This window comes from Diprion similis, chromosome 4 (genome assembly GCF_021155765.1).
Source record: "Diprion similis isolate iyDipSimi1 chromosome 4, iyDipSimi1.1, whole genome shotgun sequence".
NCBI classification, from domain to species: domain Eukaryota; kingdom Metazoa; phylum Arthropoda; class Insecta; order Hymenoptera; family Diprionidae; genus Diprion; species Diprion similis.
This window is the reverse complement of record NC_060108.1, coordinates 20744492-20883011: the sequence shown is the minus strand read 5'-3', so window position 1 is coordinate 20883011 and position 138520 is coordinate 20744492. Positions and strand designations below refer to the sequence as shown.

At 41.1% G+C, this 138520-nt stretch overlaps 15 protein-coding genes across 26 annotated transcripts in view; 9 read left to right on the top strand and 6 right to left on the bottom strand.

Annotated features, from left to right (window-relative positions):
- Positions 1-12617, top strand: part of LOC124405664 (LIM/homeobox protein Lhx9-like) — a 15813-nt gene extending 3196 nt beyond the window's left edge. For 2 of the 3 annotated variants that reach the window (XM_046880753.1, XM_046880752.1), the window contains exons 3-6: positions 4831-5004; positions 5101-5330; positions 11452-11687; positions 11807-12209. In XM_046880753.1, coding sequence (XP_046736709.1) covers positions 4831-5004; positions 5101-5330; positions 11452-11687; positions 11807-12064 — 898 coding nt within the window. In that variant the 3' untranslated portion in view covers positions 12065-12209. Of the gene's footprint in view, positions 1-4830; positions 5005-5100; positions 5331-11451; positions 11688-11806 lie in introns of all 3 variants that reach the window. The other variant, XM_046880754.1, reaches the window with a different exon arrangement.
- A 23060-nt stretch (positions 12618-35677) lies between these two features.
- Positions 35678-47379, top strand: LOC124405924 (otoferlin-like). Its single transcript, XM_046881195.1, has 33 exons — positions 35678-35847; positions 35914-36064; positions 36171-36315; positions 36426-36579; positions 36903-37063; positions 37421-37554; positions 37830-38022; positions 38092-38294; positions 38374-38551; positions 38618-38811; positions 38880-39194; positions 39268-39600; positions 39697-39813; positions 39878-40012; positions 40099-40260; positions 40384-40653; positions 40728-40914; positions 41040-41266; positions 41335-41406; positions 41540-41596; positions 41706-41850; positions 42013-42142; positions 42238-42545; positions 42631-42761; positions 42837-43024; positions 43112-43347; positions 43417-43586; positions 43977-44077; positions 45846-45960; positions 46368-46403; positions 46525-46716; positions 47157-47220; positions 47270-47379. Exons 1-33 carry the CDS (start codon positions 35678-35680, stop codon positions 47377-47379), a joined length of 5484 nt encoding a protein of 1827 aa, XP_046737151.1.
- LOC124405632 (transient receptor potential cation channel subfamily A member 1) lies at positions 46735-69447 on the top strand. Its single transcript, XM_046880679.1, has 23 exons — positions 46735-46775; positions 52062-52284; positions 55372-55554; positions 59851-60007; positions 62014-62104; positions 62656-62851; positions 63830-64039; positions 64128-64365; positions 64453-64652; positions 64730-64902; positions 64983-65095; positions 65270-65606; positions 65688-65832; positions 65962-66060; positions 66186-66422; positions 66511-66806; positions 66884-67010; positions 67093-67383; positions 67504-67663; positions 68198-68260; positions 68607-68734; positions 68857-69060; positions 69144-69447. The coding sequence occupies exons 2-22, from the start codon at positions 52081-52083 to the stop codon at positions 69010-69012; spliced, it is 3804 nt and encodes a 1267-aa protein (XP_046736635.1). The 5' UTR covers positions 46735-46775; positions 52062-52080; the 3' UTR covers positions 69013-69060; positions 69144-69447.
- A 1971-nt stretch (positions 69448-71418) lies between these two features.
- LOC124405300 (LIM homeobox transcription factor 1-alpha) lies at positions 71419-77747 on the bottom strand. Its single transcript, XM_046880100.1, has 7 exons — positions 77642-77747; positions 74753-75005; positions 72670-72890; positions 72363-72562; positions 72108-72228; positions 71902-72033; positions 71419-71710 (listed from the first exon to the last, which is right to left on the bottom strand). The coding sequence occupies exons 2-7, from the start codon at positions 74959-74961 to the stop codon at positions 71508-71510; spliced, it is 1086 nt and encodes a 361-aa protein (XP_046736056.1). The 5' UTR covers positions 74962-75005; positions 77642-77747; the 3' UTR covers positions 71419-71507.
- Positions 77748-93739: 15992 nt separating this feature from the next.
- Positions 93740-97930, top strand: LOC124405260 (LIM homeobox transcription factor 1-beta). Of its 2 annotated transcripts, XM_046880005.1 has the most exons (5): positions 93740-93981; positions 95141-95560; positions 95653-95958; positions 96430-96528; positions 97356-97930. In XM_046880005.1, exons 1-5 carry the CDS (start codon positions 93864-93866, stop codon positions 97610-97612), a joined length of 1200 nt encoding a protein of 399 aa, XP_046735961.1. In that variant the 5' UTR covers positions 93740-93863; the 3' UTR covers positions 97613-97930. The 2 variants fall into 2 exon arrangements, with proteins under 2 accessions (XP_046735961.1, XP_046735962.1); XM_046880006.1 differs by lacking the exon at positions 96430-96528.
- Positions 97931-98434: 504 nt separating this feature from the next.
- On the bottom strand, positions 98435-99798 carry LOC124405528 (U6 snRNA-associated Sm-like protein LSm2). The gene is made up of 4 exons (XM_046880491.1): positions 99723-99798; positions 99572-99639; positions 98977-99067; positions 98435-98793 (listed from the first exon to the last, which is right to left on the bottom strand). Exons 1-4 carry the CDS (start codon positions 99723-99725, stop codon positions 98668-98670), a joined length of 288 nt encoding a protein of 95 aa, XP_046736447.1. The 5' UTR covers positions 99726-99798; the 3' UTR covers positions 98435-98667.
- A 227-nt stretch (positions 99799-100025) lies between these two features.
- On the top strand, positions 100026-103308 carry LOC124405524 (reticulophagy regulator 3-like). The gene is made up of 6 exons (XM_046880482.1): positions 100026-100973; positions 101865-101990; positions 102213-102309; positions 102471-102621; positions 102741-102869; positions 102994-103308. The coding sequence occupies exons 1-6, from the start codon at positions 100747-100749 to the stop codon at positions 103263-103265; spliced, it is 1002 nt and encodes a 333-aa protein (XP_046736438.1). The 5' UTR covers positions 100026-100746; the 3' UTR covers positions 103266-103308.
- An 870-nt stretch (positions 103309-104178) lies between these two features.
- LOC124405526 (tRNA methyltransferase 10 homolog A) lies at positions 104179-106433 on the bottom strand. Its single transcript, XM_046880487.1, has 5 exons — positions 106099-106433; positions 105706-106015; positions 105483-105629; positions 105158-105263; positions 104179-105071 (listed from the first exon to the last, which is right to left on the bottom strand). Exons 1-5 carry the CDS (start codon positions 106287-106289, stop codon positions 104872-104874), a joined length of 954 nt encoding a protein of 317 aa, XP_046736443.1. The 5' UTR covers positions 106290-106433; the 3' UTR covers positions 104179-104871.
- A 303-nt stretch (positions 106434-106736) lies between these two features.
- Positions 106737-109725, top strand: LOC124405527 (NECAP-like protein CG9132). 2 transcript variants are annotated; one of them, XM_046880490.1, is made up of 4 exons: positions 106737-107137; positions 107399-107795; positions 107871-108144; positions 108654-109725. In XM_046880490.1, exons 1-3 carry the CDS (start codon positions 107052-107054, stop codon positions 108135-108137), a joined length of 750 nt encoding a protein of 249 aa, XP_046736446.1. In that variant the 5' UTR covers positions 106737-107051; the 3' UTR covers positions 108138-108144; positions 108654-109725. The 2 variants fall into 2 exon arrangements, with proteins under 2 accessions (XP_046736446.1, XP_046736445.1); XM_046880489.1 differs by having other exon boundaries at positions 106738-107137; positions 107871-109725.
- LOC124405523 lies at positions 108697-112584 on the bottom strand. The gene is made up of 5 exons (XM_046880481.1): positions 112032-112584; positions 111024-111327; positions 110642-110902; positions 110429-110581; positions 108697-110319 (listed from the first exon to the last, which is right to left on the bottom strand). The coding sequence occupies exons 1-5, from the start codon at positions 112316-112318 to the stop codon at positions 110161-110163; spliced, it is 1164 nt and encodes a 387-aa protein (XP_046736437.1). The 5' UTR covers positions 112319-112584; the 3' UTR covers positions 108697-110160.
- A 148-nt stretch (positions 112585-112732) lies between these two features.
- Positions 112733-114825, top strand: LOC124405519 (dolichyl-diphosphooligosaccharide--protein glycosyltransferase 48 kDa subunit). Its single transcript, XM_046880473.1, has 3 exons — positions 112733-112910; positions 113077-113703; positions 113969-114825. Exons 1-3 carry the CDS (start codon positions 112769-112771, stop codon positions 114511-114513), a joined length of 1314 nt encoding a protein of 437 aa, XP_046736429.1. The 5' UTR covers positions 112733-112768; the 3' UTR covers positions 114514-114825.
- A 275-nt stretch (positions 114826-115100) lies between these two features.
- LOC124405522 (leucine-rich repeat flightless-interacting protein 2) lies at positions 115101-121161 on the top strand. Of its 4 annotated transcripts, XM_046880478.1 has the most exons (10): positions 115101-115455; positions 116080-116278; positions 118155-118281; positions 118414-118565; positions 118955-119218; positions 119330-119471; positions 119582-119707; positions 119825-120039; positions 120138-120184; positions 120475-121161. In XM_046880478.1, the coding sequence occupies exons 2-9, from the start codon at positions 116195-116197 to the stop codon at positions 120174-120176; spliced, it is 1149 nt and encodes a 382-aa protein (XP_046736434.1). In that variant the 5' UTR covers positions 115101-115455; positions 116080-116194; the 3' UTR covers positions 120177-120184; positions 120475-121161. The 4 variants fall into 4 exon arrangements, with proteins under 4 accessions (XP_046736434.1, XP_046736432.1, XP_046736436.1 ...); XM_046880476.1 differs by lacking the exon at positions 120138-120184 and having other exon boundaries at positions 115103-115455; XM_046880477.1 differs by lacking the exon at positions 120138-120184 and having other exon boundaries at positions 115105-115455; positions 118426-118565.
- A 1550-nt stretch (positions 121162-122711) lies between these two features.
- LOC124405518 (targeting protein for Xklp2 homolog) lies at positions 122712-126087 on the bottom strand. Its single transcript, XM_046880472.1, has 2 exons — positions 125864-126087; positions 122712-125282 (listed from the first exon to the last, which is right to left on the bottom strand). Exon 2 carries the CDS (start codon positions 125222-125224, stop codon positions 122762-122764), a length of 2463 nt encoding a protein of 820 aa, XP_046736428.1. The 5' UTR covers positions 125225-125282; positions 125864-126087; the 3' UTR covers positions 122712-122761.
- A 753-nt stretch (positions 126088-126840) lies between these two features.
- On the bottom strand, positions 126841-130350 carry LOC124405525. 4 transcript variants are annotated; one of them, XM_046880484.1, is made up of 5 exons: positions 130078-130350; positions 129350-129407; positions 128978-129164; positions 128550-128906; positions 126841-128461 (listed from the first exon to the last, which is right to left on the bottom strand). In XM_046880484.1, exons 2-5 carry the CDS (start codon positions 129385-129387, stop codon positions 128069-128071), a joined length of 975 nt encoding a protein of 324 aa, XP_046736440.1. In that variant the 5' UTR covers positions 129388-129407; positions 130078-130350; the 3' UTR covers positions 126841-128068. The 4 variants fall into 4 exon arrangements, with proteins under 4 accessions (XP_046736440.1, XP_046736439.1, XP_046736441.1 ...); XM_046880483.1 differs by having other exon boundaries at positions 129350-129450; positions 130089-130350; XM_046880485.1 differs by having other exon boundaries at positions 130089-130350.
- A 944-nt stretch (positions 130351-131294) lies between these two features.
- Positions 131295-133835, top strand: LOC124405520 (dnaJ homolog subfamily C member 1). Of its 2 annotated transcripts, none has more exons than XM_046880475.1 (7): positions 131295-131625; positions 131855-131956; positions 132086-132196; positions 132485-132729; positions 132867-133179; positions 133276-133494; positions 133580-133835. In XM_046880475.1, exons 1-7 carry the CDS (start codon positions 131479-131481, stop codon positions 133640-133642), a joined length of 1200 nt encoding a protein of 399 aa, XP_046736431.1. In that variant the 5' UTR covers positions 131295-131478; the 3' UTR covers positions 133643-133835. The 2 variants fall into 2 exon arrangements, with proteins under 2 accessions (XP_046736431.1, XP_046736430.1); XM_046880474.1 differs by having other exon boundaries at positions 132086-132304.
- Positions 133836-138520: the final 4685 nt, after the last annotated feature.

Sequence of the window (138520 nt, the reverse complement as noted above, 5' to 3'; positions counted from 1 at the left end):
AGGACTGTCGCATTGATTCAACTCTCTCGAGTTACGCTCACTCCAGGGTTTCCGCCTCTTCCCTGCAGCGCCCCATCGCCGCTCCCAGTTTCTCCTTCTCTCTCTCTCTTTCTCTCTTTCTCTCTCTCTGCTCTCGTCTGCAAGTTCGTCCGAGAGTCTCGCTGCTCTTTGTGAATATATATTCAACGTCCTTCCATTCCACTTTGGTATATAGAGAAGAACCGACGAGTGATATATACGTATACCTTTGTACGTAAGTATACATGTACACTATGCACACATTCACGAGATCGTTTCTCAGAGCCAGTCACCGTTTCTTTCCCGACTGCAAGACAACTCGAGACGAACGAATGCGAATATCAATACGCAACCCTCGAGTCATCCCCGGGACTTTTTGAACTCTCGCGCCACGTGACCATCGATTCAAGTGTTTTCTATGTTCTCTGACGCACTACTGCGTTTTCGAGATTTCCCCAAGGATACACGATCCAACGTTTCCAAGGTTGTTACCGCCGGATCAACTTTGTCGTACATGCAGCCCTTGTATGTACCATACCTTCATACCTTCACCTTCTGTACGCAGGTACATTCAGCTATGTACCTAATGTACTACATTGTTCCAATTAGTACCCGAGTTTTTTTCCCCCTCCGTCTTAATACGACGCTTTCAACGAAATTCATCCCTCTCGAAGCTCTTGCGTCTCTTCCCTAAGATCCGTCGTCAGCTGCAATTACGTTGTAACTCAAGTCGGAGACAATACGGATTGCGGCTTTAGCCACGGTCTTCGACCTCGTCCGGCGATAAACGCTTCTCTGGATATAATCCATGCGTATGAAAAAGACCGCAAAGACCATCAGCTGTACAGAAATTATTTTGAAACGTACCCTAAATTCAAGTTGAGAAGAGAATTATCTATCCTGTTTGGAGTATTCGAATGAGTCATTAAGGTGCAGACTTTTTTCTCCGGTCAGTCGAACCATTTTCAAAGTTTTGCACTTTTAACAGGGTACATAAGATGCGAAAATAAGCGATCGCCCGTCATTCGTTGAAACAGCACTCGGCTCTGCAGCGGAATGAACGCGTGGGTGAAATAGCAGAGCTGACAGAGGGGGAGACAATTCAAAATGGTTACCTACCGGTGAATATTACACCGGTCTTGTAAGCCCGGTCGAATTAATGCAAAACCCATGCTGCCGTGGTTATTTTGTGCTTGCTTTTATATTATACACCACGGTGCCTTTTCCGTCGGCCATTTCAGTATTTATTGAGGTAGTATGAAATTTGCATAGAAGCGTCAGTTATATTCGGGAGGGGGGACCACACAAAATGTCTACTAATGGCCGTCTGCTCTGCTCGGCTATCTGCTGATCTTGAATTCCACCCGCGTTGGGTAACACGCTGGATAAGTCACCGAGGGCTTGATTTACAGCGGCCTTAGGTGTCGAGGCGTCGAAAGACGTCGGCTCGGGAACCACCAACTCCGTCTGATGGCAAATCCTCGATTTTCGCTCGGTAATTACGTATCTCATCGAAACTCCCTGATCAACAATGCGGAGGCGTTCTTCTGCCACCCGGGGGTGAAAGAATGAATAATTAACGAACATCAATTATTATAGAGTAAAAAATTAATATTCCGCGCTCTGGTAATTTTTTCAGGGTATTCCAAGTGTCTCGATGAGAAGGAACATTCGATTGCTGAATTGTAATTGAGAAGAACGTGTTTCCGATATATTGATAACAATGAGATTGTCTCTTAGTAAAAGAGAACAGAATAAATTATAAGCACAAATTTAATCGAAAATTCGTACTGATTACATGAAAACAATTGAAGAAAAAAATGTTCTCTCTCGACCGATGTTATTATACGTTAAGTGCATGCGATAATTCCAAGATGCGATAATAGAGACCGCAGGAAAGAGTTTCGCAATTAGGTATGTGTATTTATTATAACAAGATGAGTCGAAAAGAATTTCCTGCGGGAATTTCTGCCACGGGAATCGTCGAATCTAATCGTAATAGACATGATAATAAACGGTGCAATGTGCGGTGAATAGGGTTGTCGACGAGTTGTACGATCGGCGTGTTCACCGTGTTCGTTGCATATTTCAACGAAAGTAGGTACTTGGAAAATAATTGTGTATACGACAAGCGTGTGTTCGTGTTCACGGTGCGCATTACGCTGAACACACGCACACATGCCTGCCCCTCCCACCGCCGCATACATCGAATCCGTGTGCATTCGTGTGTGTGTGTGTGTGTGTATGCAGCATTGCACCGAGCATAGATTGGATGCGTAATTAATGTGCCGATTGGCGACGCCGCGACTCGTGTACTTTGAATCGACGAGACTTTACACAACGTACAACCGTCGACATGCGACTTGACGGTCTTACATGGAGGGTACCGAAGCCCTCTCGCCTCCGTCTCGGCGTTGATATCGAAACTATCAAACGACGAGCAGCTGCTCGCAACAATGTTTTCTATCGCCAATTCCGGCCGTTTTTTACTTCGTTTATTCATTCGTTGATTTTTCTTTTTCTTTTCCTTTCCTCCGTTACGATCGCACTACTTTGTGTTGAAATGAAGCAACCGTTAATTGCTGACATTTATTATAATCTGGCATCGTGACCGGGGATTTTTACATTTCGTGTTACAGAGATGATCCGCAGGTGAATTCGCTCTACGGCCAAGAAATTATGGAAATACGCAAGTACCTCTGCCTGCATTGCTCGTTGTCTGAGACGTAGAAATTTCAAGCAACAACGACGGGCATGGCTGCATCATCATGCATCATGTGCGGCTGTGTGCAATTTTAATCGGTGCTGCGGGTAAAATTACCGTAATTTTATTTTCCTAATGGGTTGGTAACACGCACTTGTAACTGCTATATACTCGGGTAATAATATTGCTACTGAATAAAATTATGAATTTCAATCACGTAATATATATTATAAAGATTATTATCTCCCCCTTCAACGCTCAGAAGACGATAGCGTCGACACCTTGCAGAGCGTCCCGGCGCCAGCCGTCGCGCCGCGCGTTCCCACCATCTCCCTGCATTACGTATAATGTAATATTGTTACGCGAATGCGCGATTTCAGACTCATCGATCCACCGAACTCATTCCTACATATTAACATCGCAAATAAACAACGAGGACAATTTTCGTCGCGGTTATAAAATCATGTTCTGTACGGTATCTCTTATGTAAACTGCGAGACAGGAAATTTCCAGGCAAATTCCGCCGGTTAATCGCGCGCACATGCAGCGCGTGCCAATTATTTGGAGCAAGAGTAACAAGGAATTAATTCCTACGCGATCTATCTTCACCCTGGTCATCTGCATGCTGCACGCGTATACATGTCACGCATGCGCAATGTGTGCGTTGTACGTAATATACGATCACGAGAATCGCGTTGAAAAGTGGATAATTACAGGTCGGCTAAAGTCCAATTATTTGACTGACATGCGCGTAAAATTCTCGGACATTACCGGCGTATCATTCTTTTTTCTACCCTTTCGCTCTTTCCATTGGATGGTACACGAATTTCGGATGTATTATGTACGTACGGTTATTGCACTTATGATTCTTCTTCTTTGCTAGAAAGTGTACGTCGGCAGGAGCGAATGTGTGAAATAAAATTGAAATCAACTTCGAGTCATATCTGTCAGTAATTCGTGTAATGTATAATAATATTTTATCAATATAAATTATTCATTGCATTGCATTTTGCAATCTTTGCCGGGCTGTGTAAAAGCACGAGAGATATACAGTCTTAATAAATTAGAAGTTATTGCTCGGCGTGCAGTATTATACCTACATATGCCAGGTATAAGATAATGCGTGATATAAGTGTATATATATATATAATATATATCTATACATGTATATATAGAAACAGACGTTGGTTCGAACCAGAGAGGAAGCGTCCGCCTTGGTATCTTTCTGGTTCGTTACTGAGGAAAACAACGAGACACTCCATGCAATATGCAACAATACAATACTGCAACGTTGGATCTATATAGGCGGGGAGCGCGTCCCGCCGGTTCGCCCTTCTTCTCCATGTCGTGTGTGTAGGTACTCAGGTGTAGGTATAGGATCCTACACCCTACACAGCTATACGCACACTTTGCGCAGCAGCATTTCAAACCGTACAATACCTTCCCGGCTACGTTTGCGCTCTGGAGTTTCCAGTGGTTCCGCGGCATTGTTCGGCATATTCTAAAAACTGCATAAGATTCTCGCATGCGGACCCAGCGGGCCAGCAAATGTGTGGGTGAGTTCAGACACCATTGCACAATCGCTGCTGCAGATACGTTGAGAATCGTTGAATTTCAGCGTGCAGTGTAAGAAAGTTTGCAAACATCGTCCAGGCATATGAAAACGTACTGGGCGCTGGCATCGAGACGGCGGAAAATATAAGAAGAAACGAAGGAAACGGGAAAGAGGGGAGGAATGCACGCGCGGAATCGTAGCATTGTCCGCCATTTCTGGAAATATCTTGCGGTTCTATTGAAACATGGAAGATCCGATCCGGACTGCGAGGCGAAGGGTGCAGGCGTCCCTCTTTCGAGACAGGCCAGTCTCACGTCGCCGCATAAATCTCTGAATGGTCCGCTTAACCGGCGATCTTCGATCCCTGAACTTGAATGCCGCTCGAAAATTAAATTCCTTTTATTTTTCTACGATAGTTCTCTGGTTCAGAATCGCCAAGAGGCTTTATCATTTTGATCACATCATGTCAATTACTTTATACTATCTGAAAGAAAATCCTGAAACAAGTTACACTTTGTGTCCAGTCAATCGTTGAAACAATTTTTTTTTTCAGCCTATTCGCGGTGTCGAGATGCGCTCGATGTAGAGCCGGAATTTCGGCCTCAGAGCTTGTCATGAGGGCGAGGGATTTGGTCTACCACGTCGCTTGCTTCACTTGTGCATCCTGCGGCGTTCCCCTGAACAAAGGTGATCACTTTGGCCAGAGAGAAGGGCTGGTATACTGCAGGTGAGATGCCGAGAATTTTCGGTCAATCAGTATCGATTTTCGACTGGTTTCGAGGCCAATTCTCCTGATCAATCGATCGCCCGATTCTCCGCCCAGGCCTCACTACGAGCTCATTTGCTGTGCGGCTGACTACAACAGCGCCGGAGGCAGCGTCGACGACATCGGATCACCCGGAGTCTCTCCTGGACCAGCCTACTTCAGTGCGGCCGAACAAAGCCCTCTCCAAGGCGGTGGCGTCCAGAAGGGTCGTCCCCGGAAGCGCAAACTCTCTGACGCTACCGGCTCCGATTTACCGGTCACGATGCGACTGGCTACCGGCGCTCTAGGTGAGTACCTGCAACATGGAAATAACTCTGAAACGTCAGAATTCACAAAATTTCACATTTCTCTATCGCTTATTAGGGCGTAACATACGCCGCGAATTTCCTTTTGTGTGGGCAAATATTGTAATAATCGCACTTGTGCAAACGTTTATACTCTCATGTGTAAAAAATGCAGAAGACTCGGGCTCGGGGGTCCGGGGAGGGTGGAATATAAATACAAGTAATTGGTGCCGCGCTGAGTCGGGGGTTGGGGCTGTTAAGTGTAATTGGCAGGGTGGTAAGCGGCTCGCGCGTTCGAAAGTTGAAACTAAACAGAGGAACCCCGACGTGGACGAGCTACTGCAATTCGACAGATTGAGGGCGCGTATTATTTGCCCCGGCAATGAGATCCGCACTCCAATCTTCCCTAGCCGGAGCAAACATTTGGCCGACTGTAGGCTTACAGTGAGTGAGAGGGAGAGAGAGAGGAGGAGGAGGATTGAAACGAAGAATTATTAACACTGAGTAAAGTTTACCGCCGCGTGTACTGCAGACGTAGAATAAAACTTTTATCCGTGATTCACGTAGGTATGACGTGACGACGGTGAGAAAAGGAAAAATAAAATTTGGGAGCCTGAGGTGTATAAAATTATAAAGTGTGTTTCCTGTGTGAGACTGGAGCAAGGATATGTGAGTAAATACAATGTAAATGCATATTGTATATAGCGGGTGAGAATATTACTGAGAAACGAGGCAACAAGACGGGGCTTATAAAATAAATGACATCCTGTCAAGAGCAGTGAGACATCTTCGCGGGATTTGTCGATGACTCGGATAGCGTCTCGGTTCTTTTATTTAGCCTCTGCAGGCAATGGACGCTGCGTATCCTTTGGGAAGCTAGACCATAGCTGAACTGGATCGACGTTATCTTGCCACAGAGTTGAGGTGACGCGTGTTAGACTGACGTCTTTCGAATACCCAAAATCGTTTCGATTAATCAAACAGCTCACATGAGGAGATTTCGATCGTTAGGATAGGTGTTGTCGACGTCAACGCCGAGAGCCGAACTATTAGGCCTCACCCGCTAATGCGAACGATTCTTTGCAAGAGTCGCTTGTTCATGAACAGGATCAGATGGGTATTGAAGGAATTTACACAAAAGTAAGTCTTTAAGTTTTCTAAATTGAGACAAAAATTTTTATTGGTAAATTACCAAGTTAATAAGCTTAAGAGAATCGTGAAACTTTGTTGGTCGTTGGAAAGGCGTTTCTGCAATCTTCTGTATTGCATATGTCCTTTCGACAAAACGTGCGTCACGTAGCTATGCCGCAGCTATTTTTTGTCAATGAAAGAAACGTGGCACCGTGTGACAAAACTGTCCGTGGATTCTTCGTGGTGTTCGGCTTCCTCTTCTTTTTGGATTTCTTTTGTCCTTCTCCTTCTCATTATGGCTTCTGTCGTTGCAACGTGCAGACTGCAATTGCCACCAGCAAGCGGCGCGTTAGTCTTCTCTATCTGCACGTAGGAAATTCCGTATACGATCGGCCAGCTCCTCGTGGGTATAATACAACTGATTTAAGTAGACGAGCTCCTCGACGAGATCTTTCGTTCGCTTTGTCCAGCAACAAAGAACAAACTTGCCAATAAACTTCAATTAGGCCTCGTTTAGCACCTGAGATCTCGAGGACCGGTTGCCATAGCGATTGCTCACAGCTTTTCAGACAATCTTGTATATATCATCGCTGTACAAACTGCAGATGCATCCGTTGTTCTTCTATGCGGCGTGTAGTAATTAATCCACAGAGTAAGAAATGACGATACATCCACCTGCCGACAAGATCGCTAAATAAAAATGGGCAAAATAGGGACGAAAAAAGCGTGGCGCAAGCGCGATTTAGTCGTGTCTGAAATTTGTCCGATTAATTTAAGGTATAAGGATGCTGCCGCCCTGAGGACTACCTCTCGCGGATGCCTTCCATCCCTCGGGAGAATATCCCGATCTTAGGGACCGGGCAGCGCGCTGGCATGACAGTGACAGATGGGTATCGGCGCGTAGATGCATTGATTGGCCGCTCCTCCGGGAAAAGAATGCTGCATCGACCAATGCGTGCCCGCAGCCCTCACCGGGCGCAGAATGGCCGCGCGCCGCCGACTGAATTCACCTTTTACCCGCACGCCGTGTAGATGCGCATCTTTCTCTCTTATCTCCGTATTTCTCTCCGTCTGAGCTGCGTGTGCGTGTATATTTACCGGTGCTCTTCGTCCCTAAGGCGTTGAATTACTCCGCCGTAAATTACGTCATTCAGGAATTACCGGAGTTACGTTTCGCCAAGATGTTTATTAAGCTGTTGCCCTGAAACTGTACGGAACCATAACGCTCGGCGTTTCGGAAACGTCGAATCAGGATCATGGAATCGATATACATACTTGCCAAGAAAGTACCTACAACAAGACGCTTGCATTGAGAGATTCGAAAGCGAGAAAAAAAAACGTTTGAAAAAACCACGAAGGATACTTTTTCGGAAACGGGAACACGCCGCATCGGCCGACGGAATTTTTCTCTTCTTATTTTACTTCAGGAACTGCACAATAAAAAGTAAACACCGCGGTCCAAACGATTCTTTGGCCAAATGTCTCGCGAAGTTTCTTGACCACCGGGGACCACACCGCCGTCGACGTCTCCAAAAGTTGCTCACCGTACGTGCTGCGTGTGCTGCAGGTAGCGGACAACCGAATATAAGACCTCGTACAGAAATACACTCTGTCGCGAAAGTATTCCTCCGGATGGGACCACTTCGAGAGTCTTGAAACGGTCCCAAAAATACGTCAATTTCGACTCGCTGTTCCGACTGCACATTTCGAACTTGTTCTTTCTTCTTGTAGAAATGGGAGAAAACCGCCAACTAACTTGTCGTCTGCACTTGTTCGTATATACGATTCGAGTGCCACACGTTGTGAATTTTCCGAAGAAATATCGCAGTGACAGTGCAAGCATGATTTCCCGAAGTTGCAAATCTTACAATCACGAATCCATTAGGTCAGTACAAAGATTTGTGAATTATTGTGGACTTGGGAAGTTTGAGGACTCGGAAAGAGCAGAGTTTATAGAAATTCGGGATAGATAACGCCCGACAAATCCTCACGTTGACTCGGAAGAGGTTGATTAAATACGCGCTGTGACAATATATATCGGAGTATCAAAATACCTCCCAAGAGATACGGAAACCCTTCGAAGCTGCAGGCCTTTTAAGGCAGGTTAGTACGTATCCCTTGTAACGACGAAGGAAACACGAAGCCCCGGCGAGTTGGCTCCCTTCGAAAGTGAAAAATTCTCTATTCAAATTCGATCCTACAAAAGCGACTTGCGTTTGGGCGAGATCTGTGTAGATTCGAACTCTGGACACTGTTTAGAATATATCGTCGTGTTTGGTAGCCCGTTGGATGCAGCATCAGCAGCAGCAGCTGCAGCTCGAGACTTGAGAGTCCTGGTCCCCGAGACCTGCACGTCGAGTCTCTGTAGGAGACGCTCGCTCGCTTTTAGTCTTATTCGAAACTTGTTTTCTCAATTGAATTCAATGGTTATCCACTGTCGTGTTATTTATTAGATTGACTCTTCGAGTGGCTCGCGGTACCTATAGGCTCGCCCTCTGCGGCCAAGCCGTCTCTTCGTCGCTGGGTGGTCACCCAGCGCTGCATGACCACTGCGCATGTAAAACCTCCACACGCAACCTGCGCTGCTGCCTCTGCTTCCATCCGGGTGCAGAAACCGGACCGCTATAATCCCGGCGCAGAACCCGCGTGCACTGATTTAAACGAGATAGTCATTGTTTTATGAACGGATTTCAGACGTTAACACTGATTACCAAACAGGATATATCTTTCTCAGTTTTCATTTTTTTACCACATTTCATTTTTTCACTTTACATCTCTCTCTCTCTCTCTCTCTCTTTTGCTCTTGCGAAGCCAGACTCGAAATGATCGTTATACCATTCCGTGATTTATAGATTACAAAAATATTCTTGATCAGAAAACCGGTGAGTGATTAATCGAAGGTTTATTATAAATAGAGGCGTCGACATTTCTAATGGGTAATGGTTTTAATGGATATATTACTACAAATCTCAATAAATAAATTGGACCATACAGTTTATCAGTGAAAAGGAATAAGTTAGCAAAGTACATTGAAATTTTGCCTAGTTCTAATGAAATCGTAGAGAATTCAAGTCAACCTTAAAATTCTAACTAAAATAAAGGTTCAACAATTGAAATATTCAATTTATGAAAGTAATGCAAAACATTTTTTTGAAACACATGCTCTTTAGCCTGTAGCTTCACTCACTTATCTAAAGTTGAACGGTATGACTAATCTCAAGGACGAAAAAAAATCATACAACAAATGAACTTTAAACTCAAAATTTTCGCACGCTACCAGACAAGACGCAGTAATAGTCTATCAAACTGCATTTAGTCTAGTCCCAGAGCAAGACGCGAGTGCGGTTGTGTCGCTGTTCCGATTCTACAATCTTTACGTACGACCGGCTCTCCGTGGTCAGACGGTAATTGGCCGTAGCAAGCGTTGCTCTCATACGCTGCCCGGATTACGCACTTCGGTGTTTACCCTGTTTCCCGTCAGCCATCCTGCATAAATGCTTAACGCGTCGGGATTGCACCGCTCACCGCCTTGTCGGCACAACTGACGATTATTAATGACCCCTTAATCACTTCGACCCATCAACGATTCGTACCTTGGACCACCTTCACCCACTCCCAGCTGACATACCTGCGTCCTCGCTGGGGACGGTGATTCCTTGCAATTTCACTTTTTGTTCAACTACATGTATATATAAATGCATATATATAAGTTTTTATTCCAAGGATCGTTCTGTGATCCTGCTGCGAGATTAATTCCTACATGTATTATATAAATAACGACGAAAACGTCGAAAGTCGGTCGGCATAGAAATATTTCTGCATTCTCTTCTCTAATTCTCTTCAACTTTTTATCTACGGTCCTTGCATACTGATACAGCTATTTCGCCGGGACGATATCGTGCAGGGTACAAGAAACGATCGGTTTCGTTTGAAAATGATCGATCATCGTAGATGTCCTTTCGAAATTTTCGATAGACCGAACCTGGTCCTGCGATCCTGATCCTGCCGGCTGGTGTTGTGACCGCCGAAACTACTGATTGCAAGCATGTATCGTTGATTGATCACGTTGTCCTCTGTAGGAAATGCCGAACTGTTTGGTCTCGAGTTGTGTCTTTCTTGCTCCTTCTTTTTATCTCTTTCTCCGGGGCTTCTTTTTTCAATAACGATACACGTGAGATCGAGTATGGAGACTGGAACATCGATTGGATCCAACAATCGTCAGGCACCAGTGGTGTGCCAGCACGATCTTGTACCCACTTTACAACCGTTCCGTAAATGGTTGAACCCGTTAAAGGATGCACTTCGTCATTCCTCAGCAGCAGCTGTTACTTCCATGTTTCGTGGAGAACAAGTCGGTTTTGTTTTTGTTTATTGGTTTTATTTTTTAAATTCTTTTTCTTTTTCTTTTGTTCTCCCTTACTTTCGCCATTCTTTGCCCGTTCTTTTTACTCCTTGGATTTATTTAACCAGCACGTGTCTTTGCTGCACAATTCCCCTTTGCAAGCTGCACCGGTTCTTGCGCGGTGTCCCAAAAATTCTTACGGTATGCTCAGTTCGCATCCCATCATCCATTTTCGATTTTTCATCACCTGTCACTGTTTCCATGGAGCCTTTCGTCCGTCTCTCGACGAACATCATGCAACGCTCCCACGTAAACGTGATTATTGACTGTCGTGGAATCCTTTCACGACACCTCACTCCGTATTTGTCCTTACAAATTGTTGCTACTTTGCGGGATTATTCGAAACTGTCGCTCGGTATTGGACTAAGCAAGTCTCTTGCGTAATTGGACTCCGTGTGGTCCTGTATATCAGATCCTAGCCACGGTTGAGTTGCAGGAATTTTCATTACTCTGGAAATTGATATTCCTGGAATATTTACACACACTTTGCGCATGTGACCCGTAACAGGGATACCAAGTAGAAAGGCGCGTATATTGTAGGTATAGTATCTCAGCTCGTTTTATTACGGTGTAAACGTTGCACGATTACAGAATTGCTTCACCCCAGCGAGCTCTCCTCGTCGATGGAGTCGCTGACCGCCTACGACGCCTCGGTTGGATCCCCGGGTTCCGTCCACCAGAGTCAGCGGACGAAACGCATGCGGACAAGCTTCAAACACCATCAGCTCAGAACGATGAAGAGCTACTTTGCCATCAACCAGAACCCGGACGCAAAGGACCTCAAACAACTGGCTCAGAAGACGGGCTTGTCGAAGCGCGTCCTCCAGGTGAGTTCCTCACGGAGGTTTTATCCGATATTTACCACTAGCCTCCACCCATGACGGAATAAAAAAAGCCCCTAACTCCCCTCCCTCTCCCTCTACCCCATGATCCTCTTCGATCGCAGGTTTGGTTCCAAAACGCCCGGGCAAAATGGCGGCGAAACATGATGCGACAAGAGGGAAACGGCGGGGGCGGAGGTGGCGTAAGCTGCCCAGGAACACCCGCGTCTTCGAACCAGGGGGGGCCCCCCAGTGTCGGACCGAGCTCCGGTCTTATGGGGGACAGCAACAGCCTGCCCCCAGCTTCCATGGAGGAACTCCACGCGCTGCACCATCTCCACTCCGGCGTTTCGTCCCAGGTATCATTCTCCGATATCTACTGACGCCGGTTTCAAACGGAGGAGGACTGCAATTTTGGCTCCCTCCCCAACCAGCTCGGCTAGTAAATCGATTATGCGAAAGGAGCTGGTGGCCGTGGATCTCGGAGGAGGAGCAGCGGAAACGAGGCTGCGATGCGGGAGGAAAAATTTATGGAAAAAATTTAAGGAAACTGATGGTTTGCCGGATTGAACCGCGAGTCTTTCAGATAACATACATAATCGCAATTCGCGATCGCTCTGCGTCCCGTTAAAGGAATCGGTTTCTATCGTATCGAGAAAGTGTTTCGCTCGAGCCGCACGGAATCGCTTAACGTGATGCAGGGAGGCTGTAAGAGGAGGGGAGATTATCTCAGGAGATTTTACCGGATAAAACATTATACGTATGTTGCGGTCGCACTTGCGTAGGCACCCACTTACGACGCCGCATGCGCTTTCGATAGATAGATAGATAGGTTCGCCTAAACTACATTGTCATCGATTTCTCGCGGAACGAAGTCGCGGTTAAAGATCTCGCTATCTGTAACTAGTCATTTATTGTATAGAGAAACAGCTCAGCGGATCGAATACTACCCCGTTACCTCGCTCATTTTTATTATCAACCCTCTCACTTTAACACTGCTGATAAAGATAGAGACAGATTTATCAGAAGATTACGTTTCACCTAATTGTACAATTTATTGCAGACAAGTGATAATGAAATAGTTCCATAAAGTTCCGAATTAAATATTATATGTATAATGTAATATAGTGACGAGAAATTTTAGACGATGTATAGTTTCAGCGCGTGGCAAACGGAGGGAAAAGAAGAGAAGTAAGAAAGAAAAAATACAATTCATTGTATAACAAGTATATATATATATATATATATATATATATATATATTGTATGATATTAATAATTAAACAGCCAATTATGAGTCGTCGAGTGGCCAAACGCAGACGGTGTTCAGTTTGTACAGCAATTAAGTAACCAAGGCCAGAGTTACGGTTGGTGCACAATTATTACTGCGCTTCGTGGGGAATATCATTCATTCAACTGTATGATTTTCATTTCAGAGTGCAACTTGTTCTCTGCTAAAACACTGTATCTTAATGGCAGACGTTTCTATTATACTGCTTGCAACGTGCGGTAATCGATAAGGGAGTGAACTTGAAATCTGTGATTTCTCATCTCCTAAGTTATTATTTATTCAAATTGAAAATTCAGAGTTTAGTCTGTGCCAAAAAAATGATGCGAGTCTCATACATCTTAAAGCAAAAACTTAGGCGACGGTAGTAAGTTTGCGATTGGCTTGGATCGTTATTTATATACATATAGGACGGATGAATGATACGCGAATATAGGTATATAATATATAACACATTTATCGAGCACCGTGAAAAATTCTTTTACAAAATGAAAAAATACAACCTATCGAATCAACAGTAAAGTTAACGTTATTATAGATGCATAGCTGGTATAAACGTAAAATTCAGTGCAAGAAGCAGCGCGTAACGTGTATAACAATTAAGTGTAGTGAAAATCTTCTTATAATACATACGAGACACATCAGTCTGCGACATTTCAATGCATCTGCCACTGTATAATAAATAGTAATATATTCAATAATATCAGGACATTATGTATGAAATGTAAATTGCATGGAAAACCTGTAAATGTGTGTGTGACATATCAGAGTTGTCCCATGAGCATAGCTTCGAGATTTTTATCTGTTATACGTTAAGCTTCCGAGAAAGAAAGTATTTCACTTCAAATCCAACGTGACAGGGAATAATCAAAAATCAATGATCTGACGCTGCGTCAACCAGCCATTGAGTTAAACGTCGGCTGCGAAAGGCATCAATCAGAGATCATCAGCAGTTGCAAATGACAAGCGTTACAACGAGACAATAGAACGAGGTCAATTAACGCGATTCGCTAAGTTCCCGGAGGGTGGGTGGGTGCAGGTAGCTCGCGATGAGTCGGCAACCGGAGTTCTGAGGGAGCGCTTATATTAAGAATTTTATGGTTGTAACTGCTAAACGACGCTCGCGATGGACAGACTAGCCGCCACTCGGGTTTAACCAACAAGAGCCGTGTATATAATCCACGGCGTGTAAATATCACGGGGAGGTAAGTAAGCAAAGCATTATATACCGGGCGCATACCGTATATTTTGTTCTCGCTCGTATAAGTTAATTTTCAATCTATATGCGGGTTCGACGCTGCCTGCAATCGCGTTTGTTGCGCACAGCTACAGCGCTCAAGCTCGAGAGGCTCGGCTATCCTATCCTATCCTTTCCGTTTCTTTCCTTTCCCTTCCTTTCCTTTCCTTTCCTTTCCTTTCCTTACCGTCCCTTCTAACCCTGTGCAACTCCTTCTCTCGCCGCGACGACGCGCCATCGAAATGAAGAAATTGAGATCCTCGTTAATATTTAATGAGCTCGAGACACAAGGCCCAACGGGCCCACCCTTCCTTCCCTCGACGCTTGGCATAAACGGCCTCGATCGCTTCGGACGCCTAGAAACCGGATGCAGATCTCTCCGTCAACCACCGATTACGGCTCATTGGCAGTTTTTGACGAATTCATTTCATACCCTTAACATCTCTCCCTCTTCTTTGTAGACGTCGCGCTAGCCGCTGCCGTCGATGCGGCAAAAATTTCCGCCTCTGGATGCCTTCCTACTTTTATGCAAGAAAATTCACTACGTGGATTGCGGATCCTTTTCTTCAACCGCGGAAGAAGCGCGCACCTAATTTCGCGGTGAATAACGACGGTCGTCCGAAGCTGATTGAATTTCGCATCAATTAGTCAAGCGTGGTTAAGCTGCACGCGAAGGAGCAGCGTGCGCTTAGCTTTGCAGGTGAATGGCAAGAAAATAAAAGCGAACAAACCAGAACCTACGTGGATATTGTAACAGGGTTAAAATTGCGTTTAGCCAAGAGCACGGAAGACACTGTTGGGTGGAATGAAACGGAGGTCCTTCGATATCCCTTTTACACACTGAGAACTGCACATTATAGGTATGAATGAAACGTCGAGAGAGATTCGCAGATAAAAAATTGACAATTTCTCGAGCGTGATAGACGATTAAAATCGTTTCGTAAATCGACCGGATACCGCGACGACGATGACGAGGAAGAGACGGCCCGGGGCCGATCATGCAGGACGCGACGCAGTGTTTTGCGCGTTGCAAAAATCGCCGCGAAATCCAAGAGAAGGAGTAAGAGATAGGCGAGGGAGATTCCTATCCGATCGTTCCGACGAGTTCCTGCCGCGACATATCGGTATTCCCACCGTTTCTTCAAAGTCATTAACAACGTTAAAAAGTGGGCCAATTTTCGGTAATTTGTACGCAATGCCTTAGGACGAATCGGTAGTTTGGCAGGCTGACAGAGGAGTGGAATGAGACGCTGATAGGGAGTCGAAGGGCAGGGAACGAGAGGAGAGACGGGGGCATCAGGAATGAGGAGGAAGCGCGTCGCGGTTTGGCCGATCGTCTTTTGTTCTGTCAAACGTCGGAACGCCGGCCGTCGCTGATGCCGCCGCCGCCGCCGCCGCCGCGTTCACCCGTTCATCCGTTCACCCGCCGATCTCGAGTTTTTATTCGTCAGACCCTGTCGCCGCGACTCTGGGCGCTGGTCCAGCTCCCCGCCTCCTTACTTCGCCTGCAGTGATATAACGTATATTCCCGGCTTCAGCGATGTCCCACAAGAAGGGCAGCGGCCAACTGCTGTCGGGCAGCCATCGCCGTTTATACTTGGTGGTTTATACCTACCTCAGCGCGTTCGTCCGTGCGTATATATACATCGCGTATACCGGACATAACTGACGAAACTCCGCTCGATCCAATTCCAGCTGTCAAAAATGAACCAAGTTCTTTTCGGCTTTCGTGCATCACTTTTGATGGCCGCTGGATGCCAACGCTGGATGGCCATCGATTTGTTAAAAGCACAAAAACTTTTTTAAAATCATTTTCTGTTGTCTGTTATTGTATTTAGTTCAATCATTTTTCATGCGGATTGTCGTTCAAATTATGAACCTACCCTGGTAGCGCAAGACCAGCTTATGCATCAGCGTAAGAGTACTTTGATCAAGACTCGCAGGTGACGCGTGTCTCTTGATAGATTCTGGGATCGAAAGCACCCAACTTTTTTCATGCTTTATTTGGTCCAGCTTAGCTTGGACCGCACTCCTTCATTCTTGAAGAGTAAAAAATCTGCGCCACTGTTCAAGGAACGCGAGGCGACCTTGGTGCCTTGGAAAGTAGGAATCAGTCAGAAAAACTCCGTGAAACCAAGACGGTCCTTTGGGTCCAATTCCTCGTGCCTGAATCTAACTACACAACTGGACATCAATTTTGATCCATCCTCCAGGTGGATAACAAACAAGAAAAAAAAAGAAAAAAAACTGAAAAACTTCTCTCACAACGCGCTCGAGTCTTCCCACAAGTTATTACGAACGCTTTGCGATAACGTCGATTCAGCCGAGGCTGCGCTCCGCGGGTTGAACGTGTCGATTCAGGACGAGTATAAGGAAAGGGATAAGGACTGGTCCCACGTAAAGGAGGAGGAGGAGGAGGAGGCGAGAAGCACGAGCGGACAGATAGCCTGGAAGGATCTGGCGAAGCTTGCAGAACAGACTTGAAATGCGATGGAAGTTAGACTCGGGCTTGCGGCTAGGCCGGGCAGCCCGCTGCGGCGCATCGCGGTCGGCAGATGCTGTTGCATATGGAGAACAGAAAAGGAAGGTAAGATGGTGGAAGGCTGCGAGGACTGGTCTCCGACATTGTCCTCCCGCGGCTCCGTTGTAAATAATGTCTCCTACCCGGCAAGGCCCAGGCGAACGCGAGAAGAGGACCCGGGTCCCGGAGCCTCGGGGCCCGGCAGAACCTGTCGCACGTAGGCCGCTCCGCTGATTCGGCCTCGATGCCCTTTAGTTCTTCGATTCCATTGGCTCCGTCGGGAGATTCGCCTTCTTTTTCGACCTTTTCTTCATTCTTGATTTTATTTTTATTTATACTCTTTTTTCGCCAACTTTTTTTCTATCCTCTTGCTTTTCTTTTCGTTTAGTTGCTTATTTTTCACAAGCTCCTCTCGCGCGCTTTTTGCCCCCGGAGATTATATCCTAGCTCCGAGCAAAGGTATTTCTTCCGCAGTGTGCCTATAAGCCACCATAGCGATTATCGATCTTACGCTATATACCTGCTATTGCTCATGTGCTTTGTTTTCTTATCATACCATCGTCACGTTTTTTCGGCGTCATTGGGTAAGAGACGAATTAAAGCAAAATATAGTTTCGTTTTTCAAACTGTCAAAAAGAGGAAAATAAAATTTACAGATACACACGGTTAGAGAAAAAATGTCCCAGCAGGTGCAATAAAATTTTTTGGGTAGATTTAACCATTTTTTAATGCACTACTAAGTAAACATCATGTAAGAATTGCAGATTAAATGTTGATATGACAACTTGAATGTTAAAATTAAATAAATTTGTGTCATATTCACTAACAGAAATATAACAAATAACACAAATATAAAGTAGACTTGCTGGGAAATTATGTCCAGTTAAATTTTTCTAATAGTACAATTATTGAAATTAAAATTTCATCATTCTCTTAGGCGTTTTTAAGACTTGCAAAAACAGAAAACTATCTCAAGTTTCTAAAATCGTATGTATATCATTGATCGCATTGCAATTTAAAATATTCAAATATTTCGCACATTTCGCAGTAGCTTTTCCAAATCGGTCCGATAACAAGGACCCATTGAAAAGCACACTCCAACTGCGAAGCGTACGAGACTGAGCGTCAAGAATTGCAGCGCGATACCGCAGTGCAGATAACTGCAGCAGGCATACTCCGTAGTTATTCTTGAATTTGGTGAATTTTTTTAGCTTCTATTTTTATCGATTTATTTTTTACGTTTCTTTTCTCTTGTTATTCGTCGGGATTTTGTTGGTTCGGTTATTTTTATGTTCAATCTCCCCCCCTCCCGCCCACTGAAGCTGTGGCAACAACAGCAGAAGCAGCAGATTATCCAGCGACGCATCAGTTATTCGTGTATCGACTTTCTGGCCTTTGGGTTATTTTTATTTTCTGTTTGATTTTCTTTTTCGATTTATTTTTTTCTCTCCTCACCTCTCCTTCTCGCGACGCTTTATATACATATATATATATACATATATTTTTCTTTCTTTCTTTCCTTAAACCCGCTACAGCAGCAACAGCAGCAGCGAAGCTCGCGCCGCGCTGAGATTCTTTGTTTGCCATCGATTCTCCCTGGCGCAGGAGCCGTGCAGGAGGAAGAATGGCGGAGGGTGTAAGAGGAACGAGAAGAGGGACCCGGGAGTAGCCATTGTGGCACGTACCCTGGACAAAGGTCGTCGTGCAGAGCGAATTCAAGGGGACTCTGGAAGCTGCAGGGGAAAGGCAATATATGCAAATTGCGCTCGGTTTATATCTATGCCTTTGCAGCAGCTTATCTTATACGAGCGCATAATATACTCGTGCCGCAGGTACACAGATGCGGCTGACACACCTACAACCAGAGCCACCAACTTTCTCGTGCACAGGAACGACATCTTGAAGCCAATTTTTGACCCATTGTACAAGTTTCATCTAGGACCCCATTCACCTTCTCGTATGCCTCTCTCTCTCTTTCGGCGAAGCCACAACGACTCGAGTATATTCATTTATTCAAATTCCGCACTTGTATTCCTCTCTGCGTATATAAATATCAGCGAATGCGCGATTCGGCGCCGATATTATTCTTCATTTATATGGATTATTTTCACGCTTATAATACACTACACCTTCAGCTCCGTGTAAAAATTCTCCTGCAGATTTCGCCACGGAGGGAGCCGCGAAAGCGAGGAGGCTCGATAACAAACCGGGCAACGCTCGTTCTTTCAATTAAATGAAATACTGATCCGACAGATTTATTCCTCGGTAAGGTAAATTTATTAGTTCCTAGGAGGCTCGAGTTATTTCGAAGTTAATTTGGTCCCGGGGCTGTCGAACGGGTGGGTCTCTTTGGGCCTTGCTGCAGCGGCCGATCGAACGATAGCTGAACGCGGTGGCCATGTTCCTGGCTTCTACACCTCACAACGCCATATCCCATGCCGCGATATTTCACCACCGTAGATTGTGCATCTTTTAATTCCTTACTTTTCACCTTTATCTCCCCTCGATGTCCCTGAAAATACGCCCCCCCCCCCCCCCCCCCCGACACAGGATTGTATTACACGTACCTACACTTATCCTTGGAGAGAAAAGCTCACGGTCCTCGAGAAAACAGGATCGAGGGCGCTGCGGCGGGAATTTTGCAGACTCACTTCCTGCAGCGCCTAGAACCGCCTTGTTGCCTGATTAAAATAATACCCTGGAATCTTCCTCATAATTTCAGGACACAGAAGATAAAAGATCTTTAGACGCGCTCCCGTCCAATTTGCGGTTTCAGGACCGCCCATTCCCGGGTAACAGATGCATCTGCACCGCATTGCTACGCAGGGTGCAGCGCGGAAGAGCTATTAGAATAATTGTGTTGTTTTAGGGGGCTCGCAAATTGCTGTCCGGGGAATCTGACGCGTTGTGTGTTGTGTGTTGTGTGCAGGGCTCGAGGCGTGAACCGAGTTACCGCTCATTTCAGGGATTATCCAATCCGCTAATAAAGATAAGAATCTTGGCCGCCTCCCGCGCCCTAGCTCTGCCCCCCACCCCCTCCTCCATCCCCTTGCCTCTCTCTCTTCGGTTCTCCGTTTACGTTATAATTACGGACGAAAGAGAGGCGACAATTAGGCGATCGGCTAATTGGGACACGGCGTAAAAACGGAGCCTGCAAAACGCCGCCACGCGTGCGGATGTGCGCCGACGGTTTTGCTATCGCCGCACGGCCTGCGGCGTGACCCGAATGCGAGATATCGGAATGACGAAAAAGTATACGTTGTATTATTTTTCCGCCTCCGTATAACGCTGTGACGTAAATGAACGCAAATAATCACCCGATATTCCCGGATCTTTCACCCTTCATTCGGTTGTTTTGTAACTTCTCCAATTTTATGTATATATATGTATATATACATATATATACATATATCAGATAACGGACAGTCGATTACTGTACAAATTTCCAACGCTATTCTTTATCCTGAAAATTCTAACCCGCGGGAAGCCTGCCGATCCCGAGTGTCATCGATAGCCACGCCACGTCTACCTGCATTTAACCCTCTCTCATCCGTAATCTTTCCATTAGCCGAGCCAAGGGCCAGGAGCTCTTTTGCCGCCGCTGCACCGGCCGATATTCTGGCCAATTATACCACGCTATGCACTATACGGTCTTCTTCTCTTTTATCGGGAGAAAACTGCACCTAGTTTTCTTCTTTTCTTTCTTTTTTTTTTGTGCCGAACCCTTTTTTTAATTATTTTTATTTTAATTTTTTTAATCCTGTAGCATCGTCTATTAATACCTGTGCAATTACTTTCTGCCATTCGACTTCCGCGTTCATGTGATATTGCCGATTATAGTGATGTTCAATGAACTCTAAGTCTGTTTGCTCATTTACTCTGCTGGATGCTCATTTACACTCCAATATCTCGGCATTTGAATTTTTCATGCAAAATAAATTGATTTACTTTACAAAATCGCATAGAAATCGATTTTATGAAAATTCAGAATTCATTGAGAAAATTTTCACCATAAAGTACCTGTGATATGTAGTTCGCCAATTTAAGACAGCTGAGCTGTTACTGATATTCGTTTGCATTAAAAAAATCCTAATTATACGTATATAAAATTTTCGCCAATGAGCGTGGAATTCGTCTTTCTACGTTGATTACCACTATTTTTTTTTCCCAGATGGTAAATCTTGTCTTTCTCGCGATATAACGCTACGTCCTTAAAAAATATGTAAAACAAGTAATGAATAATTATGATCGAATTAAGGAAGTTAAAGAACAGAGGAGCAGGAATCGAAACTCCGAATCGTCGACAGGCCGGGCCACAACAGAGAAAGAAAACTCGAATTTAAGATTTGAAATTATTTTTACTATAAATCAAAACGGTTAACCCCTCTTAGCGCGGTATCGACTATACGAACCGTTTAAAAATCCCCAAGTAATTGATTCAGAGCTATCCATTACCTATCTCATCGTCGACGGTTCTCGCTCTCTCGCTCTCTCGCTCTCTCGCTCTCTCGCTCCTTTTCCTTTTTCACTCTCCCCCTCTGCCCTTAACCCCGCCGGCTAGCTTTCTCTCTCACACCCGCGAGCCGTTTTAGTTAGTCTCCCTTTAGTTTAGGACGCTATAACTCAATCTGGTGATGAGCTACGGAGCCCGCCTACTCCACGCCTTTCCCTATATCTTCTCGGACGGACGAACGGACGTAACCGAGCCGAGAATCCTCTCAGCTTTTACGGGACGAGCGTGCAGGATATGAATATTACCAGACCTGGATGATCCCCGTGTTATGAATAGTAATCGATGCATTAAAACCGATCAATGATTCCTCCGGAGGTGATGAGTTTCGAGATGAAACCCTGTTATCGGTTCTTCGTATATTCAGCCCCTCTCCTTCTCTCTTCGGAGCTGGAGATACGAGAATGGAATATCGAGCTCGGACTTGAGGGACGGAGAGAAAAAAAAAAAAAAAAAAAAAAACGAAGGAAGTGTTGTAATAATTTTTCCTCCGAGCTCGAGGCGTTAAAAGATTTGACTCGGTAATTTTGTCGGTGGTGAAAAACGTCACCGCAGAGCTGTAAGGAGTGCAGAGAGGAGCCCGACGTCCTGCAGGTAATTTGCGGGGACTAAAGGATCCGGGGTTCGAGGGTGGCACGCAGGCACGTTTCGCACCGCGCGGATCGCCTGCACGTCAGCCTGCAAGCCGCCTATGAGTCGAGGTGAAAAAAGGAGGATAAGGCGAACGGAAGAGGAAGGGGGCGAGCCGAGGGCTGGCTTGCGTGCGCAGGCGTAGGTTTGTTTTAACAAGCATTTAAAGCGCGCTCAGTAAACATTCGAAGAGAGATATTGGTTGTTTATGGGGCTGTGATTTATCGCCTCGCGTGGAGAGAGAGCCGAGGAGCAAGTGAGTGAGGCTGGAAGGCCTGCGGCCGAAGGAGACGAGACAAGGTGAAGCGGAGGGAGGAGAAGAGGAGGAGAGGAGGAGAGGAGGAGAGAAAGAGGGAGGGAACCGCGAGAGAGCTGCGGATCTCTCCCGTGTGGGGGTGTTTGCAGCGGCTGGCTTTGAACCCGCTGGCGATCTCCGTAACTCGCCGCACACATTTCCTCACTGCCAGAGCCAGCTTATAGTCCCGCAGTTCTTGCTAAGATCAAAAGCTCTGACTTGTACCTTATACACTCCGCCATAAATCGAGATTTACTTCGAGATGAAATTTTACTCTGAAATCAAGGATCCAGTTTCAGCGGAGCTCGTAGTTTGCTCTTACAGAACTTTCACTACAATAATTACACAGTCGAGTAAATTCGGTAAAATAATCCCGAGGTTCGTTAAAAAAAAAAAATCAAAATCAAAAATTTAAGCTCGTGTGATCATTTATAATATAGCCACGCAGTAAAGTGTCGCCTAATTAGATATAATATGTATAAGAATTACTTAAGGAGCCAACGACTAAATCCATCAATAAATAAATATGACAAGACTAGCCGAGCAGTGAAGAACGACCGAGGAGAACAACGATCGACTCTTGCGGCTATTACAAAATCGGTTTTTTTCCCCCTGACCAATAAATATCGGAGTAATTGATCGAGACTGCGCAGCGTCGAGAAGCCTTATTTATACCTCGGTTTCTAAACGGTTCTTTAATAGCGAATTATAAACGTTGCATAGTTTCGTTGACCTCAATGGTAAAGAACAATCGTGGCCGGTTTTCAAACTTGTGTCCATAACGCGCCCACTTGATCGGGTGCTCCAAGGACGGAAGGTGCGAGTCGTAAATTATGAGAAGAAAAAAAGTTCCTCTTTTTCAAATTTAATTTACTTTCTCAATTTCAACTCACGCCTGCTGCAATATCTCGCGATAATCTCAAGTACCGAAGCAACCGCTTTGTAGTTTCTTCCTTAGCGCCCGATTATACAAACGCTGCATGGCAGATCGGAAAGGACAATTTTGCATGAAGACGCAGAGCAATAAATAACTCGGATAATGATGCTGCGCCGCATCCATATATATATTTGTGTATATATCCCCATATCTTATCGGATTCAGGAGGGCCCTACCCGACTCGGCGAGATCTATTGCCACTCTACGGAGGATTGTGTCTTCACCATTGAATTGCGACCAAAAGCCCCGATCGCGACAGGACGTCGTTATCGTGCCGTCGAGATAGCAAACCGGATATTCTCAAGTTGGCAAAACTTTGCTTAATTCGATCACAATCGCCCATCGTTCCCACACCAGGGACAAATTCTACATATAATTTGGGACGGGTAGCCGCGGAGTTGAAGGATTCTTACGTAGATTGAAGTTGAAAAAAAAAAAAAAAAAAAAAAAACCCACGAGGCAGGAGTGAAAGAAAAAAACGGAACACCGGTGAAGTCTGCTGGTCGGATTTCGGCGACGAAAGAAATTTCATAATTAAGACCGGGTCTGGACCCAGCGTGCCCGGGATGACCCGAGTCCCCGAGGGAATCGTCGCCCCAGAAGGTGGCCGATAGGATCGCTCGGCTACCGTAGAATTCTTTCCCGCGCGCAATGACTCGAGGGTTGATTTATTCAGCAGTTAGTATGAGATCCGAACTTCTATCTAGGAGGTCCGAGCGTCTTGACACTCGTGTTCGTGAGCCGGTAACAATGGTGGGAGAATATATCGCGTATAAGTTTTGCAAGAATTCTAGGCATCGATAGTCGTTAGGAAGATGTCCAAGAAGGAACGAGCCGAGCCGAGAGGACGAGACCCTGTTTTTTTTTTCTTTTTTCTTTTTTTTCTATCGGACATTCTTAATCTTCATTAGTTCGCTTAGGATTTGCATACCTCGGGAGGTTATCTGATCGAACAGCGACAACAGGTGAAGGTATACATATAATACCTTGCTCACTTGTTGGGCTATAGTCAAACAACTTGGAAATACCATTAAATTCCTCCTTTTTCATCAGCAGTCTTTGTTATACCTACTTGGATGTGCAATTCGTGTCAACGGTTCTATGACGTTTCCACTTTTCTGGTCAGTTTGTTCAGTAAAGAAATGAAAATTGGGCGAAGCCCGAAGCCGAAACGGTTTTTTAGCGCAGATCGGTTCGACCAGCCGCAGACAATGAGCCGATAAAGATTGCCTTGGCAAGGCCAGGTTGAGTCGGGTGAATCGCGGGGCGCCGACCGGCCGGGTTTGCCGTATAACAAATAAGAAGAGTTGGAAGACGACGGTTAGGCTGGTCCAGGCTGTAGATGAATCAGTATTTAATCGTGACCCAACGTGAGGGGCAAAGTCGAGAGCGAGGAGGGTTCGGGGTCAAGTCGAACCCCGCGAGGATGAGATCGAGTCGAGTCCGGTGAAGCGGGCCCGGAGGACGAGGACGAGGACGAGGATGAGCATGAGGAGGTCCGGCGGACTCACCTTATCGCACGAGCTCGCCCGGGTGGCCTACCCGAGCTTAATTGCGCGAGTCCATATCACGATCCAACATGGCCGCCCACAGTGTTTTAGACTCCGACCGTCCGAGCGAGCGTTCGCTCAGCTCTCGCGACTCTCGAGTCTCGAGCTGCAGGAATTATGCTATCGCGGTCAGCCGGCCATCGTCGTCGGGAATATTAATTTCTTCACCTGCAATGAGTGTCCCTCTCCTAACTGGTATAGAGGTTCGTGTGTTTCACCCACATGTCCGAGTCGTGTAATGTGCGAGGGGCGTCGAGGACGTCGTTCCGCGTGCGTTGAAAAATTATCCTTGTCTCGCGGCTCCCGGGCATCGGTGTTCATTTTGTCATCTCGTATCAGCGATCTGTCCCACACCGCGGTGCGTCTCAATCTCGACAGGTATGAGGAGGCGTTTTCTACCCCGAAGAGTGACTCTTGGTTTCCGATCGCGATCCTCCCGCTCCGTGGTAGCGGAGACGCATAACCGGGACGCTTTTCAGCCGCGCCAAATGCCGAGTCACCTTTAGCCCTGATCGGCGTCAACTTCCGTTCGCGTCACGCGCGGTTCGCCGCGATTTTTTTCACTTTTTCAAAACGCCGCAGACGAGGATAGCGCCGGTATGAAAACGGCGACGGGGACCGCGACCGAGAAACGCACCCTGGAGGACTGGACGACGGGGACAAACTAGCTCGAAGCGTCGGTTCGCGTTCCGGCTTGCCGGCATCGGTCTCCGCCGGTTGCCCGGTTATGGCCACGCCGGCCTTCCACGCCGCCGCGGTTAACGAGTCTAATTAGCGACGAAATCGAAAACGAGTTTGACCTTTTTTTAGTCCACCGACTCCTCGGCTTCGTTGGAGAGGGCGTCGCCGCCTGCCTGCCTGCCTGCCTGCCTGCCTGCCTACCTTCCTGCCTTCTTCGGACCGGAGCTGGACGACGGCCCGTGGATCTTGCTGGGATCGGATTCCGCTCGCGCCGAAGAAATCAGGTTACCGGAGCGACCGTTTCAGGGCTTTTAATTGGCAAATACTCCCCCCGCCGAGCGTTTCCCGATTCCGCAGCAAATGCGGCTGAAGCCGATCTCCGCGGGGTTCCCAATTGTACCAACAGGTACGCTGGCGGATCAGTTTCGTCGTCTTCGGCATCCCGAACCCACCGAGAATCGAGTCGAGGAATTGCGGAAGAGACGACGGAGGTACGGTATCCTCGGCCAGGAAGCCGCGCCCCTGTTCGACCCCGTGGTTGATGATTAATCGTCGTCGATCAGCACCGCGTGTTCCCGGCTGGACGTCGATATATACCTTCCATAAAACGACACGGAGATATCCCGCCATGGGTGGCTCGTCCTTAGCAAGCGAGAGAGTTGGATTTCCGAGTAAATAGCTTGTAAATGGGTTACGGTACCGCATCGCTCGCCGCTCGCGGCGTCCTCCCGGTGTCGTGTCCAGGTCGGATACTCGGATGATGGGATGACGGACTGCGGCGCAGGCGTGTCCGGGCGGCGATCGGCGCGCGGCAAGAGCCGATCGGCGCGTGACCGGGACCCCCGGGTCCCCCGGGACCGCCCGCGGTCGACCACACTCGAGGGGCCACAGGTCGCCCTGTTAGCCGGACATCGCCCGCGAGACGGACGGACAACGTCGAACCGGAGCGCTCAACCGGCGCCGCGATCGGCGTACCCTGATACCTGCAGTGTCCCGGTCTCCGTGCCGAGAGGTAGACTTTGTAGGACGTCTTGGAGGCGTCTTGTCAACCTCGGGACCCCGCCAAGCGATACCTTATGCAACAGCCTTCGCGCAACCTCCGATACTAATTGCGAGAGAAGATTTCACTTTTATATTTTTCGCACCACGCTTCAGTGACACCGATCATTTGTCGTAGTATCGCGACAGACGTGCGATTATGCCGCAGATTTTTGGTCCACTTAAAGCTAATAGCTTTGCAGATTGCGTGGTTTTCGTCGAAAATTCATTACAATTTATCTACTTTTGGTACAGCGTTGAGCAATCAACTGCGTTAAGTAAAGAAGGTAAAGCTGATCAGGTATATATTTTTGTTGGTTTCTTTTTGACACAATTCTTTGTACCGGAATTATTTTCAAGCTCGGTTTGTAAAGGAAAGAGATGTCCTCTTTCTAATTTTGACGAAAAGAAAAAATTCCTTGGCTGCACTCGATGCGCGGATCAAGATTTCGACAAGGTTTCAAACTGACCGGTCGATTGACTGCAACATCTCAAAGACAGTTAAATAATCATTGAGCGAACGACAATTGTTAGAGTATCGCAACTCTTGGTTTGTTACCGTACAATAGAACCGGTTCATTACTTCATGGTTTGCAGTCAGTAATAAGACCGAAGGTTGAAAAGGTGAAAACCATGATGTCACAAGTACAAACAGTCATATTCCTTGCGGCAATGAACTAAAAACAATAGTAAAAAAGAAAAAATGTATTCTTATTTGTAGCGGTATTTATGTAGGTACTTATTAAAATAATGGAAAGCTGCAAAAAGAATGTAAAAAAAAATCCAGCCATACGATAAAACTCCAACGAACTCAAAAAATATGAGCACCGCCTTAGATAACCCCTCACGCCGTAATATTTCTGATGCAAAATATCTAGCAGTATAAAAAGTCGAAACAAGAAATCGAGAAACCTCGAGAAAAGAAATCGGTACTCAAACCGTGGCCGGCTTCTTTCGGTGATTTCCCAGCCCGAATTCGACACTGCAGTCTCGCTGACTGCACCCGCGGTACTTTGGTGAACGCGGCTCTGTCTAATGACTCAAATCAAGTCTCGGTCTCGGGTCCTTGGGATCTCGGCTCTCCCAAGGACTCGGGCGAGTCTGTATGACTCAGCAAGCAGCAGCGAACGAGGTGGACTCGAGAAGACGACGCGCCGGTCGGCAGGCGGAGGACGCGTTCGTTCCCACGCGGGCATCCTCCCACGATTTCTGAGGAGAGGGCGTTCTCTTTGCGATAAAAGCCTTTCGCGCCCCGAAAAACCATTGTTTCGACCCCTTTCGTCGACGGAGCAAAAGTTCTTTTTCTCCAAATTCCTGCGCTGTTTTTAATCGAATTTATGGAAAAACAGCCGCTGTTTTATCGGTTCTTCCGCTAACTAAGTAAAGTACTCAAACCATTGTCATTCCAGTTAATCCTCGATTCCTGGACTCTTCCGATGCGATCAAGAGAGGCAGTCCTGTTTTATACAAGGGGACCAAGGCTCGACTGACCGCGGTGCGAATCTGTATTTGAAAAGGTCCCCTATAATTTAGTTGTCGGGTATGATTCGCGGCTGAAGGCTTGTCCCAGTCTCGTCCCGACGTCTCGACGCCCCGACGAACGAAGGACCTCTTCAGATACTCCGCAGTCATCGTCTATTCAACGTTTCAAATCCCCTCCGACTGTAGTTTCTCGGAGAAAAGCGGCAAAGCAGCGATTCTTCTTCTGTGTTTTCTTTTCCATTCTTTTTTCTTTCCTCATTCCTTTCAGTGGTATATAGAGTCAGCGCTAGGACGAGCCAATTTCTTTTCTACCATTGTTGTCTTTCTTTCCTTTTTCGCAATTTTCTAAACAATGCCAATTCCGATACTTCACCGTCTTTCTTGGAGCGCTCTATACGCGCCCTCATTCTGGCGCCAACTTCCTTTCTTTTATTCAACGAAATATCGCGAGGTAACGAACCAACTCATCCGGAAACGCCAATGTCAGCGTCAATTCACCAAGCGTCTCATCTGCTCTGTCATTTCTCGAATACTGGACATTTTCCATTGTTCACTCGACGAACTACCCTTCCGGTGAAATCGTTCGAAATACGCAGATAAATACAAACTTTTCATTTTCAAACCAAGTCAAGTATTCCGCGTACAGCTTCAGAAGAACCTAACCATAAGTCAATCCGGGAAGTTTGTCTTTTCTATATCTGAATCTCCGAAAAATTCTGTAAAATAAAAACCAACTGCCGTTTTATTGACTGGTTAGTTTGTTTCATGGTATCCTGGGGAGGATGAAATATCGGCACCAAGACGACGCTGAATCATTTTCAGTCAAAAGAAGCGAATGTTGGTGAATGGACGATCGAGTCGACGAGCAAGGAATCGGAGTCCCAGTGAAATATGAACGCTTGTAAAAAAATCCATTACAAGAGGGGCTGCCGTTGCACAGCGCGCGGTAAGCTGTTAAGTTAACCCCCGATCGGCTACGGTCACGTCACGCATGTACCCTGGAGGGGCTGCGGGGGGCCTCGTTACGCCCCTGTGCAGCACGCACCCGAAGACCTTTCAGGGGGGCTTGAAAGGGACTGATATGGCCACGTGCCGGAGACTGGAGAACCATCGACGGTGCTGCAGGGGTACGAAAAAACAACGAGGATACCCGGTCGACGGCGATACGCGTATTTGTACAACACCCCCGCCACCCGCGCCCCCATTATTACAATCCGCTCTTGTTTGTGTATTTTCCGCCCCCTCGCTCCGTCATCGAGGACCCCCAGACCAGGCCTGGTTTCACACACTTGTCGCCGGAACCAATTCACAATCAGCATTATATGCCCTGAGACAATGCACAGTAGTTCTACGTATGAAAAGCCTGCTGGCTCAAGAGTCGCTGGTAGGTATTATTATAGGAACGGCATGCACTGGTTGACGTGGGAAAAATCGCGATGCGATTTGCGTAGGCGATTCATTTTTTATTCCGGATATGTGTATTGATTCGCGGAAGAAAGGACCATTTTCGTTATCATGAAGTGTTGGGACCTTCAAAAAATCTTCGAAACGTCATTGAATCTCTGCGTTTTTTGCTCCATCCCCTTCGATGTTCCGAGCGAAAAGGTTCGACAAGTTATCGTGTAATATTGGAAAAATTTCACGCTTTCCGCAGCGGGAGGGCGAGACTCGTGCAGTGAGAGTGGTGGAAAACAGGGGAGGAAACGAGACGTGTTGAAGCTATGACAAACATTTTCGTGGCGACAAATGATGGCAATTTAACACTTGTAGGAGCACGTGGCCAGCAGCGAACCACTGGCTATAGATTTGACTCCATGAAACCCCCTTTGAAGGCTATTCTAGTCGATCCCTCGACGGGTGTGTACCAGAGGCACAATGCGAAACGTGACATTTAGCAGAAGGCTGTGTTAACGACGCATGCCGCATTGATATCTGTGTTTCTCGGTCTCTTTTTCTCGTTCGCCGCCTCTTTATAACTTCGCTGCTGCTGCGGCGCGGGAAGCAAAAAGCCAAGTACCGTTCAGAAAAAAAGAAAATAACGAGACTGGACGGAAAAATTCGAGGCTACGTACCCACGATTCACCGGTCATCGATCGGTTCTCACCACGTCTGAGCTTTAATACCGAAACCTGAAATCGATTGCGACGATCCGCGGAGTCTAACGCCGCAATGAGTTACTTTTATCAACCTGCATGGCAGAGCAGGAATAACATTTTTCTTTTTATACCTATATATAACACGAAAACGGCTTTTATACCTATATATAACACGAAAACAAGCCGCAGCGCCTCAGATCCAACGTAGAGTGAAACAAGTTTCCAATGCTTTTTAAATTTCGAAGCCGGCTTTATGTGAGCCTGTATCTACGAATAAGAACGTGTACTATATGTATATATATATATATATATACGCACATTAAGTTTTCCACGGCTTTCACGGAGCCTTATATTTGGCCATAAACCACAAAATAACGCGCCTGTAAAGCTATTACCAGGTCACGCGAGTCGGCCCCGAACCTGCAGGGCCCATTCTGTGTCGTTATTTAGAAGTTTCGGGCACCCCCCGCCCCCCGTTGAGCACAAATTGTCTTTCCGATTTCTTTGGAAAACGCCGCGATCACCGGCTGTTGCATCCACAAACCAACGGGCGCTTCGTCGATCATCCATTCAACGCTTTGCGCATCGCAGCATCGCAAGACACGCGCTTGTGTGCACCTGGTGAAGAATAATATGAAGGAAACCTGGACTAATCCGTGATCCCCCAAAATTCAAGTGCGAAAATAAAAGCGGAATCAGGTCCTTTGTGGATCTCAAAGAGGTTCCACACCTCGATGATTCTTTTCAAGCGGAGATCATAATATCAGATTATGAATTGATTCAGTTGGATTGAAATTCTAACTGAATTTGGAAAAGATTCAAACTTCAGAGGGGGCCAAAATTCAATTCCATGTCATACATTAAATATATACATAAGTGTGGTACTCTTTTTTTTTTTTTCTTTTACACTGCCAAAAAAATAGTGGAATATTTATATGTATCTCATATAATTTATTATATAAATAAATTCGTTTGCCTCGGTGGTTGATGTTTTCTGTATAATAGTTATTTGTGTCGAGAGTATCTCGCCGACAATCCCGTTATCGTAATTCTGCCGCACTGAAAATACATCGGAGACACGTAGGTGTCGTAAGGCGTGGATGAACGCGAGCTCTAAACCAGAGGATTTATGGGACTTACCTGAGTATCGGGTCCGTGGCACGGCGTCCGAGCGTTTGATGTCTGCAATGGCATCCATTTCTATGGAAATCTCGCGAGAGCGTTTAGCCCCACCGTAGCTCTTGGCCGCAGTACGAATGCGCGGTCGGGCCTTATAGATACGTTCCACCTTTTATGGTCCAGCCACGCTTACCTCCGCCACTTCACCCGCCTCGCCGCACTTCGCGGTTATAAGGCGTGTATACCGATTACGGCTCGGCTCGGTTCTCGTAAAATATCGAAATTAATGAGCGGTTTACGATCGTCTCTTGTATAACCGATTATCATTCTCAACTTTGGGAAAGATACAGCTCGAAAATAATCAACTTCGTTTATATTACCTCCTCCCCTGATCCTCTTCGCCCCCCTGCAGCCGCTGCTGGGAACGGCTGGAAAAAACACCAACATTTTGCCCGGGCTAACCGGTCACTCTGCCACGATCGGCAAGATCGAACTGCTCACTCCGGTACTAACAGAAGGGTGCAAAGGTACAAACTTACCTCCGGCTAAGAGTGGTTCTCTTGATTGAAGGACTTATCAGGAGAGGATAAAAAGTGTATGGAACGCTAGAGCGTTGTGATCGGTTTCAAACTAAGATACCTTATCGGTTTTCATTAGAAAAGCTACGAACTGAATCGAAGCTTGTCGCCGTCAAAGTATCTGCCGCAAAATTTCTGAGCCACCCTCGCTGCAGCGCCATTCAAAATTTGGGTTTCGTTAAAGGTTATCGCGTTAACGATCTAGCACGGTTGTTTCACTTTAAATGAATACCCATTCTACTGCAGTTTGGAAGGAAACTTGGTAGCATTGATACTTCTGTGTGGCTTATGAATATCGGTTTCCCTTTCAGCGCTGCCGGAGTTTGCAGTGGTAATGCTGATCTCCTCGGGCCATTAGACCTCGCCGGGATCGGCGTCTAGTTCCATATTAATACCCCGACATTACTAGGTATAATTTATATCTGTCGCGTAAGTAACGTCCGCCATAAAATTCTATCGCTTCATTAATAGCTTGACCCTGCATCTACGATAATCACGAGGCGTATATATACAGTCGAGTTTGGAAAAAGGAAGAAAGTTGATTAAAAGGAAGGAAAAAAATACGAGTGAAAAACATGCGAAACCCTTGGTTGAAAAATGGTGCACAAGTCATTGAAGAGGATCGGAGAATGCGCTCGCCGCTAAGGTCGGTAGCGACATTCCGGCTCTTAATTAATCGGCGCATTACCTCAAGCCTTGGATGATCCGAGCCGCTTCCTTGCCCTGTATTATTCAAAGTCCGATCGATTAATACAGGATCATTTAGTACGCCATTTGTGCCGAATGAGCGGATCGCTTTGCCGAATATTTTCAGCTGCTAATTTCACCCGCGATTTAAATGCGAACGTGTGGCTATTAAAGTCACTATAATTAGTTTTCTCTCCACGACAATCCGGAGGACAGGAATCACATCGAAAACCAAACAACTTTGAGGGGTTCCTAAGGCTACACGAAAGCACTTCACACAGGCATACTTACGTGCACCACAAACCAACCATGACATTGACGAGTTTAAGAGGTGACAGGCGCCTGTTCTCACACCCCTTGTCTGTCCCTCACTCAGCTCAGAAAGACAGATATGATAAGTGATAACGCCTTTGTGAACCTCCGATGGACCACATGTCTCCGATGTTTTACAATTAGCAGCAGGGTCACGTGTTGAGAAGACTTATACTGTCAAAAATCTCCTCGACTTCATTCTTTTACTCGGTTGAAGGTCGAAAAAATTTACAAATTACTGACCGCTGAAATATATGAAGGTAGAATGTCTAGTATATTTGGATTGTCTATATACGTCTTTTTTTAACCCTGTTTCACTCCTCCATCCCCAGGGCTGATTCGCACCACAGATACCTGCGCCTGAGACGCGTGACATCTAAAGTATGTTTTTGTTTGCTCACTACCTGGAACGATTGACATGTGAAGCTGACATTTGTGGCTGTCAGTTTCCCCCTGCCTGTGGGACTCGGTGAAACCCTTGTTCAAACTGACACTTGCTTGCAGGTCACTTCACCCTTCGCAACGTATGTTCATATTTTGACTCCGTCAATGCGCAAGTATTGCAACAGTCGAACAGTCAACCTCGAACTATAAAAACATTTCTGTAAACCTTCCAACAACCCACGGTTATCACACCTTTTCGGATTGATGGTAAAATTTTAGTGTAATTTTAGTAGTATTTTTAACTTTGTACACCCTCCGAAAATATTCAAGGAGACATTCTTTTGAACTAGGCAATAATGCTGACTATATATATGAGAAAGATTTTACGTGAAGCAACTTCATTCATTCAGCGAGAATGGGTCGACTACCTGGCCCAATCAGTCTCTCCATCTTCCTTCTCTCTTCTTCTTACAGGGGAGGAGGGCGAACCTTGAGTCGGGTTCGGTCAGGCTGGGTTGAGCCTTCGAAGTCGAGCGGTGGGCTCCTGGCGTGGATCGTTATCGTCAATTGAAAAGTGATCTCGAGTAGCCCGGGTTCTCCCCCGGGAATCCCCCCCATCTTCGGGAGATGAAAGCAGTAGCGGAGCTCGAGGGGGACGAAGAAGCATATCTAAACTGCCCCGCGTGGCGGTCAAACAGTCCTCACATCTCAGAGATATACCAAGGCACTCTAATCTACGGAGACAATCGCCTCCGAGAAACCAATTTGTGTGACGTAAAAAACCGAAGAAAAGCTGGCGTATCGAAATAAAAAAGATGTCGTTAGCGAACAAAGAATGCGCCGGTAGTCTCGCGCTACTTTTAAACCAACCCTAGCAGCATCACCGCCGACATCCTCGACCTTATCGAACTTCGCCACCTTGCCTCTCTCTCTCTCCCTCTCTCTCTCTCTCTCTGACTCTTCTTTAAGCCAACGTCACACAGACACTTTTTTCCGGATCACTGATTTTTTATCTTTTTGCATCAGCTGATCGGGTCCGAATACTTTAAAATAATTTATTGCATCTGTTATAAAGTAATTACCTGTGCTATGCCTAATTGTCAGTTATACGCGGAATCCCTTCAGCATTGAAATGAAACCGACAATTTGACATTGTGGAAGTTCTTGCTTCCTATACATATTTCCGTATAGAAACAGCTTAACTCTGCAATCTGATCTACAGCGTATTCTTGGGCGTAGAATTCTCTAATTAGGTGCGGTGGACCTGAATGGTGAGGATCGGAAGTCCTTTGATCCCTACCCACACACCCGGCATCGATCAATCGTCTGGAGAGCCGAGACTGCGAGAATAAACGTTTCACATGATATTAGGAAAATAATTTGGCGGCAACGTAAATCTGACTTCGATATTTCGAATAGAGAAACAAAACGTAGTTCGATCGTCTTCACGTAACTTCCTAACTGTCCAAGTCTGATAAGAACGTCTCTTTTTTTTATTTCAAGATATCCGTGTGGAGTGGCAACTTGACAGCTGAATCGGTATTTCGAGAGGAGAACGCGAGGAGTGACGTAGATCCGGTAAATCATAGAGGACCCGGTCATAACTCACGCCACTTCATCGGAAAGAAACGGCCTATTAAAATAGCGAGGACCTTAAAGTTTGTCGACAAAGTTCCCACCGCGCGTTGACCAAAATTCTGTATACCCAGAATCTAGATCCAGTGGCGGTTGTTTTGGATTCTCCTCCTTCGGCTCCTCTTGGGCCGAGAAACGTGGACCGAAGTGCCAGGGACCAATTTAGAAATACCTTCGAAATCGATCGGTGGCAAAGCGAAGTCAGCGCGGGCGCAGCTGCTGGTGATGTCGAGCTGCTGCCGTTGGTCCTGCGGATGTCTCAACAAATTGGGGAAATAAATTCAATTTGCAGACTCGATGGCGTTACTTTGGCCCTCGGCTTGTGACTCGAGGCCCTCAGAACTACCGGGGAACTCGTTGGGCCCCGCTAACACACCGATCACTTCTTTTCCATCTATCGACTCCCGACGTGAGCGGGATTTCGGTGTAGCCATGGAGGCCAATTTACCAAGTGGCAAATTAGTTCGGTAGTCAGAAGGAAGGATCTCCTGCATGTTTGCGGACTTTGTTCTTCCTTTCTTTTCCACCTCGCAAGGGTTAACAAACTTCGACGAATGATTTGCGCATATATTTTTCGCTCACTGATCTAGCTAATTGAGTTGATCGCTTAGAATGTTATTATATACCTAGGCTAACGTCGACGGGAGTAATTGACGTCAGGAGAATTAACCATTTCCTGTTTATGGCTTATGGCTGGAGTGAACCCTGTCGCGTGGTGCAGAAATTGAGAAATCAAGGGGAAAAAATATGACCTGTGGTATAAAATTCTTCATTTATTCTTATACATAATTCTTAATTATTCTAAAAATATGGCTCATCATTTAGGAAAGGGTAATTTCGGACAACGCAGCGATATCCGAAGGTTTCAGCCCCAAGCTTCTCTCGGCCAAACGGTCAGAGAGTGCAACGTTACCTACAGTCGAGATGAGCCAGTCGATAACGTGTTTCACTGGCGAGGACGTCGACGGCCAATAACCCACCTGCACGGATCGTCAAACGAGGGCTAGACAGTTGGCAATGCGTGCATCACTCGGTCAAACATCGATCGTCGATATTCGTTCGAGATTTTCGCCCTGCAAAAATATTCAAAATTGGAACGACACAAGCACCGATTGTTTTACCGAGAGCGGTAATCGCTCAATCAGTCAAATCGTTAACTTCCGGGCACATGGAAGTGTCAAAATTGAGTATCATCGAGATTTTGAATTCAAATTTTAACGGCGCTCCACTAAAATGGCTTGCAAATGTTGCAGACCAAAATATGGCGAGTTTGAAGTCTGTGTGACGATACTGGAGGGTAAATACTTGCCGCAAAATGGCAATCCTCTTGTTGTTGTTAAGGTTGGTCACGACAAGAAGAAGACTCGTGTATGCAATAGAACAGATACTCCGTACTACAACGAGGTAGGGAAGAATCTTTTAAAGGGATTTTTTCCTTAAGGCCAGCGGTAGCCATTCGGCCACTTGTGGCACAGTGAACCATTTTTCGGGATATTAAAATCTGTTTCAGTACTTTGTCTTCGACTTTGCCTGCGACCTCGAAACACTTCTCCGCAAAAAAATTATCATATCCGTATACATGCAGAATTGTTTGAGGCGCTTGAAATTCTACGCGACAATCATGTTCGAAGTTGCTACCGTTTGGGATCAGCCCGGTGAGTTTGAGAATAATTTTACGAAATGAGCAAGATGAATCGGTGGTATCGACCTAATTCTTAGATCAGTAAAAACACTGTAATCAACTTCTCCATCTTCTCTTTTATAGACCATCAATACTACCACAAATGGGCCATGTTGGTGAATCCCAAGGACATGGCATCCGGACCTAAAGGCTACGTCAAATGCAACATTACGGTGAATGCGAAGGGCCAAATGTTTAAATCACATCCAGAGACAGATGGAGAAGAAGAAATCGAGGGGTATGCTTGATTTTTTTTCATAAAATAAGCACCGTGAGTAAAATTTTCTAAGCTCACAAGTGCCTCAACGATCTGGATCTGCTGAGAAAATTGAGATGCCAATGCAATATTGGCAAGGTCAAGAGGAAAACTAGTTTAACCGTGACGCCAGTAAGTGGCGGTGCCTTAAATTATTGATTGAACTCTGGTTCCTCTTTGGCGACAAAAGATTACTTATTCAGATAAGGAATAAATTATTTGTACAGAAGACCACGCTCCCTGTAGATGGAGCACGTTCCTCTCTGATTTTGAGACATCATCGAAATCCACTCGTCTGTTCGCAGCAATTTACTTCTGCCAATTGAGGGGGTGGGGAACAGACGCAGAGCTCGATTTGTCTTCTCGGTATACCGTGCCGACGGCCTTCCCGGGATGGACGGGTTTCTCCGCTGTCAAAATCACTCTGAGAATATCAATCCCTACATCCAGATATCGTTTTCCTCGAGTAAGGTATCGTGTTTCCATGTTCGATCCATCCAATCATTGATAAAATGATTGGATCTCCGGGCAGCTTTGAGTCCCTTGTATAATAGCGATCGTAAGATTAACCTCGTCGACTCCTGCTACTAGGTATGAAGATAATTTACTTCGAGACAGATCGCTAGCAGCGTGGAAACTAGTTATACACAACCGTTTGTCGATCGATACCTTCGTCTATGATTACCGAATGTATCGTAACATGTCGCTCGCGGCCTTATCTCATTTCTCATCAACCCTTTAACTTGATAAATTACCGCACATTGGGCATAAAAAATTATTTCATCAGCATCAACGGCAGTCACGTAATGACAATATCCCGCAGGGGAGCGAGGCCATGCCTTGGTCAATCACGATCTCCATATCGTGACTCTTTTCATTACGCGCTATCAGATTAGCGAAAAATTGTCCAAAAGCGTCGGCGACCTTTCCAAACATCCGCGCAAAAATAGTGCCTGGGTGTTAGCCTTGTAATCGAGTCAGGCTGTATAAGCTGTTGATGCTTGCAAATAAAGTTCTACCATTTCCTTACAAGTGCACCCAGAAAATTCTTGAAAAGGGTGAGCTGAAAAATGGTTCTACAAATTGATCTCACTTGCGGTACGACGTGACAAAATTGTTTGTACGTGTCCGCGCATAGTATTCCGTAAAAGAAATGACAAATTGTCGAACTCGTACTATTTCATGAGATTATGACCTATAAAAATCAATACTATAATGCCAATTTTCCACAGGGCAGAACGAGCACTGAACATAACAGTTTCGCGCCGCAGTTCAACGAGCGAATAATATTTAGGGAGATGTTTCCTCCGCTGTGTCACCGGGTTAGGATAGCAATAAAGGATAAGAGCTGCAGTGGGTGCGGGAATAGCGTTGTGGCGTATCACATTTTGAATCTAAAGAAAATCTCAAGCTTCGGCGAATACGGTGAGATTGATCAAGGTGTTTGGCAGGCTCGACTTTTTCTTTATGCCTGATTTGGTGACGTTTACACAGCATTTTTACCCACGTTCGGACCGACTTTTGTTCATTTCTACGGAAGTGGAAGCACCCGGGAATGCGCTTGTATCGGAAAATGTGCCGCAACCTTGCCGGCGCACAGAGGCAGAGTATTGCTCGCCCTGAAGACCGAAATCGAATACCCTGAGGCCCCATCGACCCCCTTCGTTGAAGTAGAGCCTTGCACACCGGTCATAGAGGTTTAATTTCGTCCAGAATTCATTAACGAAGTAAATCCAGCTTACGGTTTATTGCAAAAATCATTTCTCCGAATGGCAGAGAAGCTTTTGGGAGACCGAGGAGTATCTTCTGGTGGGCATCGTTTTCGACGTTTCGATGATAGACCGTGGAAAATACTCGGGAAAGAAGATCAGCTTTGAAATAAGCCTTGGCAACGCTGGTAACAAGATGCTTTCCTACAGCCAATGCGTCGAGAGCAGCGGGGATGGGCTACTCGGTAAGATAACTATAATGTATCAAATTCACTTCCAATCATATCATGCCGTTTGTTAATGCATCGTAGAAAGAGTGACTGCGGAGAAAAGTCCAGACTTTGAGAGCACGACGGTACCAACAGCGACGACCACCATGGACCGGAAGTACGACTACCTGCCGTATGCAGAAAACAAACCATGCATGTACGTCAAGTCATGGTGGCCTAACCTGGAGTGGAGAACCTTCAACAGAAACGGCCTTGCTTCGATTGCTCGATTCCTTGTAAGATAACGATGAAAGAAAAAATCAACATTTCAAACTTGAAAAAGTAATAAGCTTATCAAAACCAGAGAAAGAAGCTGGGAAGCATGGAGAAGTTGATGATCGTTCAGCACTCGATAACGTATAAGTACTACAATGACATGATAAACGAGCTAAGTCGTCGTTGCAAGAGGTATCTGAAGGTGCTGGATGGCTGTAACCTCGATGAAATTGGGGGGACGACGAAACTGGACAAACATAGATTCAACGTTTGTCATCTGGCCGTTGAGGACATCCTGAAGGCTATAAAGATCAACGGCAGTCTACCGGACAACAACTACATCAGGATGGCAATGATACATGCGCACAAGCATTTGCGCTCTCTGGAAGATATTATGGAAGATGTGAGTCAATAAAGGTCCGATATTTCCTTGGCGAGAATTCGAGGTGAGCATAGATTGCCGTTTGTATTTTCAGCCTCAAGACGCTCTTCCTGACGTGTATATCTGGATGATCGCCGGCTCCAAGAGAGTAGCTTACACTAAATTACCTGCGTTCCTTTTAACGTATCAAGAGAATGAAGAATTTCGCGGAAAGTACTCCGGGGAACGTATCAGTCTCTTCTTCAAAGACCCTCTCGACGACACCCGAGCCATGGACCGGAGCGCTTGTAGTGCTGAAATATTCTTGTGGCTTGGAACTACGAAACACATCAATGCCTGCTGGAGTATGATTCCACCGGGTTACGAAGTGGACCATGAAGCTGAGTTGGACGCCTTTCCTCCCGCGTTCGTATTCACCAAATCTGCAGTAAGCATTATCATTTATCCGTATTATTCTGTCTTCGGAGAATAAAAAGTCTAGGATCTTTTCTCTAACATTGAGAGCTGGAATTTTATTTTATAGACATTCCAACTCCGGGCCCATATATTTCAAGGAAGATTCGACCCTGGGATGGATTCCTCGGGTCTCTCAGACCCTTTGATCCGAGTCATATTTAACGGACATACGTTGGCGACGAGAGTGAGTAACTTAAATTGATGGCACGACGGTTTTTAAACGGGTTATTTTTTTTTTTTTTCTTAAGGTGATTCGTGAAACTCTGGCCCCACTCTGGGACCAAACGCTAATATTCAAACCCATCATCGTTTATGGAGTCCGGGAGCATATAAAAATGTCCCCACCTAAAGTTATAATGGAAGCGTTTGATGAAGACTTATGCGTGAGTCACTTGCAGCCATGAAATATGTTAGCTTTGCGTTTGAATGGAGTCGTAGTATGTCAAATCTCTTGATGAAATCTGTACAGGGACTTCTTGAATTTAATGGCAGATGTATCGCTACCCCTGTTGTAAAATTGAACACGGAAACATATTCGCCACCTGAATTTCCACCTCAGCTCAAGTGGTTCACGTTTCACAACCAAAAAGGAGAGGACGGAGCTGCTTTGGCAGCGTTTGAACTTATAGAGGTCGGTAGCTGTTGATATAAATTGAAAAACCACACGTAAATCTGCAGTCTTAAGAAGGGAAAACCTTTTCGTGACCGTGACGTTACCTCCTTGACGGACTAGTGACTTAATAAATATATGTAGACAGGTGAAGATGATATTACAGATGTACTGATAAACGAGTCGACTGATAGCAGGATTTACAATTTACCGGAAGATATCAGGCCGGTTATGTCGAGCCACCGTTTGGAAGTAATTTTTTGGGGAGTCAGAGCCCTGAAGAAGGTTTACTACATGGCAGCAAACAATCCGATAATATCGGTGGAGTGCAACGGACATGTCGTCAAATCCGAGATCATGAGGAACTGTAAAAGTTTCAGCAATTTCGAAGAATCACATGTGATGATTGACATTGTAAGAAACAAATTCCTCGAGTGCTGAAGTGGGTAACTTTCCAATTGAGACGTTTTTCTCGATGAATTTCAAAGGATCTCCCAGAGCAGGACATCTACTATCCTTCTCTCACCATCAAAGCCTATGATTCACGGAGTTTTGGATGCTTAACGTACCTAGGAGTCACTATAATCCCAACCATCTACGGGTTTATCGGACAACTCATCCCTGAAGATGAGTATTTCAAAAAAATTATCGACAACGACGAGTCCAATCCACATCGTACGAATAGTTCTATAGAAAAAAACATACGTAAGAATGAACTGACATGCAAAGAATGGAATCGAAACACATGTTTTAAAAATATGTAATTGATGAAGTCCTTCGGTTTTTTTATGTCTACGCAGTGCCGTTTTCGAGTGATTATGATGCTGACCCACCGGAAACAGAAAGATTGATCAGTTACAAGCAGATGGCGAACACGAATGGAACATCTCGTTTTGCAGCCTTCGTGGGAGGAATGAAGAACATTTTCAAGTGGAAACGAAAAAAGCATTCAAAGGATGAAGTCGTTTATGGTACAGACGACGATGAATCCTATGATTGGTGGAGCAAGTACTACGCATCCGTGCAGGTATAATTTACGCAGAATTACCATTACGTGGCCGAACGTTGGATAATAATACGTGCTTGAAATTCCAGGAGGAAAGAAACGCCGAAATGGGACCAACGGCCAAGTACCTCTACGACAAAAAGCCAATAGCCACGTTCAAGGTATGACGAAGTATGATCAAGAAAAATTAGCGGGGAATTTAACCAGTTCAAATAGATTTATACAACAGAACTGGAAATGGTTCCGGAATTTGAAAGTTTCGAGGACAGATTCACTGCGTTTCAATTGTTGAAGGGGAAGGTTACTGGCAACGTTGTCGAAGATGAGAAGAATAAAGTTGGGATTTTCAAGGTAAATATAACCCTTACGTGCAAGCGAACCTTATCACGGCCTTAGGAAAATCCTTTGTCAACATCTCATCTAATATTAAAACGAAACAGACTCAGTTTCTTATCGATAGGGACATATTGCGATTTACCGCTGGCCTCATCCCTCGGGAACCGCGTGCAGGACGCGCATCGGAAACGATGCAACGCTGGGGATTTGCGATGATTATCCTTCGTCGGAGCCGTTGAAAGTCTTGGTTAGAATATACGTAATTCGAGGTAGGTACACTGACTGCATAACGAAGGATAGTAGGAAAAAAAATATTATTATAATCTCATGTGGCAGTGATTTTATAAGGCTAAGTGATAAAGTTACTCAGCGATTTTATACCCGGGGCGAAACCCGAGTGGCACTTTTTTTAGTATCTTAATTTATTCAAGGTATCAATCTTCATCCGAGAGATCCTTTGACGGGAAAATCCGACCCTTACCTTCGCGTACAACTAGGAAAGACAATCATCAATGAGAAAAACATGTACATTGCCAATGAGCTAAATCCTATATTTGGAAAGTAAGAGCCTTTGATAAATGGTCTTTCATACCAAAAGCGAAAGTTAGCGCCTGACAGCAAATCTTTAATATTCAACGCGGCTGTTGTACACACAGAGTTTTCGAAATTGATGCGATGTTTCCAAAGGACTTTCTGTTGACTATCCAAGTCTGGGATTACGACGCGACTTCCTCCGACGATTTGATCGGTGAGACGAAGATCGACATCGAAAATCGATACTATAGCAGACACCGAGCACACTGCGGAATATCTCGGGTCTATACTGTGGATGGATACAATGCGTGGAGGGATCGAGAGAGCCCGATTGACATTCTCAACTACCTCTGCACAAAGAACAACCTTCCTTATCCCGAGTTTCTTGAAACAGAAGTGAAAATCGGAAGCCAAAGATTTCCGTTTGCCTGTAAAATCGAGGGGAACACAAACCTAGGCAAGCGATTCGTAAAAAAAGTTTCGCGAATTATAAAACTTTTCACATTCGTATGCAGATTCGAAGGAGTGCATGGCCTTGAACGTACTTCACCACTGGAACAAGTTTCCAATATGCGGTACAACCCTGGTTCCCGAACACGTGGAGCAACGTCCTCTGTTCAACAGTTCAATGCCGGGTCTGGAGCAGGTTCGATAGTTTCACCAATTGCAAAATCACATCGTGACCTTATCGAAGCCGTCGTACATCCGCACTAATTCGCAGGGCAAACTGGAGCTCTGGGTCGACATGTTCGGCGTAGGTGACCTGCCTCCGAGGCCAGCTATTGACATTAAACCGAAGCCACCAGAGGATTACGAACTTCGCGTCATCGTGTGGAACACGGAGGACGTTCCTCTGGTCGACAACCAGTTTCTTACGGGTGAAAAGTGCTCGGATATCTACGTCAAAGGGTGATTTTCTTTATTAATCACATTTTTGGTAAGGCCGGTTTGATCCGATTATTGGTGGCGATGATGCGACTTTTTTCTGTTTACCAGGTGGCTGACCTATGACGATCATCAGAAAACCGACGTCCACTACAACTCGCTGACCGGAGAAGGAAACTTCAACTGGAGATTCGTTTTCCGCCTGACATATCTGAAGGCGGAAAAGATGATGCTCGTCAAAAAGAAACTCTCGATATTCGCGAAGGATGCAACAGCACAGAGGTTGCCCTGCAGACTGAACCTCCAAGTCTGGGACAATGATCACTTTTCACCGGACGACTTTCTCGGTATAACGTTTTTTCAATTCCACTACAGGTTTGACACGTGTTTTTATTTTTCATGAGTTTTTATCCCAGGCTCGTTGACCATTGATCTACCGAAGATACCGAAGGGAAGTACGAACTCGAAGAACTGTACATTAAAGCTGATGGAACCTGGTGCACCGACGATAAACCTCTTCAAAGCAATGCGAATTAAAGCGTGGTGGCCATTCGTCCGATTGGAAAATGAAAAAGAAATACAAGCGGTAAGCGAATTAGAAAGATAGTTGCTGGATGGTACTCGACGTAGACAAGGCAAGACAAATTACACGCGGGATTAGGCAAGAGCTAGAATAGCTTGAAGCTACGAGCTCTAATTCTCCCTTTAAGCAACCACAGGTGGTTCAATTTTTTCATCTGATCGAAGGTAATTGTGTGCTGCAATTTACGAACAAATTAATTCTAGACGAAGAAAGGCAGTTTTGCCATTAGGTGAAAAGAAAAAAAGAATCACAGGGGATTTTCAAAAAACGGCGGGAAAATCAATTACACTTGAATTTATTGTCACTGAATGTTTTATAAACTAGACGAAAACTTGCCTAACGCGTATTACATTCTAACAAATATATGACACACTTTGTTCTCTCCGATTCTAGGGAAAAGTCGAAATGGAACTGATCTTAGTTCCGATCGAAGAAGCTGAAGATAATCCCGTCGGACTCGGCAGACATCCTCCAGAGCCAATGCCACCGCCAAAGTGAGTCTTCCAATCATGTAGAAATATTCTTTTACCACACTTGGTATAACATAATCGCAAAATCGTCTGGCGCGAGTGAAGAATCGGTTTAAATACAACTCACTCAAATTTCTCATTATTCTAACGAGATAACCCAAGAGAGTTAAGAAAGCCAAGGCCAAGTGTTCAGACCGTACCAATCCTTACCTTTCCCATATCCATAATTTCTACCCCATCTGATACCCAAAATCTCTGCCGCAAAGATGGCGCTGATCGTTGGAAGAATAAATAACTGACCGGGAATCGACGCTCGGTTAGTCAGTCTGATTCGAGTCTCCGGCCATTCCAGTCGCGCTCGGAACTCTCTTGTTCTCATCCTCTCCTCTCCAATTTAAACAGTAGATTCCCGCCAGCCGATCAAACCTTCGTAGATTCACGCCTTCGACCTCTGAATCTCACGGCAGTTCTCCATTTGCGAGATACAACCATTGATCGTACATTAACACCTCATACACTTTTGACACAACTTTACTACTGTAATAATAAGGGGGTTTTATGCCTCAGCGGCTTTTTCCCTGTGAGACAATTAATTGCAACAATTTCTGTTAGCTCAATTGTGTATTTAGACAAATTTATTTCGTCCATATTTTATTCTCCAATCCTTATTTCTTTTCATATAGAATCACGGAAGCCTTCCATGTTGGAAAGTTTTTCGACGCAACACCAAGCGTTTGAAGTTGACTACAAAATCACCCTTAACTCGCTAATAAATTAGCCGTAGGAAAAGAAGGGCGGAGAATTTGAAACGGTCCAAAGACTAATTTATTACGAACGGTTCGTTTGGACCAAATTTTTAAACCGCAACTTCCAAACTTTCTGCATGTATAATATATCAAGTGTGATAAGTATATGCGCTCACTCATAGCAGATGGAATTCCCGGAATCTTTTTGACTTCTTCTGATTAAACATAAAAAAAATCTTCCCTTCAAAGAGGGTGATGAAAATTTCTTCGTAATCATGTCTCTAAGAGTTCAATTGAAATCAACGATGGTGATTAAAACCGCTGCGTGGATATTGAAAACTAGAACGGAATGGGAAAATCGCAAAAAATGGAATACCGCAGTAATTGCCAAGTCAGGATTATTGACCGGATGTAGGACTTGTATAATAGTCTATCAATATGGAATATTCGATTGAATTTTTATATTTTTAGCTTCAGAAAGCTAATAGAAGTTTCAAGGTAGGAAGTTTTAGGTAGACAGAAAAATAAGTTACTCTAAAAAAGTAGTTTTCAAACATGTTCCTACAATAATCAAGAGAGAGAAATTCTTACGCAGTAAGTTTCAAGCGTAAATACCTGTAATTACTGATAAATACGTGTTTTTCCCGAGTTTGTCCAACACAATATTGATCGGTTCATCGCCCTTGCGACAAGACCTCACTCGCCAAAAACCTCCGCTTTCACCCCAACTCATCTCACTCATTTCTTGACTTTACTTTGAGTTTAACTCATTCTACCGACGCCTGTGAATTGGCTCTCCTTTGTGGAGATATAATCAATTGGTGAACTTCTGTTCGAGTTAGCTTTGTTCCCGTTTATACTACAGGAGTGAGAGCCCTTTGTCAGAATTCATCAAGAAGTTAGTTGTTCATCAACAATTGTACGTAAATCATAAGTGAAGAAGATGAGAGACGATACGACTTGTACACCGATGCTAACAAAAAACCACGACGATTTAACACAGTACTTAATTAGTTATATGGTTAATTTTTTTCTCTTTTCGACAGCCGGCCCGATACCTCGTTCTCCTGGTTTCGTAATCCCTGGAAAGCGTGCCGTTTCATAGTATGTCGATACTACAAGTGGAAGATTATTTTTGCCCTCTGTATAATGCTGCTCACAGTACTTGTTGGTTGTGGAATTTACGCGTTTCCTGGATATTTTGTCAAACGGATCCTGGGAGCCTGAGAGTCGAATCAAGCGAATTGTTGCCTGGCCAATTACAGTCGCCTTATTAAATAAGGGCAATCGAAGTTAATTACACTTATTCTAATGTGAAACTACAGTTTCGGTTACATTGTATAAACTATTTTGGAAAACTCAATTCTTTTCCTTAACTCAAGGCTCAAATCTTGTGCAACTGATTTTACTTCATCGACTATCTGTAGTTGACAGTTTAGGTACGAAGGGATAAACGAATGAAAATTTTCCAGCAAAAGGAGCCGGACCAAGTTCGTGCAATAAAAACGTGCAATTGCACGCATTGTTGACGTTTATTTTTTCATCACTTTTGTATTGAATTTTTAAAGAATGAAGATAACACATCATTGGGAAAATTTCTAAACGTATAAAAACTGAATAATCAGGTTACCACGAAATTCGATTAGTCAAACTAGCCATCTGCTGTAATTTTTTCACCAATTTGTGTTACCTTTTAACCTCGCACGTGCTGATGAAAATCCCAAGAGAGAAAAAAAGTGCCTACCTTCCGACGGTGGGCCAGATCACCGCGTCTCCTTCGATTGGAAGGAGTTCCAAGGATGGCAGAAGTTGCCAGGCGCCCTGAGGGTCAGTTTACCGCGCGCAACGCCCGTCAACGCTACTCAAGAGGTTTACTTTACCGTGCAAATAATCCGGTCGACGAGATCCTGGAAGAGTGTACGATCAACAAACCTTATTTCAATAACACATGAGTGTGTGATTGACGGTATATAGTGGTAAAGATGAGATTTATATATATATATACCTAATACTAAGGTCATGGAGTATTTACGATTCTTTTACCTGAAGAAAATCATTTTTCACAAAATCTAAAAATCCATTTTTTATGTGCTCATAAAAAGCGTCTGTATTTCCGCGTTCAACTCTGGAAAATTATACACTTCCGTATTCAATCGTTAATAGATTTTCACCCTGATTAACCAACGTATTTCGATGAGGGAAAAATATGTGATGTGTTCTGCAGTCTCGATAGAACGCATTTCGAAGTTTTTTTTTTTCGATGTTTGAGATGACAATTTTCAAGGAAAACAGTAGTAGAAAAAAAAAGATCCACATCACGAAATATACCTAAGGAATGAGACAAAATTAATGGCAAGTACAGTTTTATCCGTGTTGGCAGGCCCAATGAATTGACGTGTGAACACCGCGTTGACAAGTCTGGTAAAAGTTAGTTAATACACGTGAAGTATAACGTAATATCGAACGATAGGATATACGAGAAAAGAGTCGAGTGGCATAAAACGTGTGGGTGGCATGTGCGGCGAAGAAGCTTCTTTCACAGCATCACCTCCTGATCCAGAGTGCGGTGAGCACACGTGAAGCTCAACACGTTTCACGCTCATACTATAGTTGTATAGAAAACGCGCATGCGTCTCTTCTTCGAATAGAGACTTTCGGCTCCGGGTGAAAAAGGGGTGTGTAAATTCAATTTCGTCACGCGTAATCGCTGAGAGATAAGTTGCTCGGCAAAGAACTGGCTGAGCAACTATAACGATCATTTAATATCTTTGTGATTCATTATTGGCTCACATAATCACTTAACAAGTGTAAGCAAACAGAGGAAACCTCTTTATAAGTTCGGAGTTTGATAAGTTTCAGAGACTCCGTCAACGTTTCGTTTTTACGTACTTACGTCTCTGCAAAACACGTGAGGGATGACAACTCGTCAGCTCAGAATAATTTTTCGTTTATGAAGAGTACCTGTTTTATGATAATTTACCCAACACAGAAGAAGATATGATAATATTACAGATTTTTTTTTCTTTCTATCTTACTTTGCAATGCTTAGTAGTGAATCTATGTGGAAATCATACCCATAATATTTCACTTTCCGGGGTGGATTTGCGCGATTTCAAACCACGCCTTGTTTTCATATTTACTATACGTTGCAGCTGTACATTTCCATGTATCCGAGTTCATTAATTAGTCTAAAGTACGCGTGCATAAATACGGCACCACCTAGAAATAAATAAATAAAGTAAAAATGTGCAACGTACACCTGCGGCATTGATAGCTATCTTTCAACGAACGGGAAAAAACCCGGAGGTAGAGTCGTACGTTGAAAAAAGAATATTAACGTAGACAGAGGGGAAAGGTGATGAAAGACAATAAAAAATAGAGTCAGATAATCCAGCTAGATGCGCAGGCGTGTAATTCGCAGCTTTTCTAATATATCTCGGGGACATCCGTGCTGACCGTAGCGCAATATATAACCTTCATTAATCGGATAAGCACCGCCTTGATATCGTCTACAAGCAGAAGATTTCGAGGCGGGTGTGTTAAATCCAGCCGCAATTTGAGCCACAGCCGAGGGCAGGTTTAGTCGAGAATTAGATTTGCAAGTTGACCTGAAAGTAAGCCCCGACCTTTTTCTCCCGTTCATTCTGAACTAGGTAATACTAGCCACCAACCCTTTGCAAGCTCGCGATGAAAGCCTGTCCAATATAAGCGAAACAATTTGCCTGAAAGAATCTGCCTGGCCGCTGATTGAATCCTGCGAGATTTCGCACGTGGCCAGCGTGGCTTTTTCGCTAAGTACATATTCTCTTTTGTAGCAGTGAGTGCAAAATGAAAAACAGTATTGAACACGTCTGCTGTTTACTCAAGTACCTCCACACCTTGGACAAACACACTGTTAGCCGGGTACGGAGGCCAAAAAGAGGGGCGTAAAATTCTGCGACGTAAAAGTGAGACTTCTCGTGCATTAGGAGGACACATTTTATTCTTCGTGAAGAAGTAACACGTGCAAAAGAAGGTAGAATGAGTAGTCTTGGAAAATTCTAGGAACCTGGATACGAATAGAAAGTCGTGGAATATCAATTTCTGGTGGGTCTTACGAGTTTCATTTCGGCGATGAGTCGTCGTTGACGACGAATTATTTTTTTTAATTTCGATGATGTAGCAGGCATATAGAGTTCTTACCACGCCGTTTATTAACCGTTTTCGTATTTCAAGCCCCTCGTAACCAGCTTGTCAAATATAACAGCAGCAAGTATTGGTCTATCTATGCGAAAAAACTACGGCCATTATTCATCCTGTCGCTTGACTAACGCGTTCCCGTTATCTTCACTGTCAGTTAGCTTTCGATTCAACATTGCAAGCAGCTATATTCCTCCAGGCGGATAGCCGAATACCGATCTCAACCACTGATACCGGTCGATTATGTTTTTCATATTGTACAAATCGTATATGTACATGTAAAGATTAGGGAAGATAAAAGGTCCACTTCACCGCTGTCGATGTTAATAATTCCAAAGAACATTAAATACCATTTAACCGCTACTTCCGGAATTTTCATCCATAGTAGAAAATATCTGGAAGAAAAACCACGTAGGAAAAGATATTCCCTGAACCCGTTGCGGGCTGATCGTGAGTATAAGGACCAGAGGGTTTTCCTCCTTGTTAGAAAAACAGGCACGACATTGTTTGAAAATAAAATGGCAACGCGAGGAGGGAAGATGTGGAAACCGCGATAGCTATTCCACGTAGAAGTGAGTTAGTCGCAAAATACGTAATCACACGTCGAGCATAGGAGTTTATTTTTCAAGACGAAGAAGCCCCGCGCCGGAAACCCCGTAGCTCGAAGCAATCTCGAGTGAGCGAGTGAGTGAGTTACCGAACGTGGGTGCGACTCGAAAGCACGAAGGATGTGTCTTGATTGAGGCTGTTTCTCCCTTCACCCTTCTGCACCCTTTTCCCAGCTGTGGTCGTGCGTCGCGGTGCGTTTCGGTGCCACAAAATTTTTTGCAATTCGATTGCCGTCCGTCACGTCGAGGCGCCGTTCCTAACGCTGACGTAATTAACGGCCCGATACTCAGAGCGGTTTTCACTTGTGGCGTGGCCAGTTGCTATAACACGCGGATTCGCGAATCGTCGCTCTACTTCGCCTCTGGCAATTGGCGAACGGGAGTGGCCGAGGTGTTCATACGTACATTCGTCGAGGGCAGCTTTAGCCGCGTGACGGTCGAAAGAGACCGAGTGATATCAGTGATTCGCAAAATTTCGGGGTGGCTGAGGATCGTTCGTGCGAATTCACCGCTTCTACCTTTCGCTCGCGAAATATTATTTGCATAATCGACGTTATTCTTGTCAGCCTCAGGTTTTTCACCTCGTGCCTTTGTCAAATTTAGTGCGGTGTGTTTCTGCGTGAACTGGTGAAGGAATTACTCATATATATATAATATATATATACATATATATTCGCAAGAGTTTTGCCGCGGTGTGAGTTCCCGTCGATATGACGAAGTAAACAGATTTCTATCGGTTTTTGAAAAATTATATATTGTATAGCAGGTGGAGCTGAGCGATTATGTTTGAATCGTTATCTGATTCCTGTGACCGCTAGACATCACCTCCAGGAAATGACGGCTGAGTGCAGACGAGTATGCGCGCTGCGTATTCCGACGCACGCGGCTGTCTCAGCTTGAATTTCGTACCCCCTTGGGACACTGAGAACCCGGATCACGTACATCAGAAAACTTATCTAAACCATCGTTATTTCGCAGTGAAAATATACGTTTACCTCGGTTCCTGATGACGCATGTTAAATGAAGTCGCATTATTTATTCACTACTTTACGAAATTCATCACGCGATGCGTCCCTGCAAGATGTTAAAGAATTCACCCCTTTTCAACGATAGTTATTGTTCGGCATGTTTGACGTTGGACGATAGAATATTGTGTCCAACCGTTGCGAGTTACTTGCTTGATCATTTTTAAAACATATCCAGTCGTCGCTTTTGTCTAAACGGAATTCAGATAGTTGAGATTTGTGATTTTCAGAATGTTTTTTAAACGAACTAAATTCTCGTTTTTCACGATATTAGTTGATATTAGTATCCTTGTTTTTACTGCTCTTCGAAAATTTCGGCATAACTTGACCCGCAATGAATTAACCACCTTGCTTCGTTTCTGGAATCGATGACTTACTATGATAAGAAACAGGTATCTCACATCGTTACGATCAGGAAAAATATATCTCCTCTGTCTATATACAGCAGATATAACATCGTTCTTATTAGAAGCTATTGAAATGTTCGTAAAAACTCACCGCAGCCGTTCAAGTCATGAATTTTAGAAGAGATCTGACTTTTTGATAGGGTCAATTTTACCCAAATTTTAATTCATATGTTTAATATAATTTGTAATTCAGTATAAGGTATAGGTGGAGGAACTTTTAATCGAAAAAGTAATATTTTACGAAAAGTATTTTTTCAGTTGCATACTGGGTATAAAATTTTAAACCTAAATGCTTACATTCAATTTGTTTTTATTTTTTTTTCACTTCTAAGCGATCAAAAGAATAAATTAGTTCAATCTTACGTCAATTGATTATAATCTATTTTTGGGGAATAATTCTTCTGCTCTAAACCCCAGACTTTTGAGCTCACGTAAATTTTACGCTACTATAAAAATTCGCAGTAAAAATGATTGAGAATTATTCAAATACGCAGTTATTTAATATTTCATTCAGTCTTTGTATAACAATTTGTTTGAAAAGGATGTGGAAGTCTTAGTTTTTAATCCAGTTTTGTAAGGAACTCTGTTTCACAAACAAATCAAGGAAGTCGGTGAGACTCCAAGTGAGGCATAGTCGAGTTGAGCTGAAATATCCCATATAAAAACGTATATCCATTCAAGTGGAGTCAGAATGGATTACGCAAAACGTGAAATGAGAAACTTGGGAAAGTAATAAAAAAAAGGGGACTGCGAAAAACTTTCTTGATAACCTCACCCACATTGCTAAGTTACAAAAAATTTTGATTCGAATCTATCATCATTCGAATTTTGATCCTAGAATAATCCATCCTAGTTGATTGATTACAACTTCAAAAATTTTTTTTTTTCTTTATCTTAATTCGATGAAACGTTATACTTATTTTAAAATGTTATCTATACTATACATCACGAAGCAAACAATACGGCATCGAAAATTTGTTACCGTGTAAACTCATAGCTAAAATCGACTAGGATCTCGTTGAGCAGCCAATTTCCCGTTCCAGATATCGCTTAATTACCGAAATGCCGAACCCGTTGTACTTTTTGCAAAACGTTCGGGCTTTCAAAGGCGCCGGGGCTTCGAGCGAGGAGAATACTATCAAGAATAACAGTGACAGTGACCCTCCGACAAGCGGAAATGATCTTGTCCATTTTGGAAACGACGACCCTCCTGGACCCGTTGTCATCAATGTTGGCAGGCACGAGAGCACTCTCTCTACTTGGGAGGTACGTTCAAATTTTGAGACTACGAAGCCTCTCGACCTCTGATATAAGCGTAAACTGTCATCTGGTGAGACTGAAACTCTCGGGACCAAAATGGTACGCCACGAAACGTCAACCCTCTTAAAACGCGTTATGAAAAAATTCTGTTTTATTAGCAGAGCAGATGATGAAATAGTGAAAAGTTATCACTTCGAGTATTTCTATTAATCGTAATTAATGATTTATTAATGAATACGTCACTGCGGTACGGAAAGTAGTGCGTTACGGATGAGGAAAATTGGGTGGAAACGGTCTGATGATATTTTTACATGAAAACAGTAACCAGCTCATTTTGATACATCGCTTGCATAAGATATTTTCCGACTGTTCCCACGGCGTGGAGATACATCTTAAGATAATATAGCGAACAGGTTCAAAATATCTGTTGGATTTATGACCCTTTTTATCAGAGTAAGGATTCCGCAACCTCGTCGCACTCGAGAATCGTCCTGCGGGGACGCTGGAATGTTGCCAAAAAATATGTAAATTTCAGGACAAGGGAATCGAACGCAGAGCGATTCTACTTTCCACGGAAAATAACTTGTATTATTTATTTTTCAAACACGTTTACTAGGTCCGGATGCGGATACGCTGTACCTTCTTTTATAATCGTTGACAAGTCGACAAAACGTTGAGAACAAGACTTATTTCTGTTTTTGGTCGAGAATATATGCCTAACTCAAGGATCCTGTTGGTCACTAAATATTTAAGTAGTTATATTTTATCGCCCGCGAACGGAGAGGTAGAAAACGATAGAATTTATTCGTTGTCACGATCGATCAGTGGCAGTTTTAAAAAGGCATAGCTGAAAGACACCCAAGACAGGTATTTTCGCAATCTATTAACCGCGGTAAAGTTCTCGCAGATGTTCGAATATAATCGAACGGTTATTGGAACTCGATACGAGAACGTCGTAATAATAATTTTGTAAGTTTTAAAGTAGTCGGTATGTTTTTTTTGTTGACGTATTTCACGAGTGAGTAATTGGTACAGCATTGAAATCACAGGCACGTGACACTCAATTTCGTTTTTAATTAATAAAAATCTAAAGCCAAGTCTCCGGCGTAAATTGAATAAGAATTATATTCTCAATCGATTGCCCTTCCTCTGAACGAACAAATTGAACGTGTAATACAGTAAGACACTGGCAGGAATGAACAGTAGAAGAATTACTGAATTTATAAGAGAAGAGTCGCGTGTAAAACACTCCTCGCGTTCATCTTGACCATCGATCTTATTATTGTCCAGATGGACAAACGGCGATGGTACTCACGCACACAGGTTTTGATCTTGCTGGACCCGTTAATCATATTGAAACAGATGAAAAATTCTAAATCAAGCGTGTGACCGGATTAAAAATAAGAGAAATTTATAAAACTTTTACCACGGACCGCAAATTTTTTCATCCCTGCAGATAATCGAATGATGATTTCGCGCAAAGGATTTTTCACCGTCGAAGGAAAGGGTGTATATAATTTGATCAGCATCGGATCCTTTTCATCCGATTTATCACGTAAATAACTTTGCGATTACAAGGTGAAAAAAATAAGATGATTATTTGTTGCAAAACAGTTTGAAGCTTTATACGATTAGAAGTGGTTAATTCCGTTACGCGAACTGTTACTTATCAGATGTAGCGAGGGTTAGTGGCTACGACGGAAAGGAAATAAGATAAAATGTAAGAACGGTTTTGACGCCAGAGAACTCGACACAAATTTTCCACTCACAATTAGTGCAAAGAAACACGGTTAATACCCACCGTAAGGAAAAATAATTAATGAAATTGAGTAGAAGGGAATAAATGAAATGAAAAATTCGCAAATCAAGTCGTGCGTATATATATTATATATACTTAATACGATTGATATCATAGCACAAGGACAATATTATCATCGCTATCTTTGCCAAACAAACGAGCAAACAAAATACATGTACTCTTGAAATTTTTCAAGCGTTAAAGGAGCGTGTAGTCCGTGTTAGCGCCGCGGACGACAGTTGCTCGCACTAAGGCTTTCAGTAGGGTGAGCACCCCCAGCTGAATCAGTCGTCCATGCACCCATCCTATTCTATCGCACCCTCGTCCACATTTTGTCTCGCTTTACCTCTGACTCCACGTGCAAATCCATATCGTTGATTTGTGACTCGCGAGAATCATTTCCGAGAAAATCTGCAACCTAACGCGGTAAGATATCAAAAATATGTGTTTCCTTTTTTCTTCGGTTTACCCTTGCGTTGTCGTTTGTTTTTGTTTTTTGTTTTTTTTTTGTGGGAATTTATTACTTCAATTAGATTTTCTTTGTACGTCCGCATTTTTCTCTTACGTGTATTTTGAATAGAGATCAATCCAGTGTGTGTGTGCCGTAATACTTCACTCTTCTGATTCAAAGTCACTTGCATCAAGAGGAGGCTCTAAATATTAATTTTTTTGCTGAAGGGAAAAATTTTTAATACAAACCTTGTAATAGAACAAATTTTCCTGGTGGTGAAAAAATATGTCCGATAAAACTTATAAAGCAACGATTTTATTTGAAAACAAAATGAACAGATGATTCGGCGGTACAATACTAGAAATTCGAAAATTGGGTGGTACTAGTGAACGAACGAAAGAGTTTCATTCAAGAATGCTAATTTGATGAGCGTTCCTCTCACTTTGAAGCGAATGAAAATAGGCAACTAATTAATTAATGAGGCAAATGAAATATCGAGAATCCTTGAGAAGTAAACAGGCGTAAACTCTAGTGTCAATAAAGTTTAATTCAATTCAACGAATTCCGTTGAAATCTGCTCCAATTGTGACCGCACGAGTTGGTATCTGTAAAAGGAGATGGCCAATTTCTATTTCGAATTAAATATTAATGACATTTCACGCACATGCGTAGGTATGCATTGAATTTATTGCAGTGCGTTTATTCACAATCTGATTTTTCGAGCGGGATGAAATCTCTGCACGGATCGATTTGATTATATAGAAAAATAACAGTATTTGCTCTAATTTTGAAACACTGACACACGTACTATTTTTCACTTTTAATCCTCTTTTGCTTTTTGCAGAGCTGGATGAAAAAACGTGGGGTAGGAAACGGGACAAGAGATACAACACAAAAAGCAGAACTACAAACGATGATACCAAAGTCCGGAAACCGGCTTTCACGGGGAAAATCTGCCGAGGAACCACAAGTGGAAAAATTGGCCGAAGTCTGTCTCCTCAGCCACAGCCCCTACCGTATTCTGCGGGTAAGTCCGCACCTTCTACTTTATCTGCAATTTTTTTTCGCGTACATTCTCTGACTTCTAGTCAAAGACTCTGCGGATCATTTCATTTTGGTATCCGGCTGCAGGGAATCGAAATATTGCCGGTGATCCAGCTACATTTTCTTTCTTTCTCTCTTTTTTAATCATTTCCACCAGTCTGTTTTTCATAAAAAGCGTTTTGTTCATCCGAATGATGTTAATCGAAGGGTGAACGGACGCGTTCTAAATCGCATGTCATGACAATGGTGTGTATGCGTGTTTGGCTGTTGCGTAAGCCGTAACGTCGAGCCTCACGCATGCAGATATAATTTTATGGCGGGTAAAATACCTCCAATGATCTCTCGCCACACGAGTGCTTGTATACATGAAATAATCGCCGATTCTTTTCACCCATTATCCGTATCGCCTGGTTACGGCTAAAAGACAGCATATGGCTCTTGGCTGTAAGCTTAAAAGCCACTTTGCTGCTCGTCACTTCAAAGTTTCGACAACACAAATACATTTAAAAAAAATATCGCTAATTATTCGCAGATTATAAAATAATTACATTGTTCCATGTACCTGCCACGTGTTGTTTATAATGCAAACTCGAATTTCTTGACAAGTGATAATTGAAATGTTTTATACGACTTTATACAGGCATTGAGTATATTTCGCTTTCATGCAATTAGCAAAAATTCGGTTGCAAAGTTGCCCGGAACAATTGAGCACGGAGTTGTTAAGCGAGCCAGTCGTAATTCACTTATTTTTTAATAACATAATTTTTTTATATTCTATTTACAAAAGTCTACTCAGCCATTCGATTGTGCAACATTCAACTATAATAATGATGCAAGTGCTGCTGGCTCGGCTGCACTTACGACTTAACTCAAACTCGTTTATCGTTCTATATAAAGCAACAACGCATGTAGTTTGTGTCCGAACTATATGGACGTGGATATTGTTGATACGAGATAAGAGTAACGTACACTGATCGTTAATATAGGTATGAGAAAAAATATTATTCCTTTCCAAGACTCTAGACAAGGGTACATTTGGGAAAATAGATTATACATTTTTATACGTATTGAATTGGTAGATAAAGAAAAAAAACTAATGCGCATAAATTTACGGAATATTTTATATTTTCATCGTATCGCTGAACTTACAAAGCACATTATAAGTTTCTTGTTAATTTTCTTTTATGAACGCGGAGTATGATTTAGTATCGACGTGATTCGTAATTATATTAATGTTTCTAACTTCAATATAACCCGCGACCAAGGAGAGCCCGCGCTGGAAACGATTGCGCAATTCTTAATAAAGGATTTCGCAAAAAATTCTTGATCATGAGTCATGTTCTGACGAAGAACGACCCCTTGGGTCTTGGTTTGGTTACCAACGTCTGTAATCGAGCGAAACTCCCATGTTAATTACGCAACTATATAAGCAGCCGGTGGAATTAGTGTATCGATCAAATCCAGAGCCCTTGAAAATTGGAATCGCCAATTACACAACTCTGCACGTTCGACACGCAGGTTAAACTGTACATGTAGTGACACTTTTACTCAAGAGCTTAACACTGCGTTGGCGTCACGGATCCTGGAGCACCTGCCCTCGCAAAGTCCATCTGGTTGAACTTCGGGCTTACTTTGTTAAAAGCTCACCCATCCTTGCTCCGCAATTCAAACACGTGAACTGCACCTCAAACGTAGCAGGCATTTCGTAACTCGATTGTAATTAGCGAACATTTTGAAGACCAAGAAAACAGAACCAAAGTCGTGGATGGTACTAGTGCTCATTGTCAGTTGTTCAACGTCATCGGCGCAGAGTTCACCGAGGAATATTAGCAGCTTTTCTGATCGTTAGTGTATAACATAGATGAAATAATGCAGAGTTGATTTTTCGAGCTTGCAATATGAGTCGAGCATTCGTTGTCGTATAAAATTTTCATTACATTTTTGCATATGAAATTTGAATCGGTGTGTCAAAGGGTTGTTTTCATTTTTTATACTACCTGCTTCGTTTAGTTCAAGGTGTTTGAACTCGCACGCTTTTCCACCTTCCGGGCTCTTACCTGTCCTTGCAAATTTTCACGCGCAGCCTCAACCGACGCGACGACGTTCGGCGTCCCGGCTTCTTTTCCAGAACTGCCTAAACACTCCGAAGTGATATGTCATGCGTCTTGCTAGCTTCGGCCGAGCAGTTGATTCGTTCGAATGCGATCTCCCGCCCAATTGTTCGATAATTTTTTGCTAACTACTGATTTCGAGCGACCGGATGTCGACAGCGGTTTTTAATCAAGTGCCAATTTTATCTATATAAGTGAACATCGATCGTTTGAAAAACATTTTCTTACTACGAAGTGATTGTGAAAACGATTAGGTAGCAGAATCGTGGTAAAAATCTGAAGGCTAGTCTATAAGAACAAATCACTCAGTGGTATCGACTTGTGCTCTGAATATCTTTTACTTGTGATACTTTATTTGAACAATCAAACTTTAAATACTGTAAGTTATTTGCTTCCGAGGTATCGGTATTAACGGTTTGAAATAATTTTGAAAAAACAAGACATTCGTCAAGTGCACTAAATTATTTGATATAGACTGATCGCTATAAATAACAGATAAAAGCAATATAGAAAAATTGATAAAACGTATTTTTCGGCGTGCTCGCAAGTCAGTAAAATTGAATGAAGACTCTGAAAATTTATTTTGTTACGTTTGATGATAATTAGTTTTGGCTGTGAACTAAATAAAATACAATTATAATCTAAAGTTATTTGAAAAGTTAAAATATAGCGGTTACAAATGAACATTTCGGCTATAGCGCCCGACTCCAGGATGTATTACACTGTTAAAAATGTTTGTCAATTCATTATACATTCGCTACACAAAACCCTGCGCACAGTAAAAGGAATTGAACAATAATGTTTTTGTTTTTTTTGCATCATAATTATTTTTCGATTTGGACATTTTTTTTATAAAACGATGCTTTGATAGAAAATGCCTTTGCTTGACTATAATTTATCAATCGCACTAAACTTGTGTAGTAAATGTATATTCTTTCGTATTTGTTGTTACTGTTAATTGTACATAAAATTTAACGAAATCGAGTGGTAAATGTACTATATGCGTATGGTGAATTTACTATTTCATATATGGGAATGAAGTTTCGAATCATGATTAGAAAGTTTACGATAAAAACATTTTCAACAGTGTATGACAGCCGTAAATAAAAGTGAAAACTGGCAGAAGATGGCTCGCCGATGGAGAACCGTCTTTATCGGTTTTAAATCATTGAGGAAATTGTCTCCCGACGAATTGATAAAGGTACTTGTATTTCACATAATCTTTTCTCGCTTCAAACACCAGTCAAATAAAACCCCCCTTTCCCAATTGCGTGGCGAGATTACGATGACACTCTTTATTTTGGAATTCGCTTCCTCAATTTTATTGTGTCATTCACGATTTTTTTTACAGTTCCACAATTCGACCTGCAAGAATATTGAAACTTAAACTCAATAAATACGCTCAAGTTTAAATATAGGTTTAAAAAACTAAAAAATTATAGAACAATTGTTCTAACGCATCTGTTCTCAATTATTTTCAGAGAAAATTTATTTTTTTGTTATTTTAACATAAATTACAATATTAATTCAGCGGTTATTCGGTGATTCGGCCCTGCATATGACGATCGTGAATTGAACGTCTGAACAAGTTTTACTTTGGTCTATACCTATAGGGCTATCATTCAAAACCAAAATATACGGCAACCCAAATTTTTAAACAAGTTTAGAAAACTAAAAGATAATTTTCGTGGTCTAACTCCACGTACGTAGTCGAAAATTTTCTATTCTCGTTCCATATTCCAGCGAAAGCATTGCGAAGAGTAACCATTTCTTTGAGTCTTTACCACTTCCAACTGTGACTAGAATTTTTGCTAATAAGTCTTTTGAAATAATTTCTTCAAAACACAGCAAGTACACGGAAAAAATTCACTCATTTCTGTCCACCGAAATATGTAAACTGTGAAAATTGGCAAGAGAAAAAACAACGTCTGAAATACCTTGCCGCATAGTTATCGGCTTGAACTAATCCTCCGTGCCTTATCTCTTTTGGCACTAATGCAATAAATATTTAAGCCACCCCATTATTCACCCTTTAACCCTTTATATCCACTTTCGGTTCTGCTTTTAATCCCTGGGACTCTTGCAAGACTGACAATGAGAGTCGCTATACTGACTAGCATAACGAACAGCTGCGCTAATCACATCATTCGTGTACTTACGTATGCCAGGCAGCCGAGAGCGGAAGTCTCGAGGAATTCACACGGCTCTACCGGAACGAACCTGGCCGTTTGAATATCCAGGATGGCCGAGGTAGGGCCGCGGTGCATCAAGCCGCGGCCAGAAACAGAGTCAACATTCTCCAGTTTATTCACACCAACGGCGGAAGTAAGTAGACATTGAAATGCAGAGTAAAAATGGCGAACGCCAACCATAACAATAAATCGGTCGTCTGGATCAGAAATAAGAATTAACAGGATAAAATATCCACTAACCATCCTTATCATACCAACAATTTGAGATCAAGTTTCATCATTAGAATGTTCGAAATGATTGAAGGCTAATCTTTCTGATCTTATTCTAATGTTTTGGGCGGATTTTACTCAATGACAACATCTTCGCCAGTTGTTTGAAAAATGTTTACGAAATCTTAGGTGATAACGTTCAAACATCCATAATTGTAGACGAACATCTGTTCTACTGTATACTTATACACGGAAACTACTTTTATCCAATTTGAAGCTAACTGTGTATGAAATTTTTATCAAGCGATTACGTGGAGATCACTAGGGTGAACAAAATGCAGCCAAGGCATTAAAATCGGATCAAAAACATTAGACTTTGGTCATTTTGAAAGCGCTCTAATTATAAAACTTTTTCTAGAATTACTGATACTTTAGTTTGTGTTATCCGAATTTGCTGATTTTCATATGTACACAATTGGACCGTTGTTTCATTCATGTTCTCTATCATTGCTACAAATGACATTGCGGATGATTTTTCATCAGTCATTTCTCTTTCCCTGTCCTTTGATTCAAATGGTTCTGCCACTTCATCCTGAAAGTAAGGGTGGATCTTGCAGAATAGAGAAATTGAAAGCTCGAGTTCTTGACCTTTCTTCACTTGTCCCTTGCTGACTCTAATAAAAGCGTATCGATTCGTGCATCTCAATTTTACGATTCTCCATGTTGATTTGGCACAGTTCTTCGACTGCGCAAACGAGTGTAGCGGCTTTAAGATCGAAGTGGTTGGATCGTCAGGCGGACTGGCGGGCAGCCAAGAGTAAGAGAAAACTGTGGAAAAACTTGAACGAGTGTTACTCTTAGTTAAAATTAACAGTCAATGAAGCAACTGGGCCAAACTCACGTGCAGGACCAAAGCAATTAGGATGCCCAAGAGATATTATTCTATCTGCTATTCTGCCACGCTACAGAGCTTGTTTCCTTCTCTTTTCCTCCAGCATTTTCCTTTCTTCAGATCTTTAATCAAATTCCTTTTGGCTGCTGCAGCCTGTATGTACTGGAGGGTCCCACACATTCGTGCGGAAAACTGGACGCGGTGAGACCGCTTAATGTAACCACCGTAACTCGTTCGCAATCAAAGGAGACGTTGACTGTCGTAAAAATACTTCGAAAATATAGTTAGCCACGTGTAAAAGTGCCGGTGGGGGGTTGATTTTGATCGCAACATCGTAATTTTATTGACCGTAAAGTTCCACTTTCCCAGTCGTTCGTGATAGATGATCTGAACGTTTGTTTTAAAGTAATCTTACCGCGTTAACGTTTCTCTTGCTTCCATCGATTTCAGGTATTTCAGGCAGTTTCTTAAAAATTTCGAGGGTTACACAACCACGAGAAATGTGACGAAGTTGTTACCTTGATTCTGGAAATCTAGAATTGATAAAACCAACAGTGAATGAAATGTCGTTGGTTTCGTTATATTACCGTCGTTGTAAAGCCGCTTAACGAACCCCAGAAATTCTTTGGAACATCTTTTCTCGGATGATGATACTTTCAAGTACTTTGTATGCTTTAAACGTCAGACATTTTCAAAGAATTGGTAAAGACAATCCACTCGATCGATCACTCAAAAGAGTTTTTCTTTGAGAAGGACCATCTTAAGTTAGTCATTGATTTTTTTCAAGTCACTCATTACGTTTACAGAAAAAGTTTCGCTCTTTTTCGCGATGAAAGTAAACTCGTTACGACCGATGGAGAATACAAAAACAACGACGTCCTATAAATATCATGGCGACTAAATAACAAGACATTTTTCCGAGCTTTGCTAAGTCTCATTATTCCAATATAACGTCTCGATCCTACGGCGAATTATTGAACGAGCACGTTATCTTCTTTTCAGACTAAATGGAACTCAATATGGGTTATCTGTTTCAGATATGAACGTTCAAGATAATGTTGGAAATACTCCACTTCACGTAGCCATCGAAAACGTTTGTCTTGAAGCTATCGACTTCCTCCTCCTCAAGTAAGTCAATTCAAAACTATTATCTTTTCCGACGGGAATCTCCCATCGATAAGTTTGACTGCAGTTCCTTCAGATGGATGAAGTTGTTTTTAAGAACTGCGTTTAGTAACCGAGCCCGGCTATCATTACTTACAACTGTTAGGTGTAATTCTACTCAAACGAGGAACTTCATTACCATAATATAAGCGTTACCGGCAATTAAATAAATGTTATTTCCGTTTAAAAGCCCATTTATTTGTGAGTAGGAAATTTGAATTGGAAGTTTCCATCTTTAGATATCTTTAAATTTTTAATTTAAAGAGTATCCGGACAAAACTGAAACATTCATTCATTCCGCGGTCACATTCATGGCAAAAATTTTCTTTGAAAGTGTCCGTGTCAATTTGTTGCTAATCAATCTAGAATGCTTTATGGGCATTAGGCTGAAATTCGTCTCTACCGTCGTACTAATTAAGTGAACCCTTAATTTGAAAGGCACGATCGTCTCGCCGTTCATTAACGATTAATCAAAGTATGATCCTGCACTTGCTAATACTACGTTTTACTTGCAGCAACGTCGATACTTCAATTCTGAACGAAAAGAAACAGGCCCCAATTCATATGGCGACTGAACTGAACAAAGTGGATGTACTTAGTACGATGTTAAAGTACCGGGATAAAATCGACGTACAGCAGGGTGGCGAACACGGGAGGACAGCGTTGCATCTCGCTGCCATCTATGACCATGACGAATGCGCCAGGATATTGGTGAGCAAAGTGAATTTTAATTATTGCAATTTACTTATTAGGGAGCAATCATGCAAATCAGTTAAAAAAACACGAGTATATTCCTAACTTTGACAAAGAATTAATATTGAACTTTCTCACCGCCCGGCTGATTGGTAGCTCTGAATTTACGTTAGCAACTTTTTTTTTTTATTTTTCAAAGCAGCTCGTTGCTTTTATTCCACCGTGGCGCGTTAATAATGACAGTATTCTGCGTCGAGTTTTTATGGGTGCTAAATTTAAACAAAATAATTCTTTTTTGTCGTACGTGTCCTTGACTCTTGGAAAATTGTTATAATTCAATTTTCCTTTCCTCGATGAAAAAATACGGAGACAATTAAACTGGTAGATTTTAATCAGAAATATCTGAATTCTGTGGGTTTTGTTACGAAATAACGTAAATTAGAATACAATGTATATATACGTATATTTTTACATTCTATTTTAACGAATTCCAAAATGGCAGTCCTTGCATTTCTCTTACGGAAACCTCACAGGTGAAGCTTTGATATTGGCAATAAATGTGGAAACCAACGTGTCTGTACACGTGTGAATTTCCTGGTAAATTGAAAATAACTCCAATAATAAGCAGCCTCGAGCAACCTTCACCTTGATCACACACAAATACGCTGAATGGTAACTACGCACGTGGCCGGTTGCGTGCAAGACAAGCTTGCTGCGCATGTATAAATTTTAAAACGATAAACTCAATCGCACGTTACATAAATGTCACAAGATTTCCCGTAAATCCTACAGTGCAGATTGGCTGTTACCGACGCAAAGACAGCGGAGCGTGCGATCAAACTGTATCAAGATTAAGACACCACGATTTGGTGACTACAAGGGACCAAGTAACCGATTCATTCCGTCTTCACCCCATTGACGAGCATCTCGATTGAACCCTCTAATCCACAGTCAATCTTTTTCCACAAGTATAAAATTAATCGTCATTCGCCACAGATCACCGATTTCCAAGCTTCCCCAAGAAAGCCCTGCAACAACGGATATTACCCGATTCACGAGGCTGCGAAGAACGCGTCGTCAAGGACAATGGAGGTGTTTTTGCAATGGGGTGAGTCCAAGGGTTGCACGCGAGAAGACATGATCTGTTTCCACGACGCCGAAGGCAACGCACCCCTGCACTCGGCTGTTCACGGCGGAGACATCAAGGTGAATGAAAGACTGACTTCACATTCCCAACAATTAGTAGATGTGCACTTTTCACGTGTGTCCATCTCTTCCTGTTCGTCGTTTTCAGGCTGTCGAACTTTGTCTGAAGTCAGGAGCAAAAATATCAACCCAACAGCAGGACTATTCCACCCCCGTGCATCTGGCCTGCGCTCAGGGTGCCATCGACATCGTAAAGCTAATGTTCGCTCTTCAGCCATCGGAGAAATACGCGTGTTTGATGTCATGCGACGTGCAGAAGATGACGCCTCTCCACTGCGCCGCGATGTTTGACCACCCGGAGATAGCTGAGTACCTGATTCTCGAGGGTAAGTGTTACTGACGTTGTGGAGAATTTAGCGCAGATTTCGACTCCGACTTAACCCGTGCATCGATTCTTGTTTCCGCGAGCGTAGGAGCCGACATAAACGCACTGGACAAGGAGAAACGGTCTCCATTGCTCTTGGCTTCTGCTAGGGGCGCTTGGAGAACGGTTCACAGCCTGATTCGCCTCGGCGCCGACATATATCTGAAGGACGTTAACCACAGGAACGTTTTACACCTGGTCGTCATGAACGGCGGAAGGCTGGAGGAGTTCGCGGAAGAAGTAAGCAAGGTACCTAGGTTGTTCCAGTTATCCAATCTCTTCGTCATCGTAGAAATAATCGCCGGAGCTAATCCATCACTTCGCAGTCCAACGTGAGCCTGCTCCAGTTGTTGAACGAAAAAGACGACACCGGTTGTTCGCCGCTCCACTACGCCAGTCGCGAGGGTCACATTCGGAGTCTGGAGAACCTCATACGTCTCGGAGCTTGCATCAATCTGAAAAACAACAATAAAGAAAGTCCTCTTCATTTTGCAGCAAGGTAGGTAACTCGCTGCTTCACGAGACTGTGATGTGAATAATGGAAAAAGTGACGAGCAATTAACTTCCCACTCTATCAAGGTATGGAAGGTATAACACAGCGCGGCAGCTTCTCGACTCAGAAAAGGGAACGTTCATAATAAACGAAAGCGACGGAGAAGGCTTGACGCCACTGCACATCGCCTCGCAGCAAGGTATAATCAAAATCGGGAGTATACTCTTAGTGAGGTGTCGTCAGTTGGACAGTTTCACTCTAGTTCATATCACCATGCAGCAACGAATAACGTTATACCAAAACACTCGTATCTGATGATGTGTGATCTTAAAAGATACATAAGCTCTCGCTAAAGGTCGACTCCTCCTTTCAGGACATATGCGAGTCGTTCAGCTGCTCTTGGACAGAGGTGCACTTCTTCATCGAGATCACAACGGTCGGAATCCTCTACACCTAGCAGCAATGAGCGGCTACACTCAGACGATGGAGCTTCTCCACAGCGTCCACTCGCAACTGCTTGACCAAATAGACAAGGATGGCAACACCGCTTTGCACCTGGCTACTATGGAGAACAAACCCAACGCCATATCCCTGTTATTATCAATGGGCTGCAAGCTGCTCTACAATTTTATGGACATGAGTGCGATCGATTATGCCATATATTACAAATTCCCTGAAGCGGCATTGGCAATGGTTACTCACGAGGAGAGGTGAGTTATGAATATTTAAAATTCTTTCGCGAATTAGTTGCTGATTACTGAAAACTGTGACACTCGTGCTTGCACGTTTAGGGCGCAAAAAATCATGTCTATGAAGTCGGACAAACATCCTTGCGTCACTCTCGCTCTGATCGCATCCATGCCACGGGTATTCGAAGCTGTCCAGGACAAGTGTATTACGAAAGCGGACTGCAAAAAGGACTCGAAATGCTTTTACGTTCGTGAGATTCAATTTTTATATCAATTATATTCATAGCTCCATGAGTGCTGATAGTTGCTTTGCCCACAATCTCATCGTTAATTAAATTCAGGTTCTAGTAAATGTTTCTTCACTCTTTCATTACAGATCAAATATTCCTTCGCCTGTCTCGAGTGCCCGACTCAGGATGATAAATTTGGTGAAACTTTAGTAGCAACCACACCTGTTCCCCTCCCGGCTCTCAATGTAAGTCGCACTTCAAATCGTCGTCCTTATATCTAAAGTAAATCGACTTAGCATACAAGATCATTGGGTCGTCGTTTAGCACGATCCAGTTCCTGTAAGCTACTAACTATTTGTGGATATTTCAGGCAATGGTAATTCACGGCAGAGTAGAGCTGCTGGCTCATCCTCTCAGTCAAAAATACCTACAAATGAAATGGAATTCTTACGGGAAATATTTTCATATAGCCAACCTTCTCTGCTACACAATTTTCCTCACCTTCGTCACCCTCTTTTCGTCTCAACTGATGAACATGACTAGTGGAAACAGGATGCTTATCGACATGAACAATATGAATGGATCTAACGTAACCATGAACGAAGAAGTAAGGATAAAGAAATTCGTTCCAATTACAGGCGTCCATCTTCCGCAATCAGAAAGAATGAATAAAAATTGTGAATACCTCCTCGCAGATTCGACAGCGTCTCTCGACAACCGAAGACTTCAAAACAACCACGGCAATGTCAGTCAGCGCAATGGTGACAATGATTTACGTAACTTTGAGCGTTTTTCGCGAAGTACTTCAGCTCTACCAGCAAAGGTGGAAGTATTTACTTGACCCGACGAACCTGGTCTCTTGGCTCTTATACATATCTTCCAGTATAATGGTCGTGCCAATTTTCATCGGCAGACTAGACGAGATTCAGTTTTCTTGCGCATCGATCACCGTTTTTCTTAGCTGGTTTAATTTGCTATTACTGTTGCAAAGGTGAGCAAAATTTTTAGTGAAAAAACAGTGTCGATGAGAAGTTTAATCCTACTTCGTTTTCAAACTTTGTTTTCCAGATTCGATCAGGTCGGGATATACGTTGTCATGTTCCTCGAAATACTGCAGACGTTGATCAAAGTGTTTCTTGTATTTTCTATCCTCATTATCGCCTTCGGTCTCTCCTTCTACATTCTCCTGTCAAAGGTGAGTATCAGATGACTTACAGAATGTCGAAAATTTTCCCTGATATCGTTGACCTATAAAGAATCTTGGCGTTTTAATCTAGGGCAACCACATCTCGTTTAACAGCGTACCGATGTCACTTATGACAACATTCGCCATGATGCTGGGGGAAATTGACTTTCACGGAACCTACGTCGAGCCGTATTACCATCGCTGCACCAAGTGCCGTCCTGAAGATACTAAAGGTCTACCCTTTCCACTACCAGCCTTCATCATACTCGGTCTTTTCATGGTTCTTATGCCGATCTTACTCATGAACTTGCTCAACGGTCTAGCAATTGGTGATATAGAATCCGTCCGCAGGAATGCTCAACTTAAGAGACTGGCCATGCAGGTATGAATTCGCACTGTATTCGATTGCTTGTAAAAATCAATACCTAAGTATTTTGATCTGCAAGTATTGACAGCGACTGGAGCCACGGCTTCGACTGAATTCCTGTCTTCGCATCTTCAGGTTGTCTTACACACCGAACTTGAGAGGAAACTACCCCAAATGTTACTGAAAAAAGTTGACAAAAAAGAACTGAAAGTCTACCCAAACGAAATGAAATGCAAACTTGGTTTTCTTGACTTCGTACTGAAGAAATGGTTCTGTAATCCATTTTCAGATGACGGTGGGTAGAAATTCAAAGAACGAGGTTCCACATTTTTTACGGAGGGCACGCAAAAGCGATCGTGTGTTAGTTACCCGTTGAAATTCTACAGAGTCCCATTCAATATTGAGAAAATGAAGAACCAAATAACCGATCAATCCTTCTGCTACTGCCTTGCGTCAAAATGGACCTTGTCATGCAATAACCGTTTTACAAAATCGTAATGAATTTTTTTGTCTCTGTTTGTTTCCACTTGGAATGCTCTACACTGCATGAATGGTTGTTGATGTAGGTTCACAAAATTATAATAGATTGTTGTCAAGCTTGATTTTTTTTTTATCAAAATATAAACTGATCGTTATTGAATGCCTAGTACTGTCATTTGACACGTAGAAACTCTTGCATTCATAGTTCACCTATAAGCTCTATAAACATGGCTTGGATATAATGAATTCTCGAAAGTCGTTGTGATGAAAAAAAAATCATACACTGCAGTGGTCAGTATTTTCCACCATTCGGTAATAGTGTCTTAAGCAGAAGGAGGCTGTGTTACAGACGATGCGCGCAGAGTAGCGGTAGAAAATCAACCAGGATTTCCAGCTGCCAACCGAGCTCACGGTAACGCATGTGCATAATTAATATTTTCATATTATATATATTTATTTTGGAAACTTGGTACACAGTTTCGCGTGTGAATTTTGTCTGCACTTTTATACAATCGATCAAGTTTGTCTCGTTTAATGATATTGTATCACCTAGCTTACACGAGTGGGGTCGTATGGATGTAAAGGACTAGATTAACTAATTGCCTGACACGTTATTACACGTTTCTATACACAGTGGTGTTTGTACTCTATAAATGTACTCCTACACTTTTCTTTCGATTACGAAATAACCAATTCTAAGATTAATAAAAAAAATAGGAAGTTTCAATTACAGCTATTTTATACGTTGTTTCACTCAGGTACAGACATGGTGTTAGAAAATAATGAAGATTACGTGACTCAGGAATTGGAGAAACAGAAACGGCGACTCAAAGAAATCACTTTGTCGTTAGAATCGCAACACCAGCTACTACGTCTCATAGTACAGGTAATCATCGCGATCCTCATTGCATAGTCAACAATTAAAGCGCCAAAATATTAGGGTGAAAAGTATGAATGTAGCTGAAGGCATAACACTGGTTTGCACCATCTCTTTTTATTCAACTTCAGAAAATGGAGATAAAAACCGAGGCTGACGACGTGGACGAGGGTGTGTCTCCTGGCGAATTGAGACTTGTATTGAAAATTAACAACAAATGGAATTTTCCAAGGAATAACAGAAAACTTCGAAGTGCCGTGAGCTTTAGCAGAGGATCCTCACCGTAGAGTATTTTCCGGAGGTCAAACCTTATTGCCCTTTGAGGGTTTCGATGTGTGGGTATAATTACTTTGATATACTTTGATATACGCTAGCCATAAACAATATTCACGGTGCTTAATTACGAATTCAATTTCAGGGGTGCAAAGAATATAGTCCGTGCGTAACACAGACGCGAATTGAATGTTGTGATATCGATAACAGATAATTGTAGTATACTTGTTTCATGTATTGCCATATTTTAATTCATTCACTGTACAGACCAAACGAATTTATCGATACATCAATTTTATCCCTTTCGAATTTAACTTGTGCAACTCAAGTGCCGGTCGTGATTTTTTTACAAGAAAAGAAAGAAAAAAGCAAAAAGAAAAAAAAAACTATTTTGTTTTCGGTCATTTATTCATACTATACTTAATATTGTGGGTACATTTTTACATTATACTTATCGGATTGAGATATAAATACGTAACACTCACGTACAAAGTACATAGTGCATTTTAAAACTCGTTAGATCGTAATGATTGTTTGCTAAAGTATTACAAACGCCGTCACGAATAAATGCCTTAATTTTTTCCTCCGTGCAAATAAGTATGAAACTTCGTATTGTGTAGGGAATTCACGATACTTAGGGTATATAAATGTTATATGAATCGATTTTACGGAGGGGGAGGGTGCTGAGATTTAGGTGAAACTGCGAGTGCCGGTTACAGTGCACTTTATACACTACGAGATGGTATGGCGGATTTGGTTTCTTGTAAATTTTAAAACTTATGATGAATCGAGTATGCAAATAAAGGATCTACACAAAGTTCAGAGAATGCTTTACCTGCACGACGTAATCGATCAATGAGTGCAGTTTTTACCACTACAATTTAAATTTAGGTAAATAAATAAGAGAACTATTGAACCGATGAAACTCCGACAGTACCAAAAAAAGAATTTATAAATCGAATTGAAAAATACCAATTTATATATATACATCATTATTACGTATGTTAAGATAATTCATCTCGGAACAAAACTTTAGTTTATATATCGATGTATTGTTGTATAAATAAAAAGCTGTTTTCAGTGTCAAATATTCGCCACTTTGAAATATCTTCTAATAAAAACACAATTTATTACTGTCAAACAAAATATATCGTGATAAGTTTGTAGCAGTGGTCGTAAGACGTGCCTAAAATCAAGTCTAAATATTATCGAGGAATAAGAAATATCCTAAATGCAAAATGCAAAATGTTTGTTTTTTCGCGTCTTCTGCACCAGTTTCAAACGCTGTATTTTTTCATTCAAATTCCTAGAATTTTTAACTAATTTTGCAACCCCTACTCGCTGTTCACTATCCCAAAAAGGGTCGAGATTGAACGTGAGAAGTTCGCACGGCACGTTATACGGTGTTTATAAATTACAAGTTTCTAAATTAATCAACAAGTTCGTGGGAAGTGAATAATTCGATTTACCGTACGACTTTTGAAACAGGATTATCATTATAATTTGATTTCAGGCCTAATTAATTATCAAGGCAAAACTCTATCCATATTATTGCAGTAAGGAAAGTATAGCGAAACTGTAAAATATCATTGCTATTCAAATCATTGTAATTTGCAGATAACAATCCTTTTTCGTAAAAATGAGTAAAAAAATTAATTTTAGAAAGAAACTAGTTAGTGTCGATAAATTAATGAGCTGCGTTGCTTATTGAAGATTGTGGTCAATCCATATCAAACTGCCGGCAGTAAATAAACCCTAAAATATACCTTCGAATGGCCTCAAATTTCCTGTTCTGCGCTTTATCGACAGTCCATAAAACTACCCCTAAGCCTACCTTGCCGACGATTAGGGTTGAATCAGTCGCGTGCTCAAAACCGCTGACGATAAACTCAGTTCCAGTAGTAAAATCAATATACCGTCAGACACTTTCATCGATTAGTTACATGCTACTTACAAATAGCCAATTTTTAAGAGTACCACGATCGTCAGTCCTGAATATTAATTTTGGTAGAATCTTTTATCGACGATTACAGACATCTATCGAAAGAGCTAATTGTTTTAAGATAAAGTTCAATCTACAATGGCGAAAAAATTACGATGCAAGTGTTATTCTTGTTTGTAAGAATTTAACCCTCTAGAAATGCCTTAATCGTCTACACTTTGACGAATTTTATATTTTAGAAAATATCAATGAGACGATTTATTCCAAATTGAAATGATACGACAGTTTTTAATTTCTCATAACGAATCAAGCTGCATAAAACTTAAAAATTGTGATTATATGCAGTTTCGAAATTCACTGCTTCCTACACCGACGTAGTTGATAAGGAACGCATATTTTCAGCGGGTGAAAGAGTTTAAAGTCGTGACGAAAAACAATAAAATATATTTCTACATATATAATATAATACTCCATACAAAGCGTATAATTAAGGTTTTTCACGTTTTCCATTTAGTTACAGAACCGTAACTCACGATCGTTCGTCAGTTCACTGCAACCAACTCACGTTCATTCCGTAATAGCGTTATCTTCTTCGCAGAAGTAGCTCGTGTGCATCGAGTACAGCCTGTCGATGGGGTTGAGACCGATACCTGGACCACCTTGCAGCGGTGCTGAATACGACAAACTTCGTTCAGGTGCTCCACTAGGATGATACGGAGGCAGCGTTGGATACGGCATGAGCCTCAGGTGGTTCATCTTCTCATCCGCCCCTGAAAAGCCAGATCATCGTATCAGAAAGCAGAATTCACCGAACAAAGTACCTACTTTGGATTACGTCTCAGGTAATGTAATAAACATTCCGTGACACTTTTCTCAGGCATTCGTAGTTCATCATTACGGAAATGAAATTAAAATCTTTAGGCGTAATTGAATGCCTTTTACCGCAGGTAAAAGTCCTCACCTGGATACTCGGAGTGATGTTGCTGGCTGAAGAAGACGTCGTCGGGGTCAACTTCTTCTTTGACGGGCAAAAAGTGATCCTCGGCTGTTCTAAGGTACTCGGCTGTGCTGGTCTCCACGTCGCTGCAGCTGTCTGAAGTGATTACGTACATACGTGAGTATGTTGAAGTTGGATTTACGCAAAGATTTTATGGAGCAAGAACTTACTGTGCTCTTCTTCCTTCGATATCTTCTTGTTAGCCGCGTCCATTTCCTTGTCCGTCTTACCCTCCTGTCTCTGCTTCTTCTGGATCTTTTTGATCTTTGCCCTCTGGTTTTGGAACCATACCTGGAACATTTTTTAATTAATTGAATCAATTAGTGCTAGCCTGTGTAGTCGTATTCGTAACACATGCATGCTGATACCTCAACCATAGAAGTAATTGAGGAAACAAACCGTCGTCAATGGCATCGACTCCTCACCTGGACTATTCTCACACTGAGTCCAGTTTCCTTGGCAAGGTTTTCGCGCACCTTACGACAGGGCTTCGGGCTGACTTCGAAGGACGCCTTGAACGCTCTTCTTTGCTGCGTGGTGAGGATGGTACGGGGTCGTTTCGGTCCTCGTCTTCCATCCTGGGAAATGGCGATTTTCGCAAGTTCGTCAGAGCCAAAATCCCCAACTGAAAATTCAGGCACGGAAGCTTATGTTCTATTTTCAGATTCCAATTTCCATACATACTATACTAAGATAATTCTACATGCCAGAATGATCAGTGCAAAAACTTACGTTGCGTGTAACCCTGCATCATCTCAACTTCCTTTTCGTAGTCAGCTCTACAGAATAACTGGCCTTGTTTCAGGACGAATTGATCGCCTTTTTGAAGTCGGGAACCGCAGACAACGCAGACGAAACATCTGAGATGAAAGGCGCCCTCCTCGCCAGCCCTCATGACCAATTCTTCCGCAGCCACTGTGAGACCACAACCCAGACATTTGTGACCATAAATTCTGTCGGAATTGAAACATCCTTGTTACACGAAAGCCTCGATCACCTCATGAGCTGAATCTCGTGATAATGAGGTCGGTAGGTTTAAATAACCGAAGGTACTCGCGACGAGAGCTGACTGACGGTTTTCAATTCGCATTTCACGCTGGAGCCAATGAACTACGTGTCTTTTTATCGTTGTTTTACAGATGCGCGAGACCATAGAGGGAGCGAGATAAGGGTGGCGAAGTGAGCTTAAATACCAGACAAACACGGTGTAATACGAACGATAAGAGGAAGGCTACTTTTATTCGACTCGGTGCGATCGGGTTATCTGGATCGGCGATAACGCCGGACACCTGTAGCCCTCTCATCCACCACCGACGTTATTATACCATAGACAGAGATAAACGTCTGCATGGTGCATAAAAACGGAGAAATGCTCCGTACTCACACCGACACGCTGTTTGTCAGTCAAAAGTACAGCTCAGCTCCCCGTTTGTCGGATTCAATAAAGGACTTTGTATCGATGACACGTCGACCGACTAAACTGGGGTGTCGGTCAAACAAAGGGGGCCGTCTACCCCCGTCTAATAAGCAAGATGCACGTGTCGGCCCAGAGGGGGGGCTCGCCTGGGCGAATACCACCGAAAATATGCCCGAAATATATTGCAGGGTGGCGGTCTACGCTACTCGGCAAAAACCACCCCCTGAACCCGTGAACGTATGCGCGGTCGCCCGTACGGGGTGTTTTAAAAATTGATCTACCGGCAAGAAATCCTCTTTAACCACCCCGCGATTTTTATTCGCGTGTACTCTTCATCGTCAAAACGAATCATAATAATTGACGAGCTAATTCAATATAAAACCTTGCGCAGTATTTTGATTTTTAATAGATTGATGTCGATGGAATTTAAGGAAACATTTCGGTTCTCTGAAAACAAAAGTTCCGACAAGCTAATGATCGTATTTTATTTTTAATTTTATTATAGTTTTAACGTGGGCAAGGTACGTGGAAGCAAAGAATAACATCACAAGCAAATGAATTTAAAAAATCAGAATCCCTGCAAGATCAGTTGAAAACTGATTATGATATTATGAAATTTGTTTAAAAAAATCGTGAATTTAAAGATATTTCGTACAGAAATCTCAGAACGTTTAATTTCGAGTTTAATTTTTGAATAAATTGGTCCAGATTAATCAAATTAATGCTTCGTCGTCGTTGCGATCGAATAATCTTTTTTTTTTATTTCCAGGGAACATGATCAACCTGACAAATCATATTTTCGGATGAATCCCGAGCTTCGAGACGTCCGATAGTATAAGGGTGAATCGATGGGTGGGCAAGACTCCCTTTCTAGCTGCTCGAAAATGCCAAGAGGAGAGAGAGAGAGAAAGAGAGAGAAGCGAAGCGGGAGTCGCACGTGCTTCGAGCCCTAGAGTAATGTATTAATATATTCCTCACCCCAATATCCTGCCGGCGGTGAAACCCCTTATAAGGGGTGTCGTATTTATATCAATTTATTGGACATTAGGCTTCCGCGCGTTCCAACTCCCGCGGAGAGTTGCGGCGGTAGTGCGGTGGCGAGAAGCCCGTATTCCGGGTAAACGATACCATGAGAATTTGTCGGTATCGGAAAACGATTTTCCGGATTTCCTGCCAATGCGATTTCTATACACGCACAGCGCGAGGAAATCTCCGCACGCACTTCATGATTCGTATCTTTCTCCGATCGTCTCCCCAATCTCTTCCCCCCACCCCCTCCCCTATTTTTATCCCTTGTCCCGAAAAATCTTAAAACCTGTATCAAATTTAACGCCATCAACTTTATCTCTCCAACTTCAACTAACATCGCTATTCCCACTGCAACGTCACGTGTTGTACCTGTCGTAATCCGCCCTGCAGTAGAGCTTGTGGTCCCGAGTGAAGCAGGAGTGAGCCAAGGGCGAAGCGCAGGCTGCGCAGGAAAGGCAGTCCTCGTGGTAACTCCTCTCGATTACTCTCATCACGTACCTGTCAGCAATTCCACGACCACAGGCCGCGCAAATCGCCATAGCTCCCATACCTAGACCCGCGGGATCCAGCAGGGCCATCCACTTCCTTATGCCCGTCGAACCAACCCCGCATCAACCGTGTCCTGTAAAACCGAATTTTGCAATCTTACTCAAATGATCATAGTTCGGTCGAACCTCCCTTTTCCATTCGTTCGTTAATGCGAATTCATTTGTGATCGTTCAGCTAAGATCTGGACTGGATTGATTCTGGTCCAATTTGATCAACCAAGCTTCTCGTAATAATTACAAACTTTTTACTTAAGCGATACAAAAGAGCAAATAACATTCCTGGATACTATCAGTGTCCTATTTTGAAAAGTGCATAAACTGTTGCTTGAAATAAATATATGTAACTAAAGAAGTAGAGCCTCTTTGAGAAAGCTATATATATATGTGTAAGAGCAAGATCAATTCCAGTGAATTTCCGGCACTTGAATCTGGAGGAAAGTGTAAAAACGGGATGTTCCATTTCGACGAGCTCTCCCTAATTCTCCCGTTTGATCGCGACAAGCTGACGCCTAGCCTCACCGCGAGGAGAGCGAAGACCGTGGGTCGTCATCTTGGAGGCGAGGCTCCCCTGGTCGGTGCATAGCAGCGTTATTGTGCCAGCAGCCGGTGTCCGCCGGCAGCTGCCCGACCTCCCCGATCGCCCCGACGACCCCAACAACCCCGAGTGCCGCGAAGCGAACCCCCAGGAAGGGCCCGGGGAACGGAGGACGCGAAGTCGTCGCCTAGATTAATTGTTCCGCACCCTGATCCCGGCGCGGCTGAGGGCTGATCTTGTTTGGGTGGCATTCAAAGCCGATTACATGGACCGATTATGAAATCGAGATCGGCCCGGATTTTACACCCGGGCGGAGTGTCGTTCGCCCTCGGCGTCGGTGTCACGTCGTCTATTCTATTCTATTCGCCCGCACCTATGCCTATGCTATCTCCGCTCTTAAATCACCCTGTTATCGATCCTCCCTCAGCGTAACAGGTTGATCTCAATACCGATTACGCGGGTGACCTCGGGGCTCAGGGTGTACGTGTTGTAAAGTATAAGGTGAAAACTGTTTGATGATATAAACTAATTGTGAAACACATTCTATGCGAGATGATTCTTTAGCTGCATTCGGTCATCTGATGGCCTGACTCGTTTCCTGTGTTTTACTTTACTGTTGATCGGAATTGTACTATTTTACATTGTTATACAATTTTCCATTACAAATCAGTGCGACATTCTTATACTATTTTGATTTCTAATCTGGTAATCGATTATTCTGACTGATCTAAGATTTATTCTTTCATAGATTGAACTTGCATTGAAAACTTCCAACAGGTGTCTTAATCGATTTGTTGTTTTGTACTTCAAAATTTATTATTTTGGGTATTATCTTATCTTACGTATTTGCGTGGAGAAAATTTTTAAGAATATCGGTGATACGATGTTATTGTTTATTTACTTCCATATGTACAGTAGTGTTATTGGAATAACATGAAGAAACAAAAGTACAATCAGGCATATAGAAGCGTAACAGTAATTATAATTATCTAAGTATAATAATTATCAGATTTATAAATATTGAAATTTTCATAAGTATCAAATCAACGAATAAAAATTGCGAAAAATAATTAAAATTACGTAGATACGTCAAATTCGAATGTTTTTATTCTGACGTTCTTTTTTTAAAATAGCTCAGGGAAAACGTCAAGGAACTTCAATAAAGTACCCAAGTTACATACTTGAAAAGTATTTTGAAAAATAATGTAGCGAAAAAATGGCGGTGCTTGATTTGAACCGACATTTGAGTTTTATTTTGAAATAGTTTACACGACTACCGCAATAAATATTAGATAATCATGCAGATTTCAGAAACAGAATCACACCAAAAAATTCTTTCTTTCTTCTGATACCTGGATTCTTACATGTGTTACTTGAACAGAGAACAACGAAAGTATATACGCGTAAACTTCTACAACCTATAATGCAAGTACACAAATTTCCACTTGCATTTCATTTTACAAAATAATTATACACAATGTTAAAAAACTTTGATGAAGAACTATAATTCCATTACAGATTTCTCACATAATCCTAGAATTCAATTCACCTACCGGTGTCAAGAAAATGCCTAAAACGGTATCAGAAACAAGCAATTCACATCAAGATTCCGACGGCGATAGAGAAACCAAACGTGTATACCAAATGAGAACAAAATTGGCTACAGTTCGATCAGGAAGGAAAGCTGTCGTCAGACACGAAGGGAAACGCGGGTTCGTGCTAACGAATGAATTTGTGTAAAACGGTGTGACTATTTTTGAAAACCTAAACTGGTTTTGGGGAATGCAGGCGACCTAGGAAGAGGCCGCAGTTGTTACAACAGCGTCCGTCGGCAGGTCGTGAAGGCTGGAAGGAAACGGGACACGAGCCAGGGGGGAGGGTGGATCCACAACCCGCTCTCTTCTTACTCTCTTCTTCTGGTAGAAACACGGAGGCCTCAAGGGAGCAGAAATTTATGGACTGATGACGTATCGCCGATTGAAACACGAATTACACTTTTCTGTTTCGACGCCTTTCATCAGTCGCCCGACCATCCTTCCCGAGAAAGGGACACGAGTATTACCCTCTTCGAAATCTGTCTCGAATTTAACAGCTAAACTTGGAGCTTGTTTCCTCTCCCTCACTTTACCGTAGGCATAAAATTAAGAGGTAAAAACTAATCATGCAGTCAATTACCTTACGAAAATTTATCCAAAGCGGCGATCACGACGGCGAACCATTGAGACAGACGATGATTCCTTACGATTCCACAAAATCGCTGTCGTCTTGAAGGCGCGAAGTGAAGCCGTGACTCTGAGACGACGTGACTGGATTCGCGGGCGAAAACTGTTCCGAGTATAACCGCGGGTACGAGGCGCGTGTAAGTCGGAAAATTGCAGGCCACAGGTAAAGACGAGGGATATTTTCGGTATAAGAAGGCTTAGAACTGGTTGGGTTATGGGATTTCTCCACTATCCTGAAGTCGCGGACACCGCGGCAGGGCAGAGGCGAGCAAGGCTTGGCCCTGGGTTATCGTTCCAGGAGGAGAGGTCGCCGACGGAGCCATGCGAGACGCGACTCGGCTCCGCCTCCAAAGCCACCCTCGATTCGCGGACAGGCGCCCTGCCGACTTGTCGAGGGGTTCTCAAACCGCCGATGAAGAAGCCTGATACTGAAGCAGTTATAATAACTTAGTACGAGCGTGTAACTCGCCTTTGCTTTCGTATGTTTAAGTAGTATGGAAACGAAATCTATCTTTTTGACGATTTTTTGGAAGACTCTGTTGCTGTTGAGCTTCGTTCCTTACTCGGGATTTTTTTTATTTACATTTTTGTGACCACTGTGTATGCAGACATTAAATATCAACGAGGTTACGCTTGTGTTGCAAATGTGCAAATCGTTTTAATAACGTGGGTTTCATTTTATAGCTTTATTATATAAACGCGAATTTAGATAGTTGACGTTTTCAGAAATGTTTATTGGACTCCGTTATTTTTTCTTACGTCATAGTCAGCGCAGTAGATTTAAAAGTGAACTAGTATTGTTTGGCATAGCTTATAATAATTTGCATTGCATCGAATTAGTATTTAAGAGTTGAACGAGTCAAATTATTCTCCAAGATTTGAAGAATCGCGAATATTTCGGCTACACCCTTCCTTTATGCAAATTTATATCAACCGTGCCCCGGGCAAGAGTTGTAATCTCTTTTGAATCTGTAAAACGTTACTTTCAAATCCAAATACTTAATATGCCATTAACAGAGTTATTTACACTGAATAAATTTTTCAATTTAAATATTAAAATTATCCCGAGTAGCGATATCGTCGTCCAACGTTATACAACGTTATATAACGCAAAAAATGACGAAGTTCGTCCATTGCCGAGTCTGCATAATAATTCAGATACGAAGTTGAATAAAAAACGTTAACCACGCAGTCTATAATTCCACCTGTGACCAAGACTGTTAAAGCAGCATTCAAACCCGATATCCCAGTATATATCGAAAGACTCCATCGGTTTTAAACTTTGAACCGGTGTGAGACATTTAATAGCGAAGTCGAGAACAACGAGGGATATTGTTTTTAGATAAACGGTTCCTTTCTCCGGCAACACCCCGTATCCCCTCCCTCACCCCTCTCGTCGATAGGTATATAGGCCAGTCATGGCCCGAACTCAAACCTTAAAACTCGAAACTTGATGCCCCGAATAACACAAGCCCATACGGTCGACGCGTAGCCGCCAATCTTGATACTCGATTGACGATAAAGGGACAAGGCGACGATGATCGACTTCACCCCCGGAGACAAACAACGGGAACGAGCGGTCGTTACGGGACGAATTTCTTGCCGACAGTGCAAGCAGATCATTCAAATCCCGACTGCATCGAGCTCCGCGTTTATATATCCAACTCGTAAAGCCGGTATTGGCGCAGTTTCCACCCCCCACCCCGCCACATGGTGCCGAGATACATTTTGCACGGCTAAATACGTACATACGTGGACGTCTATGTGCGGAATGCGCCCATGTACTCATGGTACATGGGTTAATGTATACCGAGCATGTACCAGAGACAGCCGGCCTCCCCGAAGGACGATTCTGACTCGCGATCCTGGCTGGCATCACCCATTGTGTCGGCCTACCCTCGCCTCGCTCAGCCGATATTGCGAGGCCACCTCTGCAGGCAATATACCCAGACCGAGCGACGCTGGGAGAAAAGCTTCGGAACTATCTGCGCCTGTGTGTAAAGATACGGAGACGCGTAGGTGCGGGATTTTCCTGCGGCCCGGGTGGTTGCGGGGTGAAATATCCTGGAATCCAAGAATCCGCATAAGATTCCGCAGGATATTTATAATAAGGGGTCGAGAAACTCGGGACAGGGACTCGGGGTCAGTTTTTATGTAACCTGGTCTGGAGGAAGAGGAATTAGTAAAAAGAAGACAAAGAGAGTCGGAGGCGGTGCAAAAGGACTTTGGATTGAAGTAGGTACGTTAATACGTGGATGAAATGAAAAAATTTTCGGAATTTTATTCACCAGCTGGATATATACACAAAGTTGATTACAAAATTGTTTTTCATCTTCTTCCAGCATCGTATACAGCTGGGAATAAATTTGTACAACGGCAATAAAAAGTTTACAAGCTTAATCAGCTACGGGGATCCTGGACGACTGCCAGGAACCTGATGCTGCTTCGGTTCAGCTGAAACCGAAGGAGAAGAAAAAAGCCTAGACGGAATTTCTCATGCATTTTAAGGTGAGAGTTTCGTGTCGTAGGTAGGTATGTAAGAAATAAAAAAGTAACGCAATCCGAGCAGCTCTATGAAGAGCAAAAAAAAAAAATTCATGCCTTGTGTATCTGTGATGAACGGAAAAAGTTGTTTCTATGTTTCTGATCACTCGTGACTTCGCTCTGAATCTGCAGCATCTTCATTAAATTTCTATATACATATTGTATCATCTTACCGCATATTACTTACAGATGAAACTGTACTTGGGGAAAACCTGGCCTCGTACATAAAGATCTTTTTTAACGCAAGAAGAACTTTGATTTTTTTTCTGAGAGTTTTAAGAGTGTTTTCAAAGAAGAAGGAACCTTGGGCTCCCAACCCATTCCTCATTCATGGTAAAACGGACTTCACGATTTTAAGATCATCCACTGAGGCGCATCACCAACGCACGGGAACATTGTGTAGAGCTACCAAAGGCAGGAATTAGACGCGTGGTTGATCCCTTACAGGCAACGAGTACCTATCCTACCTAGCCACCCTACAGGATGAGGACGAAACGGTGGAGGGCACAGTGCGATGGGCTCTGAAGTGGTCCCGAACACAAAGTGTTTGCATACACGAGTGATCTGCCATTTCTAGCATTCGATTGTCGATTGCGGCCGCCTCTATATTTGACCACAAACCGTTTTAATCCGCCTATTGCTGTTATTTGTGTTCTCGGATCGTTGAATATTGCTCATAGGGAGACAGAGAGGATGAAAAGTGAAAGAACAATACAAAAAAAAGAAAAAGAAAGTAAAATAAATCCGCAGATGGGCACTACCAGTCGATCTTAACTTCTATTCATTTTTATACGTTTTTCCACAGCGAAGAGCAATCTGCAAGTACTCGATGACTGAACAGTTTCACCTCAAGAATCTCGTGATCATAAATGTAAAACCAACTTCACTCCACAGACTCCTCGATGCCGTTTCAGTTATTAATTCCCATCTTATCCCGATTTCAGACTCTTGATAATTCATATGGATGATTCTACGAAACAGCCCGCAGAATTTTCATTAATAGATAAACCCTGGGGTCCGTCGGACGAAGGAAATTTCGAGACCTCAGTGTCCCGAGGGTAGATCTGCCTTCCGGGATGTAAGCCGAAGGCAGGCGATTTGCCTCGTCCGAATCTCGAGTCCGGACCCGACCGCCTCTGATAGAATCCTTTCATGCTCCGGCCACGCGGTGCTTTTCACCCCCAGGATCTTTGCTTCGGCCAATATCTTCGGAGGCCCATCCCCGCCGCTCCCTCTTGGCGACGGGCGGTCGCCATGGTGGGGGAAGTTTTATTAAAACTCCCGTCAATAGCCGGGGGGTGGAAAAGGGGCTGCACTGTAGTATGAGGGCCTCGTCCTCCCCCGGTGCTACAGCAAGGCGAGGAGGCCTCTGCATGAGGAGATATCGCGCGGAGGCAAAAACTTACCTTCCAAGATGGCTGACCACGGGAGTTTAGTTCATCAACTATCGCCGATGGCTATGTGTAATATCCCGAAAACTCACGCTATGCCAGAGGTTTCGTTCACCGAGCTTGACCTGCAAGCTCTGCAGCAACCTTCGACGCCGATTTAACGCACCCACGATCGGGAAATTAATGAACAATGTTGCGAATTTCATTACATATTCAGGTCGTATACGGTTATTCGCGTGGGAAAATTGTGTCCGGAATGAAGTTCACGTTTATAGACTTCGACTCGGGGATCCGGGTAACTTATACTCCTGCAGCGAGTAATTAGTCCGCAGTGGTTAATTGCGCGAGTCTGGAATAAAGAGAGATCGTGACTGTAGATGTATAATCATCGCGGTATAGATATTTGCATTTCTAAGAATGAGATTATCCGGTGCAGAAGACTTTTGAGCTGATTATTAAAGATTTAATCGAGCTGATCGTTTTTATCGAGATATCAAACGGTATCGAACTCATTTATGCAAACTAAGAGGTAAATACAAATAATTGATAATTTGCTCAACGGCAAGTAACTTTTTTCGGTTAAATTCAACACCGTCGAAAAAGCTGCAGTATATGTATACCCCTTCCAAAAAGAGACAAGCCCAAGATCGTCTCTGCGCATATATAGACCCCATCGCGGCGCAGGGATCAACATGGGCTTAGCGGAGGGTGCCAATATACCTACCCCTGCAGAGCGAAGCAGTCAAGCTCTGGTATTAAACGTCGCGTGCGTGTACTGCACGTATGTATGTATGTATGTATGTATATGGATGTATGGATAGAGGGTATATACAAAGGCTGGGAGTTCCTGAACGTGTGTAAGTGAAGACTTATTCACGTTACAAAAGTGCGAGATTCTTAGACTGCAAGAGTAGGTACGCTGGCAATATACTTATTATACGATCCGCGTGTAAGAATTGATTAATAAAGAGATATGACGGTTGGAAAAATTAGAAGAAAAATTGGAAAATATTTTTAGGTCGTAATTAAAATTGTATTTTGCAATGCTTGCGATAGTAGATTTGAACTTTTTTTATTTTAGGAAAGTTTTTATCGGTAAACAAATGTGGGGAAGACAAACATGAATTTAGAAATCTTTGTCCCTGGTGTGGGGATGCTTATTGCAAAGTTTGTTATTAGCGTTCGATAAATGTATTCGCAGAATTTTTATATTATTCTTCCAAGACAAGTAATTAAGTCGATATCACTGAACTGGCTTAATCAACTTTTCATGGAAATTGGAAGTAAGAATATCTGTGGAGAGAATTCAGCGTCTATATAACAGCGGAGGTCGATGACTTCGCAGTAATTTATTGAAAATTAGCACTGCGGTTGGTTGGTTGAAAGAAAATATTTTCTTGATATCATAATTATTACGAAACCTGAACCGATAAATCGTGTATCCAAACAATAAGCAAAAATACAAGTATAATACAATGAACAAATATTAATACTGGCAATAAATCGTGAACTAATTATTTGTAAAAAAAAGCTGGTGCACCGGTTGTTGTAACGCTTTTATTATCAAAATATAACGCTGCTTCGTTTTCTGGTTTTCATATTACATTTTTCGCATCAAACGCGCTTGTTCGAGGAATCGTAATTCCGTGCTTTCAGTTCCACGTTTCAATTCTCACACGTTATCACAATTTGATAGTACAAATCTATTTGTATATTTGCGTAGCTGTTGCCTAGCTTGTATAGCAGCCTCTTGAAATTTTTCATTAATGTTTTATTAATCTTGAACGATATTGGCCCCTAGGAACATATGCTGGAGTCGGAGGTGATAACGAGTGATATTGTTTTATTTCATTCCCTGAGAACCTAAGCCTGTATTTACGCTATTCCCTTATCTCCGCGTAAAGTGTCAGCATTCGTCACTTTTCAGATATCGTAACTTCGAGCAGCTAATTAGTCAGGAGCGGTTGTACATCGAACTGGAAATCTGTCCAAAAACACATTTCCTACACCATCGACCAAAGCGAGGATAAGATATGCGATCTTTTTCTCTGGCAAAAGGCGCGATTGTACTTGTCATTTTTAGACCGAATAAACTTGGAAACAGAACACTAATTAACCGTCGTACGTAGGTGAAATCGCCCCTTATTACAAACCACATGTAAAGCGGTCAATTAGCCAAGCGAAGGGACGACCTTTAAACGAGAGACAAAAGGTGAGCCTTTTCGTTCGTTCATTTGAAAATGCAAAAGCCGGCTAAGCAAAGGTGTTGTAATCGCTCCTACGGTATACATGAAAGAAAGGATCCACAACGACACGTGGGGTGAAATATATAAAGCGAAGCCCGACCACCCGCGGCACAAAAGTACAAATTTTAAGGGTGCGGTACGCGGTTCAGGTTTATCATTTTTATTTATTTTTCTTCGTATTTACAACTCGGGCGCGGTGGCCTCCGATATTGCGGACCATTTCGCGGATCGAAATACGATTAAGGGGTGGGTGTTTATGGGGAGGCCGTTATGATACGACTTCGGCTTCGACGCCGGGGGCCGAAGGGGGGAGTTTTACCAGGAAATAGAAAAAATATGTTTCCAATTAGCGGTGGAGCCCCGTTGAGAGCTTTCGCTGCTCCCCCTTTTCAACGAGAATAAATATCGAAAAGTATGGATATATCGGTAGCGGATATCGCGCTACAACATTCCCTCGGAATTCTCGACCAAAAAACAACTTTCCGGACTTCGTTTCATTTGTTGCACGACTTTCCCATCCGCAGGGTTTACAGACAACTAAATACTGTATGTCATGCGTGTGTACTGTGTAAACGAGAGTTCGGAAATCGCGCGTGGATAAAACATTTACAAGGATTACCTAACACAAATTTTCTGATTTCACAAGCTTATGAATTATCCGCAGGACACAAATGCTGAATGTTTTACACAGTTATATTAACGTATTTTTACGGAGAAAATAAATTGCGACCAGTCCCAAGTCATTCCTATACGTCGTTGAAAAATTACAGTCAAGCAAAGAAGATATCTTATTTAATTTTCTCAGCTATTGATTCCACGACGTTCTTCAAGTTTTTTTTACTTAACTCTCTGCAAGTCCAACTACTAAGAAAAGGCTCTCACAAATCGGTTTTCAGACAGAAACTTTTTTAGCCTAGAAATGCAAAAAAAAACTAAGGCTAACCCCTTTACACTGTAAAAAAAAAAACTGAATAAAACGTCCCAGCAGGTTCACTTTATATTTGTTTTATGTGTTGCATTTCTGTTCGAAAATAAGACATACATTTTTGTCATTTTAACATTTAAATTCTCATATCAACATTTAATTTATAATTTTCAATTCTTTTTTCACTTATCGTTAATAATACCTTAAACATGGTTAAATGAATCCAAAAATTTTGTTTTACCTGCTGGAACGTTTTTTTCTAACAGTCTAAAGGATTTTCCTTTCAGATACACATTAGATAAATTTGGAAAAACACAAAAGAAATAAATTCAAACGGCGTATAGACGTAATTCTTCGTTAAAAAAGCATTGCGGGTGGTTGGAGATCACTGGGATCACATTTTCAGAAGATACAGCCCATAAAACAATCTACCCCAAGCGAAGCCTTACAGAGATGCAGGATTTGGTTAATACTCAGTAGTCTTCGGAGAAAATGTGTGAAAATCAAATAGATAGTGCAACATTGCAGCGCCCTATTCGCCTACATAGAACGTAACTTATTCATACGGGGTAAGCTGCGAATCTGGCGATGTTTGCCGAGCAAGATATTAACTGTATCTATCTATATGCAGTGGCCAGTGGGTTCTGGATATTATGATCGGTACCGGGGTGGGTCACAATTAGTAATCTCCGACACGCGACCTGCACGCGACCTCCGCATCCTTCTGGGCCCACCGATTCTTCCCGTTGCATGGGGTGCACACAGGGGCACGCGTCCCCAGACTATCAAAATCCCCGTCTAAGGTATTTATAAACTTTAGTTCATAAATACTATCGGCTTTACTTGATTGCCGGGGATGTATACATATGTACATACTACATTGTATGATATAGTCTCGGAGGATCGGGGTAGTAAACAATCTTGGGCATCACGCAAAGAGCGTTGAAAAGAAGATTCGTTAATATTTGGAAAAGATGTTACGACAGGAGCAGCAGCAACTGGAACGTGAAATTATTACCGAAAATTTTGCGAATTAAAGCAAATGGAATATAGCTCATACATAACTATAGAACATATGCGATTTGGGAGAGAAGAATAATTCGCAAACTTCGACCCTGCGTTGTACAAATTTGCATTAAAAAACATTTACATCGTCCTGCAGGGATTCGACCCTGACTAGCAATGAGCTCGTTTAATTCGGGGCCTCGTTAACCGGCGACTCTAATGGTATTAAAATCGGTAATAGCGATATACACAGGAAGCCGGGTTGTGCGGGAGACCACAGACCACGACACGCGGCCAAATCCGGCCTCAAACAAATAAAGATATAACTTATGACATTCGTGCGGTGCCGCGAGCATGGCTGCTCCATTATGTCAAACGACTGAAGGCGGGCGGGCGTTATATTCCATGAAGTGAAACTGCAACACGCGGACAACGCCCATTTTCATTCCTCATTCAAAGTCACTCGGATAAAGACTTGGACATAGTAGAAGTTCCCACCCGTATATTCTCCCAAGCGAATTCTCAAACTGTGCGGACCCTGCGAAGCACCGACTACCACGCATTCATAACCCGAGCTCAGGCCTAAATAGCCCTTAATTATTTATGCGGGCAAGGGAAGGCGTGACCGCGACAAGTCGCGTGCCGAGGAAAGTATGAAAATGGCTACACGCGCATTAATTGTATCAGTGCAGACTTTATACCTGCCCGCTTCTCAAGGTTTTCGTTCAAAGGACAGGAATTGGAGAATCTATCCTAAAGAAGAACGAAACTCCTAAGTGAAAGTATCAGGTCCAATCTATCGTTCAAAAATTTTGATCGTCTGGAATAATTGAAGCTTTGAAAGTATCACCGATTCTTGAAGATCAAAAGTCAAAAAGATTTCTGGCGGTGAGTTGTGCGCTGTAAGGAAAGTTTCACTTTCTCATTTATTGCTTTTCGCGAATATCCAAAGTCCAATCTATATGCCATAGACACTGTAACCGTGCTTATTTTTTCACGGTTGTTAGGCAAGCCTCAAGGAACCAAGTAGCAAAAGGACCCTTCAGAAACTTGACGGGTCCGAGTAATGACGACTGCAGAAACGTGCCCAGAGTTAAAGAAAATACTGGATGCTCATTCGGCGATGGCCTGAAATCGTTCGCTCCCTTTGATCGACCACCTAAACGCCGGTACCGTGATACTGCATCATGGATGCCGTTGAGGCTTTTGTTGCCAACGTATGTTGCAGCTCGATTCGCAGCTTTCCCAGGCGGGATTCGCGCCGACGTCGGGGCTCCGCAGGCGCCACGTGGCCTCTGTCAATATGCTAGCAGCCCTGCACCCTGCACCCTGCACCCTACGACGATGGTGATGGTGATGGTGGTGGTGGTGGCGTTGGTGTGTCTGGAATGGCTCATGCCTACGTCGACGAGTTGGCACTGGTGACAGGCCATAGTCCGCAGTATAATATTTACCAAACGACTGAATTTCCGGATACTGGGAATCGGCGTCAACGAAACAAAGCCGCGAAGCTCGCTGCTGTATGGAACGGAAGAGCCTGGGAACGCCTCGCAGAGTAAACAAAGCTCCGAATCGCGTTATTCTACAAGCGTGTAGGTCAACGCGTCTGGTGAGCTGTTTGGAAGCTCCGAAATCTTGGAATTGTCAAAAGCGCACCTCCGAAATTCCCGCATCCTGGAGCTGCGTGTGGAATCAACCACCAGTGCTTCGCCTTTCACCACTCCCAGCGTTCCCGGTACCCTGAAGGCGTTTGCCGAAGAGCACGCTCCTAGGATATTGTATCCCCGGGGTGTGGACCGAATCTTCAACCTCCATTCTCGCCGGATGATCGACGCTCCGGTAAATATCAGAAACACGGACCGAAACTACAGAACATGCCCACTTTACTTTCCGGAATGAGTTCGCAATATGATCGTCCCTTTTTCTTACTGATCAGAAACAGCAACTCCGGTTAAAAAAAAAGTTGTAATAAAAACTTGAGAAACAAGTTAAAGGAAGTTCGTCCAAGTCGGTCAAAAAGCTTCAGGGTTTGAAGTTTGAAATTATCCTTCAACGTCGCGTGTAAAACGTCGCATAATTTTATCTCTTATAAGATCATTGGAGGGCATAATCTGTGGAGTAAGATCGGCATCCTGGGGAGCATCCTTTAGAGGGACGTCGATCGTTTCGCGCAGATCAGGACGAACTCCACCTACAGTGAAGGGGGTCAGCGTGCGGGACGTCCTGTTTCAATTTCCATTCCCACCTCCGCGTGGCGGGCAACACGAAGTCTATGGCCGAAGTTGCCGCGAACAATCAAGTGATGCCACGCGACGACACGTGCCGCCGAGTTTAAGCGGGTGGAAAATCGCTCTTTGAAGTCTGCTGAATTCAACGTTGATCCGAAGGCGACACCAGCGCGTATCCTCCGCCCCATATACGCGGATGCCCCATGGCCAGTGCGCAAAGCCTACAGTCTGTACTCCCTTATCGATGTTTCACCTATTGTCAAGCTGATACCCCGCCGCTGAGAATCGAATTGAGCGAAAACAGGGTCCAACAACAAGTGACCAAGGATTCGGTTAAGTGTATTTCCAATTGTGCTCATCGTCGTTGGAGATTATTTTTCGGGCATAAAAAATATTGTCACTGGATTGAAATTTGGATTCATAGTTTTGCTGGAAATGTTATTATTTGGACGTCAGGAACTAACCTCATGACCGTATATTAATTGATTTTTGTTCCTTTATTAAGATTTTCGCAAATGAGTCGAACTTTGGGTACTTTACGTTTTAAAACCAACGCATCTTCCTCATCTCAATTATTATCGTACATATGTAACTGATTTTTTTTATCGCATCCATACCACGTTTTTGAAAAAATCTAGTCCATTGAGACACACCTTTAATCGCGTTTCTACAGTACAGCGCAAGGTCTGCCTACAGAGGTGAAAATTCTCGTTGAAGGTGAAGATCGAAGAACCTTAGGATCGTAGTTAGAACTTGTCAAAGGAGGGGTGGAAAGTGCGAAGAGAATTTACGACATTCTGAATTTTCCTAGGCTATATAAGGTGGTGGTCGACGGTGTCGGAGGCGGAAATATTTCCGCAAGAGTGTTCCCGAGTTCGGTGGAACAATGAACTGCCAATAAGTTTCGCGTTTCTTGAATATAATATCTCTTTCCTCTGTTGTCATCGTTCGGCCCTTTCGCGCCGTTTCCTTTGTGACGGTGCAACGGGGACGAGCGTAAAAGGCAATAACAGGTTCTCTGTCTCCTCGAGCCTGCACGGGGTGGCTCTCAGGAATCGCGACTACGAGCCAGCTCGCTTTCCTCGCCCTTTCGCCGCGTATAAAGACTAGGATAACGAGGACGAGGAGGCGCGGGGTTGCGCGAGAGAGGACGTCGATTGCGCCCCAGGAATGCGTGATGACTACTTTGTCGGGAATGCAGCGCTGCGTCGAGCATTGGGGTGGAACCGCCCCCTGGGTCGTGGAATTCGAGCCAGGATCGTACCTCGACTGGGGCCAAATCCGCGTCCGCTTTTTCCCTCAAACATCGTCGTCCTGACGGTGATCGCGTAGACGCGTTTGAACGCCGTCGAAAGCTCCCTGCGTAAAACGTGATATATGTAGATACAGGCGCTTCGCAACCCTGAAGAAGATCGGCGAACGCGGAACGAACTGCGGGGAAAACTTACGGTCGATAGATCTGTAGGAATTTTTACGTCTTGTTAACTTCTGAGCGTTCAATTATGCGATAGATTTATCTTGAATGAATCCACCGCTCGCAATGATAATATGTACGGGCTTGTTGCCAGTGCTTGTGATTTACGTTTAATATAAGGTGCATGATGCATACTTTGTAATCGCTGATGTTGTACTAATTATTGAAATTTTTCTTATTTCAAGACTTACGAATAACAAAATAATCTTCAGATTAAATATCGAGAAGCGCTTATATCGTAGGGATAAATTTTAACTTCCCGTTTTTTCGTTTCCAGAGAAAAATGGAAGTTATCGTAATCACCCCCAAAATAAAAAGTTAAGTTTTCACTAGATCTTGACGTTTTGAAGGCTAGAGAAATCCATAATGGTTATCCAATATGGTAAAAAAATCGAAGATTTTGGTAGAAATTAGTAGGCGGAGATTTTTTGAGTGACCGATAACGAACTTGGATAACCCAAGGTCAGACTTTCAAAATTTGTAATGGCGGATCCATTATAGTGATTCAAAATCAAAAAAATCGTCACGTTTTCATTTAATATGCTATCCGAGGACTTTAAAAGCGTTAATCACTCATCTGAACTTGTAGTTCAAAATTCGAATTGAATATTATTCTTTTTTTTCTCTATAAACTTGGAACCTGCAGTGTGAGAATGAGAAGTTCGAAGGCTATCTCAAGGCCAGTTTAGAACCGCTTTTTAGTTGAGGATTGAATGCTGATTTGAAAAATCTGACAATTACCCTCAGAACATCGATGCCATGGTTTGGTGGCTTGCAGCGTGCGCACTCGGTACCCTAAATGAGCTATGAAATGAGTTTTTGAGCCAGAAGCTACACCTCGAAATCGAATATTTCCAACTCCGACCACTCTTCATTCCGCGTTCATCTGGCTCGGGCTCCAATACAGGATGCAAATCGACCGTCTTTGATTGTGTATTTGTGTATTTTTCGCCCCTTTGCCGGGGATGCAGGAAGCGAGAGATCATTCCTGTTTTCCTCTATATCCAGCTTCCTCCGAAGACTTATCCATTGGTTGTGCTCCACCGCATTTCGCGCAACTCTGTGTACACCCATCGCCTGCATGATGTAATAAAGCAAAGGCCGTAGAACCCACCCGGGGCGTGATCGACGTATCAAATTCACATCCATCGAGGCGACGCTCAGCAAGCGTGATCCCTTGTGCTCCGAATACCTTATACGTAAAGCTTGTGTTTGTGATAGAGAAAACTTTCGGTCGAGTTTTTCCTCTCTGACAATGAGTGACATCAGGTGCGCCTGCAGTTTCGACGCGGGGTTCGTCCTTCGGCGTCACGCATCCCGCAGGACATTCCCCTCGAAGCGTGACCAAAGGGTGCAACCGGGGGTGGCCGCACGTAGTTCGATATTCGAGACATAATTACACGGACAAAATCAGCGTCACGTCTCGGGTAAAGCGTCATCCACTAGGCTGCTGCACCCCACGTGAGCACCTGCAGCATCCGAGCATATTTTATCCATTCGCCCATTCTTCCATCCGTCCGTCCATCGGTCGCGCTCGTCGCCTGTATAATGTATGAAAGCCGGTGTTTACGCGTCCCCGTATTTAAGGGTGGCTGAACCGGGGTGCAGGCCTTTTATTTTCTCTGTGTAATCCGATAATTTACTAATTGCCCGATTCTTGGGCCGCCACTGAGCTACTGGATGTCATATTATCAGCGGATTGAGTTGGTGAAAAATTATTCACGTGCAAATTGAAACGCGTCGGATCTGCTGAGGTTTTTTTGTGTTTGTTTTTATTTTCTGACATTATTTTCCATCAGAAACGAAACTTACAGAAAATACGGAGTTTTTTTATATCACGATACAGCCTTATATTATCAGACGACTGCGTGGTGTTTAGTTTGATCACAAGTACGAGAATAGGAAAACTTGTTGAAAGTGTTAAAAATCCGCAATATTAGAGAATAAAAAAAAAAAAGAAATGCAGATAATGTAGATTTTTTCATCTTTTCTACAGAATTGAATCAAATATGAAAAATTGAACGAGCTGACTAATCTTAAAATTTTCATACAACCATTCAAATTTAGTCTAATTAAATTGTAAGTTTAGAAACGATAAAGGAGTCGCTTGTTTTCAGCTACAGTAGTTTGAATATTACGCGATTGCAAGGAGGAAAAAAATAACGAAATAAACTTCAAACTTTCCATTTCAAGCTGAATAATTCACCCACTACAACACATATATGTAGTAGACACGAGACGCGCTTCGGTATACGTAACTTTGAAAACCATAGAATGCAAAATCGGTTTTGCCCTTATTGTGCGAATCCTTCGTCTCCGTTGTTTACCAAACAAAACCATATTCGCCCTCGGCTCGTTCCCTCCTCAATGACACGGCTAGTTGGGCATGAAACTTTGGCAATGACCTACTGCAGGGCTTGGCTCGCAGGGGGTTGCAGCCCCCGCTCTCTCTCTTGCGCAAGTGAGGTATTCAGGGGGAACACGTGCTTGTCTCTATGCACCGGCGACCGAGGGGCTCCAGTTATGCAGGACTGACATGCTACGCCTGCTTAGTCTAGCTTGTTAATTCGATGCGATCCCTCGGGCATATTTAGGGCGAATCTCACCCAACGTCTATTAATCAACGATCAAGAAACCCGAAGACTTATACGTATAACACGTGATATCATTTTTTATCACATTGAAATTGACCTCAATGTTGAAACAATTTCACCGAATACTAAGTACCAGTTTGTGTTCGAGTTTCAGAATCATATATCTTCAAAATCTTCGACCATGTCTTGATAAATGGTGACTGTTTTTTTTTTATTTTATTTTTTTTATTTATTTATTTCTTAAGCAATATCTTAAAAAAAGGCTTTCATAATTAACCTTTAATCTGAAACTACTGTTCATTCGGTGTGATAATTGAAAAACTGTCTTTTCATTTTCGTATGCCGTTTGGATAAATACAACCTGAAAAAATCTGTTCGTTAAGTCGTGGGATAATGATGGAGTCTTTATTTTCAGAGTATTCCATTCAAAAACCGCATGTTTAACCGGAAACTTCACATATTCGATCATACATTTGAAAAACATTCGAGTTGCGATTGGACAGAGGAAAAATCCAGAGGCTAAATGTTTTCGTAAATGAAATTTTAAACGTGTTTTATTTGATTTCTATAGTCAAGAAGCAACGAGGTATACAGACGTTTGAATTATTATACTGTACGAGAAATTCTCGCATAATTTTCAATTATATGGAATTTAAAGTATACTTCAATCCTGAGTAAATTAAAAACTTTGCAATCTTACAACGAAAAATTTCAAAGACGAATTTCTACTCGTCACCTAAATGAATAATTTGTTTTTATTTTTATCCTTTTCTACTTTGCGACGAGCGAGGAATTGCATTTTCCGAACTGACAAAGGGAAAAGCTCGTTTCAAGAGAGAAATTCGTTGACGTACGTGACAGTAATCTATACGAGCCTTGGAGAGTTCCAATACCGAGTTTGCAGGCACTAAACCATTCGCGAATCGTATTCATTATGCCTCGTACTCGTGGCCCGCTGAATATATTGATCCGAGGTGAAAGTGTCGGGTTGAGAACCACCGGCGTCCACCCCCGCCTGAGTAAACGAGGAGGCAGTCCCTGGCTACGACCAATCGGCGTAAAGCCTTTGAGCTTTTGCTCAGGCTACGCCCAGCTTCGCGCCGCTCGGGGGTTGGGGATGATTTTCCTGTCCGGCAGACGCAGGACGCACATGCTCCCGTCTGTCAAAAAATTGTCATCGCGCAGCGAAGTCGCCACGCCGACGGTGCACGACGAGGTAGACACCAGCTGGACAACGACAACGACGACGACGACGACGACGACGGTCACTGTGTGCGGATCAACGTGTCCTTGGAATCGGAGGATCGATTGGCAACATCGGGTGAAAACCCTCTTACAACTGCACCAATTTTTTTCTTGAGAGTAATCGAGACACGGGACTCGAAACTTCGCACCTTGATTGTTGGAGCCACGTGCAGGAGAGGTTGAAATTAAAAACTTGGCGAGGAGCGCAAGAAGTTATGATTCTGTGAAATAATAATAAATCTACTTACAATTAATCACGGACTATGAAAGTGCACAAGTATATATATACATATATACACATAATACAGACAAGTGGATGAAAGCTGTGTGTGGACGTGCTTTTCTTTTATTCTCGTGATTTTTATACATCGCTGTCATAATACCAGTGCACCAAATTGAGGATCAATCGTGGCTGCAGTACGCCGTTCAAGTAGAAAATTCTCGTATTAGTCAGCCGCGGCTGGGACGCGTTGCAAGCTTGCGACGGAATTCTTCAGCCACGATATCCTTAAGGCTTACGAATATGCTGGAATTCTACCCGTCGATCCCAGGGCCAAACAACCACCCTGGAGAACCAGGTCAACCGTTGCTACCGACACCACCAATGTCTTTCCCTCCAGGAATGAACAACAATAACTCTGGTGAGAATGTTAAAAAATGTCCGGTCTATTGGACGAATCGACTTATTCCGTGTTGCATTTTACCACCTGCAGTCATTAATTTGTACAGTTTAAAAAGCTTCGAGTGAAGTGTAAATATCAGTGTTCAGCGATCGAGTTGGTTCAAACACGCGAGAGATGATCCGGTCGTGTTTCGCTACAGTATCATCGAACAAATTGCACTTTCCTAAATTCGATGCATTTGGACTGACTTTTCGGCTAATTCAACAGCTAATTTACGTTCCTAACTAATCGATCCGCAATATTATATCGTTGTGTTCCGCGTGGATTCGGAAGATGCACGAAAGCGCGGAGCAAACGCAATAACACTGCAGGGCATAGCTTGCACTATACGTGCTTAGGACGTGGATATAGAATATAATACGCGGGTATGTATTTGCACAAAGCTACGCGTATGTGCAGAGTACCTTTATTGGCACTCGAAGTGGCGTTTGAATGACGTATCTCTCGTCAAATACTTGAATTCCTCCCCGTGGTTCAACTCCGAGCGCTGCAACAGATGTCGATCAACTCTCGTAGTAGCTGCACAGACTCCCGCCGAGCCATCCGATCAGCTTTTAATTTTTAAATAATCCGATGCTCTCACTGACATAAACATAGTCAAATAAAATTTAATAACACCACATTGGAATCACTGTAATCAACAACGACTTACAGGTCAATCGATATTATTTGCTCAGCAAAATACCTTTAATGATGACCTGCGAAACTAGTCATATGTTTATACTCAAATTTCGCTAGTTTGATCCCAAATTGTATTCATGTAAACAGAGTCAAAGTAAATTATTGTTACAGAATCGCAGTGATAATATAATTAACATAGTATTCTCTCATTGTCGAATATCTCTGAATTATTTGGATGTCGTGAAATAAGTATAGTTTACTTTTTCCCTACAAATTTGAATTTATTTATAAGTCATTTTCCGAACTTTGCGGTGGTTGGTATCACATCGAATTGTACGATGATCTACCAATTACATTGATATAACGCAATAACTGGATAATCGTTTTTCTTTGAATGTCAATTCTAATTCCGATATCCATATTTTTAACCAAACACTGGGACTTTTTCAGCAACATCGCAACAACTCTGCTCATTGTATAATTTTTATTATTAAAGAGCCACCGGTGTCGGTGAAGACGGAGGCCGGACTTCTAGAGGCGATTTGCGCAGCTTGCGGTCGAGGCATTGCGGACAGATACGTAATGCGAGTAGGAGAGAAGAGTTACCACGAGGATTGCCTCTCTTGCGCTGCATGCTCATCTCCCTTGGTTCACACCTGTTTCACCCGGGATCACAAGCTCTACTGCAGGGTGGACTACGAGCGTATATTCGCGGTGAAGTGCAGCCGGTGCATGGAAAAGATTCGATGTTCGGATCTCGTGATGCGGGTGTCCGGCCTCTTTTTTCACGTCGAATGTTTCGCCTGCTGCATGTGCGGACAGAGCCTTCCTCGAGGGGCTCATTTCATCCTGAGACAGGGGCAGCCCATATGCAGAAGAGACTTCGAGCACGAGCGTTACGTTCATAGTCCTCAAGGTATACGCTTGGATAAATTTTATCCCTGTAATAATGAGCGTGAGTATAACGATGTAAGTACAAGGATATCACTTTGCGTCGAATGTTTCCAGACGACGACCTCCTGGACGAAAGTCGCCCTCGGGACGGGCGTCGCGGTCCCAAAAGACCCCGCACAATATTGACTTCCGCTCAAAGACGCCAGTTCAAAGCGTCCTTCGAGGTGTCGCCTAAGCCTTGCAGAAAAGTGCGCGAGGCCCTCGCCAAAGACACTGGTCTCAGCGTTCGGGTGGTGCAAGTCTGGTTCCAAAATCAGAGGGCGAAGATGAAGAAACTTCAGAGAAAAGCGAAGGCGGAACCAGGCGCTGAAAAAGAGCCGAAGGAGGAACGTGCCGGGGAAAGTCCTCACAGCGATCACAGTGAGTTTTAGACTTTGCGAGGAACTCTCTAATTAATACCGAGCCTCACGACCCCCTCTGCGATCATGATTGACTACTTATGCACACCTACATCCGACTTGGAAAGCAGCGATCGAGAATGAATGCTCGCGTTATTTGCTCTTCTCCACTTTTTTTCTTCCTTTTGTGTTTCTCGGTCTGTCAGTCGGCATGCGAAAACGTAAATCTTAAAGAGCGGAGCCTCCGCCTAACTGCGGAACGGATATTGCGAGGCATGTGTCACCGGGTGACGGGCGTTAAATTCCTGGGAAGACGACCCCGCGAAGTCCTGTGTCGCCCTGAGGCACAAGGGAGGTCTTTTACCCCGTCAGTTTTATAAGTTAAAGAATATAAGGAGGGGCTCCGTGGCATCGCGTCTCTCTCTTTCTCTCTCTCTCTCCCTGTTCCGCAGTGTGGGTTTGTCACCTTTCTTCTATGCCGTCTCGTTCACAGGTCATTACTTGAACGCGCTGAGCATGCGCGACGGGGATTCCTCCAGCTTCCCTTCGGCCACGCAGCCGCTCAACCCCAACAACCCTTACTCACCCGACGGTAAGTTGTTGACGCTTCACCGTCGCCGCCGCCTTCGTTTCCCAAATTTTACCCAACCAAGTCCGTCACGAGCTTTCGTTCATACATGAAAAATCCATGCACCGAGAAAAATTTTATTTGTTGCAGTTAATGTAAAATTCTACTAGAATACACATGGTTACAGAAACAGTTTAGATATTGTTAGAATTACAAAATGACAGGGTATAACCATAACTATTTAATTTGCGGATTGTACTTGACAGTACTACATTTTCTGATGATTCCAACATTGGATCTGTTCATTTAGTACACTTTATTTTTCAGTTAAATAAGGCGTTAACATGAATTTATTGTTGCAACAACATCTATTTATCGGAATAGTTAGAAGACGATGTGGTACGCTGACCATAATCAAAGAGAATATCAACACATATATATAAATATACTATACTAGATTTACAGATTACAGCTAGAAAACTCAATTTTATTTTTTACTTTGAAATATATTTTCCTATTACACTAAGAAATGAAAATGGTCAAGTTCACTGTGCAGTAAACACAACTAGAAATTTTACTGACCGTCGGTGCAGACACTCGCAATCCTCGAACTACACTTTCAATTTCTTCCCCGTCTCCGTATAGGTAATTCCTTCTTCGAGAATACTATTTATTCGATACACTTTGCATCGTTGGTTCAGTTTATTCTTTGTATAGTAATTTACTGAGGACGAACGCACTGCGAAATACCTCGAGTACCTCGACCTTGTCTTGCAGTTGGCCGATTTTAAAGACCAACCACGGCACCCTGGTATCTTCGTTTTTGCATATTTTCCTTATCTACGTTTCAGACACATACGCGGGACATTCCGGCGAGAGTTTCTGCAGCAGTGACCTTTCTCTGGACGGTACCGAGGCCGGGTTCGACATCGGGGATGGGGACAATGGGGGCCCAGATGGAAGTCATCCTGGGGGGCCTCATTCCCATCACGGACCACCCCCGCACGAAGCGCCGACACTTTCCCAGAGCCTACACGCCGCGATGCATAATCCGATAGACAAACTCTTCATGATGCAGAGCAGTTATTTTAGCGGCGAACACGCGTAGGGGTTTGAGCCTTGGAGACTGAGGCTTGATCAAGCTTAAACTGAAACTTACGCATAATGAAATTTACTCGACGGTTATTTTTCAAACGAAACGAACAAAGTACGCGCATGTATGTAGATGTACCTTTTACGAGTAGAGATTCAACAACCTGCTGTGTAATATTCTTCTAGTCAGGTTTTCTTCGAGGATCCGTAGAATTGGTAAAACTATTATTGCTGTCGTTCGAGTGGTTGATTTCTAAACTTCTTTCTCAGACACTGATTACTTCGGTAGACCAACACTGTGATTACTTGTGTTTATTTAAATTTATTTAAAAAAATTAATTACCTATAGTTATATGTATTAGCTTTCTTCGTATAAATACGAGGTAAAAATTCAAAGAATAACCCGTTTCTATTATTTTACCGTATATATACTTCGTTGAAACATCGATTTGCAGTTTTAAATGATAAGATTGATACCAAATAAAAGAGATGTAGAGGAATATTTGTATTTACGTTTAATAATAAGTGTACTTTAATATATTATAATAATAAAAAGTTGCTAAACCAAATATCGTTACCGAAAAACTGTAATATTGGAAAAATTCTATTTGGTTTTGGACAGAACTGATAATATGAAAAATAATTATTCTCAACCCGGCCTGATTAGCAATAAATATAGACACTTAAATTCAAAACTTCTCTGTCAACAAATCCCGCGTAAAACGACATAACACCGTACTTCAAGCACGAATGGGAAAAAAAATTATACAAAATAATCGTTTAATTTCTCATATTATTGGGGATCTAAGAAAAGTCTCAAAAAAATTGCCATCTACGGTTTGTACAAAATAAGCTTTATTTGTAGTTTCTTACAATCATGTTGCCTTGACCTTTTGCCAAATCGTTGACAACGGGTTCAGTGATTTGTTACACACGTGAATAAACATCCGTTTCGTAAATTAAAGTTGAATAAATTAAACTTTATCAAACAAACCAAACTGAACAGAACGGTCTTTAATACGTCTTATTGTAAATAATAATATACATGTAAGCATTACTCGAACTGATGTGTTATCGGGTTTGTACAGCTGCCTCTTTCCGTGCAGCATCTTGCAAAAGTTGGGTATCAACCTCATCTCCAGGAAGTTGAACGTACCTTACTACAGAACCACGAATGAAACAGTTCTTCACTGACAACTGTAAAAGATTGATCAAAAATTGAATCAAGTACTTCTGTACAGCCAAATCGCAAAATTAAGGAAAGTACAGTATCTCTATACATAGAATAATTCAAGTGAATGTTTAATATGTATTAGGATTCTCTGAATTATAGTTTCTTATACGATACATTACTGATCAACGTGTGGAAACATTACTAACCATGTGAGGATATTTATCTGGATCTGTCACACTGATGTCTGTGAGCTTGATGTTCAGATACTGGTCCACAGAGTGTAAGGTACCGCAAATACTGAAAATATAATAATAACGACGGTGAGTAATTGGTATTTGCGAAAGGTGACTGAGAACAATACATAATAGAAAATAGATTAATATTTAAATTGCAGACAGACATGAAAAAATAGACTGAGTTATAATCGGACAAAAGAGTGAGCAGAATTGCTTGTTAATTTGGTAAAGATACTGGGAAAAAGACTTGTATGATTTGAAACATTGCAATTGGAGCTTTCGAACATATAGCATGTGACACAAAAGAAATAACTCTCACAACTCAAATAAATCGAATGAAGCTCAAGTAATAAGTTTGATGAAAAAGTGACGAAAAAAACTGAGAACACTGACTACTTGTTAACCCGGAATTTGTATTCATATTTATTCAGTACATGTATGTGGACCATTGATGTTGTTGAATTTCGGCATATCTTCTGAATCTTGAATACTGAATGAAACTATATCAAACCACGGCAGATTGTGCGGAGAATGTTTACGATTTATTGTTGTGTATTTACGTTACCTCAGGTCATTTTTCAACTCCACTACCACGTCTTTCCCGACCAAAGATTTGAAAAACGAGTAGAATAACTGTAAAAGAGAAGAAATGAGACGAGTATTACGATCCGTCAACTGTATAGAAAACACAAAGCGTTATTAAATATTTCGCTAACCATTTTTCCGAAAAATATAGAAAATCACAGGTTAGGTGTCTCGTTCAGTTTTTGAGGTTATGCCGCTACGTTAGAAAAGCGAAGGCAACGATCTCGACACGCAGTTAGATATCGACACGCAACTAGATATCGATAGTCCAGATATCTAGTTTTAAGTCGATGAAACGTCGAGGTATCGTATTGACGAAAGAATCGTGTGTTAATGTGCGCGGGACGCATGAGCAGAAGGGAGAAGCACTCACGTTCCCAATATGTACGTATAGGTACGCACAAATGTGCAGAATAACGTTAATGACTTAACAAATTTTGGTAAAACGTCAATTGAAGACGGTGAATAAAATTAAAATTTATAATCGATGTACCGTATTGATTCGTACGGTATAGAAGCTCCGTTATTTGGCCTGAACCGGGTTCAGATTGGGATGCAAATGTAACTGGGAACAAAGAGAAGAAATGGGATAAATACGGTTTACGTAATTTAAAAAGGATAGATATATTTAAAGCGCTCCAGCAGAGAAAGGAAGGTACACGAATGCACCGAACAGAGATAATAGCATACGGAATATCCAAGTCGGAGAAGGACGGCTGAACGGTGCGAGGTGGTGGGGGTGAACCACATGGTTCCCAACATCAGCTTCGCTGTAGGCAAACATCGCAATTTTCACGAACCATTAGTGCAAAAACGTAGTTGAATCCTACGCAGTCCTAAGGATTGCGACGATACTATTACGCGTTTAGGGCTTGACGTGAGCTTCAATTGCGCAGCGATTATCGCAGAGCCTACTGTCGCAGTGTGGACGGGGACAAACTCTCGTGTGTTAGGAATAAAATAGAATAGAATACGGAGAAAATTTCTACCGAATAGATCGAAGGTAGAACACAACAAAGTGGGGGTGTGTGCCTGACTGTCGCAAAATTTCGTTGTCACGCGCTAAAAATAATACGGAGACGAATTTTTAACAGTGCCATGCTGGTTAAAAACAATAACCATTAAATTGTTTAGGAGGTTTTTTTTCATCAAGTCATGGAGAAATTAACTAATATCGCGTATTATTTTCGTTGGAGGCTTCGGGAGAAGGAAAATGTCCCCGAAAAATACGACGAAAGTTCGTCCGAAAATAATCCTCCCGGAGACGTAAAGTACAACTTTAAAACGTCCAACAGATTTCTAACGATTCTGGAAAGCATTTTGCTATGGGAGAATTCGGTCAACAGTATCTCTGTCGTCATTGTCTTCAATTTATTGTTCTGGTAAGTTGCACAATATTACCTATTGGCTGAATATTGTTTCTCTTCTTCTTTTTGTCACATACTAATTTTGTCATATTCGCAGCAAAAAATGATTTGCAATTCATGTGTTCACAAAAGAATCTACCACGTCGTTTCAACTTTTTCATCATTTGCCGTTTATACCTCAAAAAATTTATCCAGCTGTAACAAAGAGAATTTCAAATTCTCAGCGTCATTTAAAATCATGCAAGTGACTGAACCGACTATTGTAAGAGTAAAAAATTTATTGTTCTCGTATGAAAATAAATTACACCTCTCGGTCTGCAGGCGTCTTTCTACTTTACTAAAAATTGATTTGGGTACATGGTAAAGCAGAGGTATTGAAAATTTGTGGTGAAGTATAGCTACTACGTTAAATTTGTTTCAATATCGTATGAATATGTATGAGCAAATGAACTTTACTTATACATTTTAATTCTATTGAATGTAATGTATTAATTATCAGCTGTTCAGAGCTTGGATATTCACAACAAGCTATCGGACAACAGTGTGAATTTGTATGTCAACTTTAGAGAGATACTGTTGCAATGTATTATTCGGCCTTGAATATGTATAATCATTTTTTTTTTTTTATTCTTTTGTTGATTGATACGAACACATCATTGTACACAATTCTGTGGGAACAGTATACAGGAAGTGACGTTGGAAGATAAATCAGATCTTATCTATAGAAGTGATACACAAACTTGTTTTTTTCAATGGATAAAGCATTTTATTGAACCTTTGACTTGTTGTAAGTTTAATTACAAGTTTTTTCTTGTTACCGAACATAATAATCAAAATAAACTATGATCTTCGACATTTTAGCCTAACTACAAATAATTATACACTTTTTTTTCACATTTTTTTCAGGGGAATCGTCGTATTGGAGGTCCGCGGTTTTGCGGCAGCCAGCAGTGCTGCGCTAGTCGTGGTCCTCTGCTACAGCACCCTTGAGACACAGGCCCAAAAGGACAATAAATCACCAACTGCAGCGACGTAAGTTATTGATTTTGTTATTTCACATTTGCATCGATTCATCGGTAAGAGAGATTTTCTTCAACATGTAAAATTTTTAAAGGTAAACTAACCGACTACCGGTATCGCCCGTAAGAAAATGAATTCTTGGAAGCCAAAATTGTCTTTGTGTCTGACACGAGTGAATACGACAAGTTATTCGTTCATGATAAATAACCCAAATAACGAATCCTGTCTTTACAGCCCACATGTCAAGTCAGAGCAGCTGAACAAAATAGTTCGTCAGCTCAAGTCTGGTGTTGACAACCTCAAGCAATTGCGCAAAGAACAGCCAGGAGTGGTAGGATATTTTCGTTTAATAAATATTACATCATTATTTTTATTTATTTGAGTTTAATCATGTTCTTTCAATTCATGTACTAACTTTATCAATCTTATCTATAGCTGTTGAGTGATACAAAAATAAGTATTTTCTATTATTGCCTTTCCTTTTCTCTTCAGTTCTGCGCTTCTACTTGTGCAGTTTCACTGGGTCTCTGGCTGACAGGACGAGCAATTTCTGGGACACTTTTAGCTTACACGATTTTAATGAGTATATTAGTAGGACCTGGAATTCTTTTGCATATACCGTGCAAAATTATGACGTCTAAAGGTGAATAACAAGTGATATTTAATCAGGATATTTTGCAGCTCTTTTGGATAGAATGTTCAAATTTTGCAAGAACCAACTCGGTGCTTATCTAGAAGTAATCTGAAGAATTATTTTGACAGAATGGGACAGCGAAATAGAAGAGTTTCTGCCTGCAGTTACGGAAGATAACTTACAAGTGTTAAAGCGAGCAGGGGAAAGTGGGGATCACAGTCTTACACCGACTAGTTTGTCAGTGGAAAATCAAATTGGTACAATTTCCTTTGATTTGTAACAATATCAAAACAGCTGAGGGTTGAAGGCGTTTTCTCACGTTATTGATACTATAACTAAGTGATACTTTCCTATTAGCTTAAGTAGTAATTTCACTCACAGATCCTCTTAATGACGAAGAATTGGTTGGTCTAAGAATGCCTTCCCATGAAGACGGTAGCACAGATGGTTTGGAACTGTCCGAATTGGAATTAAGTACCGACGATGTTGAAGTTGATGGGATTAAGTTCCAAAGTGGTCATTTCGAAAGAGGATCATCATCTGAGGAAGAAGCCGAACTTGAGCCACAGAAAATTTCTCAACATAGCGACGACAGCGACAGCGAATTTGAAATAATTGACACTCATGAAGTTGTAAATGTCAAGAACGTTTAGAGGTTTGACATAAATTTCGTGTAATATATAATAATTGATAATATCTCGCATCTGAATCAATCACACCATTTTCCTGATTTGGCTGTGAAAATGATGAATGATGGATTTTACTTTAATTTATGGTATACAGTACGTAAAAAACGATTACTTTTGAATTCAAAATAATGAATATTATAGCCAAATACACGGGTATATAACTCTTCAATTACTTTGTTCAATATGAAAGATGTGATTATAGATATTTGTTGGGATACGGGAACTGTTTCTTGGTACTATGAAAATGGTGTGATTATTCTTAGGCACGTGGAGGTAGATTTTAACAAGTGGACATAATAATTTTGATATAATTATTATTACAAATATAACAGGCAAGACTCATCTGTCATGCTTGTTTTGAAAATTTGCAATAAAATTTAGCAATGAATTGGGTTCCTTAATTACTGTATTATATTACAGATATTTTCAGATCTTGATCATAATGTACACCAATGGCAATTTTATTCTCAGAGTAAATGTGAACTGGGTTTCTTGCTGTAAGAAATCGCAATTATTTTATCTAATGATTTATGTCAACCACTCAACACATGTAGGATGATATTTGACTTGGCAAACTTGAACAAAGTTATGAAAACAGAAGTGGACCAGAAACAAGGAATGATGAGACTATTTATGAAATTTTGAAGTACAGCAGGTTGATTGCAGACATCTTATATCAGTTGTATAGAGACTATCAGGTATACTTGGCCACAACTGTGACCGAATAAAAATATATTTCAAAACTGAAATAGTTTATTGCCATCAATTCACAGACTGCAACTATTTTATTCGTGTCTGTTTTAGATAGTGATTAATTCAAAGAGAAAAATTTGTGTGCAAGAGTCATACATACCTACGTATCATATTTTCGAGCATCTTTGTAGCGTGCATAAATTATCCACACTCAAATATTACAGTTGAACTCAAATTTTATCTGACAAAAATTATTAAATTTTCGTAAATGGACGGTATTGAAAATCGCGATATTATAGACGGTTTTATCATGTTATGATTTCATACAAAAAAAAATGAAATATACGCGATAGAAAGGTGTTTGAAATAGTACAGGCTGAACAAAACAAGTAATGATCTTATTAAAAAAATTTGTTCGGTTGAGCCTGTACAGTTAGTACATAAATAGCCGAAATTTATTTATTTACTCACATATGTACTTATTATGATAAGCAGTGAATCATAACTACACTAAACAAAACAAATTTGCTTTATGTATGATTCTCGTAATTTTGAAACAATAAATACATATCTTAATAGTATCATATTCCAAAACCGTTCTTGCCATATATGACAATCAGGAAAAATTCATCTGCAACTAACTTTGCCTCATTCACATTTCAAGTAAAGAAACTTTAAGTGCGTACCTTGAATAATTTACTTGTCATCTTGCAATCATCTTTGGACTAAGGTCTTGATGATGCATTTAATTTGTATCATATGCAGTATTTCCAATGGTGTTTTATTTTTAAACTCAGTGATATTTCATAAGTATCGCATCTCTATTTACTTCCACAGCCTCAGATTAAGTTTTTATTTAGCTCTCGATGAACGTTTGTCACGCAGAATCTTCAAGTTGTTCACATGCGTTGTAATCACTTCTCTCTTCTGAGTCACTTTTACTGATATCTTTCATAATTTCTAAAGTGTCACTTGAACTCTTTGATACAGGTTGAGCATTTTTTCGCTCTGGTAATACTTGCAAAAATGCTTCTTGCCAAGTTTTGCCTTCAGTCACTCTGAGCAGTATTTCAAAAACTGAAAATAATAATTGTTGTTAATAACGCACACTGGCCGAGTGAAAACATAATAATTCAACTCCAATAATCGTCCATCTCACTTACCATGATCAACGGTTAAAACTTTTCTAGCTTTCATCTGCAAAAATTTTGCTAATGGTAGCTGCCCGTGTCTTATACCCTCTTTTACAGCAAGGTTGTAACAATGTCCCTGCACGGAGCATTTGGAATATGAGTTGAACAGAATTTGAAAATAAATTAAATCAATTGCAGAGTTTGTAATATCTCTATGACTGTCTCAAAAAAACCAAGAAAAGTGATTCATAAGATTTACCACATGTCTATCGCAATTCCTCATATTCAACATAAATTTATTCCCTAAATTATTTCATACAAGTTGATAGGTCAAATTTTAAGATTTGAACAGCACCTTTTGAGAGTTATGGTCTACAAGGCCACCAATAACATAGATGCAGTCAAAGTCCAAGCTTTCAATAACATTTTCCGACTCACTAGTGAGGTAAATTATCTTGTCTTTTGGGTACTTATTCAAATATGACTCGGAGTAAAATTGAACCTGTAATAGTTAAGGAAAATTAATGAATGATGGTATGAACACTATTTTTATTAAGTAAGTTTCTCATCTTGCTCACATCCCAATGTTCGTATCCATTATGTTTGGCCATTTCTTGTTTTGATTTCCCATCGAAACTAGTCAATGAAAATTGCATCGGAGCTGACGCTCGCCTGTTTAATGTATAGCACCGTAATATTTGTTTAATAAGTTTGGCAATGTCTTTGTCTATCATTAATTCATCAAATGACAAGTCAATAGTCACTGTAAGTTTGCAACTGCTATCAGCCATCGTAGATTTCTTCAATGCTTTACGTGATGGGCCCAAATCTATATTATTGGCTCGTGCAATCGCACGCCTCTTCTTTGCCTTCGCTCGTTCATTAAGCCTGAATATGTGGAGAAAGTATAAAGTTGGCAATTAATACAGTATTCAATACTGATGTTACCCGTGTTTCACAAATTACTACACCTTTTTTCAACTTTTCTTTCAAGCCATTTTTCCTTCTTTTTAATCTTTTTTAATTGACTCTTGCTCAATAAATTTAGCGCGACTTTATCATCGGCGTCAACTCTATCAGAATTCGATAATTCTGTGCTCAAATCAACCGCTGATTCCGTCTTATCCACACTAATTTCACATACCATTTCCGTGCCTTCCATTCTGTCGGCTCAAACTTTTGTTTGTTCGGTAATTCTTAACCTTACTCGGGCCATGCTATTTGTTGAGGTTAGTTAAATTGAATTTAACCACAATTTGACTCTGATTCCGGGAGTTAAGCTCCCTGCGCATGGTCAGACAAAAATCCCTAGAATGATATCGTGTGAATTTAACTAAAAACTTTGCCACACCAAGTGGTACCAACCATATATTAGATGTAAACAATCCGACTTGAGTATTTATTATTATATTTGTACGTATGTTCCCTTTGCTATATTTAGCAATAGTTAGTGAGTAGATATAAAAGAAATTTTTAAATACACAAAATAAGCGACATTTATATTGCGATGTCAAGTGAAACAAAAAGGATCATATAGAAGCTTTATTGATTATTTTTCTTTCACTTTTAGTATGTTGAAATTTACGGTTTCCCAATAATTTCATACAAATAATGAATAAAAATTATTTTCTCTTCCATATACGTATGATTTCGAAACAGCGGAAAACAGCTTATGTGCTTCATTGATTATCTTCAAATTCCTGTCTATATGTTGTCGATGTTGTCCAACGGAATTATAACGGAACACCACAGTCAGCCAAACACACAACGGAAGGTGCGTGGGCGGAGGAGGCGTGACTCGAGATAAAGTTAATCGCATCACGCCGGAGATTTGTCAGTGTGTAAACGAGTTGTCAAAACGTACTCGTGTCAGGTCTGGATTGAAATTTAGGTGAAATCTGACTATCAAAACATTTCGCTCGTGATGGAAACATACGAGAGTATTTTGCTTGTTAAATCAGAAGTTTTTGTCTTTAAAATTCCACCAAGGTCAACGAATAGGGGTTATCGGTAAGACCAGCTTTTATTGACAAAATTTTGAACACCCAATTCCTATTGTAATTGACCTATTTGACGCAATAATTTTTTACTGTCTGTCATTTCCCTTATTTATAGGAAGAAAGTTCAGCCTAACACAATGTCTAATTATACGTCGAAATTTAATAAAATTTTCTAAATTCGCTCTAGCTTATTTATTTACTTATTCATTCAAGTCTAAAACAAATTTTATTTTACAACATTCTGATTGGAATTCTTATTAATCAAAAATAGAGCAGCTGATTGGAATCTTGAGGAGCCATCGTGGACAGGACGAATGCGACTGGTATCGCAAGGTGATGCCGTGACCATTAAACTCGAGGATAAAGTTTCTGGAGAACTGTTTGCTAAATGTCCAATCGATACGTATCCTGGTATTGCGGTTGAGCCAGTTACAGATTCTTCGAGATATTTTGTACTCCGGATACAAGACGACAACGGAAGATCCGCCTTCATTGGAGTTGGATTCTTAGACAGATCGGACAGTTTCGATCTAAATGTTGCTCTTCAGGATCATTTCAAGTGGCTGAAGAACCGAGATCAGATTGAGAAGGAAAAAGATGTTCCAAAGCAGGAGTTGGATCTCAGGTTCAAAGAGGGAGAGACAATAAAAATCAACATGAAAATTACTGTATGTAATCGTTGTTATTTTATTAATTCACTAACAATTTTCAACCTCAAAAAAAAAATTCTTTTTCTCTTCAAGAAAAAAGATGGAAGTGAGGTTTCCTCAAAATCCAAGTCTCGTGGAAATGCAGCACTGGGTTTACCTCCACCCCCTGGCGGCGTAAAGATAGCCCCTCCTCCAGCTAGAACCCCAACCTCTTCACCGGCTCACAGATCGTTCCAAACGCAACCAAATCAACCTGCTCAGACTGGTTCTGAATGGGGAGAATTCGCGAGTGCAACTCAACAACCACCGGCTTCTGGGTCCGTTGCAACCGCAACGAATGCCAGCTGGGTACAATTCTAATCAAGATGTAAGAATTTGAGGTTCAGATATGATATAGATTAGGATATCTATACCTATTGTTTATCACATTGCCTAGTTCAGTAATGAAATGGTTATAATGTAACGTATTCAGAGATTTTTAACGCATATTTCCATAGTTACTGGTTTTTACATGGCAATAAGTTCGATTTGAGACAATACACAGTATTCGGTGTTGTCGTTATCATATTTCTATGGATGAAATTCTGTGTCTATTAGATATCTTTTCTGAAATTGATTTCAGTTTCTTATTTGACTACTATTTGGAGTTATATGAGGATTCAAACTGAAAAAGTAACGCATTAATCATTGAAAAAGTAAAGAATTAATTGACGTTGCGCTATAGATGGATTGTGCCACCCGATTGATATCAGTATTTAGGGTGATTTCTAGTATGTGTTTTCCATAATAATTTCGTCTTTAATGTAGCCTAGAACCATATATTTTTTGTATTTATTATCTAAGTATTGTTTGTGACTTATATTTTATAATCATTAGGTGAAGGATGTCACTGTGTCTAATGTGTAGCTCTGAGTTTTCCCAAAAGAGTAGAAAATCGTGTGATCCTCACGGCAAACGGCCGGCAAAACATCTCGATGCACAAATTCGGAATCACTCGGTAGGGAGGATTTTTTAACGCATTTTGCGAATCCATCCTGTTACACACCAGGCCTGAATTGTTGCCAGCTTTTGATGTTTGTATATATTACAAGAGTTGAAAAAGTCCTGTTAACGTAGATGAATGTATGCAATACCCATATCTACATAAATCACAATAAATGAAAACGGTATGCATATCCGTATTCATAAGAGATGTGTATGTAGGTATGTGTATGTGCAACAACATAACTTAATTGTGTTGCTATAGTATTTAAAGGGGTAAAATACCGGATGATTGAAACATTATATGAAGTTGCAATTGATAGCAGCAGCATGCTTGAAGTAAGACAAGTATAAATTTTAAGTTATACATTTTTTGACTTACAAAGATTAGGTGTTACTGAAAGCTATAAGTTAAGTTTGTGATTGAATAACTATAGAATTATATAGTTTGTTATCATTCTCAATTAAGTAACAGACTTGAAGAAAATTTAAAGAAAACAAAAAAAAAAAACAGTCAACTATTTAGCATTCAAAATGTTTAGATTTATACTTATAAAATTAGCAAGTTGTACAAGCAATGCATTGAAACTTAAAATATTCATCGAAATACATTACACTGCTACAGTCAGTTTTTCATACCCTCTTAAAAAATTATATCCAATGTATTAAATCTAGTTTATTCGTGAGCTGGATTGCATGTAAGCAGTTTCTGAACATATTACGTGACAATTACCTATTTTCCATTAACAGATACGTGAATTCAATTATTTCAGAAGAAAATCAGTAATTGTCAAATACCCGAAAACAAAAACCAATTTGAAATTGGTAAACGAAATCCGATTACCTTTCCTTGGGCAACATTAACAAGCACGCAATACATTTGTCCTGTGACAAGATATGCATGAATATATTATCGGTTAATCTCTTTTTTCGTACAACAGGCGCGTGTAATAAATAAATATTCTTAGAAAATAAAGATAATTATAATATCTTAGAATATAGCATATAGGGCCATGTTACATGAAACAGAAATAAGAAGAAAAATTGATAAGTTCCATTCCATGGTATACAATATATTTACTTCAAGAGAGAAAAAAATGTAAAAACTATACAGTCTGTGCGTCGCAAGATGGTCTACTGTTATACTTATGTGTACCGACAAGTCATATGTTGGGGTCCAATTTACGGCGTGAAGCACTGATAGCAGAATAGACATATTGTTATATTCTATTACATTATATATATTTATGTCTGTCAATATAATAAAATGCATAGTTAGTACAATATTGAAGTGATTGATACAAATAGTGTTAAAAATACCACTCAATAGGGAGTTAAATTACGTCACTTATTATGGTTGGCAACAATGTATTCTACCATAATAGTCACAACACTTTGAAAGTTATCCGCAACGTTTATTTCTAGATACACCAGGCCGCAAGCTACGCATAGCTAGTGCACGATTAAAATGACGTGCCGACCTCTGGGGTTGCTCTGATGCTAGGCTGGAATCCTCATCACATTCCACACTGCTCAGAACAACCAAAAGAACTCCTAAAACCTGAAATTTAATCATTCTTATCACTGTTTTAGCCTGCACAAATGGTAGTGAAGAAGCCGAATATTAACAGTTATGATACTCTAATTCATAATTAATATTCCTCACTCACCAGACACACGATAATCAAAAGTGTGTAGGCATGCACACTTGCGGCTGGAAGTGATTCAACCTCTTTTAGAGCTTCAGCTGCATCCATAAGATCTGGTTTCAGTTCTAAAGCATGCCGCAAATGTACAGCTGCCTCTTGGAAGTGACCGTAAGCCTAGACACAATTTTTCAGATTTAACATACGTCTTTTTCGTTTCAGGTTTTTTATTTTTACCTTAAATATTTGACCTAAAGTGAGATACTGTTCCCACGCATTACGATCTGGTGGCTGCAGCTCCAATGACCGTCTAGCCAAGTAAGTGGCATCATCCAAATATTGCAGAGCCAGTAAAACTCTCGCTAAATTTAACAATACCTCCGCATTGTGCGGCGAAACAGCCAATGCTCTTCTAAAGCATTCTATGGAACGCTGTGCATTTCCTTTTATACGCCAAAAATTACCAATTTGATTATAAAGTTGAACAGACTTTGGCTTCTGAAATAAGAAAGTAAATTGCATAATTATAGTAATGAAATAAAAAGCATGCAACAATGGTTATCTTATCTAAAACTTATCATTCTGGTATTAACAAGAACCAAGTCAAGACCAGTAATACCTCTCTTTTTGCCTTCTTCAACCGTTTTTCTAACAAGTCAATGTCGATATCCGTGACTTTAGCACCTCTTTTTTTGAACATAAGTGCGACATTAGGTTCTGGTACAAGAGGATGTTTATTTCTATTAATGACTCCAACTAAGTTGTCGTAATATGTAAAATTGACTGGCTTTCCACAGTCAAGAATACCCTCCTCGCATCGCTGGACCAAATTGCAGTTTAATTTTTCTGTTGACGTTTGAGACGAAGAGGGAAAAGTTTCCGTCACGTTTGGTGTGTCCATCAAAGCAAATGACGATAGTCGTCTGCCAAGCCGTCTGCCAAGGGGACCAAATTTAAGGCTTTCTTAGAGCTGAAAGAACGTCAACCCACACGCAAACACTAACTACGGGTGAAACAAAAGACTACAATGGGTATTTCATTGCATCCCATTAGCCAAAAATAGTTAATGCATATCAAATTAAGGTCATCCGGAATAAATCTACAAAAATGTGCGTTACAGGTAAATAATGTCATCAACAATTATGAAAAGGATAATAATGTAGCAATACTAAACTAACGAAATGTTTACATTGAAAATGCATCAACTTACACAGTATATACATACGTACATTGATTGTTTTATATACTATTTCATACTCTTTATGTCAATGACAATAACATTGTTGGACATGCTTGGAATATCCAAAAATAACTCAAAAACTGAGGATTCGTAGAAAAGAAAGTCAAAATCAAAAATTGATATTACAATATATATTAGCATGCCTTTGGATAACTGTTAAAAAGAATGTGAAAAACAAATGTGACTTTGTTTTGCTGTACAGAACGAGTGATATTGAAATTACCATTGTTTTGTCAGAAATTTAGCGAAGTAATACATTTATAAACAATCGTAATGAGTTGCGTCGCATAAAAGTTTGACAGCAACAGCGTAATATTGCAGAAGGTTGTTTGGGTCGCATCCTTGGCTACGCTAAGATATGTAATAAATGAATTTTTAACAAATTACCGGTCGTAGCTTCCACCGATAAAGTTTTTGCAATCGTTGCAAAATAAATCCAACTTTTGGTTTTCATCTTTGGAGTCTGTTTTGCTCCACCCTAGACCGTTTCCCAGGTTAATGGTACTCGCCAAGATATCAAAAATTGGGTCTTCATCTTCGTGAGATGAAACTTCCGACACTGCCTTGACAACCTTATCCGCGTTTAGTCGCCAGGATGTGCGAGAATTTATCAACTTCACCTGAATGACTAAGAAATATAACGTGTAAATTATGACACGGGCACGGGCCCACATCTCGCCGCGAGTCGGTGTCTAATAACAATTTCCAACCCTCTTCGCGATTCGTGAATCTTGAGGATCTTGGGACTTCACTTTCCCAGCTTTCTCTAGCACGACGAGCACGACTCGACCGTCTTCTGCTAGTCGTTACTCGTTATGTCGCTAATCGACAACTGTGTTCTGCAGGGTGTCCAATAAAAATTCACTTACGATTTACATGTAATGTCTTGATGATTTACCGTGTCTGTATAATAACGAATGCGTACAAAAATATCTTCAACATCATTGGAAAGTAAACGCACAAATAAAAAGGGAGTTATTACAAATTAAACTTTTTTGCGATACTATAGTTATTTTTTACCGTGTTGTTGGCTGTATCGTTGACTGAAGAATATAGCATATTCACTACAGCTCATTTCCGTTTTACTGGAGTCGAGCTTCGTGGCAACAAAGGTGGCGGTCGAAATGTTGAAAATGTATTTGACCAGTGTGTTTTTGGGTTTTCTCTGCTTTTTGGCATCGGCGAATGCCGGTGGCGAAACATTAGTTCTGCTGGATAACCTAGCCATCCGAGAGACACATTCAATGTTCTTTAAATCTCTTCAAGGTTCGTAATAAACCTTTACTTGCACTCACTCTAATCACCATACAGTTCATTTTCCCCAATCAATAAACTGTTTAAAATTAACACCCCAACTTTAATCAATCAATATATTTTTCAAGAACTATGCTGGCTCATGGTAAACAGAACTAACTAAATTTATATTTTGCAGAACGAGGTTATACACTGACATTCAAGTTAGCCGATGATGCGAATCTTGTTTTATCAAAATATGGTGAATATTTATATTCACATTTGATAATATTTGCACCGTCAGTCGAAGAATTCGGTGGAGCTCTGAGTGTCGACGCTGTCACTGAGTTCATTGATGGAGGAGGGAACGTTCTAGTCGCTGGTTCTTCTCAGTCAGGAGACGTGCTGCGCGAGTTAGCCTCAGAATGTGGATTTGAAGTAGATGAAGAGGGGGCTGCTGTCATAGACCACATGAACTATGATGTATCTGATTTGGGTCAGCACACAACTATTGTAGCAGAAACAGAGAACCTAATTGATGCTCCAGTGATCATCGGAGACAAAAACATTCCTCCACTACTTTACCAGGGAACTGGACTTGTTGCTGATATTGAAAACCCATTAGTCCTCCAATTGCTGACTGCGTCTAGCTCCGCTTATTCGTACAACCCAGATCAACCGGTCAAAGAATATCCTCATGCTGTTGGAAAAAACACTCTCTTAATTGCTGCTCTCCAAGCACGAAATAATGCTAGAGTATTATTCTCCGGGTCGCTTTTCTTCTTTAGCGACGAAGCTTTCACCAGCTCTGTTCAGAAAGCTCAAGGTAGGTTCTATCATATATTCTCTTATATTTGTATATTTAAATTTACAATAGAAATATGCGCACTTTTGAATTTTACCATTTCATAGCTCAGTTTTTATGTACAACTCATGCATTTGTTTTATCTGGTGAGAGACTCGAGAGTATTTAATATTATTATACAATAAACGAATATCGAACAATTCCAAACAGTTGCTACATTTAGTACTACTAAATAATACTATTAATGTCTTTAAGTACGATTCCACAACTTCATTATTCTTTTCAGGAGGTCAGAAATACGATAAATCTGGAAATGAGGTAGTTGCTAAAGCCATGTCTAAATGGGTATTCAAAGAGAGCGGTGTGATTCGTGCCTCTTCTGTAAGTCATAAGAAGTCGGGTGAGAAAGAACCACCTGCAGCTTACACTGTGATGGACGACGTTGTGTATACGATTACAATTGAACAACTAGCTGGGGACAAATGGATTCCGTACGAAGCAAATGATTTGCAGTTGGAATTTGTCAGAATAGATCCGTTCGTTCGTACGAAATTGCAGAAACTGGATAATGGCCGTTACGAAGCGAGATTCAAGATTCCAGACGTGTATGGAGTCTATCAGTTCAAAGTCGATTATAACCGCATTGGAATTACTCACCTGTACAGTACAACACAGGTCTCTGTCCGCCCCCTACAACATACGCAGTATGAGCGATTCATACCTAGTGCGTTCCCCTATTACGTAAGCGCATTCTCTATGATGGGAGGCGTGTTTCTATTCTCCTTTGTTTTCCTGCATTACAAGGAAGATGTCAAATCGAAAGCAGAGTAGTAGTAGCTTCGATTAGCACGAACTCTTTATAAACTGCATTTTTTAAATTGTATTTATTTCAAGCACCATCTAAAAAATCCCGACTGCATTGTGCCACACATGTGAATTTTTATCTGTAAAATATCTCAGTAAATTCTGAGTTTGTTACTGTAGCCTGAAAAATTGTATTAGAATATATCCTGTAATTAATTAAATGTTAAATTTAGCTGTAAGAAGAAATAGCTTCACATTTGCGACAGTTTTGCCATTAGTAATAATGTCAAGTGTACCTATACAGAGTTAAAAAGAGAACAACAAAATTTGGAAAATTTTGAACCTATGTGTAAAACGATCACTTGGTTCGTTCAATGCCGTATAAATTATGTTTGAAAAATATTCTATTCGTTGAAATTTAATTTCACGTTCAAGACGTATTGGGGAAAAAATAAAGGGCAACAGTAAGCATAAGTACGACCAATTTTTAAATCTTACATCCGTCGCGATTTCAGTCGAGGAATGGATCCAAATGGATCGGCGAATTGTGTTGCGCGATGGATCGTCCAGATGTCAGCAGCAGGACGGCCGAGGGAGAGGCGGTCGCGTAGGTCGAGGAGTGTTTTTCGGTACTGTGTGCGGGTACTCAGCAATGTACTTGCTCGGAAAATGTATTTTGATCTGAAATTTTTTCCCCGATTAACGCATCGTTATATCATCAACCAAGGGGCCTAGATGATAGGTAGTGAATATTGCGGTACCTTGTTGTACCCCGGTGTTTGAAAATAGGCTTAGTATCGTTAAACGAGATTGGAATATCGTTCGGAAGCTACAGATGGTCACCGAGAAGAAGTCATCCAACTTCCATTGATTGTATTTATAGTTTCCCGATTTATTTTTACGTCAAGTTTTTGGTGCAAAAAAAAAACGATGCATCCGCCTGCCGGATGAACGGATAATATCTCATTCGTAAGTTGATTGGACTATATAGAAATCCATTTATATCCGTTGAAACTGTCTTATACGTACAGTACTGTGGACGTGTTACGCATACCTGTCCGTGCTGTGTGGGAGGGGAGACTCTAAGGAATGCAACCTATTAGCCGTTTTAGACCTCATTCCTGCTTATATTTTTCTTTTATAAATTTAAACGACAATTCTATATTACTGTCAAATGATCCACGTCATTACAAGCCCCATCTTTTCTACCATCATCTCTCAAGTTCAGCTTCTAAATATTTCCTCCTTACACCCACCAATCCTCAATTTCTACGTCATGAATTTGCAAATACGTACATACGTACTCAGTTTACCGAGTCGCGAGAATTGCTTGTAACAGTTCTTTAAATTTTTTTTTTGCTAGTTTCTTTTATCCATTCCTGTTGTTATTGACGTGATTTCACAAACGATTGTTGGACAGGATCACTCAGACGTAATTCTTGTTTTCGCTTTTAGTTTTCATCATGCACTTCAATGGAGTTGAACCTGAAAAATACAAAAAATATAATTATTATTATACGTGTAATAATTTATGTTTTGCTGATGCTGGATAAATTTTGTCAGGCTTAGATTGTGTTTCGTGTATGTTCGTAGCGTAGTGGTGTGCCCCTGTGAGGTGACGGACGTGTCTACCTGTATAGAAGAAAAGTGTATACGTTTATCATCGGCTGTAAACTAAAACCAAAATAAACTACATTGATACTAAAGAATGGAGTCACTGGTGGCGGGACGGAGACGAACTACCACAAGGCATTCGGCCGAGGATCAAGCTCTTGATCAAATTGCAAAAGAGGTACGGTATCATTTTTCATGCTCATTTACACTAAGTTTGTGTATCAGTTTTTTGGTGTTTTGTTTTCCAGGGCAAGAATTATTTCGCCCTTCTTTTACAAAGAATTTCTTTTTTAAATACAAAACTACGGCACCTTGATAAATTTTCAATTGTTTGGTATTCATCGTTGGTTCGCAATAAATTCAAATCCGGATTGAATTTCAAGTGGAACAAGATCTGCGTCTGGATAAGCTAATTCCAAAACCATACGCGTATCAGTATTCTCAGATTATTCACTGTGAAGAATGAACAACTACGTGAACACCATTAAAAAAAGTTAGAAAAATTCTTACATGAATTATTGACGATAGATTCACCTCTCCTATTTCTCAAAAAACCTAGAAATTTATTTCATATCCAAAAATGAAGTATTTGGAAAATTTTATCTCACATCACTATTTGTTAATTATTTTATGTCGTAGGTTTGAAAATTCGAAATTAAATTACTTGTTTAATAACTAAATTTTCAACATCCCATATTAGCGATTAATGAATTAGAAGCTGCTTGTTGTACAAATAAATATATTTGTGTACTGAGTAGTAGGTAGTAATAATACTGTTCGTTTACATAAAGGAAAAATTTTATCTTGACAAAATGAATCATACAAGGTGGTTGTGCAAATTTAAGTTTACGGAAGGGGAAAGACCGTTGTGTGTAACTCAGATAAGAGTGATACTCACTATGTAATGTGGTATTGGTGGAGAGAAACTTGAGTGCTCGGCTAGAATGTCCAGTTAGTGGTGTGCTTTGTATAAAACACAATCATTTACCATTTTTCTTTACATACCAAGTTTAATAATAAAATAGTTACATATTTCGTTTTTCTGTAAAGTTATGTAATTCTATGAACAAAGATTAATGTGATAGATTTTTTTTAATATGTTGGTCAATTTTAATTAAAAAATTCCAGAAATTTTCACAAGCTTTCGGGCATCCTGAATAATAGTTTAAGATTACAAATTCATCAAAAAAATTCAGTCATTTAACTTCGATAGTTAAAACACTGAACTTTACGTAACAAAAATTTTTCGAAAATACAAAATCAGAAAACTGTCCAGTAGTTAAAGAAAACAATTGGTTCTCAACTGAGTTAGGTTCTGGCACTATAGGATTGAACATACGACATGTGAAATTAGACGGTGACTCAACTGCAGAAAAACAAAATTCAAATATTTAATAAGGTGTAATCAAATATTAGTGCCACATTTGTGTTTTGAAGTGTAATGAGTACTTACCTAAAATTATAAAATTCAATAATCTATTTAACCTTGAACGTTGAAGGCTGAAGATACGGTTCTATAAAATTACATATAATTATGAACAGAATAAACCGTGTGCACAGTACAGTACAGTAGAGAGAGCTGTTTGGTATTTGAATAACTAGAAGCAGCATTTTACTGCTCCAACTAAACATTTGGGAAGCTTCAGCAGTACATTTGTGAGGAATGCATGACAGATAATCCTACGGAGAATTGTTATCTCATAGATTTCACGCTAATTATCTCAAGTGTGCTAAGTAGTATCATAATAAAAATGGATCCTGCTGAACTTGATAAAAGAACTGAAAATGATGTCAACATTTTCTTTAAACATCAACAAGAGATTGAGGATTCTGACGATATGTCTGATATCGAAGACCTTATTAAGGATGCTGATGAAGTATGTTGATTTATGCAAGGGAAATCATTAGTAAAATTATTTCAAATGCCATCCAACCACTGCACATTTAATTTACATTATAACTTTTTCACCGAAACTGGATAAATCTGGATAATAAAACGGTTGTACCCGGATAAATATTTCAATATCATTAATTTATTTCACACAATCTTTTAGGCAGAAGCTCGATTAGCAGCTCGGAGACAAGCTAGAGCAGAGGCTAGAGAGATCCGAATGCGAGAATTAGAGAGACAGCAAAAAGAAGCTGAGGAAAACGCAGATAGAGTCTACGATATGTGTACTGGTAAGCAAGTGCCATATTTTACATTCCTAACTATAAAAAAATAATGCTAACTCGTGAATAATAATAATTGTACAGATTTTTAATACATAAACTTAATTTTTCGAAAGAAAAAAGTACAAGTAGTTTTTAAAGACCTAATTTCAGCTGATGCTAATCGAACGATGAGGGTGACACCAGATCCTGTGAGAACATCTCGCCTTCTCACAAACTCCAACAACTTTCAGTCAAGTCGAAGGTCATCCGAGGATTCCTTGGAAGATGCCGGCCTTAGTAGAGATCTTAGGGTAATTATACAATTTTTACACATTTCAAATAATTTTACGAATTTTCGTTCAAAAATCCAAATAGAAGGGTATTGATTGCTTCACCTATGAGCGTTCAATAGAAATTTTTTTTAATGATAGGGAAGGTAACTTATTATTATGTAGCTTTGATAATTACGAATAATTCTCATTTACCCGTAATCTTCTTTACTCGACAGTTGGAATAGTTTTATAAATTTTTCTGCCATTTATATGTTGTGAGCCTCTCAAAAAACAGGTCGTATCATTAAAACTTTAGACGGTTTTCGATCGTTACTAAATTTCTTAAATGCTTTCCATGGCCAAGATATTCTTTGAAACATAAAACTGCTGAGATTTGCAGAGTACTTAAATTTTTAAACTTATTTCAGTTAGAACTTAAGGAATTTGAGGAAAAATTCCGCAAAGCTATGATAACTAATGCACAATTGGATAATGAGAAGTCAACTTATTCATATCAAGTAGATTTATTGAAAGACAAACTTGAAGAGTTAGAGGAGACTACTGCTCAATTGCGCCGAGAGCTAAGAGAGAAAAATCGAGAAGCTGAACAATCGAAGCGTATAAGTCAACGCCTGAAAGAAGATTTGGATGTCTGCAGGGTGCAACTATTGGAACGAGACACACTTATACAGGTTTGGATCCTATTATTTTCACAATCTCATAATCTCAACAAAATTTTGACGGATTAAATATTTAAGAACAAAACAAAATTTAGCAAATTTACAGGATGTTTCATGTTCTAGGAAAATGGTCTTGTTATAGTAGAAGACGAGGGTGATGAGAGTGATGCTGACATACCGGAAAATGGTCCACGTCCAAGAAAAAGAGTACTAGTCAGTACAGAGAGTGCAGACTTGTTGCAAAATGCTGGAGAAGGATCATTGGGTATGAAATACTGATAACGTACAATTTTTTTTGTTTCTGTTGGTGAAGTACATGTCTATCATGTTAGACTCGCTAAAATTCAATTTGCAATTGTTCTCTCCATTCACCAGATGTCCGACTGAGAAGATTTGCATCTGAGAAGAAGGAGTTGCAAGATGAAATTCGACATTTAAGGCTGGAATTGGAAGATGCAAAGAATCGTGTTCGATCAGAGAGGTTACCAGGTTCGATGTTGGGTAAGATTCCATAAATTATTAATCTTGAAACAGATTGCATTATGTAGTGGTACACGAGATAAAAGATATTTCGAGAAATATTCAATGAATTAATTTTGTGCTCATTTGGTTAATTAGGAAGCTTATCAGACTCTGAAGACATTCAACGAGAGGCAAACAAGCACTTATCAGATTACAAATTCAAACTGCAAAAAGCAGAACAAGACATGTCCACACTGCAAGCGACAGTCGCCAGGCTAGAGAGTCAAGTTATTCGATATAAATCTGCAGCAGAAGCTTCCGAAAAGGCAGAAGACGAATTAAAGGTTGAAAAGCGAAAGCTACAACGAGAGGTAATCAAGTGATACAACGTTACTGAAATATCTAGCCGTCAGTAGAATGCTTCAACTTCTTCCAGCAATGCTTTGAAACACGCAATTTCATTTTACAGATGATATCTGATTATTTTGACGAATGTCACTGCCAGTAAAGAAATGGGTGAGCGTGTCCCAGCTGTTCCCTTTTATTTCGTCACCATTCCCGATAACCTGCTACTTTAAATCTTTATTCCCACATTTATTTTTACTTGAAAGCCGAATTCCAAATATAATTTCCAACCACTAATTTTGTAGCGAATAATAGCACCTAATTAATATAATTTTACCTCAAATTCCAACACCTTTGCCCCTTCACGTTGAAATATAATGAATTATATTGGGCCAATTATATTAATGGACTGGGAAATTAATGACGAAGACTGAATAATGTTTAAACAATATTTGTTCTAGGTACGAGAATCACAGGGCCGAGTAGAGGAGCTTGAAACCGCAAATTCTCATTTACAACGAAGGCTAGATAAACTTAAGAACGCCAAGTCTGCACTTCTGAAAGAACTTTGATAAGAAAACGTGCTTGGACCCGCTTATTAATGTTACCGTTAGTTTGGGTCCAATTATCATATATATCTATTCTCCATAGAACATATGCCCTTGAATTCTCAGACATGGAAAAAGATGTCTTCTGAGTCATGATAAAAATTAACATTGCCTAAATATTTAACAGATTGATCGGAGAAAGGGAAAAAAGAATCAATTTTTAACTGCTCGAAAGCAATATGATTACAAGACGATTCGACTTGGATCAGAAAAAGGGAGAAAAGAATCAATTTTTGAATGCTCCAAAGCAATATGATTACAAGACGACTCTACTTAGAAGGAATACTACCAAGGCTATTAGTCATTGGAATCTGTCTCTAATTTATCTTAATCAATGGCCATATTTGATTAATATTCAGGTCTGGTTCATGAAAGTATCACGCTTTATTTTCCCCTAACAAAGGTTGGCAGTTTCGTACTTGTTATCTGCACCAACCTTGCGAATGCCATACTACGCTCCTGCTAATACAAACACAAGAATTGTTTAATTTAATATTTTGTAATTATTAACTTATATAAGACATCGTATTTTAACGATTATTAATGGTTTTGTTTTTTTTAACTACCTCTTTCTCAAGGTGGTATTACATTAAAGAACAAATGTATATGGCTTTATGTATTAAATATGGGCCAAATTGAAAATGAAGTATCAAACTATTTGTTCAACAGTGATTAACTTATATAATGGAAAAATACAATTGTTTGTCACATGTAATGCCAGCTTCACCCATCATTTTTTTCCATCAATTGAGTATCTACTCTTAGAATTAACTGCATAAAATTTTGCAAATCTGACAAAAAAATATACCTCCAAAATATACAATCCCCACATATTAAGGTTTTGTGCAAGAGTCTGCGTAATAAAATAGAATATGAAAGTTGTTAAAAATAGGAATCGAAGTTTTTCTTGCCGAAATCATTAAACTATGAATTGGTAACAAGACTATTCGCATTTATACATTAACTTATAATTATGATAATTATTGTTTCTAATTGCTGGTTGAAAATTAATTCCAGTCAAAGAAAATATCTGTTGACGTCAGATTGCTTTCACTGATGAAGTTTTATTTCAAATAACTGTAACGCCGTGCTACAAGAGATTCTATATTAAAACTTATCATTACACAGAGTAATTACTACATAACTAAGCAAAAGTAGCACAGGATGAACTGTACGATATCAGGCTATTTTGACAAAATTGCAATTATGCTTCAACTGCTAAAACACTTTATTAGGCGATAGTTTTACAACATAATGCAAAAAGATAGGACGTATATTGTGTAAATACTCATAAATCTTCAGGGTTATCATATACCTACATTATTAACATCTATTACCAAAAATGAATATCATTGTACCGGAAGAAAGTTAATCCTTGATGTGTTTTAGTAAGCACAAGTTACAAAACTGCTACGATGATAACGTCCGAATTGAAACAAAAAGTAAGCGAAATTATTGCCATAATACAGCTTGATAGTATATTTTTGTTTCGCAGTATTTTTTCATATAGATTCATAAATTGAAGTTATTTCCAGAATATCATGTGATTCTATATCTCAACTAAAAAACTGCTATCTGGATGTATATAAATCCAACATTAATATTTCCACAGATTTTCACTCATCTTTACAAACTTGCAACGCCATACAAATGTATTTCCACGTATATCTGAATTTCGTCACTATGTTTAAACATCCTCACGTCATGAGAAAAAAAAACAACATTTTGTGGAGTTTTGAGGATATCTTGAAAGATGAGAAAACAGGTGACGTATGACATCACATGATGTAGAAGTAGGCATACTTACAGCCTAATATCCTCTTTGCATAATTTTGGAAGTCTATGCGACTAATTTGTTAAAAGTAAAGTTAAGTTTTAAAAAGAAAATAATTATTCATCTGGCTCTTAATACAAAATTTTTATCATTCCACTCAATATATATTTATGCTCAGAAACGATATCACTTGTGAGTTTGCATCATCCAATAATATGCTTATTCTAATCTTGGAAGTTAACAATCATATCAATAACGTCAAATCATACAGAATTTTGGAAATTAATATTATTTAATACAGCAGTCACGTTTCAGAACTAGTTTATTCATACGATCATTCTGAATAATCAAAAGTAGTCATCTCTGTTAACGCTTTAGTTTTGAAGCCCAGCCAGGGCTTTGAGGTTCGGTGAGTGGTTTCTCGGAACGAATGACAACTGGGGGTTTGTAAATTGGCATTGGTCTTGCTTGTATCTCAGCCATTTTTCTAAGTTCTGCTATTTCACTCTCAGTTCGTTTCAGTTTTTCCGCTTCCGCTTCTTTCTTCAGCTTCTCTACCTCCTGTTCTTTCTGCTTGATTCTTTCATCAAACTCCTTCCTCTCTTTTGCCCTTTTATCTGTGTTTAATTGAAACTCGTGATCAGATAATACTTTTATAGGGTTTGGATCATATTTGCTCTTATCTTCCTTCAATTTACAATTCTGTGAAGATTGGGCACTAGAAACCACAGATGGATTTTGATTTTCTTGATTTGAACACTTATTCTTAGTAAGCAAACAATTTCTTGAACCACTTTTTGAGCTTGGTAGTACGGAAATGCGAGTTTTTTGAGATAAAGGAGGAGCAGAGTTTGAAGTTTTATTCCCTGCATTTATATTCTCTTTCGATATACCGCGCACCAAAACAGGTTTAAATTCTGGAATTGGCTTTGCCTGAAAGATTCTAGCTTTTTTATCTTCTTCCAGAACAGTCTTTATGTAGTTTTCCTTCTTCTTCAGCAAGTTCTTATCTCTTTGTTCAAAACTGAAGGGACAAGGTTTAGTATTATGCTTGGCAGTATTCGCTTCTTTAGGAACACTGAGCATAGGCTTCTTGAAAGTGGGAACGGGCCGCGCATGAAAGGTTCCTTTTGTTTTATTTTGTTCCTCATTCATCAGTTCTTTCATCTTTTTTTCTTTTCGCTTTTGTAGCTCTCTGTTTCGCATTTCAAAACTGAATGGCATTACCTTGGTTGTGGTTAATTTAGCACTTGTTATGTCTGGCACCCCAAAGTTTGAAATCTCAGCATCTTGAACTGCTACTCCTTCCTTGGTCGAAACAACTGTGGGTACAGTGACTTTTACTCTCATTGCCTCCCGATTTACTTTATCCTCCATATTTGGTTTACATATTTTTGTCGCTGTTGGAGCGGGAGGGTGAGTAGAACTCACTGATCTATTCCTAACAGTTTTAGGTGCAGAATTTTGTGGCAAACTTTTTAGGGAATTAGCTCTAGGCATATTTCCGCGAGCAGAATGTTTTCGAAGCTCTCGTATCTCCTGCTGCTCACGTTCCTCCTGACTCAAGATGGTTGTAGGTCTTGTTCTTAATTTACATCGCAAAGCAGGTGAAATTGGTACTGTTGCAGACACACTAACCTGTCGTACCTTCTGCACAGGCCCAAGTTTTGTATTCTTCGAACTTATTGATCTGAACCGTTTTGGTGTCCCAGTCTGAAACTTGGATATTGCCTCAGCCATGCTTACATATTTGTTAGACCTCCTTCTGTATTGTATCAAACTTCGCCTACGAAGTTGACATGTAGAAAATCTTGGCATATGCCCCTTATTTGAAAAACGAGATTGCTGCGAGATATTAGAAGCACGTTTTCTATGATCTGGAACAGGCAGAGTATTTTCAACAATACCATTATTGACCAGCAAGTTGTTGGCAGCTTGAGATTCAAGTTCAGTAGGAAGTAATTTAATGGCATTCTTCGTGTCATCAGTAATAGGATCTTCGTCTACTTTTAATACATCATTCATAGGAAACTCTGCAACATCTTCTGGATCTTCAGCAGTTTTTGGCATCTCTTCAGTAGCGTTTACCATGCCGTCCACAGGAAGATGTTTCATATTTAAGAGATCATCTATGTCAGTTGGCTTTTTTTCAGACTGCATAACTGAAACATTGTTACCAATTTCGGCATTTTCTATTTGTTGTACATCCTGTACGGATAGATTATCCTGTGTCTTTACATGCTGGATTGTTGAACATGGTTCAATGGTTGATATTGCAACGCTTCTCTCACATTTTCTCAACTTTTCAGATGGTTGTGCTCTTCTAATCCACACAGGAATAGGATTGCTTGGAGTCGAACGAACAGCTTGATACTTCGTCAAAGGCTTCAATCCTGTGGTTACTGGTGTGGATGTCAATTTTGACGGTGTACTTCTAATGCTATGCGACCTTCTTGAATTCTTGCGGGCGGAAAGTTGAAGGCTGGCCATAGCTTCAGTCAACACATTATCATATGTAGTTTCTTTGACTGTTGCATTCTTTTTACTCAAATTAGGTACAACCTTAACAGGAGTCAACTTTGCTATCTCTATGTCTTGTGTCAAAGAATCATTTGATTCGGGAACCTTCAACATACTTTTTACAGCTTTTGTATCTCTTTTTGTCTCTTTATCCAGTTCAGCACTAGGAGCTGTGTATGAGAACTGTTGTACCACTGGTTGAGGCTCCAGATCCTCGTGTTCCAGGTCAAAATAGCCATCGTCCAGTGGTTGTGGACTGGATTCAAAGTCCGTCCACTGCGGAGCATTCAAATGCCACACGCCGTCCATAGAATGCTTCTCCTCAAAGCAATCTTTGAAATAAATCTCCCACAAGGTTTGATGCTTCCTAAAACCAGAAATAAAACGTCACTTGTCATCCATTTTATAATCAGAGCATTTGCAATACAATTTTTGTAAAATTTTTATGAACATTTGGCTCTTATAAAATTTCTCTTTCAGTTGAGTGTCTTACTCGGTATTTTCATTATCAAATAAGTGGTTTGTTTGGAGGATAAATTTTATCTAGCAGATGGGAAAACCACGCCATAGTTATTGAATGCCATTCATCGAAGTGAAATAAATTAGAGGTTTGGCATAAACTATGCTCAATAAACTCTAGACATGATCTAATTAAATCATAACACAATGCGAAAAGTCAAATCATGTCTATGTAAGTAACATGATCATCGCAAAAAGATGAAACGAAGAGCCAATTCGAAAATCTGATTCGGTATTTAAAAGAATTTTTTTAAAAAGTATCCTTTGTCGTGTTTGTGATCTCAATGGTGAAGTGATACGTCTATATATATAATTTTAAGGACCTCGGGATACGAACCCCTAATTCTTAAAACCAGAGTCAGAATAAAAGGAAAAAGTTCACACCTCACTACAGTACAAATGAAAAATATCTAAATTAGCAATACTCACTTCTTCAGGTTCAATATTTTGCCTCTTTCTCTGATGATCAAAGCTTAAATAGTGTGAAGTTTCCAATCAAAACGGATAAGTTGACTTTTGACGGACAGCGATCCTACGAACGCTCTTTGTACGAAACGCACATACGAACAGATCTCGAAGAATTTCAACGGCCACGGACGCCAATTGTTTGAAAACTTTTTACACCTCTTGTAATTGGCTGAAATCTGAACGGTCTCCCCTCCAAACCAATCTCGCAGAACTACCAGCCCAACGCTGCGGAAATACCTAGTTACAACTTCAGTCATACAAACCATTGACTACGGGTGCGTTCCGAAAGTAGGTAGCAACATTAAAAACTCCCTAAGACACAGACAGAACTACCCACGAACTCGGCAGCCCAAAAGAGATAAAAGATTGTTGACAGCACAAGACTTTAAAAGTCGTAAAATAATTGTCTTATGCGCAACTTATCTGACGTCTATGAGGCCCCAAGGACATCATTCAGGCATGAAGATACTTTTGGGCATATATATATATATATAGGTATATGTTTAGGTGCCCGAAAATGGTGCGTAACACATCATTTCGCTATTCGAGTATTTCGTGTTATCAGTACCCAATTGGTATGATTATTATTTCTGATAACCCCAGTCGACCCAAGATGTACCTCCAAACTGCTTGGAAATGATATTTTTGCTGTAACAGTGAGTTGAGCTGTACTGACAAATTTGTCATCCCAAATATGTATGCTGAAATTAAATGGAAAACCTTTAATGAACATCACATAACCGCTTCAGCGGTGCGTATATGTATGCATGATTTTCTATGAGCTAGTGGTACTACACTTGTGCTATGCAATGGAACCATTGACTTTTAGACATTGTCAAAAAAGTTTAGTAGCGAATATGGTTTGTAAACCATCAGGGTTAACATCAGTTTTTAAAGTATTAATATTAGACAGAATGATAATATGCATACAAAAAGTAATTTTCTCCTGCCACAAGAGTTCGTATTTATTCACATTAGACTTCATAAAAAAATACATGTAACTACAGAGTGCATACATAAATTACTTACAATTGTCATGTGGAATTGTCAGGCCTTGTGAATATTTTTTTAAATATTTTTCATAGCTTTCCTAAATACATTTCAGATTATTTTGGTTGATGAGTTACTGTAGTATAGCAATGAGTTCAGAACTGGCTCTATAACGTTTAATTGCTTTTCCGAATGAATATCAGGACACTTTCAATTCAACACGCAGGATGTTATTATCTGGCCTGAAATTTCATCTGAGCTTATTCTGTTATGCAAGGATTCTGTTGCAGGCACATCCTATACATGCAATATTTGTTCATTACTGTCTTTTTTCCATAAATTTTCTGCATATTGTCTTGGAATTGTTGGTTTTAGTTTTCTTTTGTCTTTTGTGTGATTATTAATTCACTACAGTGGAAGGCCAGAATGGACGTATTATTTCTATAAATTAGTTCAGAATGTAGTACTTTGCAAAATCATTATTTATGGATTATTCCACTCATCCTGTTTAAAAAATGAGTAATCATTTATGTAATGTTTGAATATATTATTGTACGTATTTACCTATAAGATATAGGTCAGATAAAGGTTGCTGTAATCGTTGCTTGGGAAAATTTTGTGTATTAATAAATCTCTCAATTTAGATCATATGATCGGTCAGTGTGTGGAATTTCATTTCATATCTTTTTTCGTAATGATATTCCATCACAAGATGTAATTATTTAAGTATTATAATGCCGAACAACTTTCACGCAATCTGAGAACTCAATGTTTCATAACATGCAATAATTTTGTTATGAATGCACGTCTATTGGAATTGATCTAGTTGAGAAGATTGCTCAAATTATTTCCCTTGTTTATATATCTACCTATATAAGGTTTATGAAAGTTAATGCAGCAGGTTCTATAATATTCAAAGCTATCTTGAGCATCAACATTTGAAGCTTTGAAGATTTGTTTAAAGAGGTAATGCATACATATTGATATACTTTTGCCACTGCGGAGTGTAATGTATAATTTGAAACTTACTAATTAGTGTGTTAAAATGTGTCACATATCCCCACTCTTCAAACAAGGACCGAAAGTTCTTATTGTTCAATGAGAACCTGTGTTACCAAGATTTTGTTTGGTAAAAAAGTTATATTACTTATTCTCAGACACCAAATTCTCATCCTATCAAACTTGCTGTGGTTCTTCGTCCTGTTCGGAAAGCAAGGGGACGCCCTGATAGTCTATACTTTTATTCTCAACTTGGGACGGTCTCCTGTTCTGCCCAGGTAATAGCAGCGGAGGTGCGGTGCCGCAAGGTGTTGTGGGCGCTGATCGAGAAAGCCACCTTTTTGACTTACTTCTTGAAGTTGGTAGGCCAAGAGGCATATACATTTTCCCTCGAGCTCTTCTGGGCCTAAATGCGACTAATTCCCCAGGACTTAGAGGCCGTGTTAAGACTTCAAACGAGCTCAAACTATCAAGCATTTGTGGTTGATTTTGCGTTGCTAAAACGTTGACGTTTGACTCGTGTGGAAACTGGACAGGGAGCTGGTGGATCTTATCCAATAATTCCCTCACCTATAATCCAAAGTTAACACAAAAAATCGGAAATTTAGTGATAATGGGTTATTGTTATATCGATCAACCGTACTAAATGAACCCTTACCTCTATGGTGGGAGTAGTTGCTCTGGGAGGTGAGCAAGGGGATTGAGCTGCCAGACTAGAGATATCAGAAGCTGTCCTATGGTTTGCTAATGAAATGATAGAGCCACCGTTCAAGTTTGGACCTCGGCTGCATTCAACAGTCGACAATTCATCTATGCTATTATTACAGGAGTATGGTGGTGGGATAATGGTGTTAGCCTCGTTCACCACATTGCACATAAAACTTGAGCTCAGGGAATCTAATGTACTCGCGTGAGACAACGAGCGAAAGTAACGCATCACCAAGCCTGAAGTACTTTTGCCTATGCCTTCGTCATAGCCAATCACCAATGGATAGAGATCTGGCTTTGATGTCACCTGGATGTCATTATGCAATGTATCAGACAGATTCTTTGGTATTTTTAAGGTTGTGAACAGGGAATATTTACCTCATTGTAAGGCGGTGGTAGAGCTTGAAAGAACGAACTGCATCGGCTGTAATGTGGAGGTAGGTAACAGGAAGCCGCTGACGTTCTGTCTGATGGAGACCCATCTTCAATTAAACTGTTTGCATAATGGTTCCAAAACCAACGAGCGCACACACCTGTTATTACAAGTCCTGCTAATACAGCCGCCCTGTAGAGAATATATAATGTATAAGGTGCAACCAAAAAGAAGATAAGTCAACTTCACAGGATACAAAAATTTAGAATTAAGTTTATGTTTCTGACTATAAACAAAAATAATATCGAAGAAACACTAGACATAGTAGTTATGGCCAATCGTAATTATATACCAATTGCTAATCGTATCACACATACCATAAGTACCAATAGGTCGAAATCGGAATTGTGAACATCCCTTTCAGCAGTTGGCCCCCTTTTCGGGCACAGGTATTGAAAAGGAAGTGTTTCTAAATTCACTATATTAGTTACAAGCAAGTTTCGTTGTTGCACTTATTAACTTGTTAAACTCAAGTTTAACGTGAATCGTTGTGTGATTTTCAGGGTTTACTGGTATATTTCCCATAGATGACGGAATAGGCGTACATGAATCGCTTCACAATTGTTGGTAATTTATAGTACATAATAAAATTATTCAGGTTTTCTTTAGGTGTTCATCATTAAGAGTTTGGAAATGCGCGAGAAATTGCATAATACATCGCTAATTGCGAAAATAACGCTCTCGCGAAAATTGTGTTGACTATGTTCACCAAGAAAATAGTTTTTGAGCACTCAAATTATGATGATGAGGAAAAATTATATTATTTGCAGTATATTAAGTACCCACGACTGCATACATTCCTTATTTAATTTTATTTATTAAAGCGCGTTATATTTATCTTGACCGAAAAAATGAAATTATTTAATATTAATTGCGAATAGGAGTTTATTTTAGAAACTTAAATGATACAGTAATTATGTTCTTTACAAGAACCAGATATGTTTGGGTTACTTAAAAATTCTGTATATCAAAAATGATATCGAACCTTAAATCGTAGCTGTCTTTAAAACTGATTGTTAAAAAAATATAGCACTTTCGCTCGTACCATGTTATTACATAATTTCCTTCGAGGTTCCTGATCTTCACTGTTCTTATAGCTGTTGTGTCAAATAGTAACCATGCTACACGTACAAAAATATTTCATCGAAAAAATTAATTTTAACCGCACTTCAATCGATCACAATCACGTAATGATACACTCAGCTAAATATTAAAAAAAAATCTTACGACTACAAGTAGAAAGGAATTCACTGACTATCAGCACATTTTCCAGCCACAGATGAGCGTCGGACGGGCCTTGTATTGATCGGCTTCATCCAAACTCCACAGACACGCGTTGCTTTAACGCAAAGGCGCAATTTTTTTAGGAGGGACAGTATTCGAATATAATTGAGGTGCCTTATTTTATTTTCACTGTTACTTGGAAAAAAAAGCTGAGTCAAAAAATCAAATTATTTAGACTCTCAAAGGTTCGGGATAATTTTGGACATATTTGAACGATATATGTAGAACACTGCCGGAGAGTTGCAATAGGATTCTGCGCTACTCGCATACACGTAATGTGTACCTATTATGTGGCGTTTGGATCATAGACATATAAAAGGCACGCGGCTGGTCTATTTTCAAGTGGACACTATAAATCTTGTCAATCTGAATAAGATTTCTTTAAATTCCAATATCAAGTTATGTACTTGCTATTGGCAGTTAATAAAAGGTATATGAGAGCTCGATCGAAATGCTACGATTCCGATTTGCTTAATTATTTTTTTCTTGGCTGGTCTTTAGCTTTACAGCATCTCTGGCTGTATTTTATAGCTGCTATAAATTACGACCAGCTTTTCAAATATTCGAATTTAGCTGAGCTTTTTCAGTCTCTAAATTATTTTGCGAAAATTAAAAGATCCCTCTGTTCTAGTTGTAACTTTCAAATTCATAACGGGCTGAACCGATGTTTGATTTCGAACATAAAAGAAGTGATTTAGTCGTTAGTGAATTCGCTTTGCATAATTTATTTCCAGAAATAATTTAAAGCTGATTGTGGTATTCTTGCGAGCTATATGAGTTTGTGGAGAACTGCAGAAAGCTATATCAATGACCTACGAAGTATATCAGTGCGTTCCAGAGAAAAAAATTTAACAGCGATTAAGCGTTTAGAGCACGATGGGTTGCCTGTAATCAGGTGCTTGGTGTTGTAGCACGTCAACCACAAGATCTCCATCCTCTTTGGTTCCGACTTTCAACTCATGCCAATGAGTAGTCAGCACCAGCACTAGTCTGCGGCAGCGTTGGCAGCAGCAGCGATGTGGCATATGCATTGCTAACCTGTACCAAAATTTTCCTCGTTTTATCTAGAAAATGTTGCCGTTTCCGAAATAACCCGGTCGAAAGAGTAGTAAATGATTTGATAGTAATCTCTATGTGTTATGTACATATTTAAAATTTTAAAATGAGGGTGTCACTAGTGATTTTCGGTGTCTTGCAACTTTTGGACATATGTAGATTCTCATTAGCATGGGACAACGAGGAACTGGAAGTCTTCGACGTCGTCGAGGAAGTTAATCAGAACTTCTACGCTCTCTTAGGTGTTCCCCAGGTAAGTGGAACGTCTCGTTAATAAACATTATAATTTTCGTGTATTGAATCCTTGAATCTATGACCAATCTGTGTTCTGTATCGCATCAAATTACAGCATCTATGAAGTGTATCAGACCGTCCCTACAGAAATCGGTGTTTTTAAATTATTCGCCAATTTTAATCTTGATTTTATTAATATGGTTTTCCTTTAGTTTCATGTCATTAATAATCATGATATTCCATTCAAGGATGCCAATTCTACGGATATTAGAAAAGCTTTTAGGCGGTTGTCGCTTCAGCTGCATCCAGACAAAAACAGTGCTCCAGATGCTGACGAAAAATTTAGGCATGTAAGTAATTCTCAAGATTTAATTAATGTATAGATACTATTGTTTTTCTGGAGGTGTGCATTGTTTATTGCATTTCATCTCTGCTCTGGCCGCAATAATTCTTGCTATCTTAATTTTCCTAACTCATAGCTAGTCGCAGTGTATGACGTCCTGAGGGACCCCGGAAAACGGGAACGATATAACAATGTTCTTGTTAATGGGCTGCCTAACTGGCGATCGGCTGTATACTACTATCGTCATGTACGAAAAATGGGACTATTAGAAATGAGCATTATATTATTTATAGTTATTACAATTGGCCAGTATATCGTTGGATGGGCGGCGTATTTTGAAAAAAGATATACTTATGTAAGTACCAGATGACTATGCAAGAATAATAGGGCTGTTGAGTAACAAAATAAAGATGCTTTTTGTCAACTTTAAACATATATAACACCGCTCTTATAATCACTTTCTATTATTACACAATTTGATCAATTCATCACGCTATACTTTGTTACCTTGCTAACAGTAATGTACCTTTCACAGGAACAAGTATTAGGGAGTAAGCTGCAGAAAATGCAGAAGAAAAATCGTAAAGGTAAAATGGATGTACCAGACTTGGCAGATATCTTGGAGAAAATTCCAACACCAAGTGTATGGAATACTCTGCCTTTCCAACTTCCTCGGTGGACATTCTTTTCTATTGTTGGCATTCCATCTGGCATCCGAGCTATCAAGGAAGCACTAGCAGAAAGAAGACGTAGAAAGAAGGAAGAAGAAGAAATGGCTTTGTGAGTGAAGTTTCATGATTCTTGAAGTAACGATCATCTTTTATAAATCATTATATTAATCCTCTGTATGATTCTCTTTATAAAGGTAATCAAAGATTATTGGCTCAATGTTCAAATATTGCTTTTCATATCCTCAGAGCACAAATGAATGAAGAACCCGAGCCTGAGCCCGCACCACGGGGTCCAAGACGACGCCGAGCTGGTTTTACACTACAAGAACGTAGTGGAAGTAATTTTAGTGAAATTCATAATTGTAAACAAGATAATTATCAGAAAACCCATGTGGTTGAAAAGCCAAAAGCTACTGGAGGAGGCCTTTGGACTGATGACGATATATCAGAATTGATTAAACTTGTAAAAAAATATCCTGGAGGCACAACAGATCGATGGGAAAAGATTGCAGATTCCATGAACAGAACTGTTACTGAAGTCACGCACATGGCCAAAAAAGTAATTAAGTTTAATAACTTTTTTATTTTCGTGAAAATAAGTTCGAGTTTCGTTAAGATCATTGAATAAGTGAGATATGATATGTGATTCTTAAAGGTCAAAGATGAGGGGTTGAAACCAAATCAAGGTGTTGAAGAAACTAATTTAGAAGATTTACCAAAGAAGATCAAAACTCGTGCTGAGATAACAGATTCAGTTGGTGAATGGAGTCAAGAACAACAAAGAGCACTTGAAGCTGCATTAAGTAAATATCCCAAGGGCATGTCGCAGGATCGTTGGGAAAAAATCGCGGCTTGTGTCGACGGAAAATCTAAGGTTTTTCTGAATATTCATTACTATCCAATAATATTTATGGTGTATCATTATGGTCAATATATATGTTTTATTCTTTGTTTCGTAGGAAGAGTGTCAGATACGCTATCGACAGTTAGTGGAGCTCATCAAGAAAAAACAACAGCAATAGTAAAGTGGAAGACATGTGTTGAGAATCGTTTAGTTTTCATACCTTTCAGGAAGTTATTTATTCAATAAAAATACCACTATTATTTCTCACATCGAGTGATGTGAACAGACGTGGAAAACGTGCATGTACAGTATTGTAAATAGGTATTTATGTATGTTGTGAATTACATGCATGTGTATATCCTGAGAATCAATCTACTTCATCTATTTTTATTATCAAGCTGGAAAAATACTGTTTGTAACTAATATTACGACTTGTTTGATCACATTCGAACTGAATACACGGGCTCAAATCTATTTTCATATAATTGCTTTTGTGATTGTTTCTTACTGTGAAAATACAGAAATGGTTGTACGAAGCGAGACTCTGATTTGAATTATTACTTGTTCATCACTGAATCTTGTAAGAATTATCTATATCTCCACGTCACTTTGTCTACTTTTGTTACCATAACACCGGGCTCCACGCATGCTTTTTACGCACGATCGTTGAAAATGGAATGCCTTGTTATGTTTTACGAGCATTTTCAGGAGTGGTTATATGTGACCAATTTCTTTTTATCAAGTCAAATCGCCAAATTGATTCTCATAAAATTTGCACAGGACACTGTTTCTACTCCAAAGTAGTCAAGTAAGCTTTTCCACCTGATCTTACTTCCGGTTTAGAAGCTGCCGTCGCTAACACCCTTAATTTTGAATGTACAACAGTGGGTTTTGAATTACAGTTTCATTGTCTCGAATGCCAGTATTGAAAATGTATGAGGATTTTTCTCCACAAATCTTGACATCAAAATATTATGAAAGCATATCGAGCAATCATAAAATAAATTGGTTTGCCTATAAAATAAACATAGACAATTGATATAGGCAAGGAAAAATGAAGAACACCGCTGATTTATGAGTGCTATATTCGAACAAACTAGCACTGTTTCGTTGTGCCTCACGCGAAAATTTATGAACTTTTTAACCGAAGCGGGCTGATTCATAAGTAGGAACGGTTTATGACTATGCCTTATCGTTTTTTATAGTGAGAATGCGCCGCAATAGCATCTCGCTGAGTTGATTCTAGCACTTTACAGAATGGGCCACATTCCGGCTGTTCTTTTGATGGACTACAGGCAATCGTTTTTTCTTGCAGCCGATCTTCAATATCACGTGTGGATGAATTGCTTCTGGCGTATGTCCTTCTTTTTTGCTGAGTTCTTGGAGTAAAACATTTGTCATCTTACGATCTAATTGAACAAATTTTGAGCGACTTATTGGACCCCAAGGAATACGAAACAGACATTTGAAACATCGTATGACCAACAGTCAAGGAAACAGGTAAATTTCTTGTTCTCACTCTTGAACCTTACTTGTAGCGTCTCTAGACTGGGCGCAATCGAATCCTCTCGCAAAATTACGTAGATGTGATATAGAAAAAATTGATTCCAGCATTACCGAGAATCGTCCAAATTTTCACCAAAAATGCGAAGGAATTGGCGTTGCTTTTTTGGGGTTGAAAAATCTTTTGTCTCGGAATCGATTTGTATGACCCTTTCTAGACTGATTCGACCCCCAGAAACTCAGAAAACAGATCAGAAAAAGCGAAGGACCAACAACAGTAAGATTACAAAGTAAAGAGCACCAGCAAGGAATTGACAACATGGCAGTTTTTCATTTTTCAGCTGCAACTCTCGATCCATTGCTCGTAATGTGTTCGGGCTGAGCGCAATCAATTCCTCTTGCAAAATTAAATCGACATGGTGCACCAAAGAATTGATTCCAGAATTTTTGAGAGTCGTCGAAATTTTCACCAAAATTCTAACGGCCTTACTGGTCTTACTTTATTTTGGGTGAAAAATCTTTTTTTAAGCGAGAAATTTTTCGTCAGAATCGAACTGCATGACCTTATATTGACCAATGGGGGCCCTAGGAACCCAGAAATCGCACCAAAGGAATCGTAGGAACAAAAGCAGTGCAATTACGGAGAAAAGATCAGCAGAGAAATGAGAAAAAAACGAGCCTTTCATATTTTGGCTGTAACTCTCGATTTGTTGCTAGCAGCGAATTGGTACTGCGCAGCTGCGTTCAATCGATTTCTCTCGCAAAATTACGACGGAATAGTGCATGAAAGAATTGTTAGCAGCGTTTTTAAAATTCGTCGAAACTTTCACCAAAGATGCAAAGGGGTTAGCCGTACTTGTTTTTAAGCTGACGAATCTTTTGCCTCAGAATCAAATTACGTGACCTCATCTAGACGAATTGGACTCGGAGCAACGCAGTAAAAACATGAAAACAAGCGTATGACCGACAGCTGAGGACATACGAAGAGAACATACAACTATTAATTTATCCATTTATCCGTTTATTCTAATTCAGATTACACAAAACAATACTACATACAAACTACAATAACTACTATGCAATATGTTACTTTGTAATTTGCTGCTCCATGAGGGTAATATGTACGTATTATTTTACTCTTGTATATAGAAGTCGGCTTTGCTGTGGAATGTACAACTGTTTTTCTATAATTATTCGTAATTGATTTTTATCAATTTGTCACTTGGTTGCGCACTATGATACACTGGCACATGAACACTTGTACATACATACTATAATAAGGGCATGTTAAATAAACTGCAACTGTATTAGGAGCAAAACTTTATGGCTCAAAATTTGTCATTTTCCTTCCCTGTCGTTCTGTGATCCCAGTGTTCAATTCATTATTTTTTAGCTGTAACGCTCGATCCGTTGCTCGCAGCGTATTGGGACTGCGCTTAATCGATTTCTCTCGCGAAATTACGTCAGAATAGTGCCCTAAAGAATTAATTGCAGCACTTTTCAAAGTCGTCGAAATTTTCGCCAAAAATCCAAAGGGGTTAGCCTTACTTTTTTTGCGATTTTTGGAGCTGAAAATTTCTGATCTCCGAATTGATTTGTATGACCGTTTCCTGGCTAATTGGAACCCCAGGAACTCAAAAAACACATTGAAAAAAGGGTAGGACCAACAGCAGAGAAATGACGATGAAAATCTGCAGTTATTTGGCTGTAACTTTCGATCCGTCACTCGCAGCGTATTGGGACTGCGCTTAATCGATTTCTCTCGCGAAATTACGTCGGAATAGTACCCTAAAGGTTTAATTGCAGCACTTTTCAAAGTCGTCGAAATTTTCATGAAAAATCCAAAGGGGTTAGCCTTGCTTTTTTTGCGATTTTTGAAGCCAAAAATTTCTGGTTACCGAATTGATTTGTATGACCGTTTCTCGGCTAATTGGAACCCCAGGAACTCATAAAACACATTGAAAAAAGGGTAGGACCAACAGCAGAGAAGTGACGATGAAAATCTGCAGTTATTTCGCTGTAACTTTCGATCCGTCACTCGCAGCGTATTGGGACTGCGCTTAATCGATTTCTCTCGCAAAATTACGTCGGAATAGTACCCTAAAGAATTAATTGCAGCACTTTTCAAAGTCGTCGAAATTTTCGCCAAAAATCCAAAGGGGTTAGCCTTACTTTTCTTGCGATTTTTGGAGATAAAAATTTCTGGTCTCCGAATTGATTTGTATGACCGTTTCCCGGCTAATTGGGACCCCAGGAACTCAAAAAACACATTAAAAAACGCGTAGGACCAACAGCAGAGAAATGACGATGAAAATCTGCAGTTAATTGGCTGTAACTTTCGATCCGTCACTCGCAGCGTATTGGGACTGCGCTTGATCGATTTCTCTCGCGAAATTACGTCGGAATAGTACCCTAAAGAATTAATTGCAGCACTTTTCAAAGTCGTCGAAATTTTCGCCAAAAATCCAAAGGGGTTAGCCTTACTTTTCTTGCGATTTTTGGAGCTAAAAATTTCTGGTCTCCGAATTGATTTGTATGACCGTTTCCCGGCTAATTGGGACCCCAGGAACTCAAAAAACACATTAAAAAACGCGTAGGACCAACAGCAGAGAAATGACGATGAAAATCTGCAGTTAATTGGCTGTAACTTTCGATCCGTCACTCGCAGCGTATTGGGACTGCGCTTAATCGATTTCTCTCGCAAAATTACGTCGGAATAGTACCCTAAAGAATTAATTGCAGCACTTTTCAAAGTCGTTGAAATTTTCGCCAAAAATCCAAAGGGGTTAGCCTTACTTTTTTTGCGATTTTTGGAGCTGAAAATTTCTGATCTCCGAATTGATTTGTATGACCGTTTCCTGGCTAATTGGGACCCCAGAAACTCAGAAAACACATTAAAAAACGCGTAGGACTAACAGCAGAGAAATGACGATGAAAATCTGCAGTTTTTCGGCTGTAACTTTCGATCCGTTGCTCGCAGCGTATTAGGACTGCGCTTAATCGATTTCTCTCGCAAAATTACGTCGGAATAGTACCCTAAAGAATTAATTGCAGCACTTTTCAAAGTCGTCGAAATTTTCGCCAAAAATCCAAAGGGGTTAGCCTTACTTTTTTTGCGATTTTTGGAGCTAAAAATTTCTGATCTCCGAATTGATTTGTATGACCGTTTCCTGGCTAATTGGGACCCCAGGAACTGAAAAAACACATTAAAAAACGCGTGAGACCAACAGCAGAGAAATGACGATGAAAATCTGCAGTTAAATGGCTGTAACTTCCGATCCGTCACTCGCAGCGTATTGGGACTGCGCTTAATCGATTTCTCTCGCAAAACTACGTCGGAATAGTACCCTAAAGAATTAATTGCAGCACTTTTCAAAGTCGTCGAAATTTTCGCCAAAAATCCAAAGGGGTTAGCCTTACTTTTCTTGCGATTTTTGGAGCTAAAAATTTCTGGTCTCCGAATTGGTTTGTATGACCGTTTCCTGGCTAATTGGGACCCCAGGAACTCAGAAAACACATTAAAAAACGCGTAGGACCAACAGCAGAGAAATGA

Excerpts from the sequence above, each read along its gene's own strand:
- LOC124405260 (XM_046880005.1), top strand. The coding sequence starts at position 93,864 with ATGCTGGAATTCTACCCGTCGATCCCAGGGCCAAACAACCACCCTGGA. Across the intron at positions 93,982-95,140 it reads AATGAACAACAATAACTCTG|AGCCACCGGTGTCGGTGAAG; the intron begins GTGAGAATGTTA and ends TTATTATTAAAG. Across the intron at positions 95,561-95,652 it reads TTACGTTCATAGTCCTCAAG|ACGACGACCTCCTGGACGAA; the intron begins GTATACGCTTGG and ends GAATGTTTCCAG.
- LOC124405632 (XM_046880679.1), top strand. The coding sequence starts at position 52,081 with ATGCCGAACCCGTTGTACTTTTTGCAAAACGTTCGGGCTTTCAAAGGC. Across the intron at positions 52,285-55,371 it reads GCACTCTCTCTACTTGGGAG|AGCTGGATGAAAAAACGTGG; the intron begins GTACGTTCAAAT and ends TGCTTTTTGCAG. Across the intron at positions 64,366-64,452 it reads TGAGTACCTGATTCTCGAGG|GAGCCGACATAAACGCACTG; the intron begins GTAAGTGTTACT and ends CCGCGAGCGTAG.
- LOC124405300 (XM_046880100.1), bottom strand. The coding sequence starts at position 74,961 with ATGGCCCTGCTGGATCCCGCGGGTCTAGGTATGGGAGCTATGGCGATT. Across the intron at positions 72,229-72,362 it reads TCAGTGTGAGAATAGTCCAG|GTATGGTTCCAAAACCAGAG; the intron begins GTGAGGAGTCGA and ends AAAATGTTCCAG. Across the intron at positions 72,034-72,107 it reads ATCGAAGGAAGAAGAGCACA|ACAGCTGCAGCGACGTGGAG; the intron begins GTAAGTTCTTGC and ends TAATCACTTCAG.
- LOC124405524 (XM_046880482.1), top strand. The coding sequence starts at position 100,747 with ATGGAGAAATTAACTAATATCGCGTATTATTTTCGTTGGAGGCTTCGG. Across the intron at positions 100,974-101,864 it reads GTCTTCAATTTATTGTTCTG|GGGAATCGTCGTATTGGAGG; the intron begins GTAAGTTGCACA and ends CATTTTTTTCAG. Across the intron at positions 101,991-102,212 it reads AAATCACCAACTGCAGCGAC|CCCACATGTCAAGTCAGAGC; the intron begins GTAAGTTATTGA and ends CTGTCTTTACAG.
- LOC124405527 (XM_046880490.1), top strand. The coding sequence starts at position 107,052 with ATGGAAACATACGAGAGTATTTTGCTTGTTAAATCAGAAGTTTTTGTC. Across the intron at positions 107,138-107,398 it reads TCAACGAATAGGGGTTATCG|AGCAGCTGATTGGAATCTTG; the intron begins GTAAGACCAGCT and ends AATCAAAAATAG. Across the intron at positions 107,796-107,870 it reads AAATCAACATGAAAATTACT|AAAAAAGATGGAAGTGAGGT; the intron begins GTATGTAATCGT and ends TTTCTCTTCAAG.
- LOC124405523 (XM_046880481.1), bottom strand. The coding sequence starts at position 112,318 with ATGTGGGCCCGTGCCCGTGTCATAATTTACACGTTATATTTCTTAGTC. Across the intron at positions 111,328-112,031 it reads ATCGGTGGAAGCTACGACCG|ACGACTATCGTCATTTGCTT; the intron begins GTAATTTGTTAA and ends ACGGCTTGGCAG. Across the intron at positions 110,320-110,428 it reads TTTTGATTATCGTGTGTCTG|GTTTTAGGAGTTCTTTTGGT; the intron begins GTGAGTGAGGAA and ends ATTAAATTTCAG.
- LOC124405528 (XM_046880491.1), bottom strand. Across the intron at positions 99,068-99,571 it reads GAGTTGAAAAATGACCTGAG|TATTTGCGGTACCTTACACT; the intron begins GTAACGTAAATA and ends TTATATTTTCAG. Across the intron at positions 98,794-98,976 it reads CAGATAAATATCCTCACATG|TTGTCAGTGAAGAACTGTTT; the intron begins GTTAGTAATGTT and ends AATCTTTTACAG.
- LOC124405522 (XM_046880476.1), top strand. The coding sequence starts at position 116,195 with ATGGAGTCACTGGTGGCGGGACGGAGACGAACTACCACAAGGCATTCG. Across the intron at positions 118,282-118,413 it reads AGTCTACGATATGTGTACTG|ACCTAATTTCAGCTGATGCT; the intron begins GTAAGCAAGTGC and ends TAGTTTTTAAAG. Across the intron at positions 120,040-120,474 it reads AGCGAAAGCTACAACGAGAG|GTACGAGAATCACAGGGCCG; the intron begins GTAATCAAGTGA and ends TATTTGTTCTAG.
- LOC124405519 (XM_046880473.1), top strand. The coding sequence starts at position 112,769 with ATGTTGAAAATGTATTTGACCAGTGTGTTTTTGGGTTTTCTCTGCTTT. Across the intron at positions 112,911-113,076 it reads GTTCTTTAAATCTCTTCAAG|AACGAGGTTATACACTGACA; the intron begins GTTCGTAATAAA and ends TATATTTTGCAG. Across the intron at positions 113,704-113,968 it reads CTCTGTTCAGAAAGCTCAAG|GAGGTCAGAAATACGATAAA; the intron begins GTAGGTTCTATC and ends TATTCTTTTCAG.
- LOC124405525 (XM_046880484.1), bottom strand. The coding sequence starts at position 129,387 with ATGTTCACAATTCCGATTTCGACCTATTGGTACTTATG. Across the intron at positions 129,165-129,349 it reads TCGACCTATTGGTACTTATG|GGCGGCTGTATTAGCAGGAC; the intron begins GTATGTGTGATA and ends TATTCTCTACAG. Across the intron at positions 128,462-128,549 it reads CAACTACTCCCACCATAGAG|GTGAGGGAATTATTGGATAA; the intron begins GTAAGGGTTCAT and ends TTTGGATTATAG.
- LOC124405518 (XM_046880472.1), bottom strand. The coding sequence starts at position 125,224 with ATGGACGGCGTGTGGCATTTGAATGCTCCGCAGTGGACGGACTTTGAA.
- LOC124405924 (XM_046881195.1), top strand. The coding sequence starts at position 35,678 with ATGCGTGCATCACTCGGTCAAACATCGATCGTCGATATTCGTTCGAGA. Across the intron at positions 40,013-40,098 it reads CGTTTGATGAAGACTTATGC|GGACTTCTTGAATTTAATGG; the intron begins GTGAGTCACTTG and ends AAATCTGTACAG. Across the intron at positions 40,261-40,383 it reads CAGCGTTTGAACTTATAGAG|ACAGGTGAAGATGATATTAC; the intron begins GTCGGTAGCTGT and ends AAATATATGTAG.
- LOC124405520 (XM_046880474.1), top strand. The coding sequence starts at position 131,479 with ATGAGGGTGTCACTAGTGATTTTCGGTGTCTTGCAACTTTTGGACATA. Across the intron at positions 131,957-132,085 it reads CTGACGAAAAATTTAGGCAT|CTAGTCGCAGTGTATGACGT; the intron begins GTAAGTAATTCT and ends CCTAACTCATAG. Across the intron at positions 133,495-133,579 it reads GTGTCGACGGAAAATCTAAG|GAAGAGTGTCAGATACGCTA; the intron begins GTTTTTCTGAAT and ends TTTGTTTCGTAG.
- LOC124405526 (XM_046880487.1), bottom strand. The coding sequence starts at position 106,289 with ATGGAAGGCACGGAAATGGTATGTGAAATTAGTGTGGATAAGACGGAA. Across the intron at positions 106,016-106,098 it reads GAAAGAAAAGTTGAAAAAAG|GCTTAATGAACGAGCGAAGG; the intron begins GTGTAGTAATTT and ends CCACATATTCAG. Across the intron at positions 105,264-105,482 it reads TAGACCATAACTCTCAAAAG|GGACATTGTTACAACCTTGC; the intron begins GTGCTGTTCAAA and ends TGCTCCGTGCAG.